We start from the raw sequence: 144,179 nt of genomic DNA on the forward strand, positions 1-144,179 counted from the left end.
CGCTCTCATCTGCTATATCTACCTTTCGTTATAAGTTCGCAAGGCGTTCCGGTCCCTTACCCTGATATCTCTCCTCATAGGCTGTGAGGGTATGGTAGCAAAATCGCACAATAAAGTGTCGTTTATGGCTGCTAGTATACGTGGTACATATATCTGAAATATTCTTCCGTCTCTTTTCGGTCTATTAGCGTCTTCACAATTTTGTCAATGCCCGCTCGTTCATGGCTGTTCAAGCGGCTTGCTCTCACAATTTCCTTCCCTACAGCTTCAGACTGGTTTGGAGCTTCAGTTGATGTGGGGTTTAGTACGAGAGGCTCGGTCGGTGCGGAGGCCGTGGGTACCGAGGCCCTGGTACTACCTTCATTAGGGGTCAGAGGTTGTTGGTGCTGAGCTATAGGATGGGAGGGGGCATATAGATGATTGGGGGGCCTAGGAGTAAATCATCGTTTGCCTTTTGCTTCGGTGGTAGCTCAGGGTAAAGTGCGGAGGGTGTTCTAACGGAGCATTGTCCCGCTGTTTCGGACTCCCGTTCTTTCTTTATCCTCTCTCTTTCCTTAATCTCTTCTTCTAGTCTTTGCCCAGCCAGGTGGGCTGCTTTTCGCATTTCTTTTTCTACCTTCGCTTCGTCTCTCTTTTTACGCTGCATTGCTTCTTTCCGCCACATGCCGAGTGTTAGAAGCGGCTGTCTCTAGTTGGCAGAGGTATACACTTCTGACAAATAGGGACACACCTTTTCTAGTCAGGGCAAGGGGATCACACACTTAGATAACCCCTGCTTACCCCCTTGGTAGCTTGGCAAAGCAGACAGGCTTATCTCAGAGGCAGTGCGTTAAGCATTTATGACCACATACAGTAATAAAGTGAATACACTACAAATGGACACGACACAGTAGTATTATAAAAATAAGGATTTTTATATAAGGCTTAGCACAAGACCAAATAACGACAAAAATATACCACAGTCTTAATAAATACTCTTGGAAGGAAAAAATAATAGTTCAAGCACGGTTTCTTCTTAGCACAAAGTCTTTAGTAACAAAAGCAACTCTTCTTCTTTAAGACACAGTTCTTGGCAACAATGTAACCCACACGGGAGTCACACGACGTCGAGGCAAAGTTAATCCAAAGGTTCGGCGTCGACCGCGAGGAGCGCTACGTCGAGCCTGGAGTCGCACAGACCCCCACAACACAGTACCTTGGAAAAGTGAAGCGCTCGATGATCAGCGGCGTCGAGATGTCCGGCGTCGCGTCTTCGGCGTCGATCGGGCCTCGGAGTCGGGGCGATCTGCAGCGGCGTCGACCGAAGTCAGGCAGGAGCAGCGCTCACGAGATGAAGCAGGATACGGCGTCGTCGATGTCGATGTTGCAAGAGTGAGCAGCGCTCACGGCGTCGAGAGGGCTCGAAGTCGATGCGATCAGCAGCGGTGCCGACACGAGGTCACTTGGAGCTGGAGCCGAACTCACTACTCACTGGCGTTGTTGCTGGCGTCGATCGGGCCCGGCGGCCGGCGTCGAGGAAGCGGGACACTGGAGCCGTTACTCACGATGTCGAGCTGGATTCGGCGGCGTCCGTCGGCGTCGAGATTGCTAGATTCTTTCAGAGGTGCTGGATTCACAAGTTCCAGCAAACAGCACTTTAAGCAGATGAAGTCCTTTAGCCCTGTGACTTCAACAGGAGACTGGCACTCTTCCAGCCCTTGGAGATTTTCTTAGCAAAGATTGAGAGTACACACACAGTTCCTCTCTCCTGGTTCCTTGGCAAAAATAAAGAAGCAATGCAGGATTCCCCCAACAAACAGCACTCTGGCAGAAGGGGTAGGCAGTCCTTAGATCAGCAGGCTTCTTGTCCTTGGTTCAGGTTTCCTTGTCAGAAGTGATCTAAATTCTTGGTTCAGGGGTCCTTCTCTTATACCCCTTTTTGGCTTTGATCCCTTTGTCCATGCAGGGGAGTTTCCCCCCATCTTGGGTTTGTTGTGGGTGTTGCCAGGCCGAAGCACCTGGCCTATTCACTGTGCAGGGCAGAGTCTTCAGCCGCCCAGCAGGAGCGGAGCCAGCATTGTCACTGGCAGGGGCAGGGCCATCAGTTGCCCGGCAGGAGGTGGGCCAGGAAAGTCCCAGGCAGGCACAGAGTCATCAGTCGCCTGGCAGGGGGGCGGAGCCAGCATTGTATCAGGCAGGGCAGGCTATCAGGAGCTACTCTTCCCCTACTCTCAAAGCAAATGCCCCACTCATCCCACACTGACTCATTCAGACCTCTGGAGCCACCCAGCTCCTGTCACACGCACACCAGAACCAGCAGAGACCGGTAGACAGTTAGACAAGAAAATAGCTACTTTCTAAAAGTGCTATTTTCAAACACAGAGTCCAAAAACCATCCACCCAAACGGATGCGTTATTAAACCCTGAGTTCAGGGATACCAAACTCGACATTGCACCATGCTCCCCGAGCCCGCTAGGATTATAGCATTAATAATCCTGGCAGCCCATTCTAACTGATGGAGAGCAGGTAACCTTGCAATAGTGAAAAACGAATATGGCTGTAACTCACTATTAGGACATGCCAACCTTGTCAGGCTTGTCCTACCTTATGCTTACAATGCACCCTGCCCTTGGGCCTACCATAGGGGTGACTAACATGAAGTTAAGGGAAGGTTTAGGGACTGGCAAGTAGGTGTACTTGCGCAGTCTGCGTGATAGTACCAGACTGCACGTGGTCTAGCAATGGTAGACCTTCAGACATACTTTTACTAGGCCGCTCTTGTGGGTGGCACAACACGTGCTGCAGGCCCACCAGCAGCATTTGTATTTAAAAGCCCTGGCACTCCTGGTGCACTCTACTAGGGACTGACAGTAAACCAAATAAGCCAAACATGGAATTCAATCAATACAGCAATTTCACATAGGGAGCACTTGCACTGTGGCACTGATCAGCAGTGGCATGGTGCCCAAAGCAATATACCAGCAAAACATCGTAAACAGAGGAGGCAAACAGAAAAAATGGAGGAGAGACTCATGCCAATGATGCCAGGTCTAACACGTGTCCCCTCCAGCTGAAATGTGGGGAGAACTACCCTTACCCTAGGGAGTCCTCATCACTAAGGCGGAAAAATCTGGACAGACCATCAGCATTGGCGTGATCTGTGCCAGGGCGGTGTTCCACCGTGAAGTCCATCCCCTGTAGGGAAATGGACCACCTCAACAGCTTTGGATTCTCACCCCTCATCTGCATCAACCATCTGAGGGGCCTGTGGTCTGTCTGAACCCGGAAGTGAGTCCCAAACAGGTAGGGTCTTAGCTTCTTCAGCGCCCAGACCACAGCAAATGCTTCTCTCTCTATCGCACTCCACCTCTGTTCCCTGGGAAGTAACCTCCTACTGATGAAGGCTACAGGTAAGTCTCGGCCCTCTTCATTCACCTGAGCTAGAACAGCCCCCACGCCATGCTCTGAAGCGTCCGTCTGGACAACAAATTCTTTAGAAAAGTCGGGTGCCTGGAGTATGGGTGCTGTGCACATTGCAGTTTTCAGGGTGTCAAAGGCCGTCTGACAGGCGTCAGTCCAGATCACAAGTCGTGGCTGCTTCCTGGAAGTCAGCGAAGGCAAGGGGTGCACAATGTTACCATAATCCTTGACGAACCTCCTGTAATAACCCGTGAGACCCAAGAAGGCTCTCACCTGAGTCTGGGTTTTGGGCGGTGCCCATGCCAGGATGGTATCAATCTTGGGTTGCAGGGGGGCCACCTTGCCACTCCCTACTTGGTGCCCCAAGTACACCACTGAACCCTGCCCAATCTGGCACTTACTGGCTTTGATTGTGAGGCCTGCTCTGCGCAGGGCCGACAACACTTCCTGGAGGTGGCGCAAGTGTTCCTCCCAGCTGGCGCTGAACACTGCGATGTCGTCCAGGTAGGCGGCACTGAAATCCTCCAGTCCAGCCAAGACCTGGTTGACCAACCTCTGGAAGGTGGCAGGGGCATTCTTCATCCCAAAGGGCATAACCCGGAACTGGTAGTGCCCATCTGGTGTGGAGAATGCTGACCTCTCTTTTGCCCCATCAGTCAAGGCGATCTGCCAGTACCCAGACGTTAGATCAAACGTACTAAGGTACCGGGCAGCCCCCAACCGATCTATGAGCTCATCAGCTCTGGGGATGGGGTGCGCGTCAGTCTTGGTGACTGAATTGAGTCCTCGGTAATCCACACAGAACCGAAGTTCCGGTGAAGCACCAGGCGCGGCAGCCTTTGGGACCAAGACCACTGGGCTGGCCCAAGGACTGCTAGAGGACTCAACCACCCCTAAGGCAAACATTTTGGAGACCTCCTCCTTGATGTATGCTCTGACCTTGTCAGTCACTCTGTAAGCCTTGTGCTTCACAGGAGTGCTGTCCCCGGTGTCCACATCATGGACACACCACTGAGTGACACCAGGAATCAAGGAAAACAGATCAGGGAATTGTCCCAACAATTGGCGACAATCCTGCTGCTGTTCAGGGGTCAGTGTGTCAGAGAGGACAACACCATCCACTGACCCATCTTGCTCTTTTGCAGACAGGAGGTCAGGAAGAGGCTCACTCTCCTCCTCCATTCCAGCATCTGTAGCTAGGAGCATGCCCACTTCGGACCTTTCTAAGTGGGGCTTTAAACGGTTGACATGCAGGACCCGCAAGGGGTTCCTGGGAGATTCCAAGTCCACCATGTAGGTGACATCGCTCTTTTTCTCCACAACCTTAAATGGTCCAGTCCATCTGTCCTTGAGCGCACAAGGTTCCACAGGGGACATGACCCAAACTTTTTGTCCAGGCTGAAGCTCTACCAGAGTGGCCTTCTGGTCGTACCACCGCTTCATCTCCTCCTGGCTGGCCTCCAGATTTGCCTGAGCAAGATCTCTGAAGCGCCTAGTCTGGTTCCTAAAGGCCAGCATGTAACTGTATACATCCTGGGGAGGTTTCCTGGGAGATTGCTCCCAGCCTTCTTTGACCAGACTCAAAGGTCCTCTTACCGGGTGACCATACAAAAGCTCAAAGGGGCTGAACCCTAGAGACTTCTGTGGCACCTCACGGTAAGCAAACAACAGGCATGGCAAGAGGACGTCCCATTTACGCCTCATTGGTTCTTCAAGAGCCATAATCATGCCTTTAAGGGTACGGTTGAATCTTTCAACCAACCCATTACCTTGAGGGTGGTAAGGAGTGGTGAACTTGTAGGTTACCCCACACTCCTTCCACAAAGACTTCATATAGTTGGAAATGAAGTTGGTGCCCCGGTCTGACACCACCTCTCTGAGGAACCCCATTCGGGAAAAAACACCCATCAGTGCCCGTCCCACCACGGGGGCCGTCACCGTTCTGAGAGGGATGGCTTCTGGGTACCGTGTGGCATGGTCCACCAAGACCAGGATGAATCTGTTGCCCAGGGCTGTCTTGGGGTCCAGGGGCCCAACAATGTCAATCCCCACCCGGTCAAAGGGGGTACTGACCACGGGAAAAGGTTGGAGGGGAGCCTTCTGCTTCCGCCCGCTTTTCCCACTTGCCTGGCAAGTTTGACAGGTCTTGCAATGGATATCTGTATCCCTTCTCATCTGAGGCCAATAAAAATGGGTGACAAGCCTGTCATAGGTCTTGTCCTGCCCCAGATGTCCAGCTAAGGGAACGTCATGAGCCAAACCCAGTAGGAAGGCTCTGAAGCGCTGGGGTACCACCAGCACACGGGCTGACCCAGGCTCAGCAGCCTTAGGCTCGCTATACAGGAGGTCGTTCTCCCAGTAAACAAAATGTGACCCTGACTGATCACCTGAGGTTTGGGCTGAGGCCTGCTGCCTCATACCCACAAGAGAAGGGCACACTTTCTGTTCTGCACAGAATTCCTCCCTGGAGGGACCACCATCCTGCTGCCAATGGGTCAGCTCGGGCAGGTCTCCCAGTTCAGCAACTTGTTCACCTGTGGGTTCCAGGGCATACCCCTCAAGGTCTGCCTCCTCCTGGACCACGGGAACTACGGGGGATGGTTTCCCGCGCCCCCTGCCTCTTCTCTTCACAGCTGGGTCCTGGGCCATACTTTCAGGCTCCAGAACCCCATCAACACCCTTACTTGCTGTCATGGATCGAGTGGTTGCACACACCCACTCTGGCACACCCAACATTTTCAAATGTGTCTCCCTCTCCACCTTAGCCCAAGGGGAGTCTTCCAAATCATTGCCCAGGAGACAATCAACAGGCATGGCGGGCCTTACAGCAACTTGAAGAGTACCTGAAACTCCCCCCCCATTCAAAGGAAACTTGAGCTACCTCACACTCTCTCTGGGAGTTGTCAGCAGCTATCACAGGGTAGAATGCGTGGGGAACAACCTGCTCTCTGGACACCAAGTGACACTTGACAGCTGTCACACTCACTCCGGTGTCTCTGAGAGCTTCCACTCTATGGCCATTAATGGTCACCCACTGCCTATATTTCTTAGTGTTACTAGGCAGAGGGGGTGGAGGGACCAATTCCATGTCTCCTAGAGAGACCAGGGACATCTCTGCGGGACCCTCCCCACCATGGGCAACCATCTCCTCCCCTCCCAGGGCTACACTCGCCAACTGACGGGGAGCTGCACGTGGTGGTGCAGTAGAGTTCTTCAAGGGACACTGAGGATCATAAAAACGGTGTCCCACCTGCTTACAAGCGAAGTAGGTCATTGGGCCCCTACGAACAGGTTTACCTGTCGGGCCTCTGATTTCTTATCTGGGGGAGGCTGGGAACCCTTCCCTTGGTTCCCTTGGGGATTACTTTGGGGCCCTTTCTGGAACTCCCTCTGTTTGCCCTTGTCCCCCCCACTCTTCTGCTGGGGACCCTGCCCAACCTTGGCTGAGTCTCCCACTGGACCCTTGTGGACCCTGGTACTGACCCAGCGGTCCGCCTCTTCAGCAAGTTTTCTAGGGTTAGATATCTTGCTATCAATAAGGTGCTGGCGCAGCTCTGGAAAACAGATATTAGACAAGTGCTCCCAAGCAAACAAATCATAAAGAGCATCATAACTTTCCACTTTGCTGCCCTTTACCCAACCATCCATGGCTCTGCAAAAATATGACACATATTCCACCCACGTCGTACCAGGCAATTTCTTACATTCTCTAAAGGCCTGTCTGTACTTTTCTGGGGTTAGGCCATACCTTAACATTAAAGCATCTTTCATATGAGCATAAGACATCCTATCCTCAACAGGCATGCCTAACAGGGTATCTCTTCCCTCATTCACAAAGCGACCCCACAACCCCGCTCCCCAATCCTTCTCAGGGACCCGGTGGGCCAACAATGCTAACTCATATGCTTTAAACCATTGACCAATATCTTCATTCTTCTGAAAATCTTTGATCACATCTTTAGGAAAATAAAACCTACTTTCTGCAGGCACAGATGGGATGCTGCCACCAGAGCGATTCAATTCTAACTCTTTAGCTTTGAGCTCCAACTCCCTCAACTTGGTATCATGCTCCAAAGCTAACTTTTCCCTTTCAAACTCCAACCTTTTGATCTCCAGATCAGCTTCCCTCCTGCCTCTTGCATTCTCTATCTCCAACTGCCCATTTATCCTAAGTTTTGCCATTTCCATGTTGTAAGCTCGCTCTTTCGCCCTTTCTTCTCTTTCTTCAGGAGAAAGACCTTTGGAGGAAACACTGCTGCCAGGAGGGGATGTGGGCCCATTCACTGGCACCTCCTCCTCCCCTTCCCCTGTCGGTACCACCACCGGATCAGAGGAATCTCTGGCCTCTAATCAGGCCTGCAATGCTTTGAGATAATCTGGCCTCCTTGAAATGCCAGTGGTAGGAACTTGCAACTGCTTGCAAAAGGATTTCAGCTTCTTTAACGGATAGTCGTTCATCTTACTCCTATCAAATTCCTCCTCAACAACAGGTGTAGTGCCTCCAGCATTACTCATGGTCAAAACTGGCAGTTTCAAAAATCAAGTTTCAGGAAATTTGGAGAACAAAAATAGAATATCCAACCAAAACAGATTGTGGCTGCGCTATGGTCTGCTTTCACTATGTAGCGCACACTAATCACTGCACATGGGTCATAAATGCAAAGTTCAAATCCTCACCGCTGACCCACCAATGTTAGAAGCGGCTGTCTCTAGTTGGCAGAGGTATACACTTCTGACAAATAGGGACACACCTTTTCTAGTCAGGGCAAGGGGATCACACACTTAGATAACCCCTGCTCACCCCCTTGGTAGCTTGGCAAAGCAGACAGGCTTATCTCAGAGGCAGTGCGTTAAGCATTTATGACCACATACAGTAATAAAGTGAATACACTACAAATGGACACGACACAGTAGTATTATAAAAATAAGGATTTTTATATAAGGCTTAGCACAAGACCAAATAACGACAAAAATATACCACAGTCTTAATAAATACTCTTGGAAGGAAAAAATAATAGTTCAAGCACGGTTTCTTCTTAGCACAAAGTCTTTAGTAACAAAAGCAACTCTTCTTCTTTAAGACACAGTTCTTGGCAACAATGTAACCCACACGGGAGTCACACGACGTCGAGGCAAAGTTAATCCAAAGGTTCGGCGTCGACCGCGAGGAGCGCTACGTCGAGCCCGGAGTCGCACAGACCCCCACAACACAGTACCTTGGAAAAGTGAAGCACTCGATGATCAGCGGCGTCGAGATGTCCGGCGTCGCGTCTTCGGCGTCGATCGGGCCTCGGAGTCGGGGCGATCTGCAGCGGCGTCGACCGAAGTCAGGCGGGAGCAGCGCTCACGAGATGAAGCAGGATACGGCGTCGTCGATGTCGATGTTGCAAGAGTGAGCAGCACTCACGGCGTCGAGAGGGCTCGAAGTCAATGCGATCAGCAGCGGTGCCGACACGAGGTCACTTGGAGCTGGAGCCGAACTCACTACTCACTGGCGTTGTTGCTGGCGTCGATCGGGCCCGGCGGCCGGCGTCGAGGAAGCGGGACACTGGAGCCGTTACTCACGATGTCGAGCTGGATTCGGCGGCGTCCGTCGGTGTCGAGATTGCTGGATTCTTTCAGAGGTGCTGGATTCACAAGTTCCAGCAAACAGCACTTTAAGCAGATGAAGTCCTTTAGCCCTGTGACTTCAACAGGAGACTGGCACTCTTCCAGCCCTTGGAGATTTTCTTAGCAAAGATTGAGAGTACACACACAGTTCCTCTCTCCTGGTTCCTTGGCAAAAATAAAGAAGCAATGCAGGATTCCCCCAACAAACAGCACTCTGGCAGAAGGGGTAGGCAGTCCTTAGATCAGCAGGCTTCTTGTCCTTGGTTCAGGTTTCCTTGTCAGAAGTGATCTAAATTCTTGGTTCAGGGGTCCTTCTCTTATACCCCTTTTTGGCTTTGATCCCTTTGTCCATGCAGGGGAGTTTCCCCCCATCTTGGGTTTGTTGTGGGTGTTGCCAGGCCGAAGCACCTGGCCTATTCACTGTGCAGGGCAGAGTCTTCAGCCGCCCAGCAGGAGCGGAGCCAGCATTGTCACTGGCAGGGGCAGGGCCATCAGTTGCCCGGCAGGAGGTGGGCCAGGAAAGTCCCAGGCAGGCACAGAGTCATCAGTCGCCTGGCAGGGGGGCGGAGCCAGCATTGTATCAGGCAGGGCAGGCTATCAGGAGCTACTCTTCCCCTACTCTCAAAGCAAATGCCCCACTCATCCCACACTGACTCATTCAGACCTCTGGAGCCACCCAGCTCCTGTCACACGCACACCAGAACCAGCAGAGACCGGTAGACAGTTAGACAAGAAAATAGCTACTTTCTAAAAGTGCTATTTTCAAACACAGAGTCCAAAAACCATCCACCCACGCGCCTCTGGCCTGGTCGCCCCCCTGCTCCTCTCCACGCCTGCCACTGCAGCCCCTGCTTACCTGCTGACAGAGTTCCTTCGCCGACGCCGCCAGCAGCGCCCCAGCCGCCGCTGGGCCGCCCGCTCTGCCGGTCCCGTTCCCGTGCCTCCTGCCTGCGGCCCCGTCCCCCCGCCACACGATTTGTTAACCCCTTCCCGCCTCCCAGCGGACCCGCCCTCCCTGCTCCCCTCTTAAGGGGACCTCGCCTGCTTCTAGGGAGCGACCACGGCGCCTCTGGCCTGGTCGCCCCCCTGCTCCTCTCCACGCCTGCCACTGCAGCCCCTGCTTACCTGCTGACAGAGTTCCTTCGCCGACGCCGCCAGCAGCGCCCCAGCCGCCGCTGGGCCGCCCGCTCTGCCGGTCCCGTTCCCGCCCCTCCTGCCTGTGGCCCCGCCCCCCGCCACACGATTGGTTAACCCCTTCCCGCCTCCCAGCGGACCCGCCCTCCCTGCTCCCCTCTTAAGGGGACCTCGCCTGCTTCTAGGGAGCGACCACTGCGCCTCTGGCCTGGTCGCCCCCCTGCTCCTCTCCATGCCTGCCACTGCAGCCCCTGCTTACCTGCTGACAGAGTTCCTTCGCCGACGCCGCCAGCAGCGCCCCAGCCGCCGCTGGGCCGCCCGCTCTGCCGGTCCCGTTCCCGCGCCTCCTGCCTGTGGCCCCGCCCCCCCGCCACACGATTGGTTAACCCCTTCCCGCCTCCCAGCGGACCCGCCCTCCCTGCTCCCCTCTTATGACGCCCCCTCAGCGACCGCGCAGCGGACGCGCGCAGCGGGAGCACCGATTGAGCGCCGAAGGTGCGCCAAAGGTAAGCCCGTCTGCGCCCGTCCGCGCCTGGACCACGCCCAGTGCCAGGACCCCTGGCCCCCGCAGACCCCAGCCCACCCGCCGGACGCACGACGCCGCCACCCTCAACGCACTCAACGCCGGCCGAACCCCTGGATGCTACCGAGCCACCCCGAGACGCACCCACGGACCCTTCATCTGCCAGGCCTGCAAGTTCTCCTGCACCCGGACCTGCACTGCACCAGCACCCACCAAGCCGAACTCCAGCAGCAGCCACCTGAAGTGCATCCTGCTCAACACCCGCTCCGTCCACAGACACGCCGTCGAGCTCTGGAACCTGCTCGACACCACAGCCCCAGACGTCGCCTTCCTCACGGAAACCTGGATGAACGCCTCCTCAGCACCCGACATCGCCATCGCCATCCCGGACGGCTACAAGATCATCCGGAGAGACCGCGTCAACCAGACAGGAGGAGGCATCGCCATCATTCACAGGAACACCATCCGCATCATGACCAACACCGACGACACCATCGCACCCGCCGAACACCTGCACTTCCAGATCCACGTCAACCCCAAGACCACCCTCAGAGGCACCCTCATCTACAGACCCCCGGGACCACGCACACAATTCAGCGAGGACATCGCCGACTTCATCAGCCCGCTCGCCCTCCCCTCAGCCGACTACATCCTCCTCGGGGACCTCAACTTCCACCTGGAGAACAACGACGACCGCAACACCACCACCGTGCTGGAAAACCTCGCAAACCTGGGACTCAAGCAACTGGTGACCACCCCCACCCACCTCGCCGGACACACACTCGACGCCGTCTTCTCATCCAGCAAAGACACCGCCTTCAGCCACGCCACAGGACTCCACTGGACGGACCACAGCTGCGTCCACTTCACCTTCAGAAGAACGACGACCCACCACCACCAGCAACAGGTTGCCCGAAGAAGCTGGAACAAGATCACAGCCGACCAGCTCGCCGCTTCCCTGAGTCAGCACCCTCCCGCCAGCTCAGCGAACCCCAGCCAGGCCGCCGACAACCTCACGAAGTGGATCAGCACCTGCGCGGACGAACTCGCCCCTCTGAGGACCCCGCCCAGCAGACCCGGCAGCAAGAAAGCCCCATGGTTCACCGACGAACTCAAGAGCTCCAAGAAGAACTGCCGAGCCCTCGAGAAAGTCTGGAGAAGGGAACCAACACCGGACAACATGACCACCCTCAAGCTTGCCACCCGGAAGCACCACCAACTGATCCGCGCCACCAAGAAAACTGCATTCAAGGACCGACTGGACAACAACGCACACAACTGCAAGGAACTCTTCAACATCGTGAAAGAGCTCTCCAACCCCAACGCCGGAAACAACGACATCACCCCATCGCAAGACCTCTGCAACTCCCTCGCCTCCTACTTCCACAACAAGATCGCGGACATACACAACAGCTTCAGCAGTCAACCATCGCACACAACGACCGCAGCAACGCCACCCACCACCACCCTCCGCGCCTGGACTCCGATCAGCACCGATGACACCGTCCGCATGATGAACTCCATCCACTCCGGATCTCCGACCGACCCCTGCCCTCACCACGTCTTCAACAAGGCCGACGCTGTCATCGCACCCCACCTGCGGGACATCATCAACACCTCCTTCGACACCGCCACCTTCCCGGAGAGCTGGAAGCACGCCAAACTCAGCGCTCTACTAAAGAAACCAACAGCGGACCCCACCCAACTCAAGAACTACCGCCCCATCTCGCTCCTCCCGTTTCCAGCCAAAGTCATCGAGAAGACCGTCAACAAACAGCTGGCCGCCTTCCTCGAGATGAATGGATCCCTCGACCCCTCACAGTCTGGCTTCCGAGCCAACCACAGCACCGAGACCGCCCTGATCGCTGCCACCGATGACATCCGAGCCCTGATGGACAACGGAGAAACAGCGGCCCTCATCCTCCTAGACCTCTCCGCGGCATTCGACACTGTCTGCCACCGCACCCTAGTGCAGCGCCTCAGCAACGTCGGAATACAGGAGAAGGCACTGGAATGGATCGTCTCCTTCCTCGACGGAAGAACACAGAGAGTCCGCCTACCACCGTACAAGTCAGAGGCCACCGAAGTCATCTGCGGCGTCCCTCAAGGATCCTCGCTGAGCCCCACCCTCTTCAACGTCTACATGAGCCCCCTCGCGCCCATCGCAGGCCAACACAACCTGAACATCATCTCCTACGCCGATGACACCCAGCTGATCCTCTCACTGACCAACGACCCCGCCGCTTCCAGAGCCAACCTTCACGAAGGGATGAAAGATGTAGCCGAATGGATGACGACCAGCCGCCTGAAACTGAACTCAGACAAGACGGAAGTCCTCATCCTGGGCTCCTCGCCCTCCGCCTGGGACGACTCCTGGTGGCCCCCCGCCCTGGGCACCGCACCCACACCGACAGACCACGCACGCAACCTGGGCTTCATCCTGGACTCCTCCCTCTCCATGACCAGACAAGTCAACGCCGTCTCCTCGTCATGCTTCAACATCCTGCGCATGCTACGAAAGATCTTCCGGTGGATCCCCACCGAGACCAGGAAGACGGTCACCCAGGCCCTCGTCACCAGCCGACTGGACTACGGCAACGCCCTCTACGCCGGAACCACCGCCAAGCTCCAGAAGAGACTCCAGCGGATCCAGAACGCCTCAGCCAGACTCATCCTCGACATCCCCCGATGCAGCCACATCTCCGGACATCTGAGAGACCTGCACTGGCTCCCCGTCAACAAGAGAATCACCTTCCGTCTCCTCACCCACGCACACAAAGCCCTACACGACCAAGGCCCGAGCTACCTCAACAACCGCATCAACTTCTACGCTCCCAAACGCCACCTCCGATCAGCCAGTCACGCCCTCGCCGCCGTCCCCCGCATCCGAAGATCGACAACAGGAGGAAGGTCCTTCTCCCACCTGGCCGCCAAGACCTGGAACTCCCTCCCGACCGACCTGCGCCTGACCCAAGACCACCTCTCCTTCAGGAAGAAGCTCAAGACCTGGCTGTACGAGCAGTAGCAGCATCCTCCCCCCCCCCCCCAAGCGCCTTGAGACCCTCCGGGTAAGTAGTGCGCTATATAAATGCCCATGATTGATTGATTGATTGACCCAAACGGATGCGTTATTAAACCCTGAGTTCAGGGATACCAAACTCGACATTGCACCATGCTGCCCGAGCCCGCTAGGATTATAGCATTAATAATCCTGGCAGCCCATTCTAACCCATGGAGAGCAGGTAACCTTGCAATAGTGAAAAACGAATATGGCTGTAACTCACTATTAGGACATGCCAACCTTGTCAGGCTTGTCCTACCTTATGCTTACAATGCACCCTGCCCTTGGGCCTACCATAGGGGTGACTAACATGAAGTTAAGGGAAGGTTTAGGGACTGGCAAGTAGGTGTACTTGCGCAGTCTGCGTGATAGTACCAGACTGCACGTGGTCTAGCAATGGTAGACCTTCAGACATACTTTTACTAGGCCGCTCTTGTGGGTGGCACAACACGTGCTGCAGGCCCACCAGCAGCATTTGTATTTACAAGCCCTGGCACTCCTGGTGCACTCTACTAGGGACTGACAGTAAACCAAATAAGCCAAACATGGAATTCAATCAATACAGCAATTTCACATAGGGGGCACTTGCACTGTGGCACTGATCAGCAGTGGCACGGTGCCAAAGCAATATACCAGCAAAACATCGTAAACAGAGGAGGCAAACAGAAAAAATGGAGGAGAGACTCATGCCAATGATGCCAGGTCTAACACCGAGACTATCGAGCATGGTTGGCGTGGTTTTCTGTTTAAGAAGAGCTGTCTCTAGTGCTTCTATTTTATCTATATCAAAAGATCCCATCAGTGGCCACTGACTTTCTCGATCTTTCTTGGTGGTTTTATGCCATAGCTTACTGTAGGCTATGGCGACTAATCCATACTTTGTAAACATGTCCTTATTAGGGGTTCCCTCCAGTGGAGCTGGATGATCTACCTCTAATAAACGGTCCGGGCTGAACCAACTACCAATCAGTGGGGAGAAGATAGGCATGACGTATAGTGGTCAAAAATACTACAAACAATGGCGGACAAAGGTCCGCACTACTTATCCTTCGCTATTTGCAAAGACTAGCCAGAATATTCCTATTCTTCGTTATTTGCAAACAGGGAATATCTCAAGAGAACCAATAGAACCAAACAATCAGTGGGGAGAAGATAGGCGCAGCGTATTTATCAGCCCTTACTGATATGAACAAAAAGTCTGTGCTACCTATCCTTCACTATTCACAAAGGGAGAGAGAATATTCCTATTCTTCACCGTTTGTAGACAGAGAATGTCTCAAGAAGAACCAATGTCCTTAACAACCGAGGTTAAGTGATTCAATCAATAAATATTAACTAGTATTTTCAAACAATCAAACAAACAAAGAGAGTCGTGCTGCTCGACCTTACCCGGACCGTATGGACAGTTTTCTCGTCTTCCACTTCCAGTGCCCCATCGTCCTCTATTCTCCGTTAGTGCCCCGGCGCTCCTGAGGGTCCCCAGACAGGACCGTAGATCACTCAAGAGAGGTCTGTTCGGAACCAGCGAAGTTCGGATGATCGGCCGCCAGACGAGGGTCTATCAAGCGGAGCTCTTCCCGATCGTTGCAGTCGTTCACTCTGTCGTCAGGACCTCTCCCACTGGATCCACGTGTCGCTGATGGGCCCCAGGTTGGGCGCCAATTGTGGAAAAACAGCTCTTCCAGGTTACCTTCCTACACACTGTTTTGGCGTTAGCCGCCTCTAAACCACTTCGATGATTATCAAATAAAGAGGCAGGCGCTGGAAACTGGAATGCGTAAACAGAGTTTAATTTGCTCCGGAGCAGAACACGTCAGATCAGACAAAAGGGTATCTTGTCGAGGTGCTCTAACAGCGTCTCTGAGGCCTGGCCTCTTATACACAGGTTTATTGCTCTATTAAATACAACACATTCTTGGCAATGCTTTGATGTACGGAAAGACATCCTCGGAATCCCCGCTTCAGGCCCGTTCCCACACATATCTACAGTAGGAGTCCCGACCCCAATCTCAGCAGGTGATGGCTATCGCGCAGCTGGACATTCCGCTGGGAATAGGAATATGTGTGATCGATTGGATCTTATGGTGTGAAGGCATTGATTAATCTCAGCCTCTTTGAGGAGAGGCGAGTTTCTACTGTAGGGGGCAATAAACTGCATCCGCAGGGCTAGGTGATGGCCTGGGATCAGCTCGGACAATCGGGCACAGGGGAAGGGGGTTATCAGAAGCTCGTCTGTGTGAAAGGGATGAAAGGGTATGTGGGTTCCGTACAGGATGTGGCTCTGGGGCTGGGTTGCGCTGAAGCTGTTTTATGGCTTCGACAGATGCTTGGGGGTTGCCGGCGGCGCGGGGGATGTTCGAAAAGCCGGGGAGACATGCAGGCAAACAACATAGTCGCGAGAGTGGCCATAGGTTTTAAAATGGCTGCCGCTTACGTGTTCGCAAAAGGTCTGAAATGGGACAAGATGGCGCTGGTAATGTTCACTCTACGATCTAATATTTAACATGAGGATGCACAATATGAGGGAGATTCCAAGAACAACAGCAAAGTATGCTTTTTCTGGTTTTTGAAGCATGTGTCCCTATCCCCATCCTACACATGTGCCTGTTTTCTGCATTCCTCATTGCTTGGTGTAGGTTCTGAGGCCTGGTGTCATTTGTCGCTGTGTGTGGCTGGGTGTAGCAGATTTCCTGGGCCTTTGGTCACTGTTCCTCTGCCCGTTGGTGTCCTCAGATCCACAGTCTGATGCCTGGTGTCACTTATGGCTGTGTGTGGCTGGGTCTACCTGGTGTCCTGGGCCTTGGTCACTCTTTCTCTGTTCTCTGGTTTCCCCAGACCCACAGTCTGAGGCCTGGTGTCACTGTTTGTGTGGCTGGGTCTAGCTGGTGTCCTGTGCCTTGGGCCACTGTTCCTCTGTCTGATGGGATCCTCAGACTGTTGTCACTTCTGGCTGTGTGTGGGTGGTCCTGGGTGGTGCCCTTGGTCACTCTTTCTCTACCCGTTGGTATCCTCAGACCCAGAGTCTGAGGCCAGGTGTCACTTTTGGCTGTGTGTGGCTGGGCCTAGGTGGTGCTTTTGGCCTTGGCCACTCTTTCTCTGCACGTTTGTGTCCTCGGATCCACAGTCTGAGGCCAGGTGTCACTTATGGCTGTGTGTGGCAGGGTCTAGCTGGTGTCCTGGGCCTTGGTCACTCTTTTTCTGTCCTCTGGTTTCCTCAGACCCACAGTCTAAGGCCTGGTGTCACCTTTGGCTGTGTGTCCTGGGCCTTTGTCACTTCATCTGTCTGTCCTCTGGTTCCCTCAGGCCCACAGTGATGTTTCTTTAGATGATGTCACTTCCGATGGTGTACAGAGATGGTCGCCTTGGACCTCAGTCCCTAAGGGAAATATGCTTCTCTGCTTTAATGTATCTGGCTGCTGAGCGGGTGAGTTCAAGGTGCCAGATTGATGTAGGGTGGTCATTTTTACATGCTCCAGAAATTCGGAAATCAGTTTTGGAGGAATTGAGCTTAAGATAGTCAGTCAGAGGGGACTGGTTATGTCTTGTGGTGTCTAGAACTTGAAAGCTAAAGGCCCTGGCGGTGTGGGAGGCTGGCTGACAGTTGCGATGGTCACTCAACGCCTGGTAGTGTGTCAAGATGCAGTTCTGGAACCTGCCCTAATGGAACTCAAAGATTTGACCTCTTTGTAACAGAGAGGCGTCCTGACAGAAAACACCCTTTTAATGCCTCCTTAGAACACTAAAATGCAAGAGAAAAGCCAGGGCTTTCAAGTTTGGCTCCATAACGTCTTGCTCGGGACATAAAAATTGTTGGGGGGGGAGGAGTTGTCTTCCAGTGGGTAAACAGCTGCTTGTGGTAGCACATTCTGGAGTCTGATCCCGGCTTCCATATGTTATCAAAGTGTTTGATCCTGAGCACACAACTGTATCTCCTTATGTCTCATTTCCCTTAACTGACAGCGCAGGAAGCACTTGGGAGCAATTTAAGCCCCAGAGATGAATAAAAGCTGCAAATTACATGTCAGCCTTGTTTCTTAAAGCCGGAAGGACGGGAAGTCGTGAGCTCACTGTTATCTCTGCCACTGTTCTGTCTGAATTGAGTTATGTTGCAGAACACAAGGCTTTCTCCATGACCATGTTGGGGCTCCTGCTCTCAGATGAACCCATTCCCACATCTGGGGCGCCACGCAGCAGGGTGCAGCAACCACTGGTGAAGCAGGTGCACTGTCAGCCATGCCCATGGATCTGAAGGGGGGCCTGCACCCCAATTACAGCTGTGGCAATGGATGGTCCAATGTCCATTAGAGCATTGGGACCCATGGCACCCATCTATGCCCCTGTCACCAGGAACACCATAGGTTTCATTCAGCTCCATGGCCTGAGTTTCAACACTGAGGGGCACATTTACAAGCCCCTTGCGTCACTTTTGTTATGCAGCGGCGGCGTACACAATGCGCCACTATGCGACATATTTACAACGTGACGCATCTAAGTGAGATGTATCATGTTTTAAAGCTGTGCGCTGCATTAAACCTGCGTCAGGTATAATGTATGCAGGGTGGGCATTCCGTCGCAAGGAAGCCCCGTAAAAGTGACGCAGTGAAATCTACAAGATTTCACGGAGTCACTTTTACTACCCTGCTGCGTCAAAACCTTACGCCTGCTTGTAGCAGGCGTAAGGAGTGGCGCAGCACAGCAAGAATAGGGCGACCCTGAGCAGTGCTGGAGTTGCGTCGCACTTGCCACACAACTCCAGCACTGCCTCATCTTTACGTCATCAGATGCGTCACGCATCTGCCTATCCGTGCGCCACGGTGCGCCGCATTGTACATGCGGCGCATCCATAGTGGCGCACAGGTAGTTTCGTGTGACGCATCTTTCTTGGCGCATTCCTGCTGATTTGCAGGATGCGCCAGAAGTTGTAAATCTGTCCCTGAGTACTCGATGGTGGATAACATGCGGGCCTTTTGATGCTTTCATTGAATTTCATGCACAGTTTACCACACGGATCATATAAATCCAACAGGAGTTGATCCAGAAAACTTAAAAAAATTGTTTCTGACAACCAGTGCTGACAACTGGTCCTAATGAAGTCCTTGTACAACTAATATCTAGAGGTTGAAACTTCAATGCTCCAACACATAGACTATCGTTAATTGCTACTGCTGCAATTGTACTAAAAATGGGTGTTTAAATTGAAAAATTGATTGTGAATATGTTTACATTGTTTCGCTCTGTTTTTTCATTACCACATTTAGTGCACCATTGTTCACTGCACCGTTCACTAGAGCACCTGTCATATAATCATTGAGAGGTGTATTTATGGGATTTCATTCGCTATAAGTACAGATATTGAATTTGATTATAAATGAAAACTTGTACATGTTGATTAGTGATTCCAACGGGGGCACAGGCATATGGCTCTCTCCGAGTATTGTTTACCCAGATTCCCAGGAATACCAGGTTGCCCAAAATATTTTTCTAGCATGACTCCCCAGGCAAATAAAACGAGCGGCCCCGTGCAGGAGTAGATCTTGCTGTGCCTGAGGCAGTCCCGTGCAGGAGTAGGTCTTGTTGTGTCTTGGTTAGTCCCGTGCAGGAGTAGGTCTTGTTGTGTCTTGGTTAGTCCCGTGCAGGAGTAGGTCTTGTTGTGTCTCGGTTAGTCCCGTGCAGGAGTAGGTCTTGCTGTGTCTTGGTTAGTCCCGTGCAGGAGTAGGTCTTGTTGTGTCTTGGTTAGTCCCGTGCAGGAGTTGGTCTTGTTGTGTCTCGGTTAGTCTTGTGCAGGAGTAGATCTTGTTGTGTCTCGGTTAGTCCCGTGCAGGAGTAGATCTTGTTGTGCCTCGGTCAGTCCCGTGCAGGAGTAGATCTTGTTGTGTCTCGGTTAGTCCCGTGCAGGAGTAGATCTTGTTGTGCCTGAGGCAGTCCCGTGCAGGAGTAGGTCTTGTTGTGTCTTGGTTAGTCCCGTGCAGGAGTAGATCTTGTTGTGTCTCGGTTAGTCCCGTGCAGGAGTAGATCTTGTTGTGCCTCGGTCAGTCCCGTGCAGGAGTAGATCTTGTTGTGTCTCGGTTAGTCCCGTGCAGGAGCAGATCTTGCTGTGTCTGGGTCAGTCCCGTGCAGGAGTAGATCTTGTGTCTCGGTTAGTCCCGTGCAGGAGTAGATCTTGTGTCTCGGTTAGTCCCGTGCAGGAGTAGATCTTGTGTCTCGGTTAGTCCCGTGCAGGAGCAGATCTTGCTGTGTCTGGGTCAGTCCCGTGCAGGAGTAGATCTTGCGTCTCGGTTAGTCCCGTGCAGGAGTAGATCTTGTGTCTCGGTTAGTCCCGTGCAGGAGTAGATCTTGTTGTGCCTCGGTCAGTCCCGTGCAGGAGTAGATCTTGCTGTGCCTGAGGCAGTCCCGTGCAGGAGTAGGTCTTGTTGTGTCTTGATTAGTCCCGTGCAGGAGTAGATCTTGTTGTGTCTCGGTTAGTCCCGTGCAGGAGTAGATCTTGTTGTGCCTCGGTCAGTCCCGTGCAGGAGTAGATCTTGTTGTGTCTCGGTTAGTCCCGTGCAGGAGCAGATCTTGCTGTGTCTGGGTCAGTCCCGTGCAGGAGTAGATCTTGTGTCTCGGTTAGTCCCGTGCAGGAGTAGATCTTGTGTTTCGGTTAGTCCCGTGCAGGAGTAGATCTTGCTGTGTCTGGATCAGTCCCGTGCAGGAGTAGATCTTGTTGTGCCTCGGTCAGTCCCGTGCAGGAGTAGATCTTGTTGTGTCTCGGTTAGTCCCGTGCAGGAGCAGATCTTGCTGTGTCTGGGTCAGTCCCGTGCAGGAGTAGATCTTGTGTCTCGGTTAGTCCCGTGCAGGAGTAGATCTTGCTGTGTCTCGGTCAGTCCCGTGCAGGAGTAGATCTTGTTGTGTCTCGGTTAGTCCCGTGCAGGAGTAGATCTTGCTGTGTCTGGGTCAGTCCCGTGCAGGAGTAGATCTTGTGTCTCGGTTAGTCCCGTGCAGGAGCAGATCTTGCTGTGTCTGGGTCAGTCCCGTGCAGGAGTAGATCTTGTGTCTCGGTTAGTCCCGTGCAGGAGTAGATCTTGCTGTGTCTCGGTCAGTCCCGTGCAGGAGTAGATCTTGCTGTGTCTCGGTCAGTCCCGTGCAGGAGTAGATCTTGTTGTGTCTCGGTTAGTCCCGTGCAGGAGTAGATCTTGCTGCGTCTGTGTCAGTCCCGTGCAGGAGTAGATCTTGTTGTGTCTGGGTCAGTCTTGTGCAGGAGTAGATCTTGCTGTCTCTGAGTGCCTCTCTCTAGACCTTAGCCTGCCCTCGGTCTTACAGGTACAGCCCCATTGGGCCGTGCTTGAGACCCCAAACGCTGGTGTCTGGAGGGGGTGCTGGGCAGTGAATCTGATGCTGCACAGTGGCCATGGCCCTGGGGCTGGTGCCTTCACCAGGGCAAGGACTGGCACTGCCACTTCAACAGTGCTACCGCCCTTTTCATCCAAAGCCCACATTAGGAACCAGTGGGCATTTTTGGGCCAACTGGGTGTCAGGGCCTTCCCTTGGACAGCCCTGGTGTTTTGCAGTATTTCTGAACCTCTGCCAACTGGGAAAAGAGGATGCCTGTCAGGAGACAGTATCCTTGGCGAGCAGTTTACTCCACAAGTCAACCTTAATACTAAAGCTCTCTGGTGTGTGTATTCTACAGTAGGGGCGGGAGAGTGCCTGGATGCAATCACTGTTGAGTGATGAATCTCCAAACTCCAGCAGCTCCCCCTGAAGAAACCCCATGCCATTCTATTGCTGGGCAAACCTTCCAATGTCATAAGCCAGACCAGTTTCTGCCGTCCTCCCCTGAATGATGCCGGTAGCTCCTGGTGGGACAACGGTCCTAGCCCCCCCACTGCACCAATATGCACTGTGTGTCACTGGTACAACCATCGCAAACTATCTCTGCAATCTGTTTTTAGGTGGAAGCTCCTAGACAGCATAGCTTTGTGGTTTGCTAAGGACATATTGGGGACATTCTGAGCCCTTCATTGGTAATGCATTCCGCCCATTGCTGGCCATTGGCTTTGTGGTTTGTATCTCACGTTTGCTTGCTTTCTATTGGCTGGCTCTATTTATTTTAGGCTCATCAGTTTGAGATCGTCCCTTCCCCAAACCATATTTACTGTATTCTTCCACCAGTACTGGATTTCTGTAAACAGGCCTTTAAATCGTGTTCTTATCTTGTTACATTTGCTCTGCATTCAAAGACAGAGGCCAGCTGTCAGGCTCTGTCTTACAAAGGGGTACAAAAGGGGGTGGTGATGGATGGAGCATCTGAACCAATCAAACACTCACACCCAGTCAACAGATCTGGGTTTAATCCATCACCGTTCTTTAGCCCACTCTGCCACCCCAGTTCAGACAAGGCCATATGCAAATCAGTCTGACCCTGTGCCTCATGGGAACAGTCCAGCCCGAATTGCCAAGCCATGCCTTCCCTGGACCGTAAACAAGCTTCCGAGGACCGGTTTCTGGCATTTCAGCCGTCTTCAGCCGGCTTGCTTGAATCCAAAGCACAATCTACTCTACGCCACTCTGTTCCCCTCTGCGCTTTTCCACTCTATGCCACTTATCTCTATGTCACTGCAATCTACCCTGCGCCATTCCATACCACTGCACTCCACACCACTACGCTCTACTCCAATGCACGCTAAGCCACTTTCCTCAAAACCTATACACTCTATGCCACTGTACTCTATGCCAATCTACTCTGCACCACTACTTTGTACCCCCCTATACTCTACTCTGCAACACTGTACTCTATGCTACTAAACTTTAGACCGTGACACTCGTTGTCACTTTGTCGTTGTCACTGCACTCTACATTAATGCACTCTACAACACTTTACTCTAAATCACTGCACTCTACGATACTCTACCCTGTAACACTGCACTCTCAGCAAGGCCCACTGTCTACTCTTAAAAAAGACATTTCAAAGTTTCATTTTTACTTTTTAAATGTGTCCTGCTTTCCCTTAATGAAAATGGGCTGCATTTAAAAACAAGCATTTGCAATGCAATAGGTCTCGCATTTACACCAGTTTGAGCTATTGACATTATAAATGACAATGCCTTTTATTTTTGTTTTCGTTTTTAAAACATAAAAGGCATTGTCATTTGAAATGCCAATAGCTTAAACACTTGTATACTGGACTCATAGGTATTCTATATATCTGCAGTGATAGTGATCTCATACCTATATCTGCAATGATGGTGATCTCACACCTATATCTGCAGTGAAAGTGATCTCACACCTATATCTTTTTTTTATTTTATAAAGTTTTATATAGTGCAAACATGATCCCAAAGGATATCAGAGCGCTTTACAATTGTTGCAGTACAGTCAAAAAAGAATACCAACCCAAGCAAATTAAATATGCATTTCAACAGAAAGGTTGTGAGCATGAGGGGCAACAAAGGGAAATATAATTATTGAACCATAGACAACTGGGAGGGGAGCAAGTGACTAGAAAAGCAGAATAATACCCAAGGCAGGATATAGGGTGTTAGTCCAGAGCATTAGAGCAGACAATCCGAGACCCTTTTAAGGTCGGTACTTGTTCATGAGGAATCTTTTTACTTCCAATTTGAAGGAAACCTTGGAGGAAATTCTGCGTATTTCCGGTGGGAGCGAGTTCCAGATTTTCGGCCCAGAGCCGGAGGACGCTCATTGACACGTTCTCTTTTTGCGAAAGATCTATGTTTCAGGAGGAGAGAATTAGCACTCCTAGAAGGTCTACTCCCTCCAGATAATTCAATTTTTTTGCGCTAGATAACTGGGGGTATTGAAATGTATGTCTTTATGAGCCAGACAGGCAAACTTTAGCTGAATTCTTGCTTCATAGGGCAACCAGTTTAGGGAATTTAAGACTGTTTCTTTTGATATCCATGACCAATCTGGCCGCTGCATTCAGAGAAGCCCTTAGTGGGGCCAAGGTATATTTGGGGAGGTCACAGAACGCTGCACTGCCATAGTCTATCCTTGGCAAGACAAGCACTTGGACCACTTGCTTGAAGTCTGCTTGTGGTAGGAAAGGTTTTAGATTCCTGAGTATGCTCATTAGGTTATTAGCTCCCTTGCATACATTGCTGATGTGATTTTTCATGTTAAGTTGTTTGTATAGGGTGAGTCCGAGAGATTTGGCTGAGTCAACAATGAGGGGGGAGCAGTTGAAGGCAGTGAGGTTGTTCATCCAAAGATCTATTTTGGGGATGTGATTCGGGGGAGAGATGAGAAGGAATTCTGTTTTGAAGGTGTTCAGCAAATGGTGGTTCTCAGTTAACCAGTTTTGAGTATTTATTAGGGTAGAGTTGAGTGATATGAGGTTATTCGGGGAGATTTTCAGATAGAGTTGTGTATCATCAGCATACATATGGAAGAGAATGTCAGCGGAATTTAGTGCATTAGATAAGGGTTACAAGAACAGATTGAAGAGTATGGGGGATAGGGCAGAACCTTGTGAGACCCCCATGGATACTGGTGATGGCTGGGAGAGAGAGTGGTTCACCTTAATTCTTTGGGATCTGTGGTGGAGGAAGGACGAGAACCATTGCAGCACTGCACCAGAAAGGCCCATCCTGTGCTTCAAAATGGATAGGAGGTTGTTGTGATTAACAGTGTCAAACGCTGAGGAAAAGTCAAGGATGATAAGGAGGCAGGATTTATTTTGGTCGAGCATTTTTAAAATGTCATCTATAACGTGAGTGAGAGCCGATTCTGTGCTGTGCCCACTCCGGAAGCCAGATTGGTGTTGGTCCAGGAGGTGGAAATTCTCAGTTGAGATTGGACGCATTTTTCAAGTAGTTTGGCTAGGGTGGGGATGTTATAGATAGGGCGGAAGTTGCTAAGGTCCGTACTGTCTGCTGTAGGCTTGTTTAGGATAGGTGTTACCTGGGCAGCATTTAGGCAATCCGGGATCGTACCTTGTGAAAGAGACGCATTGACAATCTTTGTCCAGATGGGGGTGATGACCTCCTTCAGATCTTTGAAGATGGACGGTGGTAATGTGTCGCTAAAATGATTAGATGGGTTGATGCTTTGAAGAATCTTGTAAGTGTCTCTTTCACTGAGGGAAGTGAAGGTGCTCCAGGAGGCATTGTTCTTGGTATTCCGGCTAGTTGGTTCAATTTTCTCAGATAGGGCCGGGATAGATGCAGGCCTACCGAATAGAAATATCATATTCCTGGAGTCAAGATCTATATTGATGAGTCTGGATTTGTCAGCAAAAAAGGCAGCCAGTTCATCGCATGAAGGTGGGCTGACTCCAGATACCGGGCAATTTGGTGTATCGACCGATTGTTGTTTCGCCAGCTCAAAAGGTTTCTTGGGGCGATTAGCGGCTTGACTGAGTTGGGACCTGAAGTAGTCGGCCTTCGCGATCTTGATTTGTTTGTTATAGGAACTCCTTACTGATCTAAGGATTATTAGTTGTTCCGAAGATGGATTTGATTTCCAGGATCGTTTGATTGCCCTAAGGTTGCGGCGCTTCTTGTTTAAGTTGACGATGGACCACGGTTTTGAAATTTTAGTTGGGGCATTTTTTTGTTGTAAAGGAGCGATGGAATCCATGATGCTAGTGATAGTAGAGTTGTAGAAGGTAGTGAGTGCATGTACCTCAGTCATGTCCACTTGTGGAGAAAGGGCAGATATACAGTGGGTTGCTAGATCTGCTGTGTTGATGTTTCTGAGGTCCCTTTTCCAGATTTTCGATTTCGTTGATTGAGACTTCCTCTGGGAGACTTCCAAGTTTATAAAAAAGAAGATGCAGTGATGATCGGACCAATCACACGGGGTAATGGTGTCCAATGTAATGGTGTGATCTTTGGTGATGATGAGGTCAAGAATTTCTCCTTTATTATGTGTTGGCTGGTCACAATGTTGAATCAGATCGTGATCAATTAGGAAGGATTTGAGGCATGTTACAGCTTGATCATTGAGGTTGGACCAGTGGAGTTTGAAATCACCAAGGAAGATTTGGGCCATGGAAGAATCAACATTGCTAGAGATGATTTCCATTAACTGCTCAATGAAGGGGAGGTTGTCCGCAGCGGGGTGATAAAATGTGTGTAGTTTGCACACCAGAAGGTTGTGACTGAAGATATTGAGACAGAGATATTCACATGACGAAGGCGTAAAGGACTCCAGGTGGGAAACCGATAGTGTGCTCCGATGTATTCAGGCTAGGCCACCACCTAGCTTCAAAGCTCTGTCTAGGCGGATTATGTCGTGAGTAGGAGGCACTAGGAGGTCTAGGAAGGGAGTGGACGCGGAATTAAGCCAGGTTTCAGAGCGGATGATGATGTCTATCTCTATGTGTTGGATGAGGTTGAATATGTCCGAGGCGTGTTTGCTGGCTGACCTGCAGTTGAGTAGTACGCATTTAAGATGCACTGGTGTAGGAGGGGGAGGAGACTGTATGATGTTCACTCTCATAAGGTTGTCATTATTTAGGCCTCTTGGGTTGTGAGGGGGGTTCTCTGTACGGGTTAGCCTGGATAGCTAGAATTTGTCCCTGAACGGTCATGTTGGTGTCTAAGATAAGTGAGTAAGAATTGAGTAGGTCATTGATATCGTTAAACGTGAGATAGGCCTTCGTTCTTCTGGGGCGGGAGGGAGCATTAGATAAGGGAAAGATTTTTAAGAAGGGGAGTGGGGGAGGCTGACCACAACGAGTTCTGTCACTAGCAGGTGCTCTGGGCCACTTTGCACGGGTGAGGAGAGAACTGATAAAGAGGAGGGGTTCAATTGGGAGGGCTTTCAAATCATGAAGTTTGATTGTGAGAAGGTACAGCTGGTGAGATAAGTATTCCAGGCGCGCCCTCAAGTCGGAATGTTGTGAGAAGGGTAAAGGTTGAGTGGGGAGTTCCGGCGGAGAGGAGGGTTTTCGAGGTCTAAGGCAGTATTTTGAGTATTTTATCTGCAGTGATGGTGATCTCACATCTATATCTGCAGTGATAGTGATCTCACACCTATATCTGCAGTGATGGTGATCTCACACCTATATCTGCAGTGGTAGTGATCTCACACCTATATCTGCAGTGATGGTGATCTCACACCTATATCTGCAGTGATAGTGATCTCACACCTATATCTGCAGTAGTGGTGATCTCACATCTATATCTGCAGTGACTGTGATCTCACATCTATATCTGCAGTGACGGTGATCTCACACCTATATCTGCAGTGATAGTGATCTCACACCTATATCTGCAGTGATAGTGATCTCACACCAATATCTGCAGTGATAGTGATCTCACACCTATATCTGCAGTGACAGTGATCTCACACCTATATCTGCAGTAATTGTGATCTCACGACAATATCTGCAGTGATAGTGATCTCACACCTATATCTGTAGTGACAGTGATCTCACACCTATATCTGCAATAATACTGATCTCACACCTATATCTTCAGAAGTGGTGATCTCACACCTATATCTGCAGTGACGGTGATCTCACACCTATATCTGCAGTGCTAGTGATCTCACACCTATATGTGCAGTGATAGTGATCTCACACCAATATCTGCAGTGATAGTGACTTCACACCTATATCTGCAGTGACAGTGATCTCATACCTATATCTGCAGTAATAGTGATATCACACCTATAACTGCAGTGATAGTGATCTCACACCTATATCTGCAGTGACAGTTATCTCACACCTATATCTGCAGTGATAGTGACCTCACACCTATATCTGCAGTGACAGTGACCTCACACCTATATCTGCAGTAATAGTGATATCACACCTATAACTGCAGTGATAGTGATCTCACACTAATATCTGCAGTGATAGTGATCTCACACCTATATCTGCAGTGACAGAGATCTCACACCTTTATCTGCAGTAATAGTGATCTCACACCTATATCTGCAGTGATGGTCATCTCACACCTATATCTGCAGTGATGGTGATCCCACATCTATATCTGCAATGACTGTGATCTCACACCTATATCTGCAGTAATGGTGCCCTCACACCTATATCTGCAGTGATGGTGGTCTCACACCAATATCTGCAGTGATAGTGATCTCACACCAATATCTGCAGTAATAGTGATCTCACACCTATATCTGCAGTGATAGTGATCCTACACCTATATCTGCAATGATAGTGATCTCACACCTATATCTGCAGTGATGGTGATCTCACCTATATCTGCAGTAATAGTGATCTACAGCTTGTAGTAATAATAAATGAAGTGAGATGCAATTTACGTGACAGATAAAGTGAACAGCCCTCCACCATTACCGTCCGTTTGAAGCTTTGAATATACTACAGTAAAATGTAAGTAGCTTATCATGAAATACAGATAAGTAACTTAACTTCTTGTGTTATTGTGCCTGTTCATACATCGCAGTCAGGAATGGCAGCTCCATATTGAAAATGTCAGAGCGGGAAACAATTAGCAGTTTAAACAATGCAGAGGTTGGCATCAGAGTGCAATGTTTCAGAGGGGATTAGGCGGCAGAAAGGGCCCGCTTCGTGTTTCTTATAACAAACCCTACTAGAATTATTGTCATTAGGGGAGCGGTGGGGGCGCTCTCAAGCGACAGACCATGACTGCTAGATTAGAGACGCGTTGCTAAACAAGCTCAGCCCGGTATTAGGCAACATTTCCGAACAAGCAGGGTGGGGGGTGGGAGTGAAATGCAACCAGCAGAAAAGGCGACCTCCAAACAGCTATGATCATAAGCAGCAAACAAACGGACCGCACTCAAAGTGGATTGCGCTGAAAGTAAATGAAAAGGGTGCTTGCTGACTTTTAAAGGACACCGTGCAAGGAAACGATCCAAAAGGAGACAGGGCGGTATCAAACAAGCCACAGACGCCAAGGTTTAACATAAACTATGAAGCCAGCCAATAAGATTGATGGGCGGGGCTGCAAGTCCCCTTCTGAAATCATCTAGATCACAATAAGGCTCGCAGAGCGTGGAGTGCATGCGCGCTCCAGCACTTGGTCTGCGAGACCTAAAAAATGCTTTATTAAAAACCAGTCATAGACATGGCCGTCTGCTGATCTGTGCCCTATCTCATTAATATTCATGAGGTAGGTTGATTTGCGACCCACTAGGAAACACTATTTCAAAGATGTACTTTTTCTTACATCAGGAATTACAATCTTCTAATTGCGATCCAGTAAGAATCTAAAATAGGAAATTCCAATTCTAGATTTTTGTACACCTGACAGAAGTTCTGGATTGGATGAGTGGCATACAATGACCTTTGACCAGGCGTACATCACATGGAATGCCATCTGAGAGTGAATTATCCTGCCTCGCATGGAAAAGAAAAAAACAACTTCAGGCTATCATTGTAGCAGACATAAATGCCACCCCCCCCCCCCCCCCCCCCAAAAAATACCAGTATCCTTTAACCACCCGTTCTACACTGAAATGGTTCTTATGTGCAGAGCAGTGACAGGAACAGTGTAGTATGAATTAATTCACACGGTTTGCAAATCCACCGGTCCGCAGGTAGCGACTGAACTTTCTTTTAGCCTCTTGCACATGACTAGCTTTCATTTCTTGGTATCAAAATACAGCTCTTTTTGGTAACGTTTGAGAACAGGCAATTTATTATTATTATTTTTTTATTGTATTTTTTTATATAAACACGGAGCGTTAGGCTAAAAACTTGTCCTGTTTACCTAATATCTATGGCTGTTGCCATTATTCGAAGACCTACAAGACACTTTACTCCTCTCTGTAAACGCCAGCCTGCACTCAGAGCCTGCAGAGCATTAGATGAGCCAGCAGGCAGGAAATAACACTCTGTCCCTGATCCGCAGCGATGCACAAACTCTTGCACTTTGCATCATTATTAATTTAGGATTGCAAAGCGGGTCATAAATCTTGAGGATTATGTAAATGAACTTCAGTGAAATCATGCTCTAAATGTCATTATCTGACTGAGAGCAGCCTTAAGTGCTAGGCTTTACCCTGCTCTGGGCCCGGGGTGTCTGGGAAGTGTCCAGTGCATGCTTTTAGTCCATGGCCGGACTGGTCATTCTGACAGTCCTTAATGGACTGACCATACGCGGCTGCTTCTAGAGACGGATGGGCTGCCTTTATCCTCCCTGAAAACCCTTGCCAATACACTTGAAGATGTATGCATTTTTTTTTGTTTTTGCAAATTTCCTATTTTCTTTGGAAATTCAGGAAACCGCCCTTCTCATACCCAATGGAGAGGGTGAGTCTCAGTCGCTGTTCTTTTTTTCTAGTTTTATATAGCGCGAACTCGACCCTAAGGTATTGAAGCTCTTTACTTGAGCATTAGTTTTGTTACACAAGGAGACATCCATTAAAAATTCTTTTTTTCAGGCATGGGTAGATTAAGGCCCAGATTTTCTATGGGCTTACATCGCTGTTGCATCACACAAGAAGTGGAGAAGTGTGGCTCAATGGTTAGAGCGGCAGACCCTGATGCAGAGGTCTGGCCGGTACCAGGGTTCAATTCCTGCCTCGGCGTGGGACCAGGGTTCAATTCCCGCCTCGGCGTGTCTTGGGCTCAATTTCCAATTCCAATTTAAATTCTCGCCTCGGTGCCTATTCTAATCATGGGTCCCACTCTGCAACTCTGGGCAATAGCTTGCTTAATCTCCACAACGACCCCAACAGCGCTAGGATGCCTGGCCTCCACCTTGGGGGTGCCCAGGAGTGGGCACTTCACAGGAAAAACCCAGGAAGGGTTCCACAGATGTATGCGTACAAGCGCCTTGTGACCCCCCTGGGGGTGATATGTGCACTATACAAATACTAAATTACAAGGCGATGCAAGGTGACACAAGGCAACGCAAGTCAATGCAAGTCATGAAGTCACATTTACTGTGCCACGCAAAGCCCCCTTGCATGACTTAGTAAATCTGGAGTACCGCAAGGTACCGCACATTGCTGCCTTGGGCTCCTCTGCATTGGAAGGCGTTCCAAGGGTGGAGCGTGGGTGATTCATCGCATCCATTCATGCTTCTTGACTAATTTCCTGATTTACTAAGACTAATAAGCCTGGGAATGCTTCAAAATGGTGCGCCGCCCAACAGTGGCATCAAGAGGAGAAATATCTTTATTTCTCCTTACTATTTCCGCTTTCTACGAGTGCTGCATTCACAGTAGTTATAGTTACTTGAGATAACTATAACTGCTGAATTTCAGTTCTTAGGTAATTTAAACTGGTATGAATTAACAGACAATTTCACCTAACTAAAATCAGTAGTGGCCCGTGGTGGGAGTGCTGCCGGGCACTGACGTGGGGCGGGGGAGGGGCAGGGTGGGGAGTAGTAAACTGCGGATTACAGCCGATTAGAGGTAAGTAAGCGCCCGGCAGCACTCCCACCATGGGCCGCTACTGACTAAAATGTTCAGTTTACCTCTGATTTTCTCCATTGAATATATATATTAATTACCTAAATGTGTTCTACTGGTTTTGTACTGTATTATTTTGCCACAAGAGAGAGTGGTTTCTCCTGCTCTACTATTGTTGTCACACGCACAGTCAGGTGAGGGTAGCATCACCAATAAAAACTCTACATGTACGTAATGCGGTCATGTGACCAAGGGCCAGCAGGCCCGAAACGCGTCATGAAGGAGCTTTGCACTTTAACTTAAAATAAATAAAGCAATATCAGGCACCAGCTCAAGAAGTTGTCCATACCTGTTTATTTGTGCGTCCAGTGCACAAGGGAGCGTAATTTGTATATATATATATATATATATATATATATATATTATCTACTGGCGGTCGCCAGTGGATAGTTATAGTTAGGACCTATTTTCCATAGGAAATCGGGCAACATTCTATTTGGAATAACTTTGGCGCCGGTTGACGAATCTTCGCGAAATTTTCAAAACTAATGGCCAGCTCTGGTCCGCTCCTTTCCTGAAAGTCTCGGGTGATTCGTCAAGTGGGGGCCGAGAAAAAAGGGGGGCCCAAAACATGTTTTCCCCATGCAATTTTCCATAGGAACCGTTCATCGTGGCTACAGCTCGAACGGCTGAACGGAATTACACCAAATTTGGCAAAGAGGTAGTCCTTAGTTCAGACTCGTGCCTTTTGCTTAAATGGTGTAAATCCGTGCAGTAGTTCCTGAGGAAATCAAATTTAAAAGTACATATATATCTATGGCCGCGCAGGATCCGCGCATCCTAAGCGCACCCTGATGTGCACGAGCTGCATTCTAATTGGCTGTCAACACCCCAAATCAGGAAGTGTTGGCAGCCATCTTGTGCCTCGGCAGAACCGTGGCACAAGAAAACTATTAAAAAAACGTGCAAAACACGAAGAAGGGGTAGGGTAGAAACACCCTGACCCCATAGGCCTGTCGCACAAGGACCCCCAAGTCCCCAAACTATTCTATTTTTATTTTTTAAATTGGCAAAATCCGTGCAGGATGCGCAGATCCTGCCGATCCACCAAAAAAAACAAGCGTGGGCTCCTGCGCTTCAATGTTAATTAGCCCCTGGGGGGCCAAATCTCGGGGGCATTATGAAAAAAGAGTGTGGGGGGCCCAATCCCCCCCACACTGCCCCGGGGACCGCCACCCCAGGGCATAACATAATATAGGCGAGGGCTCACGGCCCCCCTGCAGCCCTGGGGACCGCCACACCCCAGGGCTTCTTAAGATTTGGTGTGGGGGGGCTCCAAAGCCCCCTCAGCCCCAGAGACGGCCACCCCCAGGGGCTTCTAGTGGTTTGTTGGGGGGGCTCTCAGGCACCCCAGCCCCGGGGACTGCTACCCCTGGGGCTTTAAAGAATGAATGGCTGTCCCGGGGATCGCCACTGCCCTGGCTTTAATTGTTTTTAAAAATACCCTGTGTGGGGGGGGTCAAGCCCCCCACAGCCCCGGGGACCACCACCCCCGGGGCTTTGTAAAATGTGGGAGGAGGGCCGCGCGGCCCCCCTCCTGGAGCCTGGTCGAGGCCCTGGGGACCGACACCCCCTCGCGGCTCCCACCCTGTCATTGCAAACTGCTTTGCTATTTGGAAGAGAGAGCAGGAAACCTGCTCTCTCTTCCAAATAGCAAAGCAGATTGCTTTTCCACACGGGGAGCAGCATGTTAGCTGCTTCCCATGTGGAAAAGCAATGCCGGCTCCCGCAGGATGCGGGGAGCCGGCTGGGACCGTGCGAGGATTGGGGACCCCCCACGGCCCACAACAGAGAGGGCCAGCCCCGGGGGATGGGGTCCCCAGGGCTATTAGTGGTCCGGTGAGGGGGGCCACGTGGCCACCCTCCTCAAATAAAAAAAACCCATAATAATAAAAAAAAGAAGGCCGGCCCCGGGGGATAGGGTTCCCGGGGCCATAAGTGGCCACAGGAGAGGGGCAAGGCAGCCCCCCTCCAAAATAAAGATTAAAAAAAGGGCCAAGCCCCTGGGGATGGGGTCCCCGGAGCAAACTATGGCCTGGGGAGGGGGGCCACTCGGCCCCCTTCCCGATTTCTTTGTTTTAAAAAAACAAATTGGGGGCAGACCCCAGGGGATAGGGTCCCCAGGGCCAATAAATTAGAAAAAGAAGGGGGCTACACAGCCCACCTTCTTAAAATGTTTTGTTTTTTAAAACAGGATTGTGCCGGAGGCCAAGCCCACTCCTTGCACTACTCTGCAAACGCACTCCCTGGTGCGTTTACAGATGGGGAACGAATTCCCCTTGAATACTGGGGGTCCCTGGGGGCCAACTAGCCTACCTGGAACCTCCAGTATGCGCCAGGGGGCTGCATTGCAGAGAGGTGTTCTGAGGCCATGCCCCTTTTTACACCTCTCTGCAACGCAGCTCCGTGGTGCTTATTGGAGGTACTTGGTGGGCTAGTTGGCCCCCAGGGGACCTCAGGATTCAAGGGGACTTAATCTCCCAACTTAAAACGGACACAGGGTGCGTTTACACAGGGGCAAAGGGAGGGGACGGGGCCTGAGGTGACGTGTGGAAATACGTCCTGTGGCATGTTATAAGTTGGGGAAATAATTCCTCTTCAATCCTGAGGGCCCCTGGGGGATAACTAGCCCACCAGGTGCTTCCAGTAAGTGCCACTGCGCTGCGTTGCAGAGAGGTGGCCCAGGCTGTGCCCCTTTTTACACCTCTCTGCAACCCAGCTCTGTGGTGCTTACTGGAGCTACCTAGTGGGCTACTTGGACCCCAGGGACCCTCAGGATTCAAGGGGACTTAATCTCCCAAATTAAAATGGACACAGGGCGCGTTTACACAATGGTGAAGGGAGGGGATGGTGTAGGAAAGTGGCTCTATATATAGTGGACCAAAGTAAAATCAGCCGAACTACGAATTCCGATTTACTCACCTGTTATCAGGAGAGACCTCAGTGCTGTATCTTTGAGTCCAGTACTGATCCTGAAAAGTAATTCTAAACATACTTACCAGTAACTTGAATTTCCTTCCATAGGCTAACATTGACTAGTTTCACTTGGAAGTTCTTCTAAGTGTGCAGTTTTGGAATTTACAAATATTCCTCTAAAATCAGCCGAACTAGGAATTCCGATTTACTCACCTGTTATCAGGAGAGACCACAGTGCTGCATCTGTGAGCCCAGTACTGATCCTGAAAAGTAATTCTAACCGTACTTACCAGTAACTTGAAGTTCCTTTCATAGGCTAACATTGACTGGTTTCACTTTGAAATTCTTTTAAGTACGGAGTTTTGGAACTTTAAAATATTCACCTAAAATCATCCGAACAAGGAATTCTGATTTACTCACCTGTTATCAGGAGAGACCACAGTGCTGCATCTTTTAGCCCGAAAAGGGGGTGGTGATGAACAGAGTGCCTGAATTAAGCAGACCACTCTTACCCAGTCCAAAGATCAGGGCTTGATCCATCACCGTTTTTTAGCTCACTGCACCATCCCAGCTCAGAACTTGGCTATATGCAAATTAGTCTGTTCCTGTCCCAGTGCATGATGGGAACAGGGCAAACCAAACTACCAAGCCAATTCTTGTACTGGGAAGGAAACAAGCTTCCGGGGACCGGTTTCTGCCATTTCAGGCGTCGTCGGCCCGGCTGGCTTGAATCCTGATGGTGCAATGAGCAAGGACTCACATCTGAGTATACCCTTCCACGCTTATGGTGGACAAAAATGATTCAGAAAAGGGGGTGGGGATGAACAGAGTGCCTGAATTAAGCAGACCACTCTTACCCAGTCCAAAGATCAGGGCCTGATCCATCACCGTTTTTTAGCTCACTGCACCATCCCAGCTCAGAACTTGGCTATATGCAAATTAGTCTGTTCCTGTCCCAGTGCATGATGGGAACAGGGCAAACCAAACTACCAAGCCAATTCTTGTTCTGGGAAGGAAACAAGCTTCCGGGGACCGGTTTCTGTCATTTCAGGCGTCGTCGGCCCGGCTGGCTTGAATCCTGATGGTGCAATGAGCAAGGGACTCACATCTGAGTATACCCTTCCACGCTTATGGTGGACAAAAATGATTCAGAAAAGGGGGTGGTGATGAACAGAGTGCCTGAATTAAGCAGACCACTCTTACCCAGTCCAAAGATCAGGGCTTGATCCATCACCGTTTTTTAGCTCACTGCACCATCCCAGCTCAGAACTTGGCTATATGCAAATTAGTCTGTTCCTGTCCCAGTGCATGATGGGAACAGGGCAAACCAAACTACCAAGCCAATTCTTGTACTGGGAAGGAAACACGCTTCCGGGGACCGGTTTCTGCCATTTCAGGCGTCGTCGGCCCGGCTGGCTTGAATCCTGATGGTGCAATGAGCAAGGGACTCACATCTGAGTATACCCTTCCACGCTTATGGTGGACAAAAATGATTCAGAAAAGGGGGTGGTGATGAACAGAGTGCCTGAATTAAGCAGACCACTCTTACCCAGTCCAAAGATCAGGGCTTGATCCATCACCGTTTTTTAGCTCACTGCACCATCCCAGCTCAGAACTTGGCTATATGCAAATTAGTCTGTTCCTGTCCCAGTGCATGATGGGAACAGGGCAAACCAAACTACCAAGCCAATTCTTGTACTGGGAAGGAAACAAGCTTCCGGGGACCGGTTTCTGCCATTTCAGGCGTCGTCGGCCCGACTGGCTTGAATCCTGATGGTGCAATGAGCAAGGGACTCACATCTGAGTATACCCTTCCACGCTTATGGTGGCCAAAAATGATTCAGAAAAGGGGGTGGTGATGAACAGAGTGCCTGAATTAAGCAGACCACTCTTACCCAGTCCAAAGATCAGGGCTTGATCCATCACCGTTTTTTAGCTCACTGCACCATCCCAGCTCAGAACTTGGCTATATGCAAATTAGTCTGTTCCTGTCCCAGTGCATGATGGGAACAGGGCAAACCAAACTACCAAGCCAATTCTTGTACTGGGAAGGAAACAAGCTTCCGGGGACCGGTTTCTGCCATTTCAGGCGTCGTCGGCCCGACTGGCTTGAATCCTGATGGTGCAATGAGCAAGGGACTCACATCTGAGTATACCCTTCCACGCTTATGGTGGACAAAAATGATTCAGAAAAGGGGGTGGTGATGAACAGACTGCCTGAATTAAGCAGACCACTCTTACCCAGTCCAAAGATCAGGGCTTGATCCATCACCGTTTTTTAGCTCACTGCACCATCCCAGCTCAGAACTTGGCTATATGCAAATTAGTCTGTTCCTGTCCCAGTGCATGATGGGAACAGGGCAAACCAAACTACCAAGCCAATTCTTGTACTGGGACGGAAACAAGCTTCCGGGGACCGGTTTCTGCCATTTCAGGCGTCGTCGGCCCGGCTGGCTTGAATCCTGATGGTGCAATGAGCAAGGGACTCACATCTGAGTATACCCTTCCACGCTTATGGTGGATAAAAATGATTCAGAAAAGGGGGTGGTGATGAACAGAGTGCCTGAATTAAGCAGACCACTCTTACCCAGTCTAAAGATCAGGGCTTGATCCATCACTGTTTTTTAGCTCACTGCACCATCCCAGCTCAGAACTTGGCTATATGCAAATTAGTCTGTTCCTGTCCCAGTGCATGATGGGAACAGGGCAAACCAAACTACCAAGCCAATTCTTGTACTGGGAAGGAAACAAGCTTCCGGGGACCGGTTTCTGCCATTTCAGGCGTCGTCGGCCCAGCTGGCTTGAATCCTGATGGTGCAATGAGCAAGGGACTCACATCTGAGTATACCCTTCCACGCTTATGGTGGACAAAAATGATTCAGAAAAGGGGGTGGTGATGAACAGAGTGCCTGAATTAAGCAGACCACTCTTACCCAGTCCAAAGATCAGGGCTTGATCCATCACCGTTTTTTAGCTCACTGCACCATCCCAGCTCAGAACTTGGCTATATGCAAATTAGTCTGTTCCTGTCCCAGTGCATGATGGGAACAGGGCAAACCAAACTACCAAGCCAATTCTTGTACTGGGAAGGAAACAAGCTTCCGGGGACCGGTTTCTGCCATTTCAGGCGTCGTCGGCCCGGCTGGCTTGAATCGTTTTTGGCCACTATAGGTGTGGCAGGGTATACTCACTGCTCCATCAGGATTCAAGCAAGCCGGGCCGAAGAGGCTGAAATGCCAGAAACCGGTCCCCGGTAGCTTGTCTCCTTTCTGGTGAAGAATTGGCTTGGTAGTTTGGTCTGCCCAGCAGTGGATTGCGGGCGCCTGAGTTATAGTTAGTACAACTAACTATAACGGAGGAATTTCAATGGTTTTGTACGAGTGAAATGTCCAGCTAACTATAACACCCCTAAAACCTATGTTTTTTTCAGTGAATATATATATATATATATACTACATGTATTAACAGTACAGTCATGTTCACAGACTTTGACATAATCAAATTTCATCAATGAATCCATCAATATCCTTCTGAGTTGTAATAATAATTATTACATTTATATAGCACACAGATCATTCCTGTGGCCCCAAGGACCTGATAGCAGGTATACATCATTACCCAACACAAGCATGAGTCACAGCAGCGTCTGAATAGCTTATTGTGTGTGCATGGATGTCTGGATATTTTTGAGTGCACGGGTGCCCGTAGGTCCCCTGGTTTATAATCTTGGATACCTTTATTTTAATGCTTACTGTACATGTGCATTTGTTGGTGCTTCTGCATGGGCCCTGGAACATTTCTTTGCTTGTTTTCATGGGTGTATATATATCTTGTCATTGGTTCTTTAAAGAGCATCTCTGTCTCAAAACTTCTATCCCCCTTCTCTGAGTCCAGTTGTCAACCTTCACTGACGAGGTGTGCAATCTGTTCATTTTCAACATTCAAATGCTGGAATGTTATGTAAATGTTATTATCCATTTATAAAGTGCATGCCACGAATCGAACGGTCTCTTGTGCAGTGATGGCTGGTAATTTTACCAAGGATGGGTCGGGGGGTACACATGCACACATACACACTCACATCCATGCATTAACACACACAGCCATTCTCAACACTAACTCACAAATACACATACATTCATACATGCATGTACCAAACATAAAACACATAACATTGGCAGCTCTCCTAGTAGGAAGCCTTGGAGGTACCAGGAGGGTTGGGACTGCTGACTTCCCTCACTGGCAGGAGGGCAGATGTCCCTCACTTGTAAATAACTAGGATGGGTCAGTGAGATTGTTGACACCACCCCACTCTGTGATGAGGTGTCACTGGTTGACAGTCAGCCTGGGCACTTCAGGGCTTAAAACACTTAACACACGTTTCCCAGGTTGAGGAGGTCACGCCCGAAGGGCTGTGAAATCCTCAGCCTGGCAAAGCTCAGCTCAGGGAGCCGGGAGCCTGGAGCCTGCCGGGAGCCTGCGCACATGTCTAGCTCCTGGCTGTCCACCTGAACAAGAAAAGTGTTTGTCAGGCTGACCTTTGTTTGATGGTGGGGGCTGGGGGTGGGGGCGGGAGGGTGGTCCCTCAGCAAGTGTTTCGTTAAAAAAATATGTGCCAGGGATTTCCTCAGGATTTGATTAAGCTGGGTCTGGTGGTTCAGTGGACTAATGCGTCCATTGCAGGGGTCTGTGTTTGACCTCATGGTCACAGGTTCACATCCCGGTGATGACGGCTGATAGCCAGAAACCGGTCCTAGGATGCTTGATTCTGGTGCAGGGAAGACATGGCTTGGCAGTTCGGGCTGGACTGTTCCCACGAGGCACAGGGTCAAGACTGATTTGCATATGGCCATGTCTGAACTGGGGTGGCGTGGTGCGCAAAATAACGAGGGATTAAACCCAGATCTGTGACTGGTGGTGAATGTTTGCCAATGTGCAACATTCCGTCCATCATCTTGTGTGTTTTGCTGTTCACCTATGTGGGAGGGTATGCCCAGACGTGGGTCCCGTGCTCACTACGCCACTGGAGTCAAGCTAACCTGGATGGTGACGGCTGATAGCCAGAAACTGGTCTTAGGATGCTTGATTCTGGTCCAGGGAAGACATGGCTTGCCAGTTTGGGCTGGACTGTTCCCACGAGGCACAGGGTCAAGACTGATTTGCATATGGCCATGGCTGAACTGGGGTGGCGTGGTGAGCAAAATAACAATGGATTAAACCCAGATCTGTGACTGGGGGTGAATGTTTTGCCAATGTGCAACATTCCGTCCATTATCTTGTGTGTTTTGCTAAATTAGCATGTATCATAGCTCAATTGAATGTATTTAATCTACTTCAGAAAGGCTGTCTAGGATGAAACCAGTGGTCTGCAGCAGGCACTCCACCCACTGAGCTGCCTTATAATCAGTAGTTGGTGCGAGAAAGGGTCACAAACACCTTGACACAGAAGTTAATTATCCGTTTTATATTCAAGTATTTTCCTGCCTTGAGCGGCCTTTTGGTCAGAGATACTGATTTCTCTAAAAGAGATGCCACGCGCCCCAAGTTCTAATGGATTACTTTCAGAACTCCGCCTAATATGAGTATTTGCGGTGCTCTGTATGCTCACCCCCTTGGTCAGAGTTGTGAGAGCTACTGTGGGCAAAGGTGTTAAGTTTAAACAGTCAAATAAAACAAATATTTGTGCGGCTTTATATAGCACAGTGTTCGCCAATTACTTGTTCTGTAGGAGCTATAGCTGCAAGATGACGTCTGCAGGTGATTTCCCATTGGAGGAGGCCCATGAGGAATGTTGTTCATCGGTCCAGTGGCGTAGCTAGCCACTTGGGTGCCCGTGGCAGTGCCTCCGTGTGCAGCCCCGCAGCGGCCGCATTGAAGAGCGGGGGCGGGGGGGGGGTAGCTGTCGCGATTCAGCTAATTGGATTGCCGCCCTGCGACTGCCGCTTTGTAGAGCGGGGGGGGGGGGGGGGGGGGAGGCTGTGGCAGTTGAATTGTCGCCAGAGACGGCAGGTAAGAGCAGGAGGAGGCCGCTGCCCCCAAAACTCATGTCGCCCTCCCCTGGCCCGAGTACGTATATGTGTTATGTGAATTTATGGATGTGGCCTGGCATAACTACAATGCACAGAGCATTATACAAAAATTACTGTGGGACACATGCATGGTGTGAGGGGTTGATGAAGATGAGATCCAGAGTGCCTGTCTCCTCGTGCCATTATCGGCAAATTACCCCCACCCACCGTTTGAGCATGCATGGATAAATAAATACACAAGACAACTTTTGTTCTGGGAAAATATTGCTGCAGGTGTATTCCAAACAAAGTATGCAATATGGTGGTTATCTTACGGGTGATCCAAGGGCAGGCAGCTGTACCAACCTAGGCTGCCCCCGCCTGCCTGATGAGCCAGCACTGTGGGATACCCAGACAGTGCTACATCTTTGGTGATCCTCTTCCGGATCACGTGGCACGTTGGTCTCGTATTACTCGCGCCCTTTCCAGGGTGGAGCGTAGCAGGGCAAACCCCCAGTTGGTCAGGCCCCCAACCGCCCGAAGGACTAATGGGGGCGCCATTGTGGTTTTCCAGTAACCTGCCCTGAGGCTCCTGGTCTTTGGCTCTGGCACCCCTACTGTGCCGCGCAGAGGTACCCTCACTGTACCTGTCTGCTTCCAGATCGCCCTGTAACTCCGCCTGCAATGAAAAAGAAAACATTACAACATTCTACGTACATTGCCTGCCAGCCCCATGTTAGGGGTAGGGTGAGAGACGGCGTGTCTGGTGCAAAGAGGACGCCACAGAGGTGGGAGGAGGTATAAGTACCCTCCCCTGACCTCTGTCCGCCGGAAATGACGTGCCTAGCGTGCCAAGGCGAAGGACTCAATCCTGAGTCAACCCTTGGCCAGTGGGTGGCGTGTGCCCAAATGGAACTAAAGGGCCGCCCGTTGGGATGGCACCGTGCGGGGGCCGTGGACAGCCGCATTCTAGGAAATGCTCGTACTCACTAGTCAGAGTGCCTTGCTCCTTCTAAGAACTGCCTGTACTATCCCATTAAATGCACTGTAGCAGTGCAGATACTGTGCCTTTTAAATTAAAGAAATGTAGGCACACACTATTTCGAGCACCTGTTTTCCCCAGAGAAGTGCTGGAACTTACTATCCAGAATACCTGTCTCCTTCCAGAACTGCAGGGACTCTCCCATTAAATGCATTGCAGCTGTGCTGAGAAGTGCAGGTACTGTCACTTTCAAATTAAAGAGGTGCAGGTACTCAGTATTGGGTAGTACCTGCCAATTTAAAGCACTGACATAAATACGTTCCCCGCTAGCTTAGGACTGTTTCTCATTACCCTTTTCTTCTGCCTCAGGGTGCTGTGTTCTCCTATTCCTTGTCTCTTCCGTTCACCTAGTCAGTGTTTCACTAATAGTGTCTGTTATGTGCTTCGAAGCTGCGAGTTCATGGCCTCAAACGCTGTATGGATCCTATGGTAGTGCAGCGTATGGCTGTTAGGTACCAGTGACCAATGAGAGTCGTGCAGATGCACTACGTCTTCAGATTCTCAATGGAGGCAGGGCATTGGCCAAAGCATGTTGATGTATGGCAATTTTGGAGTGCCTCATGCAGCTGGCAGCTTTGGGTGGTTCAGGGAGGTGAATGTAGGTGCAGGAGTATTTCTTGAGCTGAAACAAGGAGGCTGCTGTATTCCATGGTGACTACAATACTCCTGGTGGTAGCAATGCATCGGGTGGAAGAAACGTGTCTAGGACCAAGTGCAGTGGCGGCAGTGGCGGCTGACGACATTTGAAAGTGGCGGGCGTAAAAGCTTGTGATGAGTGCCCTGTGGCGAGCAAGGGTAGCGAGTGAGCCTGACTGTCATTAGGAGTGTCGGGGGGAGGGGAGGAGTTATCCCCTGGGAGTATTTGGAAAAACAAATAGGCAAATGGTGCATTTTCAAACAAATTTTAGAGCACAAGAAGGTTAATAAAGCAATTGTGATACTGTAGTTATGTCATCAATAAAAATACTTCATATGCTAACACAAAACACACATGTCTCAGGGCAGGCTGTAAACTGCTGGAGGAGGAAGTCCTTGATGCGCAGGCCTGACTGTCAGTCACAGCCTGAGTCCATTGGGAAATTTGCATTTACTGGTTTAATACATGTGCGAGCAGCAGGGGCTCAGATCACTAACATCAAGAAAGAAAGCATAGTGCGGTTTAGGAGAAAATCGAAAATGATTGAAAAACAAAAGCGTGTCAGCACCTCACACGTGCATAGTAAGCGCTATAGAAATGCTGCACTTCAATAGAATGTCCTCCTTAGTGAACACACCCCGTCGTCCACTCTCTCCTGTGCCCCATCACCCCATCTTTTGCCGAGTCCTTTCATGATGGAGCAGAATTTCACCCTTGCTTTACAAAACACGCCCTGGACAATTTTCCATTAACTGCGACTGAACCAGGGATGGGAGGGCCAACACCGACTTTCATGATAACAATCTACCAAAGTCAGTGCACAGAAAGTTGGCAACAATGAACATTTGTAATGCCCCGTGCTATCCACCCCATCTCAGAGAGATAAATGGCCCTTCAAATACAAACTGTGTTTCTGTGACACATCACATTTATGTCTGCAAAGCTCGTGTATGTGACCACCGAACTCAAACCTTTACAAATATCCCTTTGTAATAAAAGTCACGAGTGAGGGAACGTCCCTCTCGAGAACACACACAAAAAGGGAATATTTGTAAAGGTTTGGAATCCAAAATGAGTTCTGTGTTGGATGGCGCCTTTTAAAGAGATCAACAGGTGAATAGCAAGACTAGACAAACACAGGAGCAAAGAGAGGCAGAAAGTGTGGAAAGCTCGGAGGGGGTTAGAGGGAGAGAAGACAGACAGACTGAAGAGAGAGGAAAAGAAGGAGGAAGAAGAAACAAAATACGTAGCGAAAAAGAGAGTGAGAAGAGTGAGACAAAAAAGAGAATAGAAGGAAAGGCAGATATTCGAAAAGCCTCACAACGCACATGCAAAATGGAATGTACCTGATGTGAAAGGGCAATGTAAGACAGAACAGTGGATATGCTCTGGGCCGGGTGCCACTGCACCAGCTGCACCAAAGGTAGCTAGGACCCTAACTGGGTGGTGAGCAACTCCCTAGGCGTCTGACTGCACAGAGATACCAGGTGCTGGCAGTCTCCGAACTGAAGAGGTGCTTCTTCAGGCCTGTCCAGTATTCCAGAGTCTTAGGTGTGCAGGCAGGAGCCTGGTAAGGATTATTCAGAAGGGCACATGGTTGCTTCACCAGGCTGCATTGAAGCCTATGGGCCCGATTCACAAAAGTAATCTGAGACAAAATTCGAACTTTACGACTTTCGGTAATCACAAAAGGCATTTATTAGTAGTAAAGTTGGGAATTTATCTTACGTTTGTCTTAAGTTTTGGTCTTAAGACAAAATCCTAACTTAAGTTTAACGATCCAGAGTGCCTGTCTCCTTCCAGGAAGTGCTTGTACTCACTATCCAGAGTGCATGTGTCCTTCTACGAAGTGTTTATACTGGCTGTCTCCTTCTATAAAGTGCTGGTACTCACTATCCAGAGTGCCTGTCTCCTTCTAGGAAGTGCGTATACTCACTATCCAGAGTGCCTGTCTCCTTCTATAAAGTGTTGGTACTCACTACCCAGAGTGCCTTTCTCCTTCTAGGAAGTGCTTATGCTCTCTATCCAGAGTGCCTGTCTCCTTCTAGAAAGTGCTTATACTCACTATCCAGAGTGCCTGTCTCCTTCTATAAGGGGCTGGTACTCACTATCCAGAGTGCCTGTCTCCTTCTAGGAAGTGCTTATACTCACTATCTAGAGTGCCTGTCTCCTTTTATAAAGTGCTGGTACTTACTACCCAGAGTGCCTGTCTCCTTCTAGGAAGTGTGTATACTCACTATCCAGAGTGCCTGTCTCCTTCTAGGAAGTGCTTATACTCACTATCTAGAGTGCCTGTCTCCTTTTATAAAGTGCTGGTACTCACTACCCAGAGTGCCTGTCTCCTTCTAGGAAGTGTGTATACTCACTATCCAGAGTGCCTGTCTCCTTCTGTAAAGTGAGTGCCGGTACTCACTATCAAGAGTGCCTTGCTCCTTCTAGGAAGTGCTTATACTCACTATCCAGAGTGCCTGTCTCCTTCTATAAAGTGCTGGTACTCTCTAACCAGAGTGCCTGTCTCCTTCTAGGAAGTGCTTATACTCACTTTCCAGAGTGCCTGTCTCCTTCTATAAAGTGCTGGTACACACTATCCAGAGTGTTCCTCTGAGAACTGCACGTTCTATCCCATAAATGCACTGTAGCAGTGCAGATACTGTGCCTTTTAAATTAAAGAAATGTAGGCACACACTATTTCGAGCACCTGTTTTCCCCAGAGAAGTGCTGGAACTTACTATCCAGAATACCTGTCTCCTTCTAAGAACTGCAGGGACCCTCCCATTAAATGCATTGCAGCTGTGCTGAGAAGTGCAGGTACTGTCACTTTCAAATTAAAGAGGTGCAGGTACTCAGTATTGGGTAGTACCTGCCAATTTAAAGCACTGACATAAATACGTGCCCCGCTAGCTTAGGACTGTTTCTCATTGCCCTTTTCTTCTGCCTCAGGGTGCTGTGTTCTCCTATTCCTTGTCTCTTCCGTTCACCTAGTCAGTGTTTCACTAATAGTGTCTGTTATGTGCTTCGAAGCTGCGAGTTCATGGCCTCAAACGCTGTATGGATCCTATGGTAGTGCAGCGTATGGCTGTTAGGTACCAGTGACCAATGAGGGTCGTGCAGATGCACTACGTCTTCAGATTCTCAATGGAGGCAGGGCATTGGCCAAAGCATGTTGATGTATGGCAATTTTGGAGTGCCTCATGCAGCTGGCAGCTTTGGGTGGTTCAGGGAGGTGAATGTAGGTGCAGGAGTATTTCTTGAGCTGAAACAAGGAGGCTGCTGTACTCCATGGTGACTACAATACTCCTGGTGGTAGCAATGCATCGGGTGGAAGAAACGTGTCTAGGACCAAGTGGATATGCTCTGGGCCGGGTGCCTCTGCACCTGCTGCACCAAAGGTAGCTAGGACCCTGACTGGGTGGTGGGCAACTCCCTAAGCATCTGACTGCACAGAGATACCAGGTGCTGGCAGTCTCCGAACTGAAGAGGTGCTTCTTCAGGCCTGTCCAGTATTCCAGAGTCTTAGGTGTGCAGGCAGGAGCCTGGTGAGGATTATTCAGAAGGGCACATGGTTGCTTCACCAGGCTGCATTAAAGCCTTTGGGCCCGATTCACAAAAGTAATCTGAGACAAAATTCGAACTTTACGACTTTCGGTAATCACAAAAGGCATTTAGAAGTAGTGAAGTTAGGATTTTGTCTTAAGTTTGTCTGAAGTTTTGCTTTTGAGACAGAATCCTAACTTAAGTTAAATTTAGGTTAAATTTAAGTTAGGATTTTGTCTTAAATTTTGGTTTTAAGACAAAATCCTAATTTAAGTTTAACTTAAGTTAGGATTTTGTCTTAAATCCAAAACTTAAGACAAATTTAAAACAAAATCCTAACTTTACTACTCCTAAATGCCTTTTGTGAATACCGAAAGTCGTAAAGTTCGAATTTTGTCTCAGATTACTTTTGTGAATTCTGCCTCACTGCAAGTGTTGAGTCACATAGACTGCCTTTAACGGGGCACCTTTTGTGTTGCAGCGCGGCCCGCCCTGCCACCTTGTAAGGAACCACTGCCCCGTACAGGCATTTTTTCACACCTCATGTTCACTGCGCGTACAACTGCACTAGGGACATCCTTCCGAGCTGCTCTAGGGACAGCCGTGTGGGCTACTTGAGGGGTCTCAGCCCACCATGTGTGCAGGGAATCCAGGCATGTGAACCCCTGAACTGACTGGGTCTCTGTGCTGGTATCGCGTTGTTCAGAGCATGCAAAATGTGCAAATATCGTGTGAAAATTATGTTTAAAATATTTTTATTTTTAATGATCTAAAGAGTTGTAACCGATGAACTGATGAAGCTGCACATACAACGAGTTACCTAGGTCATTTGAAATCTAGGTAATGCCATGAATAGTTACGCCACATTTTCCTGTGGTACCCCATTATTTGTCAAATTGATGGAGTTTCTTCTGTTCTGTTCAATCACTCCTGCTCATCTCCCCTTCCAATCAGTGTCCCACTGCAAAGCCATCTCTCCACGTGATCCGCGGAGCGTCACGCGAATGACGTCAATGCATTAGCATTGTGCTGGACGTTCTTCTGGAGATGTTCTGATGTTAGTTCTATGAGCCATTGTTCGAGAAATGTTTCATGTGTGTTATACATCTCTAGAACGCAGTTGCTGAGAAAGCAAGTGGAAGATTTCTCTTACCTGAAGAAATGGGTTAGTGCTAAATAATTGTGTAGTTTTTATTATTATGCTCCTGATTTGCCAAATGCTGATTTGCCAAACCATGATCATACCATGCTGATTTTGCAGAATGTATTAATAGCTTGTGTGGTTTTGCTATAAAGCCTCTGGGATTTTGTGTTTTATTCGGCTTCCTATTTTTTTGTCATTGAGGAGGATACTTTGCTATTTCCTTGCAGGTGTCCTATTATGCTGTTGCCGCTCTTTATGCTGAGAAATTGGCTAACTAGGGGTTTAATGATTTAGCATTAATTCTGTACTGAGGTTTTGGGCTTTTATGGCGATTTATGCATTTTATTCTCCCTTGTACCGCTTATAATTTTCCTGTAATAAAAATCAATTTTGCTTTTTTTTATCTAGAACCCAGTCCTTTATTTATCTAGTGTTTCTATTCCGTTCAACTCTGGTAAATTTGATTATTTTTGGTGAGGAGTGTAGTCTCTAACTGCTAGATCAACTGAAGATTCCAGAGCTGCTTTACTTTGCTAAATATTGGGGTGATTGAATATTAGGGTTCAGATGATTATTGGAATTCAGCTTCCACAGTGGCCTGGTGGACAGAAGGTTGTGGATGGCTTACCAAAGGATATGCAGACCTGTGTGGCTACAGAATCCTAAAGCAACGATAATTGTCATTCAGGGTCCCGGGCGGGAGAAGCTTCATGTACGGGGAGTTTCGGAGAAAGAGAGGGAATGACGCATTGTTGTGGGGGCTGAACGGCTGCCATGACGTCATTTGTTTGAGGCATGGGGAATATCACTTTTTTCCCACGCCTCAGGAACTAAAGCCTACCACCCGCTCTGGTATATGGGTTTCAGGGTGCGACCGGTGATGGGTAGGGTGGTATGGGAGAATCAAGTTGGTAAGTAGAGGAACTGTTGAATGGGGGCAAGCAGAGAAAGGCAAAGCTGGAGATATGATTAAGTTAAATTTGGGACAGAAGAGTAGGGGAGAATGGGGGCAAGAGTTGATTCACGGAGAAGGGCCTGGTCCAAAGGCGTTGCAGGCTTTTGAAGAAAATGGTGGATTCCTGAGTATGGAACACAAGGATATATGTTGAAGTTGAAACTGTTGATTGGGAATGTTTCTTGGTTAGGTCATATGGGGGGGTAGGAAGCTTGGTAGAAGTGTTTAGAGATAGGCGGGTTTCGGTTAGCTCAAAATGTTAGTGAACTTGTCTGGAAAGAATGTACGTCTGAGCTGAAGGGAGAGGATCTCTGCTTGCTCCCAAAAAAGTGGCCTTTTACACTCAAAGCAAACAGATTGATAATTTCCCCTCAAGTAATGGCATGGAACACCTTGAGGAACAGGCACCATGTCTTGAGCTGTCATCTTGATGGAGAGCCAGTGAGTGCCACCTTAGGGTAAGTTTGAGGTTAACCAGGTGGTTTTCCGAACTTGAGAGTTTACCAAGATCCTTATAGGGAATCCCTATGTAGATGCTGGTACAGTGTGCACCCGGGTGGTGATCACCATGAGAACCAGAACTATTTTGCAAGGATGGAGCTGCAGAGGGAGGAATGTTACAAAGTTGTTGTATACGATGAAACACACTCTTGGAAACACACTCTTGGTAACTGAGATTACCTGCTGCTGAACAGGGCCCAACGATGGACATCATCCAGTGGCGCCTGCTCATTAGAGCAGAGGAGACCCATCCCCTGCCACCACCAGCAAATGAAACGATAATAAAACAGGCTTTAAACCTGTTCTGTTATTGTTTTATTTTAATCCCCTGGGCCCGCCCCCAGGACACTGACAAGTCTTGGGGGCGGGTCCAGGGGATGACACTGCTGGTGGGGGAGTGGTGGACACTTCCTTCAGTGCGCATGAGGTGTTTGGCCAGCTGTCTCCGGCCGGCCAAACCCCTCATGCACAGTCAAGCTCTCTCCATCCCCCGCTGCGTTGATGGGGTTGGAAAGAGCAGGCACAGGCTCCCAGTCTGCCTGAGAGCACAAGTTGCTGATGCTCAGGCCAATGTTGAAACTGCTCTCATGTGAGAGCAGCTTCAGGATTGGCCACAGGACAGGCTGGGAGCCTGTGCCCAGGGCCAGAAGCAAGAAAGAGCGATGCCGCGTGACATGGCGAAGTTAAGGCAAATTCATTTTATTTATGTCTTTTTTTTGTCCCCCGAACCCTCCCCACCTCCCTCCTCCCTCCTTTCCAGCTCCCTTCTCCCTCCTCTGGCCCGGCCCACCCTCCCACTTCGGCCGGGGGTGGCGAAGTGACCGGCTTTAGCGCTGGTGGTGCCCTGTGCGACAATGTTTGTTGGTGCCCCCCAATGACTACCTCTGCCACGGATTACCCTTTAACAGTGCCCCTCAAGACTCCATAGCCACATTCTGGCTCAGATGCATTTAATTTGATTTACAGCACCACTGATACCAGTGTAGGGTGTCAGAGAACTTTATATGACACAAATTACACAGAGACAATCAATCATACGTGTGTAAATCACTGTATAGGAAATGTTACATAAGACAAAGGACTACAACGTGTAGGAGTCACATGACAATCATACTAGTAGGCAGTATAGTTTAATAGTTATTGGTCTGGAGAAACATAAACTCTGAATTTAGATCGTAATACCATGGTTGGGGGTTCTCTCTAATGCCCAGAATTGATTTCTATCCAAATAAACACTTTTTGCAACATTGGGATAATCAAAAACTGGGGCAAAAACCATAACGCTCTAATTTATACCTTGCAGCTTGCATGCATCTCTTAGATGACAGTTAATAGCTCATTGTTCTGGGGTAGGATTTTGACTTATGAACTGCAAGTAACAACAAAACACTGACAAAAGCAGTAACCCACTGACCAATTTACATTATGTACACTTTGTGATCTGCGTGGTACCTGTTCTTTGCAGCAGGCACATTAACCCTCTGCACTACCTTTCCACAAGTCAAACCATCCACTTGACAAAACTCCATCTCCTTCTAGGAAGATCATTAATCACCAGAGTTATCATGACATTTTTATTGTTGCCCAAAATTGCTGGAGGCCAGGAAGGAGGCAGCAAGTGCTTTTAAAAACATAATGTGGGGGCGTGGCCAAGATGGCGGGCTGACAAGACGCTCTTGCCGTGAGCCCCTGAACCGTCCTACACCGCTGATCTCCCCCGGTTTCAGCGCAGAAGAGGCCGGAACCGACGGCGGCCGCGGTGTGAGCTGTTTGGAGCCTCCGGTGACGCTGATAGTGCTGCGCGCCTCCTCGCAGAGCCGGCCCCTGGAGCTGGCGGGAACCGCGACTCAGCCGCGGCTTCACGAGAAGGAAGCTGAGCCCAGCCTACGGAGCCCTCGGGCTGTAGTGCGTCTCTGTGCCCCGCCGATCGCTAAGGACTCGGGGATATACCCCTGCCGGACCAGCGGAGCACTTTGGGGGTGAAGGAGGAGGCCGCGGCGGCGGCGCGCCCTGAGGTGCAGCCGGGGAGGAGACGGCGTAGAGTCGCTATGCGACCCCGGGGATTTGGAGGGCCGGGAGGCCTAGCAGGCCGGAGAAGCCGACGGACTCCCCTTCAAGGGGCACTGACTGAGAGGTGAGCCGTGTGTGGCCCCCGAAGCCGTATCTGAGTGCCCGGCCGGACCCGCTAGTGAAGAGGGGGTCCCGAGAAGCGAAAACAGGGGACAGACGCACAAGGCCTGGGCAGGAGAGCAGCCACGTGACCCGGCGGTTCTGCCCGCCACCGAGCCTCTGGTGCCCCGAGCCTGAACTGTGAAACCGCGTCCGCAAGAGGGCCCTGCAGGCCCCAGGGCCGCCCAGAACCCTGCGTGCAACTGCCCGGCTGGCTGCGGTGGCACGCTCCGGCCAGGAGGGGGTCCACCACCAATTGATTCTCACTGTGGAGCGGCAGTGATCACCCGGGCCCTTTGCAGGGAAGCTGCGCACCGACCATCTGCCTGGAGTCAACGAAGACATCCGCTCCTGTGCAGGAGAGACGCACTCCATGACTGTCGTTGTTGGCCTCTGGCAGCTGCCCCTCTATCGACAGGTTTGCGGTTGAGTGAGGGCTACTGAGCCCGGACGTGGGGCACTGCCCCGGGGCACTGACTTGCCACTGATCTGCCCTGCGGTGGAGGAACTTTCCATTCATCCGGCCGACGACCTTCCTCCTCCTGCGCCACGCACCTTTCTCCGCGATGTCGGGCAATAGAGGGGGCAAGAAGGGGGAACGCACCCTGCCCGAAATGCTGGGCAGGAACGCCGCACGCCAAGACAGGTCCCAATCGGCCCCGTGCCCACCAACTAACTCTCGTGGAGCGGAGGGAGGTGAACCTCCGGTCACCAGGTCCTTTTTGGAGTCACTGTTCAGCACCCTCAAGGAGGACTTCCAGACGCTGAAGCAAGAAGTGGCTGGTGAGGTCCGTGAGGTGCGGAGAGAAGTCGACTCGCTTGGAGAGCGTGTCTCCACCATGGAAGACGCTAATCAATCCCGGGACGAAGAAATCGTACACCTGCAACAGGAGGTGCTGCGGCTTAGGGACCAACAGATTGACCTCCAGGCCCACGCAGAGAATCTTGAAAATAGGTCCAGGCGCAACAACATCAGAGTCAGAGGCGTTCCTTCTCAAGAAGAGGGAGAGGACACTGCTGCCTACCTGAGGGACCTGTTTCGCGACATATTGGGCGAGCCCGGTGAGTTCCCGGTGAGAATCGACAGGGCACACAGAGTGGGTCTTCCGCGCCGGGCCTCGGCGCCGCCCCCGGACATTTTGGCCTTCCTGCCGGATTTTCCTCTGAAGGAACGGATCCTGCGCGAGGCGCGCCGCAAACAACCGGTGAGCTTCCAAGGTCAGCAAATAGCCTTGTTTCAGGACTTATCCACGATCACGCTGCAGAAACGCAAGTCCTTCAAGATTGCTACGGACTTTCTGAGAGAGCACGACACGCAATACTCCTGGGGCCACCCCTTCCGGCTTATATTCCGATGGAACGGAACATTGCATCAACTACGATCTCTTCAAGACACGTGCGGAGTGCTGGGTATGACCGCAACGGACGACACTGTATCGACGCCCCGCCGCCGTAACTCCAGAGGGGGATGGCAGACGGTTCGACGGCGACGACCTGCACTCCTGTCTCCTCGACCGGATTCTCCCACGATTAGAGCGGAAATGGACAGCGCCATCCGAGAGGTATCCAGAGACACGTCCTCAAGCGACACGGCCTTGACGGCCTGAGCAACCTCCGGGGGGAGATCGTCTTGGCATCACCGACATTGCAGGTTCGAGGGTTCTGGGGGGGAGGGGGGCTTCGGGAGGGCAACGGTGGTGGCTGGACGTCCACTCGAATACTTTTCCACAGACTTGTCCGCTAGGGACTGGACTGGGACAATGGAGCTTTCTGCTCAGTTGAGGCCGGAACTGCAGGGGGGGAAGGGAGAGGCGGGAGGGGTTTTGGAAGGGGGTTGGAGGTATGGGGAGTTGGGGAATTCGGGGACTGTTGGGGTAGGGGGGGTAAGGGGTTTGGGATGTGCTACATTGGCTTACTGCCGAGCTTGCTGTGTCCTCATGTCGTTTTCTGGGGGCTGGTTGAGGCCTGCTCGGGGAAGGGTCCAGACTGCGCGATGGGTTGATGTCATTGTTCCTTCTGTTCCCACCTGCCTTGTCGATTTGTACTGGACTCCCTGTTGCTTCGAGCCCATTCAACGCTACTTTTCCAAGGTTTATTCATGGCTCTTAGGATAGTTACTCTTAATGTCAAGGGGTTAAATAATCCGGTCAAACGTAGGGCCATACTGTCCCTCCTCGAGAGCACCCAGGCGGACATCTGCCTCTTACAGGAAACTCATTTGCTGGCCCGAGACTGTCCCAGGTTGCGGTCTCCAAAGTTCCCGGTGCAGCTTTTTTCCTCCGGGGCTAGCAAGACAGCGGGGGTAGCTATCCTGGTCTCTAGGAGATTTAAAGGGGAGGTATTGCATAAGGTCGCAGAGCAGAAGGGAAGGCTCCTGGCTTACAGGGTTAAGATGGGGAGATTTCTATTCACGGTGGGCTCCATATATAGCACCAACGAACGTCAGGATCTGTTTTTACAAACTGCCCTAGCAGACATTGCGACTACCCCAGACAGACACATAATCATTGGGGGCGACCTGAACATGGTCTTTAACTCGTCCTTAGATAGGTCCACACAACGCCTCCCACACACCGGGGAATTCTCGCAGTTGAGTAACACCCAGCTGGGAGATCTAGACATGCATGATCTCTGGAGACGCTTACACCCCACTACACAGGCCTATTCTTACTACTCCCACGCACATAGAACATATGCGAGGCTGGATTATCTCCTGGTAACGGGGCCGATGGCGGAATTGGCGACCGCTGCAGATATGGGAGTCCTCGCGTTGTCTGATCACGCTCCGGTTACGGGTTCGTTCCAGCTGCCGCCGGAGTCTCCGTCTCGCGGAGTTTGGCGCCTACGGGATACCCTGTTACATAGACCAGCGGTACTGAAACAGGTACGCACTGCGATTACTGAGTTTCGGGAACACAATGAAAACGGAGATACCTCCCGAGCGACGCAGTGGGCAGCTCTGAAAGCGGTGCTCCGGGGTGAGTTTATTGCCATCTCCTCAGCAGAGAACAGAGACCGACAGCGGAAAAGGGACGAACTTACTGACACTGTGCGGGAGCTGGAACAAATGCATCGGAGGACGGGGCACCCAGAGTCTGGAGGCAGCTCAAAGCGGCCCGGAAGCTCCTTTCCGTGCTCGACATGGATAGGGCGGAATATGCGGCGCTGCGCATGAAACATGCGTACTACACGGGCGGTGACCGATGCGGCCGCCTGCTAGCGAATAAACTTCGGGTGCTGCAGCTGCGCCACCGGGTCACGGAGTTGTCCGGCCCTGGTGGTATACTGGCCACGGAAGACCATCGGATCACGGACGCATTCCGTCGCTATTACGCCGACTTATACGCGGGCGAGCCACCCTCTGCCTCAGCTGAGGTCGATTACCTCGAGTCGGTCGACCTTCCTGTTCTCACATCGGAGCAGGCGGAACACTTGGAGCGGGACATTCGGCCGGAGGAGGTGATTGGTGCTATCTCTCGCCTTAAGCATGGGAAGGCCCCGGGACCTGACGGTTACACCCCGCTCTTCTATAAAACGTTCTGTACAGAGCTGGCACCGCTGTTGACGCGACTCTTTAACTCCTTTGCCGAGCCTGGGGCTATCCCTCCGGATCTCCTGCGGGCCACGGTTTCGGTTATCCCTAAACCGGGGAAGGACCGGACCGAATGCGCCTCCTACCGGCCGATCTCACTGCTCAATGTAGACCTCAAGCTCTACACGGGGATTCTAGCGGCACGTCTAGCACCACACTTGCCGGGACTTGTAGACCCGGATCAGGCCGGGTTTGTCCCGGGCCGACAGACGGTGGATAACACTAAAAGGGTGGTCCACATTCTGGAGAAGGCCTCCCGTATCCCCGGTGAGCGCATGCTGCTTTCGGTTGACGCGGAGAAAGCGTTCGACTGGGTGCATTGGCCCTACCTAGAACAAGTGCTTTGCAAATTGGGTATAGGGGAGAAGTTCCGCACCCTCATATTTAATTGTTATAAACATCCTACAGCGGTAGTGAGAGTGAATGGCTGCAATTCTGATCGATTTGCGATAGAGAGAGGGACCAGACAGGGGTGCCCACTTTCCCCGCTCCTTTTCGCTCTCTACATGGAGCCTTTTGCTCAGAGGATTCGGCGCAACCCGGAGGTGACTGGCGTCCGTATGGGGGGATACGTCCACACCATCAGTTTATATGCGGATGATGTGATCTTAATGCTTGATAACCCGAGGGAGTCGCTCCCCGCCTGTATTGCCGAGATGGACGCCTTCGCCGCGGTGGCGGGTTTTAAAATGAACATGAGGAAATCGACAGCCCTCGACATCTCGCTCGCCTCTGCTACGCGGCTTGAGCTACAGAGACGATTCCCCATGCGATGGTCGAGCGGAGTGATCCCATACCTTGGGGTACTGCTGGCGCCCTCTCTGCCTGCCATGGTTACGGCTAATTATGCAGCTATGGGTAAGAAAATGAAAGAGGAACTACTCCGTTGGAGCAAAGGTACGCTGTCATTGCTGGGACGGATCGCTGCGGTGAAAAAAATGACCCTCTTACCGGAAGTGCTGTATCTGTTCCGGGCCTTACCACTCCAGCCGCCGAAAGGGTGGATACGTCAAGCTCAGACCGATATCACACGGTTTGTCTGGCAGGGCCCTAAACCCAGACTTCGGAGAGCCTTGTCCACGCTAGCACCCGAGTCCGGTGGTCTTGGCATTCCGGATCTCCACAAGTATTTTCAGGTGGCACAGCTGAGGTACCTGGTGGAATGGAGCAAGTGGGAGTCTGACAGGCACTGGCTGTTCCAGGATCAAGCGGTGGCGGGCAGGACTCTACAGGAGATACCCTTTCTCCGTAAAGGTCACCGCCCCCTAATCTCTATGCGTCCTTTGTCACCCAGGTCCCGCTCCGTGTATGGGATGCGGTGAATATTAAACATGACCTCACCACCTTCCCGTCGCCGCTTACACCACTGGTAGGGAACCCCGACTTCCAGCCCGGAACGGAACCTGGAGCGTTCTCGATCTGGCAGGCAGCTAGATGCTGCGCACTGTTCCATATCTATGGCCCGGAGGGCGCCATGCCCTTCGAGGATCTTCGACGGGAATACCGCTTGCCTGAGACTGAGCGCATGCGATACTTGCAAGTACGCCATCGGGCGCTTCAACCGCAGGTGAGGGAACTGGCTGACCTGAAGCTTACTCCGTACGAGATGTGGCTGGCAACACGCTCCTTGGACGCCAAGCTCATTTCGGACTTATACCGACTTTTACAGCCCCCCCCTTACCACATCCATAACCCGGGAGGACTCGCTGGGAACGAGAGTTGGGGAGGGAACTGAGTCATAAAGAATGGGACGACATCTCCTACCGGGCACGTCATTCCGCATATCACACCGGGCTCACAGAGACCTTCACTAAAATATCCACATACTGGTACTACATGCCTCAGAGGTTGCACGAAATGAACCGTCACATCTCGGACGCCTGCTGGCGCGAATGTGGGCAGGTAGGCACACTTACGCACATTTTGTGGGATTGTCCGTTGCTAGGTCCGTACTGGAAAGAGGTTTTAGACGAGATAGACCAGTGTTTTAACATCGAATTACCTCGCCTCCCCGCCTATGTTCTCTTGGGGTTACCCAATGGCTTGATGCACCCTCTGCGCTCCAAGCGGGGCAGGCAGATAGCGATCGCCTTAGGCTCGGCAATCCAGAACATACTGATATACTGGCGGACCACCACCCTTCCTCATTCTATAGGCTGGTTGCACAGGTTATGGCACGTTCTGGGTATGGAAAAGCTGTCCCTCACAGTGGCGGGGGAGGTGGATAGGTTTGATGACCTGTGGCAGCCCTTTCTTATCCTGCTGCGGTCGGAGTTCAAAGAGATTACCTGTCCCCGATATCTTAGGCTGATGCGACTGACAACCCCGATTACACAACCAATATGAATGAGGGGCGCATTGGGGGTGTCGCTCCGTTAAGGGATGGCACGGAATACAGGGCATTTGCACAAGCACAGAGGGAAATGGTAGGGAGGGAGGGTTCGGGAGAGGGGATACGGGAGGGGGAAGTTGGGGGGGTTGTTGGTTCTGGAATCTGTTGTCACGACTCTGTTTGCCTATACTATGATTCTGCAAATGAGTGGATAGCATTTTGTGATCTTCAGATGGCGCCACAGGTGAAAAGTCTTTGCAATGCTTAATCACGACGACTGTATTTCTTGTTTGTACTGTTTTTATTGGTTTATGAAACTGCAATAAAATGCTTTAAACCTAAAAACATAATGTACTTTTAAACATGACGCCCCCAGCCGGTCAGCGCTCAGTGCGATCTCACCGGTTGCACCGCCCTAGAGTTGGCCCTTTTCAAGGGTCCTGCGACCTCAGTGACAGAGTCACTGTTGCTTTATGGTGTGCTGCTTCGCAGGCCTGCCCAAAAGACTTTAGTTGAGCTTCAAAAGGGGTTGTGGTGGACAGGCCTTCACAATTAACCCACACTTGCCACCGCTAGGGTCCACCTGCTGAAGCTAAGACATTAGGCCTTCTAAGCTCTAGCACAGGAATGTGCTCCCTCAGGTCAGTAGTCTGGTTGACTGGTCATGAAACCTGAACCTGGTTCCCCAGTTCCAAATTCGGCACCTCTCACCATAATGCCACATCCTTTCCCCCACTGAACACCATTCTGCCCCACTGAGAGAAATTTGCACTGCCTTCAACTACAACCTAATTGCGCCCCGCTATAAACACCTAGATGCGACTCAATTCAAATTACACAGTTGACAAGAGCAATATGCCGCTCAGAAAAAAAAATTACAATAGCCTGAAAAAAGAAAACACTCATAGGGAATTCAAAATTAAATAAAGCATGTGAAATCTAAGAACAAACAAATTGGTTACATTAACGCTTTTGCACTTATTATTCATAAATTAATGAGTGCTTTTGCATGAAAAGTTAAGGACATGACTACAGGGCCGGAAGGGACCCGTTTCAATGTCCATTGCTTATATCCTTACAAAATGTTAGCAGTATGGTTTAAAAAGACCACATTCGTGAACACAGAGCTGCGGTATGCATTTTGTTTTCCAATCCACCCATCAAGCAGGTATTTCAGTTCCTCCAGGATTGGTGCACTTCCCCACCCGGGGAAAACAATGCTGTTCAGAGAAAGACAAGTAAACAAAAGTAGCGAGTCACTGGCAAACTCCATAAAGTGGTGCTATTGTGTTTTTGGTGTGAATAAAATCAATCTGGCCCCTTTTCGACCCACCCTGTCTTGCTTTAATTAGTTATTTTTCATTTTTTAAATCTTTTATTTCTCTCCGTCCTGAGGCTGCACTTTCAAGTGAAAAATGTCCATAAAAGACGATCTTTCCAGCAAAAGTGTTTTACATTTTTGGATCCATTTCACAGGGGAACAAATAAAGGAAAGAGGGAGTAATGGCTACAAGGCCCATGGAAGGGGGGCCCCACACCTCGGCCTCAAAGCAGTAACGCAGCATTTCATAAACACTGCCCTACCACAGCAGTTCTACATACATTTTAAATGCACATTCCCATCAAAAAAATATTTGCTATGAGTGACACAAACGTTAACATACTTCTCCTTACCTGAGTCTCGCTGGTCCTGGAAACAATGGGGTCTTCTGTCACCTAGAAACAAAATGCAAGAAAGGGAATGGTCGGTACTTACCAGAGGTGCTGCCCTGTCCCTGACACTGTGAGCCAACATAATTTCTTGCCTGGCTGCTGTGCTTTCCCCACTCTGTTTGTCCCTTCTCCCACCCCTGCACCCCCAGGAATGCCACTACACCCTGACCTGCAAGGTCAAGACATCTTGCATTTGTATTGTGATTGTTTGCGGTAGTGGGCCCTCGAGGAGCAGGTGGGCTAACTGTGAAAGTGTGGCATTTCACAGTGAAGCGGGCCCCCTGTTTTTTAGCTGATCGCGAGGTACTGGACAGCTGCCAACACTGCCCATGCCTAGCACCGACCCTGGCGAAGGGTCTGGGTGGGGGAAACAACACGCAGGGCGCAGATGGAAAGATGCAACACAGAGAGCAGAAGCAACACAGACAGTGGTGGGAGAAGTACAAGACATAGTCAAGATAGAGAAACTTAAACTAGCAAACCTGACAGAGAAACGAACATGCAAGGACAGGGCCAAAGCTGTAGCAAGGTGAGAGGGGCACTACTGTTTGCAAAACTTTAATGCACACGGCTCCGTGCGCCCCTCTGAAGACTGGTGCCCGGGGCCTGGGCCCAGCTCCCCATGTTAAAAGCTGGCTCCGAGGCCATGCTTCAGGAGAGGGTCAAACACAAGAATGGGAAGGAAAGCACACACACCAACGAATAAAAGGCAAGCAACAGAGAGTAACAATGAAGGCAACCAATGTTAAGCAATAGAAATTATCTAAATCTAAAGGAAGGTGGCAATAGTTTTCTTTTCACAACCAGGTAGCGTGTGCTGTCTAGTAGGCGAGACCTAAAAACTATGGGGCTTAATTACAAGCGCTTTGAGCTGCAGATGCGTAACTTTTAATATGGGAAAGAAGTGACATACAGGTGGTGGCAGGGGCTTGTAAATAAGCCCCTATGAGTGGGTATTTCACTGCAGGACAGGCACTAGTTCACAGTGTGTGCCCATGACTGTCCTGCAGTAAAAAGTCCTAGAGCCTTTGCAATACGTGGGGGGTTTCAGATGGAGCAGCAGTGCCAGTGAGAGGGACGCTGGTGAGGTCAAGGCCGGCTCTAGGGCGGTGCGACCGGTGCCACCGCACCGGGTGCTGACTCTTCAAAGGGGCGCCGTGTTTGGAAGTATTTTATGGCTTTAAAAGCACCTACTGCTGCATTGCTGGTCTCCACAATTTTCATATACAAATCTCAAGATAACACAGTGATTAATGTTCTTCCTAAAGAGAGGGGTTTTGTCTAGTGGAAGTTTTAACTCATTTTTTGGTAGAACAGAGAGTTAATGTGCCTACTGCAAAGAGTGTGTACCATGCAGATCACAAAGTGCATATAGTTTAAATAGGTCAGTGCTTTTGTCTGAGAGATCCTTTTGGTACTAGCGGAGTACATGTTAAAATCCTCACATGGAACAGCAAGCTAATAAAAGTCATCAAAGAGCTGCACGCAAACTGCAAGGTATAGATTAGAGCATTGTGATGTTTTCCTCCGTCTTTCATTATTCTAATGTTTCAAAAAGAGTTTACTCCGGTAAAAAAAAAAAATCGTATTATTAAATGTAGCCCCAACCATGGGGTTATGTTTTAAATTCTGAGTCTGTGCTTCTCCAGACCAAGCACTCTTAAACTATCCTGTCTACCAGTATGGATGACATGTGACTCACCTTGTAGTCTTCTGTCCAATGTAATATTCCTACACACTGATTTACACAAATGATTGTCTCTGTGCAATGTGTGTGATGTAAAGCGCTTCGACACCCTATATTGGTATAGGTGGGGCTATATAAATAACTAGCAGCCCGCCTCGGCCTTGCCCGGGGCAGAAAGGGGCTGGGGGCAGCATCGCAGCAGGAGAGGCGCAACAGAGCGGCCGTTTTGTTGGTCCTGGCCGCTTCTGCCCACGCTTTGTTTCCCCCGACGTCCCGACTTTGTGTAAAATGCTTTTTTATCACTCTCTGTTCATGGACCCCGCCCGTCCCTTGCTGCGCACCCGCGGCTGCTTGATTTACCTAATCCGCCGCTACTCCCCACGCTGTTGTGTTTACTGCTCCACTGATCCTCCGCTTCTTGCCGCTTCTTGCCGCTCCTGACCGCTTTTCCGCTACCTCATCCGTCGCACCTCCCCGCGCTGCCACTGCTCCTCTGCTTCTCGCCGCTCCTTTCCGCTTGTCCTCCGCAGCTCCTCCCCGCGCTCATGTCCTCCGCTCTTCCTGTTGCTCCTGAACGCTGCTCCTCCCCGCGCTCCCGATGTCGTCACGCAGACGTCGCGGCCGGCGCTACTTTCTAGGGACTACTTTATTTTTATTCGTAAATGTTTTAAATAACATATATTTTTTATTTTTATATTGCCTATGTCCTTCTGCTTGCCCTGAGGTTTTCATAGATGTCTTGGGTGTTTAGATTGGTGGTGTACTTTTCGAGTTTACCTGGCTCAAAGGACAGACTTCTCTCTTTATAATAGTAGTATAGATTAAATACATCAGCGAGAGAGAGTGTGGTTATGGAGACATGAGGGGGCACTGTTAAAGGGTAGTAGTGAGTGAGGGAGTCTGGAGGGGGCACCCATGGGGGCGCCAACGAACATTGTCGCACAGGGGGAGACCAGCGCTAAAGCCTGGGTGAGGCGACCTTGGAGAATGAGAGAATCTCAGTGAATCTGTCTTTTGGCACAACGTCGGGAGTTCCGTATGTCACAGGAGCACTCTACCTATCGATTGCGGAGTAAGATTAAACTATACATTACAAAGATAAAGATAGAAGATAGTCAAGTAGGTTGACTTTGGATATGGAATATATCTTGATGACTGAAATAAGGACATTGAGAATGAAAATAATAAGCCCTGATGAAGTCCTGTTGTAACTTAACAGACGAAACACGTGTTGGCTTGAAGCTGCTGTTGACCAAGAATATGTACAGATGAAATATTTAAGGAACAAGAGAACATATGTCTGAATAAAAGACATTGGACATTTATTTACAAGATTATACTTGTCATTGCGTTGTGGAGTGCTTGGAGCCTATTTTGTAGTTTGATTGAGAATGAGATCTTTCGGTCTTCTTCCGTTTTGAGGGGGATCAGGTGGCTCTCCCTCCTCCTGAAGCACCAAACGCAAACATTTGTATTGTTTATGGACAACTGTTGACCAGATTGGAGTGTGCGCCATTTACCCAGCCACAGGTTATAAGTTATTGTCTCTTGGTATTGTTTGAAACCGGGATGGAGGTGGCACTCTTGCCCCGCTGCTTTACCTGGCCACGGGGTGCGCGAGCTGACACCATGTTCTTCCTCGTGGAAGTGAATTAGTTGCTAAAGAAGGTCAGGCCTGGTGCTTGGGCAGGGAGGGAATGTGCAACTTTTTGGTAAACCCCTTTCGACAGATTCTAGGCAGTTTTTTCAGAGCATTACCAGCATAGCTCGCTGTTATTGTTTTTTAAGTGCTCACTTGCCACCCCCCCCCAGGCCCACAGCCCCCTAAGATAATAATTTTGAAACGCCTCGTCTATTAGATTTCAAAACACAGGGTGTCCTTTTCCAAAGGTGGCGGGAAGGGCTGTGGAGGTCACGTTTGGGGATTTCCGCAAGTCCCCTTGTCTAATCACCAAACTTCCGGGGTCATGACCTTTAGAAGCTCGAGCTGGGCCTGGGATCCAAGCTCGTGCAATCTGAGACCTGTGGACTGGGAGCAGGTGTGAAACCCTGTGAATTCTACAGAATCCAGGGGGAGCGAGGGGGCTGAGACACGAGCCAGGGGGTTTAATTTAAGCCTCTGTAGCCCCTACTGGGCAGGGGACCCCCAACCCTTCCCAGGCTTCTGCTCAACAACTGCATGCCTTAAAGTGACCCGTTCAAGAGACATTTTTAGGGAACCTTCACCAAATTTCATGGAGGGCGGAGGGACATCATTATGCATGATACTGTTGCGAGCCGAATGGTAGGCATAGGGCCCTTTTATGTTATGTTAAAGATTTCTGGTCATGCACACCATTGCTCATCCATGACTTCTCAATGCTGAAGTAAACCTGGAATAATGAACCCTACTACACCCTTAACTCTCCTTAGTGTATCACTGGGTTTGAATAAGTGAGTGTTCCGTTTCATCCTAAAGAGCGGGGGCAGATTTACAAGCCCTTTGCGCTGCCAGTACGTCTCTTTTTGTGATGCATTGGCAGCGCATTTCATTGCCCCATATTTACAAGGACAGAAAAAGTCACCCTTCATGGCTTTTCCTGGCCTTGTAAATATGGCAAATACACACAAGACCTGTTCCTAAAGGCTTGTCAAATCTCAAATGTGGCCGTAGAGTTTTTCTTTTTATATCTACGTTAGTCACTCCTTCCTATTTGCAAGGTAGTGTCACATCACTTTGTTTGCCTTCTTTTTGCAAAAATAGTATCTTTTATCAAATGACAGTCATACCCCATCAATTATTAAAAGACGGGTAATAATGGTATATATACCCAAATTCACACCCATAAATGTGTTTAGTATTTCAAAAATAGTGAAAAAAGCAAAATGGCACCTCAAGTGCGCACCACCAGTCGAGCTTGCTGATTGGTACTCACCAGCTATGCTCACTTTTATCATCATCGGCAACCATTTTGCTGAAACTTATAAGTATCCCCAAAAAAAGTGATCAAAATGATTAAAAAAACACACACCCTATGTGCTTTTGCGACTTCCTAAAACAAGACCCAGTACAAAATAAAACTGAAATAGAACGCACAGATTACCAATTTTATTCTTTTCTTATGCAATTATTCAGGAATTTAAAACCGGCTGCATACATTCAGACCACCTCTTTTCTTAGCCGACATGTTTCATTACCACTTAGTCTTTCAGGCAATTTCGTCAGGGCAGGGTCATTCGTCGCTGTTGGACACTGGTACAATATTCTTAAAATGACATAAGAGAGCCAGGGTCAGTCGCACCAGCTCTCCTTATTATCAGGGGAACTCCTATCGTGAGATCCTCCCTTCATGGGCATATACTACATTAGGTTCCTCCCGTATTGCCAGAAGGTGCCTTGTCTCGTCCCTTGTAAATATGGCCCCTTTACACTCAGCACTTTGCATGAAAGGGTCCATGGGTGTTGCTGTGGATGTTCCCACGCAACACCCATGGAACGAGACACATTTCCAGATTCACGAGGAATCGCAAACCTGGAAATGCGTCAGTATGTCACGCCACCCTAGGGGTGGCGTAGCGAGGCCCATAGAGGAGAAATATTTTCATTTCTCCTCGTTTTTTCCCCTCTTCCAGTGCGTGCTGTATTCTACAGCACAAATTGAAAGAGGAAAATGCCTGTAGTGATTGTTTTTTTGTGCAGGAAAGTGTTCCTTTCTGAACAAAACAATATCCCCATGGCGCAGGCATCCTTGCACCATGGTGCAAGGGTGCCTGCGCCGGCACATGCCTGCAGTTTGTGTCCCAAAAGCGGTACAAAAGGGGGTGGTGATGGACGGAGCATCTGAACCAATCAAACACTCACACCCAGTCAAAAGATCTGGGTTTGATCCATCACCGTTCTTTAGCCCACTCTGCCACCCCAGTTCAGACATGGCTATATGCAAATCAGTCTGACCCTGTGCCTCATGGGAACAGTCCAGCCCGAACTGCCAAGCCATGCCTTCCCTGGACCAGAAACAAGCTTCCGAGGACCGGTTTCTGCAGTTTGTTTCCCAGCACAGGGGAAAGGACAGGTATGCGACATATCATTGTAAATATGTTGCATTCCTGGGCTCTGAAAGTGCCACAGCGTGGTGCAACGAAAGGGCTTGCGGTGTTGCGCTGCGGCACTTTCTTGTAGACCTGCCCCCAGGTCCTTCTCCAGATCCTTCTCCGTGCTCCCCATGTAGAGAGCAAAGCATTCTGCATTAAGGACCTTATTTAGAGTTTGGTGGATGGATGCTGCTTCAAAACATTGTGGATATCCAGGCCTTATTACAAGTTCCAAAGGCTAAAATGCCTTTCCAATAAGGCAGAAGGGACACCTGCTGCGTTTCTGATGGAGCATCAGAAACTTTCCATAGGTCAGCAGGTTTCTATATCTCAAGAGGTTCATCGAAGCTTCCACATGATTAAATGTATGGCTCATCCCGACTCAGCCGTTCCCACCAATAGCATATCTAGGGTGTCATGGCTCTAGTGCAAGGAAGGAAATGGGGCAACCGAGCTGCTGTTTGAATTTAAATGATAGAAATAATCAGGGTTGAACTGGGACTTCAGGCCTCTGGTGACACTGCACCTGCTGCACCAATGTAAGCTACGCCACTGTCTCCGACAAAGGATCCAAGCCACTGCACCTACAGTTCTCTCCTGCGCTGACTATGCATGGGCTGTATTTGGGAGCACTACTGCCCATATTACATAAATAATTGGAAATGTAAGTGTCTGTAAGGCAGCTCCTTGATCTACTAATGCAGTCACATGCCAGATGTGGCATTTTATACCTAAACTGGCACTTGTTAGGGAGAAGTCACCTGCAAGCCAATATGCATAGCTCACTGGTCAATGCATGGGGCTGGCCCACTATTTCCTCAGCAAAACTCCAGGACAGGCCACAATATACGAAAGCACTCATAAGCGAGGCCAAGAAGGTGGGTTGCAGAATTGTACAGCACATCATACTGCTCGCGAGGCCGCCTTGGAACTGGAAGCACCTCAGAATCACACACCTTTAAAAATAGTTTCCAAGATCACACGAAGAAACAACAAAGTTGCGGCCTCGTGATCAGTATAAAGTACTGTACAAACGTAATACTTTGATAACTTTTTAGGACTCTCCTCCCTATGAGGTCACCTTTTTGGCTTCGATATATTGTGGCACCTGTTCGGGTGCAATTACAAGTGTGGTCGTACCCTCTGGATTTTGTCTCCTTTAAATGCTGCCTGCTCAAACCTGGCAACATATACAGAGGGACAAGACCTGGTTTATCAGCAGTTTCCTGCCGATAAAAGCGGCCATAATGGATTGCCCTTTCTTGATAATATGCCCCATAGCGCCTTCCTGAGTGGCTTCAGACCCTTATCTGAAGACCCTGCCCTCTGACTTCAACATTTTGGCGACAAGTTGTTAAGGACCTCTGTGAAAATGCAGCAAGACTCTGGTGGTAGTAGGGATCCATTTCTGGCAGGGGAGGAAGCCTCTTGTCAGAAAGATGATGGCCCTGTGACCCTGGAAGGGCTAGTTTAGGGGCACCCATTCTCAAATCCACCAGCGAGTTGTACCAGTTTAAGGGGCTGGTCAAGAAAGGCTCAGTCAGGAGGGTGGACAAGGTCTGTCAAGGACGAAGGGCCAGCTTGGGGAGTTTTAAACTGAGGTGATGTGTCCGTTTGTATGGTTCTAAACTTAAGGGCAATCATATGGAAACAATGTGGAGAGGAGTTGGCCTAACGGCTAGGGCGGTCAACCTCAAATCTGGGGAACTGGGTTCGAGTCTCGGCAATGACGCTGAACATCCTGTGATTCTGGGCAAATCACTTAATCTCCCTGTGCCTAACAAAAATGAATGGTCCTCTTGTAATGCAACTGGTGCTATGTAAAGCGTTCTGATACCCGTTCCGGGTCAAGTTCACGCTATATAAAAAAAAATATATAGATATATATATTATAAGGACAGCATTGTTGAGACAGTGGGAAATCTTTACAGCAAACAGAACTCTGAAATGACCCATGGAGCTTCAGACTGTTATTCATTCACCTTGAAAGTCACATAAGGAGATGCGTTAGTGAGTGTGCGGTACGATTTCTAAGCATGGGCGGATCTAGTGGATCTCGCGTACGCGAATTTGCGAATTTACGGATTCGCAATCCCCCAAAATACGTGAACTCTCGCGGATTTGCGGATTTTTACGGTTTTTGTGTTGGCAAGCGTTCGCGAGGATTTGTGGACCATTTCGCAATTGCGAACTTACTTTTCGGCTCGCAACGGCCGCGACTATGTTGTTTCTACGTCTGGTTTATCATCACAGGTTCACAGCACCCTCTGTTTCACCACTGCCACCCTCTGGTACACCCATGCCACCCTCTGGTACATCCTCACTGCCACCCATTAGGTTTGTTTATCACTGTAGATTATGGGGGTGAAAAAAAGCAAGCACACCTGCCCTGCTTCAACTGCCATGAATTAATTTGGGGTTGATTAATGTGTCAGTGATTTAGAAACTTCCAGTCTGGCTGGCACCTGCTTCCTTCCTTATCTGTAATTTGCTTTCTGTTGCAGTGAAAGCAAGCACACCTGCCCTTCTTCAACTGCCATGAATTCATTTGGGGGTGATTAATGTGTCAGTAATTTTGAAACTTCCAGTCTGGCTGGCACCTGCTTCCTTCCTTATCTGTAATTTGCTTTCTGTTGCAGTGCAATTTTTTTTCACAGGACCTTTATGGTCTACTTGTAGCTATTCTATGAGCCTGCTGTTTGGGTCATAGCAGGGTCATAGAATAGTTGCAAATAGGCAACTGAACTCTGGAGGGGCCCCTCAGGAAGCACTAGAGTGAATGGTTACTAATGTTAAGTTTGAACTTTTGCACCTGGTGATTGCTTTCAGTTTAGCAAAAAACGTTTTTCTGCAATTTCGCGCAATTTGCGGGGCGCGAATCCGTGCGAGATCGATTTCGGAAGCCGCGAATGCGTGCGAATACACTATTTTTTTTTTGCAACGTGTATGTTCGCGTGATTTTTTGCGTGTTCGCAAGGCGCTTGTAGTGATACGTTTGCGAACTTACCCACGCGGTCGTACACGGGTGCGGCCATCTTGTTTGCGTGACGTAATTCCGTTTCCGGCCGCTATGTGTAATCTCGCAAAGTGTGCTGCTCGCTAGTACAATTTCGCGCGTGATCGCGAGGAAAATCTCGCGCGAACTTACCCACGCGGTCGTGAATGGGCGCGGCCATCTTGTTTCTCATTCATTGCTATGGTTCTGGGCATGCTTTCTGTATCCTCTCTGAATCTCTGCCATCCTTTGCTTGTTTGAATTTATTTGATCTATTTTACTTATTATCTATCCCTCTATTTTTCTAGCTCTATATTTTTGTGTTTTCTGCTACTTTTAGTTAATTTTAAACTACTTTTTTAAACTCTTTTCTTTTCTTCTTCCCTATTCTATTTCTTCTTTATCATTTAACTTCATTTCTGCCCAGACCATGGTAAAGGGAGCCGGGAAGCACCCTGAGAAGGGGAAGGGTCCCGCACCCCGTGCCCGGCTCCCGTGCGGGCGTTTGAGGGGGGAGCAAGTGATGCCACGGGAGATCTTTAGCGCAGAGGAGGTGGGCGCACTAATCTTCTACGTCCAGCGCCGCCTCCCCAAGACCATCCTGGGAGGCGGCAAGATCGCAACCGGCTATGGCATCCGGGAGCACCGGAAGCGGTGGGAGAAGGTGTGCCGGGCCATGTTTAAGCTCTCTGGGGTCCGGCGCACCTATAACCAGGCCACCCACCGCTGGACGGATGTCATGGACCGGGAACGGGACTTGCTGGACGCGCTCGGCGTAGAGGTCCCCGGGCTTGGTGAGTAGTAGTAGCTATTTCTAGCTATTTCATCACTACTCTGTTTTATCCGGCTCTGTTATTTGCAAATCTTTGTTCTTTACCAAGAGCAATAATGCTGCCGATTACATTGTAGGTAAATTATATTTCAAAATCTTCTATGCATTTCAGGTGCACTGCTCTCCTTCTCAGTAGCCTTGCTTGCTACTATGCTTATTTGTTTTGTTATTTGTGTTCATTTCATTGGCCTGAGAAATTATGTATGAGTGTAGTGTAAAGAACTGCGTAATGCTAGACACTAAGGGTCATATTTTCAATTACCGGCGCATCCCTGCAAAGTAGCAGGGATGCGGCAGTAATTGTGTGCCATGCCACCACCACCACCCATGGGCCCAAAACGTCACAGAAGCCTTACGCATCTGTGCCGTAAAGGCGGCGCATTGCTGGAGTTGCGTGCCAACGATGGTGCAGCTCCAGCAATGCTCTGGGGTGCCCTATCTCCCCAATGCTGCATCAAGCCGTACGTCGGCTTCAAGCAGGCGCAGGGTTTCAATCACGCATCATTGTCCTAAAAGTGACTGATTGACATCTTGTAGATTTCCCTCAGCCACTTTTAGGATTCGTTCCTGCGCAGGAACGCCCTCCCTTGCGCCGGAGGAATGGAGGAATGTGAGCCGCAAGGGACTTCTAAATCAGCCCCAACAGACTGAAGTCCAGTACTTCCTTTTAGACACATGGCTATAAGAAGAAATAGTGGTGGTGGTCGGTGGATTGATAGTTTGAGTATTCACTGATCTGGAAGCAGGATGGACTTTGTCTGTCACTTCGCGTGCTGCGGACTGCTGCCTGCCAGGCCTAGGCAAACCTTTTTAGTAGTCTGTTTAGTGAGTTACATAGGAACTTTCAAAGTCAACGGTCCGCAAATCAGGCAATACGAATAACGTAGTATACCACATGAGATAGGTCAATATATCCCGTGGAATAGTTGTCTATCTATTTGCTATTTCTCCAAAATATTTTGTTATTGTTCTTTTGAAATGTTTGATTTGGTTGACAAATCTCATCCATGTTTTCTGGTCTTTCTTTCTTTCATGTTGTACATCAGCTCCCCCCAAGGGCAAGAGGACACAGGAGGAGGAGGAGGAGGGTGCTGTTCAGGAGGATGCAGGCCAGGATCGGGCAAGCGAGGGCTCCTTTGCTGGCCCCAGTAAGTTTTAATTTTAATATAGAGTACCTATTTTTTCCTAGCGTTTCTCATTCGATTTTTTCTAAATCGTCTTTGATCTTCTTGTAGACTGGATCTAAATTCTTATCCTGCCTCGACTATGACTCCCTGTGGTGTTACTAGATTATTCTTATTAGTCTGTCTGTGTAGCTAACTAAGATTGCACATTTGGCAATTCCATTGGACTCCCATTCTAGTCAGCAATAGCTCTATGCACTGAGTGCAGTCCTCTGGGATTGTCCATAATGTCTTTTCAAGTCTTCTAAATGTTTATGCTTTGACAATTGCCAACAATAAAAAGATGAATGACCACCAAGAAAGAATAAGATACTACTTTACTTTTGGTTTGGATAGGAGGACAATCCATTCTACTACTGTTGCAGGGACAAATCTGCACAAACCGAACTATGAACACTAAATAGTGCATTGTTTATTAATTATAATAGGCGCAGGTAGACTTTCTTTCCACATACCTCAGTGATATCAGACTTTGAAGAACCCCCAATCTCCTTAATGACTAGATAGTGTGGCAGAGTCATTTAGCTCCCAAAGTCACCGATGATTGATCCCCAATGATCATTAGATTATCCAACGCAGGACAAGAGTACGGAGTCAGAGTCAAGAAGTGCCAGAGGCACTCATGCTTGCAAAAATTCCAAAACCTTTAGCTCATCCACTCTAGTCTGGAGGACCAAAAACCACAGAGTCTATTTAAGTTTAAAAGCTTTATTAAAAGTAAACACATTTATTAAAATCAAATTTGTCATAAAAGTAAACGTTTAACTGAAAATGGAAAAGTGCTTAGTGCTAACGATTAATTGGACACATTTCTTGTGGAAAAAGGGACATTTTTTACTTTCGAGTAGACAGTTACAAATTATTACATTGTATTTCGTTTTTTTAACATTTGTTTATTCCTCCTAGACCAAATATTATATAGTAGTGAGTGGTGTATTCTAACATTCTTAAATGTACTTTGTAGGTGGAACATCTGGTGGCGGGGCCAGCGTGGAGGTGGTGGTCTTGGGCGAGGACTCTGGGGAGGAGGCGGTGCAAGTGCCGGACGTTCCTGTGAGGGTTCGCACGGTGGTGGCGGGAAGAGGTAAGCTATATATTCCTTACTTATTGAGATTGAAGACTGCATAGTGTGCTTTCTGCATGGGTGTATTATAAATCAACCAGGTAGTAGCCTCCTCTAAATGTACTTCGACTTAGCTGTGAAGTTTTTGGTGAGAAGAATCCCAATAAGATCTTAGATGAACTTGATGGATGGGATGAACGAAAAGCGAAAGAAGGGTGTAAGTAAGTGTTGAAGGACGAGAAATGTTATGATGGCTGGCAAAGAAGAATGATATGTGTTTGCTTGGCCCCCGAGGTGGCTGGGAAGGAAAGAATATGGTATGGTGCATGGCTGGGTCAATGATGAAGCAAGGATGGGTGGAAGGACAACAGCCTGGGTGGGTGAAACAGAAACTGTATGTGTGCATATACTTTGAATGGATGGATGCCTGGAGCATGGTATTATCTGACTTTTAGATAGCACATGTGTATCTAGAGAGAGTAGATGGTCACTGGATGAACTAAGTGTTACCTTGAAGAGCATGTAACACCGCACCCGCACGTCCGTTCCAGTGTAGGGAAGGCAAGGAAAATAAATTGTAAATTTGTCCAATACTACCATGAATAGTAGCAGTAGTTTGTATTGCAACTGCAAGCACAGCATATATCCGGTTATTACGGTGGACACTCCGTACCTCTCTTTATAACTTTAGTTTAGTAGTAGTACGTCATTCATGTGTGGGTGTATCACTGTTCACTCAATAATAAGCAAAGCACCTAAAGTCATCCCATATGTCATCAAATACATCCCATGTGAAGTGATAGATAATCAAATTATTTAGCTTCTTCATTTTCCTTTTCTAGTACTTATTTGCACTGTAGGGTGAAAGGTAAATTAATTAAGCAGTAGCCCTTGTAACAGAGTATTCTCAGTGCCACCCGTAATAGAAAAGTAATAGCTTCACCACCTGCATGTACTGGACCGGTACAGTAACGCAAGTCTGTCTCACTCATCATGGTGTGCGTCTGTTTTTCTCGGGTGCAAGTTCACTGCGCTGGCATTCTGCCGGCTTGCATAAGATAACGTACCAATTTTCCTAAACAAGAGAGAAGAAGAAGAATAAGACTGGTGTACTGTCATAGTCGACTGTAATGGAAGTCCATAGTGGTCGTAGAATTTGTTCATTAAACTCCCACTAATGTTAGAGCAAGGATGCAGAAGTGGGAGGTTAGATAGATACTGTCCTCAATAGTTATGTACTGTGCTTTCAATTTGCTACTTGTACTGTGACACAACTTTCGGCTCAATCACTTTGTGTTATTAATGTTAAGGAGCATTGGTTACAGACTATGTCTTTCTTTCTTCATATAGTTGCTCCTTCCAAATCGACATCACGGAGGGAGCAGGCTCGAATGGCCCGGCAACGGAGGCTGGATGCCACTGTCGCCGAATATCGGCGGCTGGTGGCCCTGGAGGAGGAGGGCACGCAGTCAACCGGTGGAACCACAACATCCTCCACTGGGACAGCTGCATCCTCCTCCGTGCCCCCACGGGCTGCCAGCCAGCGCAGTGCTCCAGCGGTACGGAGCCGGGCTAACAAAGCCAACCGCCACCGCCAAGCAGCAAAAAGACCAGCTGCCCCCCACAGGAGTTGCAAGGCACGCCAGCGCCGCCTAGGAGTCAGAATGTCCTACCTGGAGCAGGAGGTCCTTAGGTACAAGAACTTGGTGGAGGGCCTCCGCTTCGACCATGCCACCCTCCGCAAGGAGTATGATGCCCTGGCCGCAAAATTCACCAGCACCCTCCAGTAGTGGAGTGTCCCTTGCCCTTTTTTTAGAGACTTTTGGGGGGTGGGATTTGGGAGTTGGGTTCTTTTTGGGACTTTTCAAAGACAATCGTTGGGGTTAGGGAGGGTCTTGAGGGAGATTATTTTGTTAGGGCTACATAAATATACTTTTTTAAACTTTATCTGACCATACCTGTTTTTTAATGCTTTTCAGTCTGGTGGGTGGGGGTTTAACAGTAAGTTTGTTTTCCTGAAGAGTCCTAGGACTTTAGTAGTACTACCGTCAATCTCTCGTCTAGTCCTAATACTCCATTATACTACCTCCCACCAAACGCTTATCTTACCTGTAATTTGTGTTAGAAATTCGGGCTAGGCCCAGGGCTGGCTCCACGGGAAATGGAGATTAAGGTTGGCAATCCTGGGCGGATGAAATTTCCTCGTTGCGGTGGTACTAGTGGTGTGACACAGTGGCAGTTGCATGCCTATGGAAAAAAAGAAAACGAAACCTGGTTTGTCCTTACTGTAGCATTACAACGGTTACGGTACAATAGAGAATATAGCAGGTGACAGTACACTAGAACAGTGCCACAATGTAGCCTAACAAATGGTAAAGTATTGCAAGTATAACTAGTACTTGCATTGAATTTATTTGACATTGGCTCCTACTACTACAAGAAATAGTACTGAAGCTGAGTAAGTCTAGAATATATCCTCGTATTCCTTCACCAGCCTGTTGCTATGACCTTATCCTCCCCAGCAAGTGTGTGGAATTATTGATGTCATTTAGTCAGACATCAAGCAAAACCACACAGCCCGGGGGAAGAGGGTTAGGGTTTGGAAAATGGATGGGAATGGGGGCTTCTTTTTGGGTAGGTTTTGTTGAGAGAAGAAAAAAAAAGCACAGCATGGACAAACAATAATTGAAGATAAAGAAATCTTTGGGTACAAACTAAAGCTAACCACATGCAGTCACACTCATAGAAGAAAACAATGGATACTGTATCTGTATTCTGTATGTTGTTGGAGTTGTCCTGTTGAATTTGGTAAGTAAGTTGCATGCAGCAAACAATTCCTCTTATTAGCGGCACTCCTCCATTCCAGCTGACGCTTCGTCCATCAATGTTGGTGACCAGTGACCACTGACAGAAGACACCCTGTCCACTGCCTGCCTGGCGGATGTTGACTGAAACCCGGCCTGTAATTATTGAACGGAAAACAGAAAGTGCTATTACAATACCACTGATAAATAAATATAAGGTATGTACGCTGTGTGGTGCAAAAAGTCACACTTTGATTTTCCTAATAGACAGTACAATATTTTTGAAATTGCGTAATCTGTCTGAGTCACCTTTTTAAGGATAAATAAGTATGGCCAAATTAATTTAGCGGATCTTTCCCCTCAAGCTAGGTGTACTGTAAACTGTGTTTTAGAACAAAATTAGACCTTCCCAGCAATGCTCCCACCAAGACCCTTACTAAAGCCAGTCGCAAAAATGTAGAAGACCCCCAATCAGATCTCAAAAAACGAGGCCTAGCAGAAAAATTGTGACAAAACGTACTTTGAAAGTAAAAGTAGGCCCAAATACACCCTTACCCACCGTGGATTGTATTCAAACCACTTGCAAGCAAGCAAAAGTATCCATAGCCAGCATCGCTCCAAGAGTGCTCTAAGACCCCAGAACTCAGTTGCAAAAATCTAGAACACCCCAAAACACATGCAATCCTGCTGCTAGGGCTAACCCTAACAAACCCTAAGTTACAAAAAGTGCCAAAAGGTTTTTCCTTATGGATTTTGTTCAAACCACTTCTATCCGGTATTAGACCTTCCCAGGAATGCCCCAAGAGACCCGCCAACCCACCCGCAAAAAAGCATGCGACAACACCCCCAAACAGCCAAAAAGCAAAATCTCATACTTACAATATCTCTCGACCTTCGGTCCAAACGCGCTGTGCAGCTAGGTCATCATCATAACTCCTGTTTTCCACCACGGATTTCCTGAAAAGCAAATGCAATCAAGATTAGACTGTCGCAGCAGTGCTTCGACAGAGACCCCGCAACCCACCCACAAACACCAGGAAGCCCCCCAAACAGGCCCCCGAAAACGCTACATTGAGCAAGATGTCAGAAGAAATAGCAAAAAAAAGGCTTTTCCTTACGGATTTTGTCCAAACCACTTCTATCCGGTATTAGACCTTCCCAGGAATGCCCCAAGAGACCTGCCAACCCACCCGCAAAAAAGCACGCGACAACACCCCCAAACAGCCAAAAAGCAAAATCTCATACTTACAATATCTCTCGGCCTTCGGTCCAAACGCGCTGTGCAGCTAGGTCATCATCATAACTCCTGTTTTCCACCACAGATTTCCTGAAAAGCAAATGCAATCAAGATTAGACTGTCGCAGCAGTGCTTCGACAGAGACCCCGCAACCCACCCACAAACACCAGGAATCCCCCCAAACAGGCCCCCGAAAACGCTACATTGAGCAAGATGTCAGAAGAAATAGCAAAAAAAAGGCTTTTCCTTATGGATTTTGTCCAAACCACTTCTATCCGGTATTAGACCTTCCCAGGAATGCCCCAAGAGACCCGCCAACCCATCTGCAAAAAAGCACGCGACAACACCCCCAAACAGCCAAAAAGCAAAATCTCATACTTACAATATCTCTCGGCCTTCGGTCCAATCGCGCTGTGCAGCTAGGTCATCATCATAACTCCTGTTTTCCACCACGGATTTCCTGAAAAGCAAATGCAATCAAGATTAGACTGTCGCAGCAGTGCTTCGACAGAGACCCCGCAACCCACCCACAAACACCAGGAAGCCCCCCAAACAGGCCCCCGAAAACGCTACATTGAGCAAGATGTCAGAAGAAATAGCAAAAAAAAAGGCTTTTCCTTATGGATTTTGTCCAAACCACTTCTATCCGGTATTAGACCTTCCCAGGAATCCCCCAAGAGACCCGCCAACCCACCCGCAAAAAAGCACGCGACAACACCCCCAAACAGCCAAAAAGCAAAATCTCATACTTACAATATCTCTCGGCCTTCGGTCCAAACGCGCTCTGCAGCTAGGTCATCATCATAACTCCTGTTTTCCACCACGGATTTCCTGAAAAGCAAATGCAATCAAGATTAGACTGTCGCAGCAGTGCTCCCAGACCCCAAAACTCACCCACAAACACCCGGAACCCGGCCAAAGAGCACCTCAAAGGCAAGCAAGTCAGCAAAAACGGCAAGAAATTTCCGCCTCATATTTGGTCCAAAACACTTTTATCCGTTATTAGAGCTTCACAGCAATGGGCCCAGAGCCGTCAACTCACCCGCAAAGAAGTAGAACACCCCCACAAGTGCTGAGTCTTTCTTGATTGGGCGTAATCCAGCCCTCTGCTTTGAGGGAAATAGGAGGAGGAGGATAGAGGAGCATGTTCTTCTGAACTTGTGAACCTGAGGAATGTAGACTGCGGCACCTTCAAATCAATAAGCAAACAAGTGAAGACAGTTCTGCTGATGGGCTTGTTTTTGGGATTAGGTGATTAAAGTTTGAATTAAATTAACTGTGCAAAACAAAGAAAGACAGACACACAGGAATAAAAGTGAATAAGGACGAAAAAGAAAGTTATTGATTCATTGTCTCATTTTCAGGGCTCGGTGTCAGGAAATAAGAAGAAGATTTCGTCATCATACTCTGCGAATTCAGGCAGGATGAGGTCAGCGTCACCGAACAGAGAACAAATCCCCTTATCTACGTTGCCGTCCTCCTCGTCTTCATGCGGCGTGCTTTCTCGTACTTTGTAATCTGGTGGTATGAGGTGCTGATTCATCTTGATCATTGTTAGCCTCTCCACATTTTTGGGCGAGAGGCAGCTCCGTTTGGGAGTTACAACGCCACCAGCAGCACTGAAAACACGTTCAGAAGACACACTTGCGAGTGGGCAAGACAAATAGTTTATAGCCAGGTTGGAGAGCTGTGGCCACAATTGTTTTTTCCCATGCCAATACTGCAATGGCTCATCATTGAGAAAGACCTCTGTTGAGTCATTCAGATAGTCCTGCACCATCGACTCAAGGTCCTCAACGCCGACGGTTCCTCCACTTTGCTTACTTTTTGCTGTGCCTGTGACCTTTTTTCGAGAACCATACCCAAGCAAAGTTAGCCAATCCTCTTCAGCAGCCACTGTTACTCTTGTGTGTGGTGCAGATGATCCGGTTGCCGGTGTCTTTAACGGCTGAGAGGTCACTTGTGCCAAGGCCACAGGTGCAGAAGTGGATTGTTTTGACTGGGGATGGCCTGCTGATGCTTATGCTGATGTACTGCCTTCTCCTTCAATATCCTGCCGTTCTTTTTCAAACCTCTTGGCTGACCAGGCTAGCCAACGTTTGTACTTTTTAACATCTTCATCAGCAAAAGGAAAGAATGCTTGGCCTGCCAGCGCCTTTTTGTAGCGTGGATCCAGAATAGTAGCACAAATGTAATGCTGTTCTGAGTTGATCTTTTTAAGACGTTCATCACCACGTAGGCGCTCTAATAATTTCTCCGACAAAAGAAAAGGGTCTTTGTTTTTTTCATCTTTTTCTAACTCAGAAGACACCGCCTTCAGTTGGTGCTCCAGCATGCACAACAATGGGATAGCTTTTCCCAAATTACAGTCCTCCTGGCTGACTGCACGTGTGAAGAACTCAAAAGGACGAAGCATGTCTGTCAGGCTTTTAACTATGTCCCATTGCGCCGCACCCATCCACAGGTCCCTCTGAGCTGTACCCTCTTTTAAGAAATAGTGATCGAGTACGTATACTGCTCATACAGACGCTCAAGCATGTAGAAGGTTGAGTTCCAACGTGTTGCCACCTCCTGGATGAGTGCTTTCACTGGCATTCGACGTTCAAGTAGCAGGCTCCTCAGATGCTTCCGGGCCTTAAAAGAATGGCTGAAATGGTTGCACATTTTGCGGCAGGTGGCCATTACCTCGCACGCTGGACTGTCTTTATCACTCAAGAATTTTTGAACTACCAGGTTGATACAGTGCGCCAAACACGGCACTCTGAAATAGTCACCCAGCGCCATGGCCTTAACTACATTGGCGCCATTATCCGTGGAAACATAACCAATCTGGCGTTTTTTTGGGGACAGCCAGTGAAAGACCTTTTTGTTAAACTCGTCCAAAATGTTTTGTGATGTGTGACTTTTCTCCAAGCCAAACATGGCTAGTGTTGCATGTTTCCGAGCAGCTTTAAAAACTTGGTCCGTGTCAACACCTGCGTTTAGCTTTGCTTTAACACCTGAAAAAGAGACCCAGTGTGCAGTGATGCACATGTAATCAGCGCCTGCGCCACTGGTCCACATGTCTGTTGTCAGATGTATTGTGTGAACAGCACTCTTCTGCAAAGCTGCCCCAATCGCCTCCAGCACATCTTCATGTAGTGCTGGAACCGCAACTCTGGCAAAATAGAACCGGCTAGGAACCTTCCATTTAGGGCAGAGCGTTGCCACTAATTCTAGAAAACCTACCGCTTCTACAAAATAAAAAGGGAGAAGGTCCACAGCTAGCATTTTAGCCAGCTTAGTGTTATACAGACGCGTCAGTGGGTGGTTGCGTTCATATGGCACGTCTGAAGAAAACATGGTTCTAATGTTGCCCTGGACCAAGCATTTACGGGAGGATAATGACTTCGTTGACCCAATTATGCTCGCTGGTGAACTTTTGCGCGTTGGTGTCTCACTCGCTCCAACACTCTTAGTGTGCCTCACATGGGGTGTGCTGCTGACAGGGGTACTGGGTGTAAGTGAAGTGTTTGACACGTCTTCTTCCTCCTCGTCATCATCAGATGAAACATCAACGTTTTCTTGACTTCCAATTCGGGCTTCCTTGATCGCCTTTAGGTGCGCATACCATTGGACAGTGTGCTGTCTCCTAAGATGACCTCTCTGGCCTCTGGTACCATAGTTGGTACCAAACTTACCACGACTAACTGCAAGCTTACAAAGAGTACAAATGGCAAACTTTTCCCATTTTTGGGCAAACAGTAAAGAAGTCCCAAACTGGGGACTTGAAGTGTCTGTGGGGCCTGGAGGAGGCGGCGATACTGGTGGTGGTGGTCATGCTGCTAATGCCAGATAAAGTGGAGGATCTGGATTGCCCAACTTTTGTACGTTGTGCACTTTCACCGCCACTAATTAAGGTCGAGGTGGATGGAGGTCCCTTCTTGTGAGAAAGAAATATGGAAGCGGTACGAGTTGGTGTACTACTTAACTCCAATGATTGTGGTTTTTCCACTGCCTCCTCGTCGACAACATCATCATCATCACGCTCAGCAGCTTTTCGGGCTAGGGTCAAAATGTCTGTTTGCTGCATGCCCGCTGGGGCTGCAGTGACCTTTATGATGACTGGGTCGTCGTTGTCAGAGTCTTCATCAGCAGCAGTATCCGCCACCGCCACTTCTTGTTGAGCCTCATCATCACACTCCATAACTCTGAGACTTTGGACGAGCTTCCTTTTACGCTTAACTACCTTTGTCATATCATGGTGTGCCTCACTCTCAGACGGCAGTGGTGCTGGTTCCCAATTTTGATCTGTATCATCAGAAGGAGGTGTGCTTGGAGAAGATGTAGACACTAAGCATGGGCGCAAAATCCGTTCCGCTCGCGGATTTTTCGGATTTTCGGTAAATCCGCAATCCGCGAACTCTCACGGATGTGGCGAAAATACGCAAATCCGCGCGCGCCGGATTTTTTGCTTGTGTTCGCACTGCTCGCGGGCCGCGGCGTGGGCAGCAACAATCTCGCACTCGCGAAATTACAAAAATTACAATTGGGGAGGGGTGAAGGAAGTGACCCAGTCTCCAACTTCCTCTTCCTGTCCAGCAAGCTCCTCCCATTGCTTAGTCCATTTCCTGGCCACTTTGAATTCGATCTTGACTGGGAAGGATTACTTTTTGTGGATGCTGCTGGAGATTTGGCTTTGAGGCCTTTTGGATTACTTTTTGATTAGAAATTTGATTTACAAGTAAGTTGATAAGTTGATGTTGTTTGTTTGTGGTGATTTTTGTGTGTGTTTTTCGACTTTTTGGGGTGGGTTTGGGGGCTGGCTATGTGTGGGAGGCCATTTTGAGGCATGGTCCTGCAGGTCCTGGCCATGTGGATGGGGTCAATCGGCCATTTTGAAGTCAGGCAGTGTGTTTTGTGCCCTATGCCCACCCAGTCTGCTCTGATTGCTTTCATTATGCCCAGGGGGCCTCGAACTCCCGCGGATTACCCGAAAATCGGATTTTTAAAATTTTTTTTGCCTGTGTTCGCACTGCTCGTGTCCCGCGCAGCAACAATCTCGCACTCGCGAAATTGTAAAAATTACAATTCTGCACATGAATTGAAAACTACCAGGCTTAGTTATGGGTGCATGCATGATACAACTGTTTTCTTTAATTTTAACATTATTCTGGCCAGGGCATGGATGGCATTGGATTGTTGTGATTTTTGTGTGTTTTACGACTTTTTGGGGTGGTGTTGGGGGCTTGCTGTGTGGGTGGGGGCCAGTTTATTGCCTGGTCCCGTGTGGGTGGGGGTCTAGGGGCCATTTTTAAGCCAGTTTGTGTGCTTTGTGCCATAGGCCTGCACCCAGTGTGCTGTGATTTTATCATGCCCAGGGGGCCCAGAATCCGTCTGTTCGCGGATTTTGCTGGTTATTCGCCACGTTCGCGTCGTGAAGCAACAATCTCGCACTCGCGAAATTGCAAAAATTGCAATTTCGCACCAGAAAACCACCAGCAGGCAGCATAAACCTTCTGAAACTTGATGGATGGCATTGGATTGTGGTGATTTGATTGGTGTTGTGTTTTTTGACTTTTTGGAGTAGGGGTTGGGGGCTGGCTATGTTGGTGGGGGCCATTTTGAGGCATGGTCCTGGCCATGTGGATGGGGGTCAAGCGGCCATTTTGAAGGTAGGCAGTGAGCTTTGTGCCATAGGCCTGCACCCATTTTGCCTTGCTTTCACCCATTGTGCCCAGGGGGAGTCAGTGGTACATGAAACTATAACCCTCTGTGTGTGTGCTATCTTGGATCAATGTTAAATTCCTGTTTCCCAAAAATTTAGCAATTCCTAATTTTGAAATTTCCATATTGTGTGGTGTGCACGTGTGTATTCATAAATGCCTACTTGCAAACTATTTATTGAAGCGCTACATATGCAACATATATTTACTGATGTTCCTCTGTCTTCGTTTGCTTTTAGGTGCACAAAGTCAATAACTCCGCATCATCGTTGAGCATCAGTGCCAGGAAGAAGTCCTGCTTCGGCCTGCTGTTCCGACATCTGAAGAAGATGGCTCCAAAAAGAGGTGCCCGTAGCTCCTCTTGCAAGACAGATGTCTCTACTAAGGAGAAGAAGAAGCAAGTGGCACCACTTACCAAGGAGACTGGTGGCTCGACCACTAAGTTTTTGTGGAAAAAACAAAAGTCCACCATGAGTGCTGCACAGGTAGCCTGTTTAGTGGTTGAATCACCAACGACCAGTGATGTTGGCTCATCGCAAGAAAGTAGCAACACACCATCAACACAGGTTGTAACTCATCTCACAAGTACTATTCAACAACCAAAGCCGCAACAACAACTGCATGGGCTACTAGTACAAGCACAAGTACATGCGCAAGGAGCTATCCGAGAAGGAGCTGTCCGAGAAGGAGCTGTCCGAGAAGGAGCTGTCCGAGAAGGAGCTGTCCGAGAAGGAGCTGTCCGAGAAGGAGAAGGTCGAGAAGGAGCTGGTCGAGAAGGAGAAGGTCGAGAAGGAGCTGGTCGAGAAGGAGAAGGTCGAGAAGGAGAAGGTCGAGAAAGAGAAGGCCGAGAAGGAGAAGGCCGAGAAGGAGAAGGCTGAGAAGGAGAAGGCCGAGAAGGAGAAGGCCGAGAAGGAGAGGTCCATGGAGAGTTGCAAGTAGAGGTCAGTGAAGAGGCCCATGTAGCGGCGCATGGAGCTGTGCAAGTGCCCACAATGGTTCTTCTTCCAGGAGTAGGGGCACAGGAGGAAATTGACTTTGGAGCCGGGGTATGGTATCATGTCAGGAAGACAAAGGCACTCCTCCTGATGATTCATTTTCTCCCAGCTCCCCAGCAAGGAAAAGATCAAGGAGTGTGTGTAGAAGTTCCTCTTCAAGCCCCGCTCCATCAGATGATCTGGATCTAGATTGGCAACCATCTCCGACGTCTGAGAGGGAGGCACACCACTCGCTGCGAAAGGTATCATAAGTTAAAAGGAAGGGCCCCGGAAAGCTCATACTTATGGATCCGAACGCCGGACTTGATGAAGTGGTTCATTCTGATGTTGATGAACAGGATGACAGCAATGACCTAGTCATCACACACGTCATTCCAGCCACACCGGCCATGCAGCAGACAGACATTTATACCCTATCCCGACATCATGCTGAGTGTGACCCTGGCGACGTGGCACTGGTAGCACCACCAACGCAGTCAAGTAGTACAACAAGTTCAACAAAACCTACAGCTCCCATATTTTCTCCCCAGAGGGGGACTCCATCCAGCTCGACTCCCTCAAGTAGGGTTGCTGCAATAATTGCACAACCCAGTAGATGTCTGCAAGGCTCATCCACCCCTGCTTCATCTGGCATTGGCAGTATCATCTCGTGCGGCAAAACCAGAAGTTTCCAGTCCCCAGTTTGGAACTTTTTTAGTGTCCATGAAAAATATGATAACATAGCCGTTTGTTGCATTTGTAAGACTAGAGTTAGCCGTGGTAAGACTGGTACCAACTATGGAACCGGAGGCCAGATAGGTCATCTTCAAAGAAGGCACGCTGTCGTATGGTTTGCGCACCTAGCAAACATCAAGGGAAAGCAATCCCAAAGGGCAAGTGGGCAAAATATACCCATACTAGGTGTTTCATCTGAAGATGACGGGGAGGTAGAAGAAGCGTCAGACATTTGTCCGGTTGCACCCAGTACCCCTGGCAGCACCACACCCTCCGGAACACATAGGAGGCACACTGAGAGTCTGGGAGACACACCAATGCGGAAAATGTCAACACTGAGCACAAGTGGGTCGAAGAAGGCATCAGCATCATCCAGTAAATTTGTCCAGCGCACCATTTCAGCCATGTTCTCCTCAGATGCGCAATTTCAACGAAACCACCCAATTGTACGCCTGTATAACACTAAGCTGGCTAAAATGCTAGCGGTGGACCTTCTCCCTTTTTCGTTTGTCGAAAATGTGGGTTTTCTTGAACTCGTGGCAACACTGGCCCCTAAATGGAAGGTTCCTAGCCGGTTCTATTTTGCCAGGGTTGCTGTTCCAGCACTACATAAAGAGGTGCTTGAGTTGGTTGGGGCAGCTTTGCAGAAGAGTGCTGTTCACACTATACACCTGACAACAGACATGTGGACCAGTTGCCAAGCCCTTGATTACATGTGCATCACTGCACACTGGGTCTCTTTTTCAGGGGTTGCAAAACAGATAAATGCAGGTGGTGACTTGGCCGAGATTTTTAAGGGTGCTTGTAAACATGCAACATTAGCCATGTTTGGCATGGAGAAAAGTCATACTGCAGCCAACATTTTGGATGACTTTAACAAAAAGGTCTCGCAATGGCTGCCCCCAAGAAATTGCAAGGTTGGTTATGTTTCTACTGATAATGGCAGCAATGTAGTTAAGGCCATGGAGAACGGTTACTATTTCAGAGTGCCGTGTTTGGCGCATTGTATGAACCTTGTCGTGCAAAAGTTCTTGAAAAAAGAACTTGCAGTCGACAAAATACTGACCATCTGCAGAAGAATATGCACACATTTCAACCATTCTTTTAAGGCCCGGAAGGAGCTGAGGCGCCAGCAAAATGTACGTAGAATGCCAGTGAAAGCACTTATCCAGGAGGTGGCAACACGTTGGAACTCAACCTTCTACATGCTTGAGCGTCTGCATGAGCTGTTTCCAGTAGTCAATGAGTATTTCTACAACCTGGGTGGTGATACGACAGAAATGATGCTAGCGGTGGAGCAATGGCAGCTAGTTAAAAGCCTGACAGACATGCTTCGTCCTTTTGAGGTCTTCACGCGTGACGTCAGCAGGGAGGACTGTTCTTTGAGCAAAGCTATCCCATTGTTGCTGAAGCTCGAGCACCAAGTCAAGGTGGTGTCTTCAGAATTAAAAGATGCTGGAAAGAATGAAGCATATGAGTTGGCGCAGAGATTATTACAACGCCTAGTTAGCAATAAACGGCTTGTAAATATCAAGAAACAACAGCACTACATTTGTGCTACTATTCTGGATCCACGTTACAAAAAGCCATTGTTTGGCAAAGTAATAATTCCTTTTGAGACATCAGATGTTACAGAGTACAAAGGTTGGCTAGCTCAGTCAGCCATTCGTTTTGAAAGAGAGCGGAAGGAAACTGTAGGAGAAGACAGTACTACTAGTGAATCAGCAGGCCATCAGGCGTCCCAAAAAAACACTTCTGCATCTGTGCCTGTGGCAGAAGTGAGTGACTTTTCCTCTGAGCCGTTAACCACACCAGCAACCGTATCATCTGCACCAGGCCCAGGCGATATGTCTGAAGCGGATTGGCTAAGTGAGCTATGGTTTCCTTGTCCCAGAAAGGACACAGAAGTGCAAAGTACAGGAATCCGGGAGGACATTCTTTCAATGGTGCAGGCCTATCTGGATGACTCAACAGCGGTCAATATTACTGAGGACCCATTGGCGTATTGGCATGGGAAAAGAAACATAAGGCGAGAGCTCACCAACCTGGCTATCAATTACTTGTCTTGCCCACTCGCAAGCGTGTCTTCAGAACGTGTTTTTAGTTCTGCTGGTGGCATTGTGACTTGCAAAAGGTCCCGCCTCTTGCCCGCAAATGTGGAGCGGCTCACCATGATAAAGATGAACCAGCACTTCATACCACCAGATTACAAAGTACGAGAATGCACGCAGGAAGAAGAGGACACCGACCTACCTGAGGAAAGTTCTCCTCAGTTACCAGAAGTACTACCGACTCAATTTGCAGAGTTTGAGGACGAGCTCTGCTTCCCTGACAGCGAGTTCTGAAAATGAGTCAATGATTCATTAACTTTAACATTAGTCCTTATTCACTTTTATTCCTGTGTGTCTGTCTTTCTTTTTTTAGCAAGTGCTTCATCACATTCACAACAAAACTGTAATCAACCAATCAAACAACAAGCCCATCAGCAGAACTGTCTTGATTTTGATGCCGCAGCATTCCTCAGGTTCACAACAGTTAGTTGACAAGAACTCAGTCCTGGTCGTCTATCCTCCTCCTCCAGACTCACCCTATCCATTTCCCGTAATGCTGATGCCTGGAATCTGCACAATGAAGAAACTTACGTTGACGAGTCCCCTAAAGAGGGACTGTCTGGAAGTAGTGAGTCCTCATTTAAATACATTTTGCTAAGTGTGACTTTTTTGCGTTTGGGTTTACGGGTCTTGGCTGGGCCATTGCTGGCAAGGTCTATTAAGGGATGAAATTGGTTAGGCATTTACTTTGGAAAACATTTGGCCAATTACACGTGAACGTTTAGGCGTTATTATTGCTCGCTTGCCTGTCTTAGGGGTGCTGTCTGTGGGGCTTCTAGGATTTTGGGGTCTGTGAGCATCGCTGCCATATTTCTAATGTTGATTGCTTTTGTTTTGCAGAAAATCCACGCCGGGAAACTCCAGTTGGGGCCCTGCTGCAGAACGCTTTAGGACACTGTGAATTCCAAGTGGAGCCAGCCCTCAAACACACATTACAGGTAAGATAAGCGTTTGGATGGGAGGTAGTATAATGGAGTATTAGGAGAGGCGAGAGAGTGACAGTGGTACTAGTAGTAAAGTCCTAGGACTCTTCAATTAACAAACTCTGTGACAGGCATTTACTTTGGAAAACATTTGGCCAATTACACGTGAACGTTTAGGCGTTATTATTGCTCGCTTGCCTGTCTTAGGGGTGCTGTCTGTGGGGCTTCTAGGATTTTGGGGTCTGTGAGCACCGCTGCCATATTTCTAATGTTGATTGCTTTTGTTTTGCAGAAAATCCACGCCGGGAAACTCCAGTTGGGGCCCTGCTGCAGAACGCTTTAGGACACTGTGAATTCCAAGTGGAGCCAGCCCTCAAACACAAATTACAGGTAAGATAAGCGTTTGGATGGGAGGTAGTATAATGGAGTATTAGGAGAGGCGAGAGAGTGACAGTGGTACTAGTAGTAAAGTCCTAGGACTCTTCAATTAACAAACTCTGTGACAGGCATTTACTTTGGAAAACATTTGGCCAATTACACGTGAACCAACACGATGACAGTGTTCAGTAAAACGAACTTACTGCAAAACCACCACCCACCAGGCTCAAAAGTAGTAAAAAAAAAGATATGCTCAGATAAAGTTTGAAAAAGTATATTTTTATATCCCTAACAAAATAATCTCCCACAAGACCCTCCCTAACCCCAACAAATAAATAGTCCATCAAAAGTCCCCAAAAAACCCAACTCCCAATTCCCACCCCCCAAAAGTCACGAAAAAAAAGGGCAAGGGACACTCTAGGGATGCATGGTGTTGTTAACTTTGGCCTCCAGGGCATCATGCCTTAGGGCCAGGGCATCGTATTGCTCCCGGAGGGTGGCGTGATCTAAACGGAGGCTCTCCACCAAATTTTGGTACTCCTTCCATTTCCGGACCTCCGCCTCCAGGTCCGACACTCTGCGGATTGCTCGGCACAAGCGAGCCTTTACAGTACTGTGAGGTGCAGCTTTTGCTGCTCGGCAGTGGCGTCTGCCAGCACGGCTCCGTTTGGCTGGAGCACTGCGCTGACCGGCAGAACGTGGGGTCACGGAGGAGGATGCAGATGTCACGTTGGAATTACTGGACTGCGTGTCGTCCCCCTCCAGTTCCACCAGCCGCCGATATTGGGCAACAGTTGCATCCAGCCTCCGTTGCCGGGCCAGTACAGCCTGCATACTCCTTGTAGGTTTTGTTTTAGTATGACCAACTATATGAAGAAAGAAAGACATATTCTGTAACCAATGCTCTTTAAGAATATGATTAACACAAAATGATTCAGCAGGAAGTTGTGTCACAGTACAAGTAGCAACTAGCCAGCGCAGTACAAAAGAAACTATTCAGGCCAATATCATGGGCGTCCACAGGGATGGGCAAGAGAGGGCGCGATTGCCCTCCTCTGGATCGCAGGTCCATCCAGTGCTGGCCCAGTGACAAATTACAATATGGTAATTACAGCAGGCTGGGACCGACAGACAGATAGAGGCAGAGACAGAGAGAGAGGAAGACAGAAGGAGAGAGAGAGAGAGGGAGGGAGCCAGAGGGTGACAGAGGGAGGATGAGGGAGGGAGACAGAGAGAGAGGGAGGGGGAGAGAGAAAGAAAGATGTGTGTAATGTGTATGCCAGGTCTGGTGGCTCAGTGGACGAAGGCATCCGCTGCAGGGGCATGATTTCAATTTCATGGTCATATTTTTTTTTGTTGCTCTAGATCCACCCCCCTCCCCCACTGACCCTGCCCCCTTCGGTGCGGCCCTTGGCCACAAACCACACTATCAATCATGTCAGGAGTAGGACTCAGGAGATGGTGATGATGTTGCACCCCCCCCTGGAAACATTTCATAGTATGTTCGTAGTTCATCCAGTGACTGTCTACTCTCTGTAGATACACATCATATGCTATCTAAGAGTCAGATAGTACCATGATCCAGCTTACCTGTACTCGCCACCACCACTGTCTCCTTCCTCACAGTCTGTACTTCTTGGTCCTCTTGCGCCGCCTCCTCCCCAGAGTGATCCTCGGACTCGGAGTCGATCACTATTACTACATCCGAGCTGGCCCCGCCACCAGATGTTCCACCTACAAAGTAGATTTAAGAATGTTAGATTACACCACTCACTAGTATTTGGTCTATGAATGAAGAATGTGAAAACAACAGAAAAAGTAATTGACTGTCTACTCTAGTCTAAAGTAAAAATGTCCCTCCTTCCAGGGAAGGCTGTTGTCTTGCTGCACTTTTTTGTCACAATTGATGAATGCTTGATTAATTTTAACACACACCATTTTTCTCTGAACAGACAAAAACTGGACTTCTAAGGACAAGAGCAACATCAACTTCAAACCAGGTGAAAGCTCGGCTCGACCACAAGAAATGTGTTCCATTACTCATCAACTCAGCACCAAGCACTTTTCCATTTCCAACTAACTTTATTTTAATATATGTGTTTACTTTAACTTTTAATAAAGCTTTTAAACTTGAATAGACTCTGTGGTTTTTGGTCCTCCAGACTAGAGTGACTGAGCGAAAGGTTTTGCAATTTTTGCAAGGAGGAGTCCGTGCCGCTGACACTACCAGGTTTATACAGTGTGCCAAACACGCCACTCTGAAATATTATTACTCTGGTCTTTGGTGTCCATAGTTAGGTTTGTGGAGAATTGTCCCTGCAACAGTAGTATTATTGATTTTGCTCCTATCTAAACACTATTTCGAAAAAATTAAATTAGGAACGCTTGGACAACAATAGGTCCTCTATATTTAAATGAAAACTTACTGGGGCCAGCAAAGGAGCACTCGCCGCCCTGGCCTGCATCCTCCTCCTTTGGAGCCACTGCATCCGCTTTTTCTGTCCGCTTGCCCCTGGGCGGACCTGACGTACAACATGAAAGAATGAACAGAAAACATTGATGATTGCTGCTTGACGATGTCCTTGACAACCAAATCAAACATTTAGAAAGAACAAGAACCAACTATTTCAGTCAAAAAGAGGGCTACAAAGGAAGGACTGCACCTGAGCCTCTACTCTAGGGGCAGATTTACAAGCCCCTTGCAGCTCTTTTGCTCCATTCTTGCGTCAATTTTGTGACGCAGCGCCACAACAAGAGAGGCGCCATGGTGTGGTGTATATTAACAACGTGACGCATATGGGAGATGCATCCCATTCTAAAGCCCTGCGCCATAAGGGAGCGTTCCAGCGCAAGGGAGGGCGTTCCTGCGCAGGAACGCATGCTAAAAGTGGCTATGGGGAATATATAAAATTTCAATCAGTCATTTAGGACAATGATGCGTCACTGAAACCATGCGCCTGCATGAAGCAGATTTACGGCTTGACGCAGCATTGCTGGAGCTGCGCCATCGTTGCAACGCAACTCCATCAATGAGCCGCCTTTACAGCACCGATGCGTAACGCTTCGGTGACGTTTTGGGACCATGGTGTGCCGCATTGTAAATACGGCGCACCATGGGTGGTGCTGGCGTGCCGCACACTTTGCAGGGATGCGCAGGTAATTGCTAATCTGACACTTAGGGGCATACTTACGAGTTCTGAGCTGGACACCTCCAGATGTGCACCAGAACAAATGCGTAACGCAAAACTAACCTTGCGTCACGGCAGATGCGCCGCAATTACAATGCGGCAAACCCTGCCGCAAGGGTAGGCAGATGCGTGACGCATCTCGTGACGAAAGAGGGGAGCATCTCTAGAGTCGCGTCGCAGGCGCGATGCAACTATAGCAATGCTCAGGGCTGCCCAATACTCAACATACCGCATCAGTCCTTACGCCTGCTTCAAGCAAGCAGGCATAAAGAATTGACGTAGCAGCGTCGCGGAAGTGCCTGCGTTAAATCTTGTAGATTTCACGCAGGCACTTTTGCGAGGCGCACAGCTGCCTGACCGCCACCCCCCACCCCCCACACCCCCCCTGCGTGGGAACGCACCCATTGTGGGGCAGGCCCAGGCCTTAACGTGGCGCATCTCCTTAGATGCATCTCGTTGTACATGACTCGCATGGATTCGCCACGTTTACGTCGCTGTGCGTCAGGTAAGGCAGCGTAAACGTGGCGCAAGGGGCTTGTAAATCTGCCCCTTTGTGTCTAGCATTACGCAGTTCTGTAAAGTACACTCATACATTACTCAGCCCAATTAAATGAACACAAAATAGAAAACAAATAAGCAGTGGCACCGCCACAGAGAAGGAGAACAGTGCACCTGAAATGCACAAAAGATTTTGAAATATTAATTTACCTCTCCTATCAATGTAATCAGCAGCATTATTGCTGTTTGTAAAAAAGTTAAAGCAAACATTTGCAATATAACACAGTCACACAAAGCAGGAGAAAAAACAGAGTAGTGAGTGATGAAAAAATTGCTACTACTACTCACCAAGCCCGGGGACCTCCACTCCCAGCAGGTCTAGCAGGTCGCGCTCCCGGTCCAGGATATCGGTCCAGCGGTGGGTCACTTGATTGTAGGTGCGCTGGACCCCCGTGATGTCAAAAAGGGCCCGGCACACCTGCCCCCACCGCTTCCGTCGCTCCTGGCTGTTGGTATAACCAGCAGCGATCCTGCCGCCTGCCGCGATGGTCCTGCTGAGACGGCGCTGCACATAAAAAACGAGTGAGCCCACCTCCTCAGGGCTGAAGAGCTCCCTGGGCACCACCATTTCCGCCCTTAAACGGCCACACGGGAGCCGTGCACGGGCTGCGGGGGCCGTCTTGGGCAGCTTGACAGCTGTCTTCACCATGTTCTGGGCAGGTGTTAGCAGTAAGGAGACAAAATGAAAAAGAATAAGAGTAGGGAAGAAGGAAATAAAAGTTTAAAATGTAGTTGAAAAGTAAACAAAAGTAGCCTTAAACACAAAAATATAGACCTAGAAAAATAGAGGGATAGAAAAAAAGTTAAATAGATCAAAAAAATATTAAAACAAGCAAAGGATGGCAGAGATATACAGAGGATAGAAACACCATGCCCAGACACATAGAAATGAATGAAAAACAAGATGGCGGCCCGAACACGTGCGTGTAAGTAAGTTCGCACGCGATTTCTCTCGCGAACTCGTGCAAACTTGCATTCGCAAGGCGCTCATTGCGCGAGATTACACATAGCGGGCGGAAACGGAAATACGTCACGCAAACAAAATGGCGGCGCCCATACTCAACCTTGGGGTAACTCGCACGAGTTCGCGGCTTCCACGGTCGATTTCGCACGACGCCGCGCCTCGCGAATAGGGCGAAATTACAGAAAAACGAGTTTTGCAAAAGCAAAACCAACGAGCAGGTGCAAAAGTTCGAGCTCATCATTTGTAACCATTTACCTGTAGTGCTTCCTGAAGGGGCCCTCCAGAATCCGGTTGCCTACTTGCAACTATTGTGTGACCTTGCTCTGACAGTCACAGAATAGTTACAAGTATGCCATTGCATCCTGTTATTGCAACAAAAAGGAAAGGGAGCAGACAAGCAGGTGCCAGCCTTCATTAATGTCAGTTGGGGCAGGGCAGGTGTTGTTGTTTGCAAAACTTAAAGCACTTAGCAGGTGTGCTTGGCTTTGCCACAATAATGTACACTCACTGGTCAATCAGAGGGTGCTGTGATGACACCGAGGGTGGCATGGGTGTGCCAGCCAGAGGGTGGCATGGGTGAACAAGACTGCCAGTGTTGACAGAGGATGGCAGTGCTTTGCTTTGCCCTAATAATGTACACTGGTGAACCAGAGGGTGCTGTGATGACACAGAGGGTGACATGGGTGAGCCAGAGGGTGGCATGGGTGACCAAAGAGAGTGTCAGTGGTGACAGAGGGTGGCAGTGATGAAGAAAGCCTTGCAAACAGGCTGGGCACGTAGAAACAACAAGTTCGCAAAACTGGCGACCCGACAAGTAAGTTCGCAATTTGCGAAATTGTACAAAACCCTCGCGAACTTGCAGAAACCCGTGCGAACACACACCCCAAAAAAAAATACGCAAATCCACGAGAATTTGCGGATTTTGCGTATTGTCGCAATCCGCAAATACGCAAATTCGCGGATTGCGAATCCGCAAAATCCGCCCATGCTTAGTAGACACCACCCTTGATCTCTTCCTTGCTAAGGGTGTGGAAGACAATGAATGATCATCAGGAGGAGTGTCTTCCTCAAATGATACCTCGCCTTGATTGTCGATTTCCTGATGTGCCCCTACTTCGGGAGGAACAACTATTGTGGGCACTTGTGACCCTCCATGCACCTCTGCTTGCGCATCTCCTTGCGCTGCCTCTCCTTCCACATGTACTTGGGCTTGTACTTGCACATGTGTTTTTTTTTGCGGCTGTGGTTGTTCAACACTCGTCAGATGAGTTACAACAACCTGTGTTGATTGAGGGACATTGCTGCTACTTTCTTGCGATGAGCCAACATCACTGGTCAATGGTGATTGAACAACTAGACTAAGTGCCTCTGCAGCAGTCAAGGGCTTGGACTTAAGTTGGCGTGGTGGTGGTGGTGGCACTGAGCCCAATGTAGCGGGGGTGCTGCTCCCAGCTTGGTCCCCAGCAGATCCCGCTGCTGCTGCAGGCATACTTTTTTTTTTCCTCCCAAAAAAAGGGGCGGCCGGCACACCAGTCTCCTTGGTAACTTGCTTCTTCTGCTCCTTACTGGCAACTTTCTTGCTAGAGGAGCTACGGGGAACTTTTTTTGGGGCCATCTTCTTCAGAGCAGGTCAGAACAGCAGGCAGCAGTTGCACGAGTTGCAGAGTTGTCTGTGTCCAGACGTGACGTCGCGTGACGTTATGCTGCTGCACACACACACACTGCTGCAGGACTTCTTCCTGGCACTGGTGGTTCTCTTGAGTCTTGTGCAGCTAAAAGCAATGGAAGACAGAGGAACATCAGTTCAGTTATACACCCCAAAAATGGAAAAACACAGAAAAATCAGCACAATCCCATGCCATCCATGATGTTTACATTCAAGACACCACACAGAAAGACTAGGCCCATGCAACACTCACTACCCCTGGGCATAATGGATGAAAAGTAGGCAAAATAAGTGCAGGCCTCAGACACTGCCTCTCTTCAAAATGGCCCCTTGCACCCCAAGCACATGTTGCCTGTACCAGCCAGCACTCAAGATGGCCACCACCACCACCCACATGGCCAGGCCACCACCACCACCCACATGGCCAGTCCACCCCAAAAAAACGAAAAACACCCAAAAATCACCACAATCCAATGCCATCCAGGATGTTTACATTAAAGAGAGTGAGACCCCACAGGCACACTCAGTCCATGCACCACTACCCCTGGGCAAAAGGCCTCACCAGCAGCCCCAAAAAACGACAAAAAACACAAAAAACAGCACAATCCCAGCCCATCCATGGCCTCAATGGTGTTTAAATTCAAGAGGACACCCCCCAGAAAGACTAGGCCCATGCAACACTCACCACCCCTGGGCAAAGGGCCCCACCAGCAGCCCCAAAAAACGACAAAAAACACAAAATTCAGCACAATCCCAGCCCATCCATGGCCTCAATGGTGTTTAAATTCAAGAAGACACCCCACAGAAAGACTAGGCCCATGCAACACTCACTACCCCTGGGCATAATGGATGAAAAGTAGGCAAAATAAGTGCAGGCCTCAGACACTGCCTCTCTTCAAAATGGCCCCTTGCACCCCAAGCACATGTTGCCTGTACCAGCCAGCACTCAAGATGGCCACCACCACCACCCACATGGCCAGGCCACCACCACCACCCACATGGCCAGTCCACCCCAAAAAAACCGAAAAACACCCAAAAATCACCACAATCTAATGCCATCCAGGATGTTTACATTAAAGAGAGTGAGACCCCACAGGCACACTCAGTCCATGCATCACTACCCCTTGGCAAAAGGCCACACCAGCAGCCCCAAAAAACCCACAAAAAACAGCACAATCCCAGCCCATCCATGGCCTCAATGGTGTTTAAATTCAAGAAGACACCCCACAGAAAGACTAGGCCCATGCAACACTCACCACCCCTGGGCAAAGGGCCCCACCAGCAGCCCCAAAAAACGACAAAAACCACAAAATTCAGCACAATCCCAGCCCATCCATGGCCTCAATGGTGTTTAAATTCAAGAGGACACCCCACAGAAAGACTAGGCCCATGCAACACTCACCACCCCTGGGCAAAGGGCCCCACCAGCAGCCCCAAAAAACGACAAAAACCACAAAATTCAGCACAATCCCAGCCCATCCATGGCCTCAATGGTGTTTAAATTCAAGAAGACACCACACAGAAAGACTAGGCCCATGCAACACTCACTACCCCTGGGCATAATGGATGAAAAGTAGGCAAAATAAGTGCAGGCCTCAGACACTGCCTCTCTTCAAAATGGCCCCTTGCACCCCAAGCACATGTTGCCTGTACCAGCCAGCACTCAAGATGGCCACCACCACCACCCACATGGCCAGTCCACATCAACAGTACACCCCAAAAAAACTGAAAAACACAAAAAATCACCACACTCCAATGCCATCCAGGATGTTTACATTAAAGAGAGTGAGACCACACCACAGGCACACTCAGTCCATGCACCACTACCCCTGGGCAAAAGGCCACACCAGCAGCCCCAAAAAAACAACAAAAAACACAAAAATCAGCATAATCCCAGCCCATCCATGGCCTCAATGATGTTTAAATTCAAGAAGACACCCCACAGAAAGACTAGGCCCATGCAACACTCACCACCCCTGGGCAAAGGGCCCCACCAGCAGCCCCAAAAAAACGACAAAAACAACCAAAATCAGCACAATCCCAGCCCATCCATGGCCTCAATGGTGTTTAAATTCAACAAAACAGTTGTATCATGCACCCATAACCAACCCTGGTCCTACTGGATACTGTGGCTACCCACAATATATTTCATTTAATGTTCTGAAAAAGTTCCAAAATTGTAGTTGCAGCAACTGTAATGCCCCAAACAAACTTACTTGTGAAAGTTGATTTCTAATCCAAAAGTGATCCAAAGAAAGTCAAAAAGGCCTCAAATCCAAATATCCTGCAGCACCCACAAAAAGTAATCCTTCCAGGTCAAGGTCCAAATGAAAGTGACCAGCACATGAAGAAAGCACTGGGAGGAGCCTGCTGGACAGGAACAGGAAGTTGGAGACTGTGGGGCACTTCCTTCCTCCCCCCCCCAAAAAATGGACTCCTTGCAAAAAAAAAGGCCATGCAAATGTCAACCTGAGGAGTGATTCTGATAAAAATCATCATTTTCTGAAGGTTTATCCTGTTTGCTGGTGGATTTCTTGTGCAGAATTGCAAAATCTCTATTTCGCGAGTGCGAGATTGTTCCTGTCCGCCGCAACTACGTGTTCGCAATTGCGAACTCTCGCGAGGCGTGCTGTGCAAGGTGGCAAGCCGCGATTACGTATTCGCGGGCGCCAAACTCCCGCGGGATCCCGCAGCAAGATCCAAAATGGCGCAGCACTCGCAAAATATGATCGAGAAAAACAACTCGGCAAACGCTAAATGACGGAAAGTGAACGCCGTGCACCACGCCACGCGCCGCAATATTGTATCACCAAGCAAAAAATCCGCTGCGAGCGAATCCACGGATTTTCGACAAATTCGCGAGAGTTCGCGGATTGCGAATTTGCAGAAAATCCGAAAAATCCGCGATCGGAGCGGATTTTACGCCCATGCTTAACGATTTCCCAATTAGGGAGACTTTGAAGGGTGCCTGTGTACCTGGTTGGTGGTAGTGTGCTACAAGAGGTGCACACCGCTCCATTTAAAGTCAAGCATCATGTGTGCTAGACTCACATATCACTCACGCCTGCCAAGAGGCTCAAGCTCTGTCTGCATATTAGATGGGCATGAGCTGCGTGACGAGCATGGACCCTAATGAGAGCATGAGGCCTGCCTGGGTTTGAGTGGGGTTGGGCATGGTATCTGAGTGCGCTGGTTGAAGGCATTCCTCACATTTTACGGCCCCAGAGAAGAGTACCCTGGCTCCTGCTAACGCTGTGGTCAAGGAGATGGACAGAGGTCTTGTGACAATGTACAGCACCGGGTGCTTCGGTGAAGAAATGTGCCCTTTTTAGGTCTCGCCTAGAGTCGCAGCGCACGTGCTGTCACTCTGATGAGATCTATTGTTGTCAAGTCAACTTCGGAAGTGGGCTACAAGCTCTGCCTATGCTTCCCATTCGCGCACGTCACAGTTTATGCTAAAGCCTCGCTTCCTTTTAAAAGCAAGGCTTTTTGGTTACCGCGCTGTCTCTCTTCTGGCTAGCTAGGCCGCAGACCCTGTCCTCCATCTTCAATAGATGATACTCCAAGGGCATGCCCCCCTTTTGTGATCATCAACTAGCATTGCGAAATGAATACAGAAGACTCAACATTTCTTGCTCAATGGATGGGTTATACTCTAGCTCGTAAAATGCTATTTTACCTGGAGCGCTGAAATTCTTTGCACCCTTCCTGCAAGCACCTGCTCCACACTTTTACTTTTATAAGCCAAAGGGGTCGGCCTCACATCTTGAGGGACGCGGTCAGCCAGTCTTTTGTTTTGTATAATAACACTTTGCATGCTGGGACTTGTAGGCCTATCATGTAAAACGTGAAACAAGACATAGCATCCAAAGCACCGATGTCTAAAGAGCCAGTACTGGATGGTAGTGACCCTCGTGACAGGTGTGCATTAATTGCAGGGGTGGCTCCTCCACTAGGGAGGAGGAGCATCACCCCACTGCTTCCTCGCAGTGTGAGAAACAGAAACATAAAATGGTAAAACTACCATTTTATGTTTCTGCTTCTCGCAATGCGAGAAAGCAGAAGTGTTTGGTTGGGGGAGTGCGGGAGGCCGGGGCTGCTCTACCAGCAGGGCTGAGCAGGGGAGGATTAGTGTGCCCCCTCCTGAGTGAGCATGACTGGTTTGGGCGGCCCTCTGAGGCCGCCCAAACCAGTCATGCGCACTCTGCCCTTTCTCCATGCAGGCTGCAATGCAGTCTACAAGGAGAAAATGGTCGCCCCATAGGCGCCTGTCTGGGCGCCGTCCCGACCAATCACAACGTTGCCATTGCAGCATTGTGATTGGCTTAGGGGAGGGAGGCTGCCTGCTTCCTGTTCCTGCCAGAGGCAGGAGAGCAGGAGCTGAGAAAAGGCGAGACCCGGTCGGCCAGCGGACAGGTACGTTTTTAAAATGTATTATTACATTTACCACCCCCTCCCCCACCTACGATAATTGATGGCTGCGACTAATTAATTGGCTGGAATGGACTGTCACAGGGCCCGGTTCTAGCGGGGGCTGGGTGGCCTGGCCCACCCAAACATGAGCCTTGGCCCTCGCAGTGACGGTGCAAAGGCCAATACAAAATGGCATCCTTAATTTAAAACGCTACTCCTAACGTTTTCCTTCCTGTTCTGGGAGTTGAGTCATTTGGCCTGGGCTCTTTCTCACAGCCATCACCAATCACCCAACTATTTTAGAAAGGTGGGCTGTGTCATGCAGGAACAATAGGGGCATGGCGAAGGGAGCAAATTCTTTATTTGTCACCCAGTAACTTTTGCCTATGTCCTGCTGTGTTCAGCAAACCCTCTTAAAATATACTGCCCTCGAGTATGGATGACTTGATTCCTACACCTTGTAATCCTCATTGGCTTATGTGGCATTCCCTATAGACTGATTTACATACTTGTATGATTCATTGTCTCTGTATAATGTGTGCGTGGTGTAAAGTACTGTGACACCCTACACTGATATAAGTAGCACTATACAACAAATTAAATGTATATGAGAGAGTGGTACGGAGAGATGAAGGGCACTTTTGGAGGGTCGTAGTTATGGTATCTGCAAAGAAAGAGGCCATTGGTGGGGTGCCAAAAAAGACTTTCACTTTAGCGCTAAAGCCGGCCCAGTCATGGCCTTTCTGTTTTTATTTCATTAGCAGTCAGGTCATTAGGACAACTGTGGAACCTATTAAAGTGTGTTCTAATTATATTTACTGCTATGTTCAATGTTTTAAGTTTGAAAGTGATTTTAGTAATGTTTTTTACGGGAATAATGAAAGTAGAGCTGGATGGTGGCTGATATGGGGCTGAGGCCCAAGGTCAGCTGTGAGATAAGGTGCACAGGAGAGGGATGGTAGAAAAGATGCTAATCAGGCCTGGAAGTACTTGTTTTGAAGCCTGGCCTGGTGGAATTTGAGGGTTTTAACTTAGATCCAGACAAGCTCTTACTTTCAAATAACTCTCCACATGCTCTGTATATGCACAGAATTGATCTGTTATATCATGGTGACTGTTTGCAAGTAGATATGATGTAATCTAGGGCTTGTAGGCTACCACAAGAAGCAACAAATTGGGCCCGCAGTGGCCCATCCAAATGCACCCTTTTTCCACCCCAAAAAATAAATAAATCATGGAGCCGGGCCTGACCATCACCTGACTTGATGGAACAACCAGCACCCTTATAGGCCTGTGGTTTTATGAATGGATTGCAGCGCTGCCAAAAGCTCGTGGTCAGGTTTAATGACACATCATAGAACTGTTCTGGCGACATATATCCAGGCCTTAACCAACAGGAAACGCCTGCCACAGCAGTCACTGGCCACAATAATTGCCACTAGATAGCCCGTCACTGAGCCAGAGGTATGACCTCAGCAGGAAGTGATGCTGTTGAGGTCATGAAGGACCCAGCTGAAGATACTTGGCAGCAGAGGTGACTGCAGCTGTTCCTTGCCTCCCTGCATCCCTAAAAGTGTAGCTGATAGCTGGCAGCTCACCCACAAATATAAATTTAATTTTAAATCCTGCTGCACCCGTCCTATTTAGGCAGGAAGCGGGTGCGTTGTATTTGAGAATCCCCCCCGGCCTCTCACACCGCAAGCTCGTGCAGCTCCCCCTGACCTGGACTCTGAAACTGGCAGCCAGTAGCGGCCCATGGAGAGAGTTCCGTGGGGCGGTGAGGTGGGGCGGAGAGGGGCAGGGTGGGGGGTAGTGAACAACGGAATTCGGATGAACGGAGGTAAGTAAACAATTAAATAAATAAAATGAATTTCGTTGCGCACACTGCGATTTGTTTGTTATATTGAAAATTGTGTTTAACAAACCTACAGGTTTGCCTGTGCCTTTTGTGTTCCCCATTTTTTGTCCCCCCTGTTCTAGGATGCAGGCTTATTTTCCAATTGAATTGTTGTTTGTATTGTTCATGTTTGATTCAAAGTAATAAATATTACACCTCTGTCCGGCTGGACAAGTTCTACAAATATAATACTGATTGGGTCTATATTCATTCCCTCGTTTCTATTGTTGTTCTTATAAGGACCATTGTTCTCTATAATAGCTTAATTCCCAAGGTCCCTGGTAGACCTCACTTGGGTTCCCTTGTTTCTTTACAATAATTATTACAGAAAACAAGCCTCGAGCACAACAGAGCTGCTGTTGTAGTAGGACAGTGGCTGTCCTGAGAAAGATGAGAAAGTGGACGAAATAAGAGATACACCCTGAGTTTCCATATGAAGAGAATATTCAAACTTCACACCTAGGGCCTGATTACGAGTCTGGCGGTCTGAGGATCAACAGACTTGTGGGGGTGTGATGGTGGCAGTAGTCAGGGGCTCACACCACAATGCATATTACGAATTTCAGGACCACCAGGGGTGTCATGGATATTCTTCCTCCATTAAGCTTACGGCTGCCATGAAACCCCCTGTGCCCCATGCGTGGAGGTGCATGCAGGGGGGCACATGTTGGGCCCCGTGTGCATGCACCCCCAATTCTAGCACATCCTTGCCATGCTGGAACACCCTGTGCAGTCCTGCGGTGGTGCCTTTCCAAGGCATACAATGGTGCCTTTGAAAGGCACAGCCGCAGGACTTCCAGGCCGCCGCCCGCCAAACCACGAAAAACCAGTAATCTGGTGGGCAGACGGCAGCCCTGTTTAGCCGTCTAGGAGTGGGGCGGTGGTGTGGCAGCGGCGTAGCGGCACACTTAAGGACTGCCAAACTCATAATCGGGCCCCTAGGCTTTTCACAGGACGTGAAGGTTTGAGAACTGTGGTAAATGAATTAAATATTACCTCATCTCAGAATTTCTATACTTAATAATCATAATTTCAGTCAAAGCAAAGAAAGGAGTCCGTGGTGCTCGAGTAAAAAAAAAAAGATCCAGTAACTCGAGTTAAGGGGAGAGCTTCAGCACCAAGCGGGTACAGGAGTGGTCTGCAGCTTTATTCACACATCAGAATATTTATACAGTTTTCAGTCAATAGGAAAAAGAAGAAAAGAGAAGTGACAAGAAAAAGGGAAGTGACAAGCAGTAATTTCCAACAGATGTGTCAAGGTAGGGGCGTGTCTTGTGTCTCGTGAGAGGGCATGCAATGTGTGGAAATGTGTTCTCTTTCAGTTGAAGGCCCTTCCTCATTCGAGGGTTTATCTCTGGCTTAGAGTCAAGAACAGGAACCATCTTGTGTAAAACAGGAACTATCTTGCTGGTTCTGGGAATTGGCTGAACCACAAGAGTCAAAAAGAGGAACTATCTTGTGTAAAACAGAGACCATCTGCTCTCTGGCTTGCAGTCAAGAACAGGAACTATTTCTTAAAACAGGAACTATCTGCTGGTTCTGGGAATTGGCTGAAGCACAGGAAGAGGTGGTCAATGAACTAAGATGCCAGGTGCAGGGTGTCTTACAGTTAAGAACAGGAACTACTTCTTAAAACAGGAACTATCTGCTGCTGGTTCCCAGAATTGGCAGAACCACAGTAATGTGTGGTCAATGACCGGGGGTGCCAGAGGCAGTCTGAAGACAAAATGGATGTCACACACAAAATGGGTGCTTGTCTGAATGAAAAAAATGGCTGTCAGGCAGAAACAGTGAAATGATGGGGCACAATTGTCAATTTTATTTCCACAGAACCCAGATTGAATTCTTGGTACTATTAGGATGATTGCCTAAGGTCTGAACTTTCGCCTGTAGCCAAAATCTCTGTTATTAGGTCTGACCTATAGACAGCTTTTGTTGTCTCACCAGCCTTATGTTTTCATGAAACAATTATAATAAAATGCATACAGATACATATACATAGAGGGACTTTTGGCCAGCCCTCTTCAGCCATTGCTCTGTTCAAATGCCATTTACATTTTGCTTCAGTTGCCCACAGCCTACAGAATTGGGCACTATGGGGCATATCATCAACACCCAGCACTAATTATCGCTAAGCGCACTTAGCGCTAGGATAATTATCGCTGGCTATCGCTTGTTTTTATCGCGGAGATAGAGCGCTATCAGTGACGCTTATCTCCAGAGCGATAAAAATAACTGAGTTAGCTGCCAAATGTGCAATTATCGCTGGGATTCCAGCGATAATCGCACAACAATTGGCGCTACATTGTGGATAGGGCAGGGCATACTTAACCATGATATCCACCTTCCATTGGATATCATGGCTACATCAATCTAAAAGCAGGCGTAAGGAAAGTAACGATAACCGCGCTTAGCGCTACTTTTCTTATCACTATGATTGTTAGCGTGCCCATTGATAATTGGAGAAATGTCGGTTAGCGACATTTCTCCAGTTATTTCGGGAAGCCCACTTTGCATCTCATTACAGATGCAAAGGGAGGCGTAGGGAAAAAAGGGTGCTAACATGCGATTATGCATGTTAGCACCCTCTTGTTAATAGTGCGAAATCATTATCTCTGCTTTTCAAGCCAAAAAAGCGGAGATAAGGCCCTTGATGATATGCCCCTATGTCTGCCAACTTCAGTCACTGGCTGTCTTCACTTAGAGCAGTGATACTCAAAGTTCGGCCCGGGGGCTCCTCCTGACCTTTACATGCAGACCTCTGGGCAGCAGCCGCACTGGGCTGCTGTTTACTCGACTCAGCACTAACATGGAATATGTTTTTAAATATACAGCAAGAACTTATTTAAAGGTTAATTGCAGTTAGAGGAAGGAAGTAACTATGCCCTTAACTTTAGGAACACCTTCATTTTTAAAGACGGCCACTAGATATACATGCTTCGCTTCGCTAACACCCACTTTACACCTCCAGCTGGCATCAGTGCGGCCCTCGGTCACACCATAAGCCAAACTTTGCAGCCCCTGGGAAAATGTTTGTGAGTACCCATGACTTAGAGTGATGGCATTTTGCTCTTGCACACATGCACATCCTTCTAGAAAGTAGTTCACTTCACTGCCAGTGCTGATAGGCCAATCTCTGCGTTCATCTCATTTTTTAAATTTATTTTTTCTATTTGTCATTTTTGGAATGGGTTGGTTTTTACTTTTATGGCAAACATCTGGACATCACCTCTAGACATTTTTACATATTTACTTGTATTACTTTTACACTTTTAATGTCTATAGTGCATGATTTAAAAAAAGATAAATTAAAAAATCGTGCCCTTGACTTGGCCAGACCTATTGGCTTTGCTAATGCCTGTTTCAGTGTGGAGCCTCCACCCATATAACCCCATCCAGTCCCTGGCTTCAGATAAACAAACCATGACATGCACAACATGACCCGACGTCACAAAGCACTGAGGGGCATATTATCAAGAATGGCGTTAAAATTATCGCCGCTTTAGCGGCAGGAAAATGCCGCTAAAGCGGCGATAATGGGCTTGATGATATGCCCTTGAGAATTCCAATAGAAGCCCATGTTCTGGAGTGAACCTGGGCTTCTATGGGAATTCACAAGGGCATATTATCAAGCCCATTAAAGCCACTTTAGCAGCAGTTTCCTGCCGCGAAAGCGGCGATAATTTTAACGCCATTCTTGATAATATGCCCCCAGTTTGTATAATCACGTAGCTCCATTCATGAATTTAACTCGTTTTTATCCATACCATTTTGGAAGAATTCTGAACAGAGGCACATGGAGACAAAACGATTCATACAACGCTGTCATGTGAGAACGCCAGAGTTGCACCCAAAGCTCCTAGAAGCCACACAGAAGCACCAGTCTAGGCAGGCGCTAGACCACAGCTCTTCCCATATTGAGGATGTCAGCAGTACATTAATTAGAGAAGGCCCAGTGAAGACATTGCTTGAACAGATCAAAAATGCTATTAATAATAATAAATAAACCATGAAAAACCCTACTAATTCTACATATTTTAGGGTGTAAAGTGCTTGTATTTAAAGAAAACAAACGACTTCCACTTGAATTTAAATTATTTTTTGTTTTTGTACAAATCTTGCCCTATGTCCATGTTTAAGAGTGTGGTGGATTTGGACACAGTGCATCATTACGTCAGCCAAGTTTCCAGGCTCAAAGGGTAAAGGTCACCTCTTGACCAGAAACCAAGGCCCATTCCCCGGGCCTGCCCAGGCCAGCAGCCAGGGCGTCCCCGAAGAAAGAGCGTTTTGTGGGGCTGGTTTGTAAAACGGGTTATCAGCGGCAGATTAATGGCCTGTGCCATGTGAACCCCAGCTGCCATGAATAAACCCGCTGTTGTCTCCTACATCCTGCCCCTGTGTGGCATCTGTTCCTGCCACTTCCGGGTCACGGGACAAAGGTACTTGTTAGAATGGAGGCACAAAGGCCACAGCCTGCAGTGGACACCGCCAGAGACAGGCGCCCCTCCTGGGTCAGACTACAGAGAGTCTGCGACAAGAGACGTGTGTCAATAAATCCCACCGACACCCCCTCCTGCCGCCCCGGGGGTCAGTCTGCGCCTGGACGCAGTTCTTGCTCTCTCGAGGTGCTGCTTCTAACCCTCTAGCATGGCTTTGAGGCATGATGACGTGCTCTGTCGTGGAATGCGGCGCAGCGCACAAATATGGGCGCCAAGATGGGCATGACTCAGCAGAACTGCATGGGCAGGCTGACTCAAGTGCCCATGTAAACCTTCACCAGCTTCCAGCGCAGGGCTTTAAGTGGCCGGGGTATTTCCAGTTCAGTGGTAGTAGCAAGCATTGGCAAAGCCAATAGGTCTTGCTTTTGTGATCTTTTAACTTATTTTGCCAATGCTTTTCGCTGGAGCTTGAGGTTCCGTGAATTCTGAACCTGCTCCATAAAGGTCATGGTTTCGTTATGAATTTGATATAAGCAAACCGTAAATAGTTAGTGCGGCAAGTATGTGTGTTTTCGTCATGTTAGACTGATGGATTCACTACGTATTTAGGAATTTCGTTCTGAACCCTTGGGTTCCATTTTGTGTATGGCAGCCATTTTGTGGTTGTCCTCACATAGGCCGATGACTGTGGCTGAACAAGTCCTTTAAGTACATGTACCTCCAGTTCGTGCTGACTCCTGTTTGACCTGAGTGAACTGACCCTGTTGCCTGAAGCTGACCTTGTTAAACGAGTTCCTGCCCTTTAGCTGATCAAGATTAAGGATCAGAGCACAGGACATCGTAAAACTTTTATTGCACACAAATATGCCTTATCCTACTCACACCTGTTTCTGCTCCTTTCTTTATGGTCTGTTTACGATGGGGATGTGCCTTTTTTTATTATGGGTTCGTTCAACCTGTCTTAAGAAGAATGTTGGGTTTGACCAATGATTGATCATGGGCCGGGTAACTGAAAAGTGGGTTTTACCGTCATGCGATACTTTTGGTGTGGATACATGTGATTGGACAGTTTGTAAATGTAAGGTATTTGTCTGGAATGTGATTTTTGCCATAAAAAGGGATGACTTGCTTTGTAAAATTGAGCAGTCTCCTGAGAACTCCTGAGAACTCATACCGTGTTGACTTATTGGACTTCTGTTACTGGCTGCAGCCAATAAATTCGATCTTTGACGCCACCAAGAGGTTTCCGTGTCTCTGTGTTCTAAGGCAGGTGATACCCGAAGACTTTGGGCGTGCCCCTGGCGCCGCTGGGTCTTAAAACCCGGTTCTTCAGTTGGCGCTTCCAACGTGGGGTGACTTCAGCGGTACCAGTCCAAGCCTGAAGATCGTGAGGAGCTTCGTGAGGAAATTCTGGAGGACGGCCACCACTTCATCGACCCCGGCATGTCGAATGAGGACTGAAGGTCTTTTCTGCGAGGCTTCCCGCTTTCCTGACGGCTACGAAGGACTGCTGCCCTGACTGTCGCCCTGTCTTGGACCCATTTGTAATGCTTTGTATGGCGAGACGATAGACGGGTCTTCTGGTGGCGTGACTGATACCTCAGTTAAGTATAAGTGGGTCGCTCCCAGTCCTTAGTTCTTGGTTCTTGGTTCTTAGTTTGTTTGGTCCTTAGTTTTGATTTGAAAATTGCAATTTCCAAAGCCGAGGGACTCGTATATTTGCGAGACTATCGTTGTAGATTGGAGGATTCATGTCCGATACCTCCAGTTGGAACTCCGACTTATGAGCTCTACTCTAAACACGGCGAGGGCCCCATTACGTTCAATGAAGTATGGGTCCGATACACTAGGAAAGACGGTGTTTTAAAATGGCCACATCATGGTAGCTATGACACAGAGATTCTAGATAATTTGGAAGTTAAACTATTTATGAAGAAAGCCCGGCCGGCAATGTTTGACTCCTTTCGCCTTTGCCGTAAAGAAGCCAGACAACGAGAAATTAGACAGGCTAAACGAGATAAAAGAGAAAAGGATGTATCAATAATGCAAGCTGCTAGGCAGTTTAAAGAAAACGAAGAAGATAAAGCAATTGAGGTGTCAGATAGGCAACATAATATGGCAATTGATAAATGTTATCCAGCATTGCCACCTATTCTTGAGAATGCAACTAAGTACCCTGAGAAGGATCCTTTGATGTCACTTTTGTTGAGATTGCCACCCCCTTATGCACAGAGTGCTACGGCACCTCCGCAACCTCCAGTTGCACAACCTCTTGTTGCTGTTCAGCCACCGGCTCCTCCTCAGCTGGTTCTTCCTCCTACGGCGCAGCCTCCTCTGGGGCCGCCGACTTTGCTATCGGTTTTGTCTGGAACTACTTTGCCTTATTCTCCTGTACCTTCAACTTCTCTTGCTACTAACCCTACGCTTCTATCACCTCAAAATACTTTGTCTCCTGTCCTTATGACAGCTCCTCCTTCTGCTCGACAACGAATGACTGATACTGTTACTGGTCTTTTGTCTCCTTTCTTTGGGTCATTGAGTATGACCCCTGTTTCTGCAAGTAAACAAATGCGTAGTCAGCTTCCTGGTCCCGAAGAACGGGCAGTGTTAGATCTCTTGGCTCGCAGATGGGTTTCGAATGTTTTGAGGTATAACTTAGAATCAGTTATGGATGTCTTCCAACGGTGGGAGGCACCGAAACAAAGGTACGTTTTTGATGTTATGTGAACTTTCCTTCGTGAGGAATGGGAAGATAATGATTTGGCTTCAGTCCCTGTAGAATTGCTAAATGTCCAGTCTGAGTTTGCGAAAGGGACGATAGTGGGTCCCGGAATTGAGAATGCAGTTGCGATGGTACTTGCGTTAAGGAGCGATTTCCCTTCTCAGCGACTGTTTGAGCCTGATTCCGCAGTTAGGAGGAAAGTGAGACAGTATCCGATGAGAGAAGTTCCTCCAGTGTGGCGTGATGCGGTAGCTGCTGGTCCGAATAATGTTCCCCCAGCTATACCAGCACATTTTCAAAGAGTATGGGTACATGTGCCATGGAAGAGAGTAGAAGTTTTGGCCCTTAAACAGTCTTTACCTGATCCCCGTAAAAATCCAGCTGGCTATTACAAAGAATTGTCCCAGACAGTTGACGCATGCATCATGAATTTAGCCGACATAGATATGCTGTTGGGTGATGTAGTACCTCAACCTCTGTGGGCAAAAATTCGTCATGAGGATCATGTAGTTGAATTAGGTGACACATGGCTCAATATTGCTGCTGCAGACGCTAGACAGGTTGGTGGTGCTAAACCTGAGGCTTTAGTGGCAGATCTACCTGGTAGAATTATAGATCTTATGAAAACGATGATGCCAGCGTTACGAGTAAATTGGGACAAGTTAGCAGCATGTAAGCAAAAGAAGGACGAAAGTGTATCTGATTTCTTCACTAGGTTTGAAGAGACATTTATAGATCATAGTGGTCAGGATATGAGTACGGAAGGTAGGCAAAGATTGTTCGTAGATAAGTTCATCTTTAACTTACTGCCTGAACTATGTAATAAGTTGAAAGATTCTGAAAGTTCTTGGGCTGTTTCTTCGTCGGCCCAGATATTGGCAACTGCACAGTACTATGAGAATAGGGATAAGGACGAGAAAGATAGAGTAGAGAAAAAGACTAAAGACTTAAAGACGAAGGTTCTGTTGCAGCAGGCGTATCCGCCTCGCTCGAATCAGCAAGAATCACAGCAACGCCCACAGTTTCAGCAACCTCCGCCATTTCAGAGACCGCAACAGAATGTTGGGTATTTTCCTCCAAGACCACCCTTGGGTTTGAATCAGTGTGCGTATTGTAAGGAGGAAGGTCATTATAAAAATGAGTGCCCTGTGTTGCGACAACGTGCGAGTGGTATACCGGCCCGAGAGGTCGTGGTGGTTTTCAACAAGTGTCAAGGGGTAGAGGACGTGGTGCGTTTCCTCAGAACGAACGTTCCTTTCCCCAACAAAATTCTATGAATTGCTTTGATCAACAGAAAATGACATCTGGTCGGTCGCCTCAGTACAATGCTGATGACTATTATGTCGAAAGTGAGAATGCTGACTATAATGATTGCTAGGACAGCCATGGACAAAGAGAGGGAGTAGTGTCGGTTCCAGTAGATCAGAGTGGGCCTTATGTTGCAGTAGCCACATCGGGTGTGGTAGAGCCTTTTCTTTTGGATACTGGTGCAGCGAAGAGTTCTATCATGCACTCTAAACTCCCTGGCGCACCTTTGTCTGGCTTAACTAATGTTTCAGTAGGATTCTCTGGCGCCCCAGTTCGTAACCCAGTTTCTAGTCCCTTGTCTCTTTCTATAGGGCCGTGTGAATTGGAAGCACCTCTCATTTTAACGACAGGTTGTGGTGAGAATTTGTTGGGTTTGGAATTGTTGAAAAGGTTGCATGCAACATTACGTTGTTCTCCTTCGGGAGTACAGCTTACATTGGGTAAGAAAGTGATCTCTCCGATGTATTTGTCTAAAGATCGGCTTCCACCGGAATTGCGTTCTCTCCCTGAAACTCTTTGGGCTACAGGTCCTAATGATGTGGGTCTTTTGGAGATTCCACCTTACGTTATAACGCTTAAAGCGAGTGTTAAATTGCCGCTCATCCCCCAATATAGGATTTCTAGCGATGGTGAAAGAGCGCTTTTAGCGATCATCTATGATTTGATTGAGAAAGATGTGATTGAAGAAACTAGAGGCAATGTGTGTTACAGTCCCGTTTTGCCTGTCCTAAAGCGCACTGACTCTACTCAGCCACCTGTTTATAGGTTTGTGATCGATCTTAGAGAGGTTAACAAGATTGTCGTGCCACAGTGTCCAGTTGTTCCGGATATTACTGCTTTGTTGACTTTGATTCCTGCTTCAGCTGCCTGGTTTTCGGTTATAGATCTGAAGAATGCTTTCTTCAGCATTCCAATTGCCGAGGAAAGTAGAGATATTTTTGGCTTCTCTTTAGGAGGCCGAAGCTTCTGGTTTAAGAGAGCTCCCCAGGGCTATTGCGAAAGTCCTTCTTTTTATAGCCAGACTTTGAAAACTCAACTTGATACTCTTGTGTTGCTTGCTGGTGCTGCTCTTATTCAGTATGTGGATGATCTGTTATTGGCCGCTGATGATGAGAAAACTTGTAAAGAAGCTACTCTTTCTTTGTTGCGACATTTGTCAGACTTGCATCATAAAGTGTCACCTGCTAAGTTGCAGTATTGTTGCCAAGAAGTGACCTACTTAGGTCATCTCTTGTCAAAGGAGGGAAGAAGGTTGACCCCAGAACGAATTCAAGCAATTGCGCAAATGACTGTACCAAGCACACAGATAGAAGTGCTTGCTTTCTTGGGTATCACATCGTACTGTAGACAGTGGATTCCAAATTTCTCTCTATTAGCAAAACCTCTGTTGGCTTTGACTTGTAAAGATACACCGAATCCTCTTCCGTGGTCTGACGATTGTCAGAAAAGTTTTTCTGAGTTGCGTGATGCATTGTGTTTGGCTCCTGTGTTGGGTACTCCAGACTATAGCAAGCCTTTCACGTTGTATGTACACGAGAGAGAGGGATGTGCGTTGTCAGTGTTGACACAATCTTTTGGGCACAAGCAGTGTCCATGTGCGTATTTCTCGTCGACTTTAGATCCGGTAGCTAGAGCATTGCCGAGTTGTTTGAGAGCTACAGCCGCAGCTGCCGTTTCTATTCGACAGTCTGCTGGGCTGGTGATGGATAATACGTTGGTTGTGATGGTTCCACATGCAGTGGATACTTTGTTAAATCGAACCAAGACTCAACACCTTACTAGTGCGAGGTTGTCGGGTTATGAATTGACGCTTTTGGCTAGTCATGTGCACATCAAGCGGTGCAATGTACTGAATCCAGCGACATTATTGCCGATCTCTGTGGATACAGATGGTCAGGAACAGCATGATTGTCTTTTGAGGACAGAAGAGGAAACAAAAGGGAGAGTCGACTTGAAAGACACTCCTCTTTTGGATCCTGATGGTACACTATGGGTTGATGGGTCATGCTACAAGCTCCCGAATGGTGATACGACTGCAGCATATGCCATAAAGACATTAAGTACTGATAACATGTGTCCTGATGTTTTTAAGCATGACGTTAGCATTGGCGGGTGGGATTGTTTTCGCTACCCAATTGACTTCTGCACCCACATCTCAGCCTATGTTTTTTTCTACTGCTACTTCTGTGCATTCTTTTCATGTCCTACCTGAACACGAGCAGATTAAAAGGTCAGAATTTGTACATAACACATTCATACAGCTACTACACCAGCATCAGTTGGTAGTGAACATTACTAATTGCTGGGTGTGTGGTCTTATGCCATATACTACAGGTAGAGTTGTTCCTTATCTGATTTTACCGTTTAGTCAGAATGGGTCGATATGGGATTTTCAGACTATGTTCATTTACGCCCTGGAAGTTTATCCTCTACATTCCATGAGAGATAACTTAAGTAATCAAGCTTTGGTGAAGGGAGTTATGAATATGAGCAGAGATATCAACATGTATAGGACTATTCCTAAGGAAGAGTTAGTGGCTTATGTTGGATGGAACACAACTGGTTACAGTGTTAGTCTGAGTGAAAGGCAGAAATGAAAGAGGTCACCTCCGATTTGGGTCGTACCCCACCGAGGTCAATTTTTTATTTTCAGTAACGTGTTATGTTGGATACTTGTTGTCTCCTACGTATACTGTTGCCTCAGATTACCACAAGACGAGAGTTGTTAGAGGTGTCTTCGATCAGGAAGATACTGCTGGACAAGAAGTGGGAGACTTCTTTAAGGGTTTCTTACCGTTTTGGGGACCTATGGCTAACAGTAGAGGTTTACGACAATTGACGAGAGTGGTTGAATCCACCATAAACGAAACTGCTGGTGCCCCTAGTAATCTGACTGCTGAGCTTCAAGCGGATCGCCTTATGACGTTACAAAATAGTATGGTTTTAGACGTCATACTCGCAGATCGAGGTGGAGTATGTAAAGTGATCCAATCGAGTTTCTGCGTTTTTATGCCAGATAATGCTCCGACAGTTTACGAGGCCATTTCCAGGTTACATAAGATCTCCGAGTCTATACATGTGGACAAAGGAGATTGGTCGTTGATTGAATGGTTTTGGGAACTGTAATCGACCTGGGGATGGAAGATTTTGATGATCATTGGGATGGCTTTAGCGATTCTTTTCCTGTTCTGTCTTTGTGTGCAGTGCGCTCCTGCTATATGTGGCCTCTGTGCTACTACATGTGCAAGGAGACCTGTCCCAAGAGAGGTACTAAGTAATAGGATTATGCTCCAGCAACATCTTGATGATCTGATGAATATAGACCTGGATTCAGATTGACGTGAGTTTAGGTTATTGCCTATGTAAGGGCAAAAGGAGGGTCTGAGGTTCCGTGAATTCTGAACCTGTTTCATAAAGGTCATGGTTTCGTTATGAATTTGATATTAGCGAACCGTAACTAGTTAGTGCGGCAAGTATGTGTGTTTTCGTCATGTTAGACTGATGGATTCACTACGTATTTAGGGATTTCGTTCTGAACCCTTGGGTTCCATTTTGTGTATGGCAGCCATTTTGTGTGGCTCAATGGTTAGAGTGGCAGACCCTGATGCAGAGGTCTAGCCCGGGACCAGGGTTCAATTCCCCGCCTTGGCGGGTCTTGGGCTCAAAATTCCATGGACCTGATAATTCTTGCCTCGGTGCCTATTCCAATCATGGAGTCCCACTCTGCAACTCTGGGCAATAGCTTGCTTAATCTCCACAACGGCCCCCACAACGCTAAGGATGCCTGGCCTCCACCTTGGGGGTGCCCAGGAGTGGACACCTCACAGGGAAAGCCAGGATGGGTTCCACAGCGGTATTCGTACAAGCGCCTTGAGACCCTTGCGGGTGAGTAGTTCGCTATACAAGTATCAATTTACATTTACATTTACATTTACATAGGCCGATGACTGTAGCTGAACAAGTCCTTTAAGTACATGTACCTCCAGTTCGTGCTGACTCCTGTTTGACCTGAGTGAACTTACCCTGTTGCCTGAAGCTGACCTTGTTAAACCAGTTCCTGCCCTTTAGCTGATCAAGATTAAGGATCAGAGCACAGGACATCGTAAAACTTTTATTGCACACAAATATGCCTTATCCTACTCACACCTGTTTCTGCTCCTTTCTTTATGGTCTGTTTACGATGGGGATGTGCCTTTTTCTATTATGGGTTCGTTCGACCTGTCTTAAGAAGAATGTTGGGTTTGACCAATGATTGATCATGGGCCGGGTAACTGAAAAGTGGGTTTTACCGTCATGCGATACTTTTGGTGTGGATACATGTGATTGGACAGTTTGTAAATGTAAGGTATTTGTCGGGAATGTGATTTTTGGCATAAAAAGGGATGACTTGCTTTGTAAAATTGAGCAGTCTCCTGAGAACTCATACCGTGTTGACTTCTAGGACTTCTGTTACTGGCTGCAGCCAATAAATTTGATCTTTGACGCCACCAAGAAGTTTCCGTGTCTCTGTGTTCTAAGACAGGTGATACCCGAAGACTTTGGGCGTGCCCCTGGCGCCGCTGGGTCTTAAAACCCGGTTCTTCAAGCTGAAAGGAAAAAGTAACAAGCATTTGCAATATAATAGGTCTCGCATTTGGGAGAGTTAGAGCTATTGACATTGTAAATGATACATTTGGGATCTTTTAGTGTTTCGCCATGCAGCACCTTCTGCACACACCCACAGGTCGGGAAGTGCATGGCAGACAGAGTATTGCTTAACATAAGGGAGTTTTTTAGGGCTCGCGAAGGGAAGAGCCCTTTTGAGGGGGGTTTAAAAATGGACCTGCAAATTCCTCACGCTCGTGCGTGTGAGTTTCCATTTGCGGCCTGCTATTTGCCTTTCACTGCTTGCTGTTCTGTAAAATAGACACCAATAGGCCAGAGGCGGGTGCATAGCTCCGCCCCTGGCCTATTGGTGTCTATTACGCGCATTTCCTGACATATGCTTTAAATTATCGCACCCAGACACGGGCCGCGATAATTGGAAGCATATGTGCGCGCGCGCACCACTTGTTTCCCCTCGCTCTCTCTCTCTCTGCTCATGTCTGTGCCGGCTCTCCCTCCCTTTGCTCTCTCCCCCTCTGCCCCACGCTCTCTCTCCCTCTCTCTCTCTCTTCATGCCTTTCACCGGTCCCTCCCACCACCCTCCAGGAAAATAGAAAAAATTGTGACAGGTAATATCAGCTCCTGTATTTCATGAGCAGGAGGTGTAAAAACAAAAAGGTCCCCTCTTTTTCTTCTCCCGCAACCGCTTGGCAGGTTAACCTTCCCCCCACCCACACCCCCACCACACACACACACCAACTCTTTCTGTATGCTAACTCGATAAATAATTCTAGTTATTTTTACCCCTCCTGGCCGGAAACTAGAGACTTTCTTTTTCTTATGCATCCTGGCCTCAGATGGACCATCTATAGCTGTCCCCTGGGGTCTTTTTCGCCCCCGCTGCCAATTAAAAATATGCACACCCGCTGCCAATTAAAAATATGCGTGTAAAATTAAAATAGCAGCTTGGGTAATGTCGGCAGGGGTGTAGGTAGAGAGTGGGTGGAGGTGTTCATCTTCAGGAAGGAAAATCACTACAGTTCGGTCGGATCGCCTCTGGGTGACAGCATCACCCCAGCACTAAATAAATGCACAGAAAAAAATGCAGATGTTCTGGAGAAGGGAGGGTATGATGCCACTCCGTCCAATTTTTATTGCTCGGGTGAGAGCTGGTTGGGGGTGGGGGCACGCCCTGCGCTTCCGTTTTGGTGACAATGCAGTTTTCGTTTGCATTGTGTGCCACGCGTAACTTAGGAGGCACTGGCGTAGCGAAATGTGAGGGGGCCTTACTGCACGGTACGCAGAGGGGCCCCCTCCGGCCTCATCAAGGAGCTCTCCGGCCACAGTGCAGTGCCGAGGGGGCCTGCTGGAGCTTTCGCCCCCTCGCACTGCAGGGGCTGCGGGGGGCCTATGTTACGCCCCTGTTAGGAGGGCAGTGTATGCTGATAAGTGGCAACTCTGGGCTGTAAATGTGACTTCAGCAGGGGTCGGTGGCTGGGAGGCACGAGGATACAGGGGAATCAGCCCCCCACCCAGCCCCCATCGTTCACTAAGGCTACTCAGAACGTGTCTCTAGTAGTGACCTAGCACACACCTATGAACTTTGTCTTTACGTGTCTCTAGTGGTGACCTAGTATGCACATTGTGCTTCAAGTTTGTCTTTATGTGTCTCTCGCGGTAACCTTTCACAAAACCCATGGGCTTCAGCATCATCTTTACGTGTCTATCTTCTAATCACCATGGCAAACTCTAAAACAGCACTCAACTTATTTCCATGCCAAAACCTAGATTCGTGGTGGCTTGAACAAACATGACAATAAGGAAACGAGCAGTGTGTTTGGAAGAATTGATCATGCTAATTGGAGGTTCATTCTAGTACGACTTGGTTATCAATGCCATGCAAGGATGGTTATTAGATGCGCAACACATCCGCCAGTAAAGGATTTAGTTTTTTATGCAGCTTAGAATCCTCAACCATTCACACAGTGCGCAAGCCAGGAGACTACTTGGCGGTCTGATGTCTTTAGAAAACAATGGAAGACAAGCAGTTTTTATTCAAGGTGTAGTTGCCTTATTGGCTATCCTTAGGACTGGGAAGAGAAACCTGCCATCTTTGGTGAGAGAGACTCTCCTTGCAGAAAAGAAGGCTCTTTATGGCAAAGTCAACTGTAAAGTTGTATCCAACACGCCAGTTCAAGCACATCCTCTGAACTACTTACGCTTGACACAGGGCTGGCCTGGGCAATGCACAAAGCAGACAGGCTCAAAGTTCTCCCCTGCCCAGGTAAGCCAGGAGCAGCAGAGTGCATAGTTACATTTGTACTACTGATTTAGAGGTAGAGATGCACTTCAATGCACTAACAGCCACAGTTCCTTTTTGGGGCAGGGGGAGCAAGAGCCCGCTGTCATGTTTAAATTCCCCACCAAGGTAACTATTAGGAGTCAAAGCATATCAAAATAGTTGTATGCACCTACCTCAATTAAAAGTGCCTGGGTCTGGCTACAATTTGCAAATGTAGCACCCATGCTCACAGCTTGGTGCTGCCACAGCACACAGGTGTGAATTGTGAATGTCACCGCACATTTAAGAGGTGCACTGTGTCATGTGCATACATGGGATATGCACTTGAACGAATCAGCCCACAAGTCTTTCCATTTGCATGTTCTGTAAAGCTGCAGACAGACTCTCAAAAAGAGGGAAACCCTGGAACTCCATCTCTCTGTCTCTAAAATCACTGAATTTAGATTGTAGGGACGGAGGATATTGTACCATCCACTAACCCACCCAGAGAAAGACTCTGAAATAGCTCTAGAAAAAATACAGCGTGATGTCCTTAGATGGTCTGTGCTTTTTTCGACCAAAAATCTGTCCTCAATCTCCCAAATAAGCTGCTGTTTGATTAGAAGCAGAGGCTGCCCAGTCAAAGGACACACACACACACAACTACACACACATACTCACACACACATACACATGCACACAACCACACACAGAGCCACACAAACAACCACACACACAACCACACACACACAACCACACACACAATCACACACACACAACCACACACACACACAACTCCACTCAACCACAAAAACAACCACACACACACACACAAACACACTCACAAACACACACACTACCACACACACACAACCACACACACACAACCACACCCACACACACAACCACACACACAACCACACACAGCCACACACACAAAAACAACACACACAACCACACCCACACAGATAATCCCACACACAACCACAACGGCACACACAGCCACCACCACACACACAACCACAAGCACACACACATACAACCACACACACAACCACAACCACACACACACACCCACAACCACAAACACACAACTACAAACACACAACCACAAACACACAACCACACACACTACCACACACACAACCACACACACACACAACCACACACAACCACACACACAACCACACACACAACCTCAACCACACAAACCACCACACATAGAACCACACACACAACCACACACACACAACCACACACACACAATCACACACACAGACAACCACACACACAGACACACACACAGCCACACAGTCAGTGCACACTTTCAACAGGCACAGAAACCATCAGTCGTCAGTGTATGCTGTCACCGGGCACAAACATCACCAGCCGTCAGTGCATGCTTTTACCGGGCACAAACACCACCAGCCACCAGTGCACGCTTCCACCAGGCACACACCACCAGACGTCAGTGCACGCTTTCACCAGTCACACACACACCACCAGCCGTCACTGCACGCTTTCACCAGGCACACACACACCACCAGCCGTCAGTGCACGCTTTTACCAGGCACGCACACCACCAGCCGTCAGTGCACACTTCCACCAGGCATACACACCACCAGCCATCAGTGCACCATTTCTACAGGCACACACACCACCAGCTCTCAGTGCACACATCAATTGTTAACGCATCCACAATTAACTATTGTAGCAATCGCAGTATGGCGCACTTTACTTTTAAACATATTCATCTAAAGCGCAGCATGCCACCATTGCTACAAAAATAAATACACAATTTTTTGGTCTACAATTTATAGACTTTTGTTGCAATTGGTGTCGCAATATTTAGCAATGCCAATAGCTCAAACGTAATTAATGCGAGACCTATTGCATTGCAAATGCTTGTTTGTCCTTGCAATGCTGGCAACTTCTTCCTGCATGCTCTATATTTGTTATATATTTTTTGTATTTATTGGGGAACACAAACAATATGAGGGTGGAGGTTGGGAAATATTACCTGAATTCCAACATGAACAGCAGTCAGATACTAGGGGAGAATAAACAGATGCCAGATTCTGAGGGCAGACTGCACATATGGCAATGGGGCACATTAGAAACTGTTTGGATAGAGTCTGAAATCTGTATAAAATAATATATATAGAAGCACCGAGGCCAGAGATAGCGAATGTAACACTTGGGTATAAGAGTGTGTGTAGGGTGGAAGAAATAAACAGGTGATGGAAGAAATAAACAGGTGAGGAAGACATACTGAGTTAGTATGAGAGAGAGGAATAGAAATGAAAAAATGATACCCACAGGAAGGACAAACTGTGACAGAGAAAGAGAAACGAGAGAGAGCAAGAAATTGTGTGCCTGCATGTGCTTGAGAGAGATATAGGTGGTGCTGCAAAGGTGCTGAGGTGGTGCTGCGCTGGGGCTGATTGATGATGAGTTGGTGCTGCTGGTGTTGTGATGTGCTCAGTTGCTGCTGGGTGATGCTCAGGTGGTGCTGCGGTGGTGCTACTGAAGTGGTGACATGTGCTGAAGTGGTGCTGTGCTGACGAAGCGGTGGTGCTGCAGTGGTGCTGAGGTGGTGTTGCACTGATGCACTGATGCACTGGTGCTGAGGTGGTGTTGCACTGATGCTGTGGTAGTGCTGTGCTTTTTCTGAGTAATGGTGAGATGGTGCTGTGTATTGCCTAAGTGGTGCTGTGGTGGTGCTGAGTTGGTGCAGGGATGGTGCTGCTGTGGTTCTCAGGGGGTGCTGGAGTGGTGGTGTGCTGAGTGGTGATGAGGTGGTGCTCAGATGGAGCTGCACTGGTGCTGAGTGATGGTGATGCGCCCAAACCCTGAACATGCATACAGGTAATCGACGAAGTTACTTTGTAAAAAGCTCATAAACTTGTCCCTATTGACGAGGATGTGCCTCTGAGTCTGAATGAGGCACCTCAGCTCAGAGGACCACACCAGCACAGACTTTCTGGGACAAAAAAAAGAAATTATGCTGCACCCCTTATGCCTCACCTGCGACAAGCACTGCAGTGGGCATCAGAGGTTCAATGATGTCAACGTGCACAGTACACTAAAAAAACCTGAATGCACAGCCTACAGATATTAGCTTGTTAACCGGGGGCCATTCTATCCAGCTCAACAAAGGCAGCACTAGGCATCCGTAATCTTGCTCAAGTTAAATTTAGACTCTGGTCTCCACATATTAAACGGGTTGGTGGTTGTGAAAAACTAGCGTGGCTGCTATTCAGTATGACTAAAAGTTATTGGTGTAAAGGGGCAAGGAGTGAAGTGTTCTAACGTTGAGTGTAGTGGCGTTGCGTAGAGTGGCATGGTGCAGAGTGGCATGACATAGAGTGGTGTGGCGCAGAGTGGTATGGCGTTGCATGGAGTGCAGTTGCATGGAGTGTTGTTGTGTGGAGGGGCGTTGCGTAGACTGGTATGACGTGGAGCAGCATAGTTTGGCATGGAGTGATGTGCAGTTGTGTGGAATGCCATTGCATAGGGTGGAGTGGTGTTGAGTGGAGGAAAGTTGTATGGAGTGGTGTGGCATAGAGTGGAGTGCAGTTGTGTGGAGTAGTGTTGCATAAAGCAGAGTTGTATTGCGTAAATGGAGTGGCAGTGTGTGGAGTGGCGTTGCATAGCATTGCGTAGAGTGTAGTGGCTTGGCATGGCGTGGAGTGGAGTGCAGTTATGTGGAGTGGCAAGGCGTTGTGTAAGGCGGAGTTGTGTTGCAGAGAGTGGGGTGGTGTTGCACACAGCGTGTGGATTGGTGGCTGTTACTACACAATAGTAACGATAATATTGCACCAACAACTCGAAACTGAATATGCAAGATTCCATATAATCTCTACGGGATATATTCACTCCAAAGTCTGCTATGTAAAGAAATTAGTGCACATGGAGAAGAACGGCATAATATGCCTAAAACCGCACCATTTCATAGAGGTGAGAAGCCGTGACCAGAAACCATGAAGTGGAAACAAGACTTTGCAGTCCAGGTATTTGCCCACCCAACATTCAATAGTGCCAGTGGCCGGCTCCGAATGAAAAACTTTTGCCCCTGCAATTTTTTAACAAGAAATTAGGGACCGGATAAATCTACAAATCAAAATTTCACCAAGTGATGAAAATTGGATTATATTGTTTAAATGGCACCAGATAATCATTGTTTCAACACACCTGAGAAATCTAAACTCAACAGAACATTTGTCAAAATGGAGAGCTACCAATTTGCTTCGAAAACACAGTCCACACTTGTTGCACCTATGACATGCAGACAGTAGTTAGGAAAGTGAAAGAGGCATGTCCATGAAAGTCAATTAAATATTTAGCATAGCACGATCTTAAGCGAACAGGTCCTATCAGCAGATTGTTATGCAACACAACAATCATAACTGCATACAGCAAGGCGTGAAAGACACTGAAGAAAGTTACCTCTCTTAATCTTGGGCAAACATGCAAAAAACGTATAACCCTAGCCGTAGACTAAGCGTGGAGAATCTATGCAAGGTTCTAAATAATACATTGTCCATGTCCCCCCCCACCCCCCACCCCGCACTACCATCCGCAAAATAAATGAAACAGGCTTCGACGGACAATGCTAGAATTTGTATTGAGATATAGCCACAGTGATATTTTGCCAACACTGCCATGGAGCGGCTCGTGGAGGGAGTGCCGGGGGCTGGGCGGGGTAGGGGCAAGGTGGGGTAGTAAACTCTGGCTAACGGCCGACAAGAGTAATGTAAAGAAATAAATAAATAAAACAAACTTCATTGCGCGCGATGAAACGCGCAAACGCATTTGGTGCTTTTGATCGCGCGCAATGAAATTCGTTTTATTTATTTATTACTTTACATTACACCGCTTGGCCGTGAGCCGGAGTTTACTACCCCCCACCCTGCCTCTTCCTGCCCCACCCCACCAGGGCCAGACTGGAAACAAAAACCGGCCCTGGCAAAAAGCTCGGCTGCCCCCACTCCCCCCCAGGGGGTTGTGGGTGCCGTCGAGCTCTTTGCCAGGGCCAGTTTTCGGCCGATTTTTGTTACAGGGCCGATTTTGCAGCTATGCGGAAAAAACGGCCCTGTAACAAAAACGCCCCCCAGGGGCCCCAAACCGGCCCCAACCCGTGCGGCGCACCGGGGGATTGCCCGGTGCCCGCTACGGCCAGTCCGGCCTTGCGCCCCACCCCGCCGCCGGCGGCACTCCCTCCACGAACTGCTACTGGGCATAGCATTACGATGCTTGGCAAAGCCAATAGGTCGTGACCCATTAAAAAGATCCCTGAAGATTAACTAATGTGGATAACTGTCTGGGAAAAAAAAAGTCTAGACAAAACACTCTTATTTTTTGTTTTCTTTGTAGCTGCTCAGAGATGAGCTATTATAAAATGGAAGTTATAGATGCTGTTCCGAGGCGAGTTCCCCATCACCTGCATGCTCTCTTCTGTCTGCACCCAGGAGAAACCCAGATCTTGTGGCTGGTCCAATAATAACACTGGCACTAGAAACAGGAACCTCAAGCAAAAGTGTTTGGTTACAAAAAAAAGTCAAACGACCATGTGTTACCAACCTCTCCCCAGCCATGCAGGCGCTTAAGCTCACTTTAATTAAGAATGTGTGTGTAAACAACACTCTATTTTGAGACTTATTAGTTTAACAGTGGGCATGAGGAGCAGAATGGCACCTTAGGGTTTGCATTATATAGTACATCTCGGGAGTGTGTTTCCATGCACTTCTGATAATAGCTGATTTAAAACTGTATATATGTTTAAGAATTGGAAAATAAACACAAAAGTAATTATTAACTAATAAGAACAGCATGTGTTATGAAACAGAACAAATCAATTTCAGGATGGGTCAACAGTAACCTCTTTTGCAGAGATCCGAGGCGCTATTAAGGTGGCATAAAGCACTATACTGCTAACCAGCTGCTGATGACGTCCTGCCATGAAGAGGGGATGGGCACATTTTCCGAGAGCACACTATTATTATGTATAGTGTAGTTGTCTTTTTAAAGTGTTGTATGTTTGGTTGGATGCGTGATTTGTGCACCCTCTTTAAAATGGCACATATTAAATCAGTATTCTGCAGATATATATGCCACACTTATCACATGTCTTGTGAGAGGCTCTGCAGACCCGGCTTTTCCTTCGCACACATGTACTTATCGGGAAATTATAGAATGTAGCTGGGGCATTTTAGAGCATCCCGCAGCCGGGTCTCTGTGACACAGGGCTGCCACTTAGTGATGTTAGCAGACTTGGAGAGACACATTATGGGGCCCAGTTAACGCCTTAACTGCTGCAGCAATTCTGTCGCGGTGCAGGGTGTTCCATTGAGTGGGCGTGGCCGCGTCGGCCAATGGACGTGCGCAGCACTACCGAGGTAGTGCGTGCGACGGCCGTTGGCTGACGGGCGCACTGAAAGGGTTAAAAAAGCAACCCGGAGAGATGCAGATTAACTCAGGACGAGCTCCTTAACTTACAAAGCTTCATCAAGTCGGAAACAAGACTGAGTGTGCTCAGAGGAATCCATGTGGGTGGGAAGTACTAAAAATGCAGCGTCCGTCTGCCTTTGTTTTTTTATTCATTGACTTTTGCAGCAATCGCAGTATGCCATGATTTAGCTTAACATTTTTAAAAGTAAAGCATGGCGTGTCGTGATTGCTATAAAAGTAAATAAATGGAAAAGAAATGCTGTGTCCTCCCGCCTTTGGTTTTCTATTTATTGAATTTTGTAGCAATGGCGGCACACCACACTTTAGTGTTAGATGTTTAAAGCTAAAGCGGGGCATACTACCATTGCCACAAAAGTCAATGGATAGGAAAAAAAAGTTGTGCGGCGAAAACCAGGAAGGACAGCAGCAATAATCAGAGGATGGGGGTGCGTCTGCGAGAACAGATAGCCAGAGATGGCCAACCACAAGAAACAATTGGTGATGTCCCATGGAAGCGAACCAAGCACACAAGGGTGGGACAGATGGACACAAATTGACAAACCACAATAAAGGAATTTCCAAAAGGCAGGCCAACCAACCAACCAACCAACCAGAAGCGCCTGGCAGAGCTTCAGGCTTAAAGCCCATATTCTGAATACAACATGTCTCGAAGAGACAGCGCATGCGCTGCCTAGGCGAGACCTAAGAAGCTATTCTTTTTGCCTGTGTGGTTTAGTTACTTACCAGTATATGCATTTCTCTGACTCCTACTCTCGCTTATTTCAGTTACACAGTCAGTTACAGAGCCCTTATTGTGTAATGGGAATAAGTAAAGTGCAATGTTGTAACCTGTTGGCAGTCATGTTATTGTGTAGGTGTGTGTGCGCATGCATCATCATGAATACACACGCCCACAAAATGACATCCTGCATCATTTTCATTTATATTTTTATCGGCTGATCTAAGATTGCATGCATCACTTAGATTGATCAATTAAGAAAACGAAATGATGAGTGTGTGAAAGCAATGTGTTGCCTGACCCTCAAAGTGCGGATGGCAGAGCAACATGGAGAGCACGGTGTGGGTGCACTGAGGAGGTGGGAAGTAGAAGCAACGGTGACAGAGAAAGAAGACGTGGGTGGGGGAAGAAACAAAGAAGGTGGGTGGCCGCAAGCAAAATGCACACAAGTGGGGATGGGAAGAGAAACAACAGGCGAAACTGCAACGTGGCGCTGGCGGGGAAGGACCATACGGTTGAGAAAGCTATGGGAGGACACAAGAGTGAACAAAACATGGAAGAGGAAGGGGAGGAGCACATGGGTGACAGTGAGCAATGCATAGAGCAAGGGAGAGAAGTACACGAGATAACTGAAAAATAATGCACTTTTGTGGAATGTTCAATCACAAAGAAAAATCACAGTGTTTGAAAAGGAAGCAGTGGAATTATAGATGCCAATCACTCAAAAGAGGTAGTAAAGAGGCTATGCTCCATGGGAGATACAAACACAAGATTGACAATCAGACATTTTAGAGTTAGACTAAATGTGCTAAGACACTGGTGGTTCTGGGTGGACTAAATAGAGGAAGCACGTAACTTGATGGAATGTGTTATGGGCTGGTTATTAACGGTTATGATGTAATCAGAGAGCAGAGTTTGATTGTATGCTGAATATTAAAGACGTGGCATATTCATTTGCATGCTTCCGACTGGGGAGGACGATACAACTAGCAATGAGGGTGGGATCTGTGCCCTGAAGAAACTAGACTGCTCTCCCTGGAAATTTGCAATGTTTCAGCAAACTCCTGATGTGTGCCAAGTGTGCCCAATTTCGATGAGAAACAGCTTGATGTTGGCTTGTGTGGGATCGAAGTCGCACTCCTGCCCATTTATGGCCCTCAAAGGAGTTGAACGCCTTGCCGAGAAGCAGATTCAAAATCCAGCCAGAAACCCACTGGTAACGCTAAAAGGAGAGATACTGCACCACAGCCTAACACAGAGCCATCAATGACACAAAACGAAGCGCTAAAGGCATCCACAACCAGGTACAATGCAAAAAGCTGAAAGCAGTGACAAACAAGTACGAAGTGCAGAAACATGGCTTGCTGCATTGTGCTCCATAAAAAATTATAAATCTGGCCCTATGTACCTATAAATGGCTAATCCATGCCTTTCAAATGGAAAGCTCGGCAAAGAGATCGCGACATCTGAGGGGTTCATCAGGAGACTTAACCTCCAGGAAGCATTTCTTCGCTTGGACTGTTCCAAGTGGGTGGACGACATTCCGCGATTCAGTCTTCTCTGCCCTCTCTTCTTAATGCATAAGGCCATGCAGGTGGGCTTGTCATCCTCGCGCTACTCAGCCCTTGGTCTAACACACTCAATAAACTAATAAATTCAGGAGAGGAAAGATATCACAGAAGCCCCTTAGGGACCAAATCCTGGTTTTAAGACAGCCCATTATTGGGATCCCTTGAACACCACATGGTGGCCTAAGAATTGAAGCCTTAATTGGAGTTCGATGAGAAAGTGGTCATCTTGGTCTCTGGATGGCCCCAGCCCCAAAGTGTTTGGATTTGAAGGCCCGCATTGCGGCAACAGCCAGGCACAGGTTCGCAGGGCTGTCTACCTCCCTTCTTTACCTTCATGGTTAATATATTTTGTAACTTTGAGCTATATTATCACATGATTTATTATAGAACACCACAAATGAGCTATGTAATGATATCAAGTGTTATTGAACGCCAGGGGACTGCTCAGCTTTTGGTGTGCCCACTGCCCAGTATTGTATTAGTGCTACACAAATACTACAATATAATACAAGATTTCACTCAGTCACTTTTGGGCCCATGCTGCGTCAAAACCCTGCACCTGCTTGAAGCAGGGGTAAGGATTGACGCAGCATTGTAAGAATAGGGCCCCCCCAGAGCATTGCTGGAGCTGCGTCGCACTTGAGACGCAACTCCAGCAATGGGCCGCCTTTACGGCACAGATGCGTCACATTTTTGCCCCATGGTGCACCACATTGTAATGGCGCACAATAACTGGCGCATCCCTGCTGATATGTAGGGATGCAGCAGTTATTGTAAATCTGCCCCATTGTCTTTTGGAATGTGTATCTTAACGCAGCAGGACTGAGTTTGTTATGGTGACAAGCCATTGATCAAAGCTGCAGGCCTGATCTGTTTATTATAAAATGTTACGACAAAGGTAGTAGGCCCTACTTATTTATTGTGATAAGCATATGTAAAAGCAAAAAGCCCATTAGGGGTAGATTGTTATTACACTGTGTTAAAGCTTGTATCCAGGTACTTTGTTACAGGGACTCTCAAACTCAACACTAGTAGGTAAGGGTTTTCTTGTTGGTTATGCTCTGTGACAATCACTAGGGGTAGAAGATTTGCACTTTGAGAATCCGTATTTTTCTCTTTAAGGAATGTATATTGATTATGAACATATTTGTAACTTTATGACCACTGAGAGTGTGGCTTTGGCTCCACTCAAATTTTAATTCCCTTGAGTATAGAATTCGATTAGGTAAAAGTTGTATAGTTCCATTAATAAAAGAGTGCTTATATTGCACCTTTGGTCTTGTGGGAAAGCTTATGTTTAACACAGCAGAACTGAGTTGCAGAAGGTGACAGGCCGTTGATCAGGCCTATATCACTGATTTGTTTATTATGAAAAGTTAGGATAAAGGCAGTGGGCCTGACATATGTATTGTAAAAATCATGAATGAAAGTCACCAGGCCTTTACGGGTGATTTGTTATTGCATTATGTTAGAGTGTGGGGGCAGATTTTTGTTACAGGGACTTTTGCAGTGGTAGGCAAGGGAATTTGGCATAGGTTACCAGTTTGACAATCCCTAGGGGTAGAAGATTGGCAGTTTGAGAATCTTTATTATGCCATTTTAAAAAGGGTTGTATATTGTTTTATTAGTTGTCATTTTGTACATAGTTGTAATTTTATGATGCATACCAGTAGTTGCTTTGTGCAGAACACAGTTTGCCTTGGGAGGTCCTGGTGACAAGCCAGTGATGAGAGCTATAGGCCTGAATTGCTAATAAAAAAAAATGAAGCCTGAATGCAGAGGTCACAGGTCTAGTCTATTAGTAATGTTTACGAAAAATACTCTAGATGTGACTTATTTATTGTGAAACAAATATGTTAAAGCCAATAAGACTAGGGGTTTCGGTACTGGTTACCCGCTCTGACAAACCTCTACATGCATACATATAGTTACGTAGAGGGTCTTTGGACCAAGCCCTCTTCTGTCTGTTCAAGTGTCATACTCACTCTGCTTCTCCCCGGGACAGCATATGGCATGGGGCAATGGGTTAACCCATTTCTGCTATTGGCTCATTGCCCGGTGAGTAACAGGATTTATCCTGATCACGTGCAGATCTGCCTGAAAATGAGTGTACTTCATTGCCTGGCCTAATGCCAGCCCTTTAGTTTTCTATATTTCCATTGTATAGGTCTCCTTTCATTTCTTTTGTTCTCATGGTCACCCAATATGGTGACCATGTTTAGAAGCATTAAGTTGGCCCCAGTGGCTTAGTACAACAGTAAGGAAAAACCAAAGGTGGTGATGGACGGAGCGTTGACAATACAAACACTCACCCCCAGTCAACTGATCTGGGTTTAATCCATCACCGTTCTTTAGCTCACTCCGCCACCCCAGTTCAAACATGGCCATATGCAAATCAGTCTGACCCTGTGCCTCATGGGAACAGTCCAGCCCAAACTGCCAAGCCATGCCTTCCCTGAACCGGAATCAAGCTTCCCAGGACCGGTTTCTGGCATTACAGCCGTCTTCAGCCGGGCTTGCTTGACACCAGTGGCAAAGTGAGCAAGGGACTCACGTCTGAGCATACCCTGCCAACTTGGGGCGAACAAAGAAAAACCAAAGGTGGTGATGGACGGAGCGTTGACAATACAAACACTCACCCCCAGTCAACTGATCTGGGTTTAATCCATCACCGTTCTTTTGCTCACTCCGCCACCCCAGTTCAGATATGGCCATATGCAAATCAGTCTGACCCTGTGCCTCATGGGAACAGTCCAGCCCAAACTGCCAAGCCATGTCTTCCCTGGACCGGAATCAAGCTTCCCAAGACCGGTTTCTGGCATTACAGCCGTCTTCAGCCGGGCTTGCTTGACTCCAGTGGCAAAGTGAGCAAGGGACTTAATTGGTTTCCGGTGCTCGACACTGGCACCTAATTGTCAACACCTTACTTAGAACAGTCTGCCACATGGTGCCGCTGCTCATCTAATTTAGAGATGAGCAGAACAACGGTTGTTTAGGAATACAATATACATTAAAATGGATTGGTGTCACTACAACGCATGCTTTTACCACGCATGCCTTTACAACGCGGTTTTTACCACGCAGTCCATTACAACGCATAATGCTTTTAGGCGCTGGATAGTGAATTATTTAATTTACTATTCCAACTCCAGTCCCCGTGGATAGCAGGGAAAGTGTTGGATAGTATATTAAATACATTCCCTATCCTAGAGCGCCCCCCAGCGCATTGCGTTGTAATGGTTTGCGTGGTAAAAGTTGCGATGTAATGGTAGTGCGTTGTAAAAAATTCGTTGTAACCGTGCTACACCATTAAAATTGCTCATACCTGCCTTCCTAGCCATTCCTTTAGCTTAGGAGACCTGGAGTAAACTGAGCTGTCGCATTCCCATGTGAGAGAGATGCTTAGTAGTTGTTTTGGCGAACGATGACAAAGGCAATGGGTGGCAGCGATGGCAAGCTGCAGTGGTCTTCTGGTCAGAGCTCTGGCACTTAATATTTTACAAATTAAGCACTGAGTGAAACCCATGCATCCTCTCACGAAACAGCGGATCAGCGCTGTTGCATGGGTCAGAACTGGTGCATCACCCCCCATTGCATGACCAGAACCGGTGCATCACCTCGGTACCAGCTCTGCGCGATTTTCTACCCAAGGTCTTCGCAGCTCTGCCAATGACAGCCTTGATAACTCTACATAGAACACTGCATCACACCCCCTGCGCTCATCGGAGCTGATGCATTGCTGGTGCTGCACTTACTCATTGTGCTCATTGCCACCATTGCAAGGATTGACGCTGACGCATCTCTTCGGCTGCTTCCTGCATCTTCTTCAATAGCAATGCAGACAGGATCAAGGTTTCTAACTGGGTCCCTCTCTCTGGCCTGCTACTCCTTGGTCCACCTGAACTTTTGACTTTGTCCTGGTCCGGCACAACCAGATATCCCAAGTCAGCTCTTATTGCTTCTAAGCGATATTTTACATTTTATTCTTTAAAAATTCATATCTCGAGTTCTTATTGGATTTTTATCATTTTGGTCTTGTTTTATTTATGAAATTAAGTTCTGTTTTTCTAACCTAGTTTTGAATCTTGTTATGTGGTGTTTTTACTGTTTTAGTGTTTGAAGTGTTGCACAAATACTTTACACATTGCCTCTAAGTGAAGCCTGACTGCTCTGTGCCAAGCCACCAGAGGTTGAGCACAGGTGAATTTAGAGTTTGCCTACTTTTTACCTTAACAAGGATTGTGGTTGCTGCCTTTCCTTTCCTAGACAACTGCTAATGCACCCTCCAGAATACCAGCTCCAACCAGCAGAGTGTACTGATTGGCTCTGATGTAGGATGCAGCCCATGTCTTCCCCAGGGAGAGCAAAGCCTTTGCCTGCCTTGTTCCTCCAATAATTCTGCCCCTGAGAGCTGGATGTACAGTCGAGGAAAAATCATACTGCCCCTTCCTTTGTAAGGCGTGTTGCAAAGTGTTATCTTGCTGCTTCCATGCTAGGCGGGGCATCCTGTGCTTAGTGGCAGGGTACTCTCACTCGACAACTGAAAATACCCCCTTGTGTTGAAACCCATTTGCGAGATTACCACTGATTTGTCGCCAGTGGTAAATGCCCCATTGCAAGAAATTGAAATGTTGTAAATTGATTTAGACCTCAAGAGAGATATCACCTTTGGGCAGCTTTAGGATAGTTTCAGAAGGAGAAACCGCTGAAGTGTAGGCTGCGTGTAGTTTCTTTAAACGCATGAATGAAGGAAACGGATTCTTGCCATTGTGTTGCTGTCAGCGCCCTTTTCAATGCACACTTTTATTTCTGGTCGGGCTGTTCTTTACTGCCAGGGTAAAACTGCAGTAAGAATAAATATCACATTGATTGCATGTTACTGAAAACAGGAAATCATGCATTGTGCTGGCGGTATTTTAACACTGGCTGTAATTACCACGGTCTCTATTTACCATTGTAGGAATATGACTCATTGCAACGCGTACTAATACCACGCATGCCATTACAATGCGGGTGTTACTACGCGTTGTGAATTTCAATGACCTACCACTACATTGCATACTTTTACCGTGAATATGCCTTTACTACGCTTGCCATTACAATGCAAAGCCATGCATGGTAAAGGTATACTTATGGTTTAAGTATGACAGGTAAGTTACACTACCCTGCCCTACCCTAAACCCAAATTTAGTACCCCTGCACAATCCGCCCCCAACTCCCAGTCCTATCCCTACCCTAAACACTTGCTTACACGACCCCTGATCCTACCCTAAACCCTAAAACACTGTCTCCTGCACAAACCTCCCCCCAACCCCCATTCCTCTGCCTACGTTAAACACTACCCTGCACGACCCCCGACCCTTGCCTAAACCCTAAAACATTAACCCCGTATGACCCTCCCTGACCCAGTCCTCTCCTTACACTTAAACACTACCCTGCAAGATGCCCGACACTACCCTAAACCCTAAAACACTACCCCAGCAGGACCCTCCCCCGACCCCAGTTCTCTCCCTACACTTAAACACTACCCTGCACGACCCACCAGACACTACCCTAAACCCTAAAACACTTCCCTGCACAACACACACACACCACCTCTGACCCCCCCTTTTATCCTTAAAAAGTAACCCCACCCCAGGCCCAATGCCCCTTATCTCTCTCTCCTCATTGGTTCCTCTCTCCTCCTGGTTCCTGCTTCACGTCGGCTCTGATGGGCGGTGCACGTCGTTGTGAGGAAACAGAAGAGCCTTTGTTTCCTCACAATGAAGTGGATCACCATTTTCTTTTTACATCGCATACGTTGTAAAAGTGCATGAGATGAAAAAAATGTGTAGTAATGGCTACACGTTGTTATATTGCATGAGTTTTAACGCTTGTAATGTAATGGCATGCGGGGAAACAGCCGCGTTGTAATGGCTGTTTCCCCATTGTAGTCATAATGGAATACCAATACAAAAAATATTACCACTTCACAGTGAGGTAATCTGCAGCAGAATTTACCAATGGCGGTATTTCTTCTGCAAAAAGGTTCCAACACTCGGGGTGTGGCAGTGAAAATATCCAGGGTGGTCATTTTTTAAATGAGCAAATTATAGACCAGACATTAATATTCCAGATGTTGAGGGGGCAAATAAGTAGGGGAGTGTCTAACCAGAAGCAGCAGGTACCTCCTATTTTCCATGCTCTTACTATTCTAATGATACACCACACACACACACGCGCGCGCACACACACACACACAACAGCATTAACCTACTGGAAGTGTGGATTTAGTGTTCTTGGGTCTCTGCACCCTCTTTGTAGTGCTAAGGACCAAAGTGCCAAAGTAATGGACAGGTTCTATTCCCATAGTGTGTCGTGTACATGCGCACACAAAACGTTGCACTCACAAATACACATGCACACAACACCAAATGTCTACCTAACACACACACACACACATTCCACACACATTATGCACCAGACAACCTCACACCTGCCACTTTCCACACATACATATAAACACATAGACAAACACTACTACAAAGCATTGCCACCAACATACACTCCAACACACATACACACCACTTTTTGTACATACATATACACAGACACTTCCCTGCAAAAACACACAAAATACACACTCACATATGATACAACACACACTGCTTTCCACAAATACACACAAAGGCACACATGCATGCACTACACCTACACATACACTCATACACACATATGTTTCCAAATATGCACATAAGCTCACGCATTCACAAACCACCATGTGCCCAATTGATGAACTGCATTTTGTAGCACGTAAAGTAGATACTGCAACAGAGACACATGCATCAGTTGGTTTCCTGTCCAGTCCAGAAATGAACCACGCCCAGAGCCCAGGGATAATTATTCCCACCCCAACGCTGGCCTGGCATACGCCGACCCAGCCCACTCGGCTTACGTATAAAGGGGGGGACGACGACGCTACGTGTCTCAGTTCTTCCCCACTGCCAGATGTGACATGGCTGCATCTGCCTGGCATATCACGAGACTCAATCATAAAGGGTTCATGACTTGCATTGCACAGGGTTGGTGGCACCAGATACCCTGCGGCCGGCATGGGCCTACAGCCACGGGACGGTGACTTGTGGTGCACTGAGGTAGGGGCACCTTAAGTGTTGAGCGGGTGTGACAGCCTGCGATGATGCGTCGTCCTGACGGTCCGGACTGGTAAGGATTTGTGTGAGCCATGTTGGACCGCAGTGTAGGCCTGCCCCAGTGGGCAGCACTGGCCTACCGCCACGTGGCATTGCCTCGCGGTTCACAGAGTTAGTGGCACCTAAAGAGCTGAGCGGGTGTGCGGCCTGCGATGATGCCGTGTGCACTGATATGATCTCGGCCATTGCGAAATCAAGATCCAGAATCACGTCTATGACCTGATGGCCCGTGGTGCTGGGCTGCATGATGTGGAGGCTGCCAAGGTCACGGACCCCGGGCTTGGAGCTTGCACCAGCACGTGGTGGGCCCTCTTGGAGACACGCAGGTGGCGGAAGGTGAGCAGTGAGGCCTGGGTGCGCAGAGGCCGGCATTCACGCAATCACTGCTGGGCGGCGGGAGGGGCTGGGTTGCAGCAGCCTGTGTGCGCTGGGGCGGGCAAGCGATGATGACGTGTGCAATGATATAAACTCTGCCATTCATAAATCTGGACTCTGTTTCAGATAAGGGACCAGGTGGACTGCAGTGTATACCGGCATGTGGTTATAGACACACCGGTGGCAGCAGGTGACCATTGAGGCCTGGGTCCGCAGAGTCAGCACTCTCTCTCCCTCTTCCTTTCACTGTCTCTCTCTCCCTCTCTTCTCTCTCTTTCTCTCTCTCTCTCTCGCTCTTCTCTCTCTTTCTCTCTCTCTCTCCCTCTCTTCCTTTCACTGTCTCTCTCCCTTTCTTTCCCACTCTTTCTCTCTCTTTCCCTCTCTTCCTTTCAATGTCTCTCTCTCTCTCTTTCTCTCTCTCTCTCTCTCTCTCTCTCTCTCTCTCTCTCTCCCTTTCTTCCCCTTCTCTTTCTCTCTCTTTCTGTCCTTTGATGAGTGCATGACACACCTTCTTATCTTGAATTTTGTCTTGCAGGCTGGGACTTACAGATTGTCCAGAGAAGGCCCGCCATTACTCTTCCAAATAGTTGTTTTGAGATTAATTTGAATAAAATAATTTTTGGGGAAATTGAAAGATGAATGAATGATTCTCCTTTTTCTGACCACACATGAATATTAATTGTTGTAATTGTGCGACAACCGGGGAATTGTTTTGTTTGTGATTTCGTAAAGTTGATGTAAAATATCTTTGTCTGGGGGGAGGCAAGGTAGGGCCCGGGGCGGGGGTGGGGGGGGGAGAACTGGGGGGGTGGCGGCAGGTGTTGTGGCCCTTTTGAGTGTCCGAGCTGCATGATCAGTAGCTCCATGGCATCTGTTGATCTTCAGGTGTGGCTCTGGGCTGGGCTCCCATTTCTGGTGCAGGTTATCGTCCGACTTAATACCTAGAAAGAGCAGGTGCTATTTCCCTGCTGCTAACGCGCCTTATAGCATGTTTTGTGATCTTATCGCCGATCTGGCTGGTCGTTCAGAATGTTGCGAAGTGATGTTGTCGCTGCTTTTTGCATGGGAATGCCTATTCTGCATCTGATTAGTGTTAGTTGTCGCTCTCATCCATAACGATGTTTTTTGTGGCTGCTATCGCAGGAAAACTCGCGATATCGGCTGTTAGCACCAGCTTGTGAATAGGGCGATAAATCTATCGCCACTTTGGCTGTGATAAAGTGCCGCTAACTCTGCGATAAGTCCTTGAGAATATGCCCCTCTGTCCTGCTTTGTAACGCCAAATGCTGGATAGGTTTTAACACTGGCATCACTAGAGGGTGGGCATATAGCTTGTACCCCTGCCTCATTTGCTCTGGACACTTCTCTGTTCCCCACAGCTGTTGACTGTTGCCTCTTAGAGTGATACGAGTGTGGGGAGAAGTTGGGGCGGGGGGTTAACACGAGAACAAAACAGGCACTGACAAAATAATGTCTCAGTAGCTTTCACTGGAAGGCGGTGATTATTAGAGGCAATACATGCTTCCTTAAGACGGTTAATTATGCCTATTTATGTATGTATGTATAATTATATGTGCACAAATATTTATATATAAACACACATGCACGTGCGCGCCCTCTTTATGATTAGACTCACCAGTCTTATCTGTGGCCCACTGCGCGCGCCGCCAAAAATCATTTCTAAAGACACCTCTGGGTTTTCATGTTGGCAGTACATGCCAGCTGGCCTTGTTTTGCGCTCTGTGCCTCACATGTACTAATTGGCACCTCAGAAGCATAACACATGATTATACCAAAGCTGCCCTTGCTCGGGGCCACTGCAAACAAGCAGCAATTACAAGTCCGGGCAGCTCTCTCAGAGAGCTTTCTGGTGGGACAGATACCCCGGGAGCTCTGTAACCAGAGACCCCAGTATTTGAAAACATCACAATTTAACACCCTAGAAACACATGACTCTGCCCCTTTGGGGATTGCTCGCTGAAAGTGTGGGAAAGTTTTAGTTAGAATGTTTTTAAACCACTAAAAGTGGATTATTCTGTCAAAATAGTTTGAGAAAAGTGAACCATTTAAGCAGGTGTACTTCTGGGCCCGGGGCCGAGGCAGGGCAGCCGGGGTTGTTTTTGAGACCCCGCCAGCCCCCAATCACAGGGGAGTTAAACTTAATAGCCAATTACTGTGGGATCTGGTGATTCTGTCAGCCGCAGCCTCACCCCCCCCCCCCCCCCCCCCCGCCCGCCCCCCTGCTATGGGCAGCTTTCAGCCTCTGTCAGAGCGGATCCGCGAGAGAGTCAATTACAACTTCATTCTGACTCAGAAGTTTGGATTAAAACGTGGATCAATGCCAGGCTGTCCACATGAGAAGAATTTACATTCACTGAACCTAACAGGAGAGAATTGGCGCCACTTTAAAGGCCTTTTGAGGCAGTTGACATATGACACCAAGCAAAAGAAGGCTTTTGAGGCAGCTGACACATGACAACAAGCAAAGAGACCACAAGAGGGCAGCAGAGTGCAGAAAATAGCCTCAGAAAGGTTTCTAGTGAAAAGGGAGCGCCCAAGGGCCAAAGTACCATGTTGCTTGGGGCTCCGAAAATTCTTCACCTGCTGTGGTAGAGTGACCTCATATAGGTAATCCGTGGTTATCCTGAGAATCTGTAGGGACCTGGCACTCTGGGACATACCATGAACTCCTCTCAACTAAAACACTGCTTTATTTACAAGACATTCAGACCACCCTTGGTTCCAAATGCATTTTAGAACATTTAGAAAGGAGTCTAAAGGACATTTTTTATTAAAAAATAAATAAAAAGTTGTGAACTGATCCATCCACAAAGAATTTTGTTCCGTTTGTGAAAAAACCTTCCCCCCTAGCGTGTCTGTCGCCGACTGAAAATCCTCTTGTGCGCTAATTCTAAAACGTTTCCATTTGCAGCGTGCGTAAACATGCAACGTTTAAAAAAATTTATATTGCGCTCACAGACACAGGTGTAAATGCGCAGCATCATACTTGTTTACGGCTGAGTGTTGTGAGAAACATTTGTATTTGTGCCTGCACTTGTAAAAGTGCGCAAACAGTTGTAGTGAATTTTTCTCCGTTACTAAATAGCAAAAATTGCTGTCAATTTGCCCCAGTTCAATTACTGAAGTCAGCTGCAAGTTAAAACACCGCAAAGGCAAGCGAATCATTGTCAGTGTTTTTGAACCTCTACAATGGTTGTGGCAGGCTTTGCTCGCTTGTGCATACAAACTTAAATGACGTGGCCTGTTCCAGGTCAGTGCCGGAGCCCCCTTATTTTGCACGTGCCGTGCCGTTGATGTGACTTCAAAGCTGCAACTGAACCCTCTCTCTGTCCAATTTCTTCTTCTCACTTCCAGTGTGTGACTGCCTTACCTGCGCGAGGTAGTTAGAGTAAGCCAATGGACGTGGATTGCAAATTGCTCCTGCAAACCTCAACCTTTTCCTTTTCACAAATGCACGCAACTGTGCGCAAAAACATTTGAATGAGGCACTTTTATTTACCTTCTAATGTGCCAAATTCTGCCTTTGCCTCTTTTTGGCGAGCTATGCTCGCAGCCAGATCCAGAGTTGGTGGGTAGAGTTAGCTTGGTGAGCGATCGCGGTGGTACAGGTGGTGGCAGCGCAAAACACCATTGTTTCCAAAAAGTTTCAAGTCCAGGTCCACGCTGAGGCTGCTGTATTGCGATGTGTAGGAGAACTTTGCATCATCCATGCAAAAAGTTCAAAGTGACTGCACACTGTAGGAGCCTGGCCTTTCAGCGTGACTTGTTGCTAGGGTAACCAACTGGCATGGGTACTAATGCAGGACAGTGAGTGTAAAAATTCAGGACAAAGGGTCAAAATTCAGGACAAAAATTCAGGACAAAGGGTCAAAATTCAGGACAAAAATTCAGGACAGGAGGTCAAAATTCAGGACAAAAGGTAAGTTTTGCACACACATCAGAGGAGGTTGCGCAATAGTATATAAGGGCCCGATTTACAGAACTAACTTAAGACAAAATCGTAAATTTACTACCATTTTGGTATTCACAGAAGGTACTTACTCATTTTGGTATTCACAGAAGTTAGGACTCCTAACTTTAAGACTCCTAAATGCCTTCTGTGAATACCGAAAGTCTTAAAGTTAGGATTTTTCTCAGTTTAGGAGTAGTAAAGTTAGGAGTCCTAACTTTAGGACTCCTAAACTAAGAAAAATCCTAACTTTAAGACTTTCGGTATTCACAGAAGGCGTTTAGGAGTCCTAAAGTTAGGAGCCCTAACTTTACTACTCCTAAACTGAGAAAAATCCTAACTTTAAGACTACCAGTATTCACAGAAGGCATTTAAGAGTCCTAAAGTTAGGAGTCCTAACTTCTGTGAATACTGAAATGAGTAAGTGCATTCTGTGAATACCAAAATAGTAGTAAGTTTAGGATTTTGTCTTAAGTTAGTTCAGTGACTCAGGCCCTATGTAACTAAATAGACAACCACTTAAGTACAAGTGAAAATAAGTTCATATTAGGCTAAGGCAATTGTGCACCTTATGGTTTTTCAGTATGCACACAGCTTTAAGCAAATGTGCAGGTCTTTTCATGGTAACAAATCCGCCCCACCCCAGCTTTCCAGCTCCCAGGGAAACACCCGATGCCCAGTCCGGCCAGTCTGGCCTTGCTACCACCCTCCAATAGTGCCCCTCATCTTCACATATACCCTCTCTCATGTGCAGTTAATTTTGTTTTATAGTGCTCCGCATCCCAAGTATGTAGGGCAGGGTGTCGGAGTGCGATACGACACACAGATATTATATAGAGACAATAACTCATATAAATGTGAAAGTCAATGTATAGGAAATGTCACTTAAAATGAAGTTCGCTGAGCCTGTTCCAGGCGAGGTCGCCCCCACACCGCTGCACCTGCCAGCATCCTACCCTGCTGGCTGCGCACTCCTGCTGCTGCCTTCCTCTGCCCTGCAGCTCGCCGCCTGTTTCCCCCGTGTCTCCCCTGTTGCCGCTCGCCTGTTGTCCTAACTTTTGCCTCCCCCTCTGTACTCCACCGTTTGTTTAGCCTGTTTCTGTTGCCCTGTGTGCCTGACTTCTGTGTTCCCCTCTCCCCTCCTTTTGCCTTCTGTACCCCCCTGTGTGCCCCCTGCCCAGCCGCCGGACGACCCAGCCTCCGCTAAGCCGCCCCCGGTCCTCCCTTCCCGCCACTGCCCTCCGGCGTCTCCGCCCCCCTCCTGCCCATTGGCCGCCCTGCTCCCGCCACCCAGCTGACCCGCCTTCCCGGCTCCTCTCTTATGACGCCCCCAGAGCGACCGCGCAGCGGACGCACGCAGCGGGAGCACCGATTGAGCGCCGAAGGTGCGCCAAAGGTAAGCCGGTCTGCGCCCCTCCGCACCTGGACCGCGCCCAGTGCCAGGACCCCTGGCCCCCACAGACACCAGCCCACCCGCCGGACCTACGACGCCACCGAGCTCAACGCACTCAACGCCGGCCGGATCCCTGGATGCTACCGAGCCACCCCGAGGCGCACCCACGGACCTTTCTGCTGCCGCTCCTGCAAGTTCACCTGCATCCGGACCTGCACTACTCCAGCACCGACCAAGCCGACCACCAGCAGCAGCCACCTGAAGTGCATCCTGCTCAACACCCGCTCCGTCCACAGACACGCTGTCGAACTCTGGAACCTGCTCGACACCTCAGCCCCTGACGTCGCCTTCCTCACGGAAACCTGGATGAACGCCTCCTCAGCACCCGACATCGCCATCGCCATCCCGGACGGCTACAAGATCATCCGGAGGGACCGCGTCAACCAGACAGGAGGAGGCATCGCCATCATCCACAGGAACACCATCCGCATCACGACCAACACCGACGACATCCTTGCACCCGCCGAACACCTGCACTTCCAGATCCACACCAACCCCAAGACCACCCTCAGAGGCACCCTCATCTACAGACCACGCACACACAAAAAAAAAATTTCAGCGAAGACATCGCCGACTTCATCAGCCCGCACGCCCTCCCCTCCGCTGACTACATCCTCCTCGGGGACCTCAACTTCCACCGGGAGAACAACAACGACCACAACTCCACCACCCTGCTGGACAACCTCGCAAACCTCGGACTCAAGCAGCTGGTGACCACCCCCACCCACTACGCCGGACACACACTCAACCCCGTGTTCTCATCCTGCAAGGACATCACCTTCAGCCACGCCACCGGACTCCACTGGACGGACCACAGCTGCGTCCACTTCAGCTTGAGAAGGACCACGATCCACCACCACCAACAACAGGGTGCACGCAGAAGCTGGAACAAGATCACAGCCGACCAGCTCGCGAGTTCCCTGGGCAAGAACCCTCCCGCCGGCGCAACGAACCCCAGCCAGGTGGCCACCAACCTCACAAAGTGGATCAGCAACTGCGCAGATGACCTCGCCCCTCTAAGGACCCCGCCTAGCAGACCCGGCAGCAAGAAAGCCCCATGGTTCACCGACGAACTCAAGAGCTCCAAGAGGAACTGCCGAGCCCTCGAGAAAGCCTGGCGCAGAGACCCAACACCGGACAACATGACTGCCCTCAAGCTCGCCACCCGAAAACACCACCAACTGATTCACGCCACCAAGAAAACTGTATTCAAGGAACGACTGGACAACAACGCACACAACAGCAAGGAACTCTTCAACATCGTCAAAGAGCTCTCCAACCCCAACGCCGGAAACAACGACATCACCCCTTCACAAGACCTCTGTGACTCCCTCGCCTCCTACTTCTACAACAAGATCGCGGACATACACAACAGCTTCAGCACTCAACCGACGCACGCCTCGACCGAACCACCACCCCCCACCACCGCCCCCCGCGCCTGGACCCCGATCAGCACCGAAGACACCATCCGCACGATGAACTCCATCCACTCCGGATCTCCGACCGACCCCTGCCCTCACCACGTCTTCAACAAGGCCGACGCTGTCATCGCACCCCACCTGCGGGACATCATCAACACCTCCTTCGACACCTCTACCTTCCCGGAGAGCTGGAAGCACGCCAAACTCAGCGCTCTACTTAAGAAGCCATCAGCCGACCCCACCGACCTCAAGAACTACCGCCCCATCTCGCTGCTCCCGTTTCCTGCAAAAGTCATCGAGAAGACCGTCAACAAGCAGCTGGCCACCTTCCTCGAGACGAACAGATCCCTCGACCTCTCGCAGTCTGGTTTCCGGGCTAACCACAGCACCGAGACTGCCCTGATCGCAGCCACCGATGACATCCGAGCCCTGCTTGACAACGGAGAAACAGCGGCCCTCATCCTCCTAGACCTCTCCGCGGCTTTCGACACTGTCTGCCACCGCACCCTAGTGCAGCGCCTCAACAACATCGGAATCCAGGAGAAGGCACTGGAGTGGATCATCTCCTTCCTCGCCGGAAGGACACAGAGAGTCCGCCTCCCCCCGTTCAGGTCAGAAGCCACCGAAGTCATCTGCGGCGTCCCTCAAGGCTCCTCGCTCAGCCCAACCCTCTTCAACGTCTACATGAGCCCCCTTGCAGCCATCGCACGCCAACACAACCTCAACATCATCTCCTACGACGTCGACACCCAGCTGATCCTCTCCCTCACCAACGACCCCGCCGCCGCCAGAGCCAACCTACGCGAAGGGATGACAGACATAGCCAAGTGGATGATGAACAGCCGCCTGAAACTGAACTCGGACAAGATGGAAGTCCTCATCCTGGGATCCTCACCCTCCGCCTGGGACGACTCCTGGTGGCCCCCCGCCCTGGGCAGCGCTCCCAAACCAACAGACCACGCACGCAACCTGGGCTTCATCCTGGACTCCTCCCTCTCCATGACCAGACAAATCAACGCCGTCTCCTCGTCATGCTTCAACATCCTGCGCATGCTACGTAAGATCTTCCGGTGGATCCCCACCGAGACCAGGAAGACGGTCACCCAGGCCCTGGTCACCAGCCGTCTGGACTACGGCAACTCCCTCTACGCCGGTACCACCGCCAAACTCCAGAAGAGACTCCAGCCGATCCAGAACGCCTCAGCACAACTCATCCTGGACATCCCCCGTCGCAGCCAAAACTCCGGACACCTGAGAGACCTGCACTGGCTCCCGGTCAACAAGAGAATCACCTTCCGTCTCCTCACCCACGCACACAAAGCCCTACACAACCAAGGCCCAGGATACCTCAACAGCCGCCTCAACTTCTACGCTCCCACACGCCAGCTTCCATCGACCGGCCACGCCCTCGCCACCGTCCCCCGCTTCCGAAGAGCCACCAGAGGGGGAAGATCCTTCTCCTACCTGGCCGCCAAGACCTGGAACTCCCTCCCGACCCACCTCCGCCTGACCCAGGACCACCTCGCCTTCAGGAAGCAGCTCAAGACCTGGCTGTTCGAGCAGTAGCGGACCCCCCCCTCCCCTAGCGCCTTGAGACCCTCCGGGTGAGTAGTGCGCTATATAAATGCTTTGATTGATTGATTGATTGATTGATTGATTGATTGAAAGTCAATGTATAGGAAATGTCACTTAAAATGATGGGGGTTACAAGGTATAATCATACTTTCAGCCATCATTCAGTCTTTCACCATTCATTCTGTCCTTCCATCTGTGTGCCCATCCGTATCAATATTCAACCATTTGCAAACCTATCCATCATCTATCCTTCTATCTATCCATCCACCCATCATTCCACTCATCCATCCCTCCATCCACCCTTTCACTCATCCATCCATTATCCATCCATCCACCCTTTCACCTCATCCATCTGTACACTCATCCATCCACTCTTCCACCCATCCATCCATTCACTCATCAATCCAGCCATTTACCTATCCAGCCATCCTTTCACTTACTCATTCATCCACCCAATCTCTCATCCTTTCACCCATTCACCCATTCAGTCATCTACCCACCCATCCTCCCTTTCTCTGTCCATCCCCCTTTCACCTAGCCCTCCATCCTTCCATCCATCCATCCAGCTACTCATCCACTCATGAATCCACCCATTAAACCTATCACTTATCCATCCTATCACTCATTCATCCATCCTTTCAACCATCCATCCACCCTTTCACTCCTTCACTCATCTATTCATCCTTTTGTCCATCTACCCGACCTTTCACTCACTCATCCAGCCTTACATCCACCCTTTCACTCATCCGTCCAACCATTCACCCTTTCACTTATCAATTCATCAATCCATCCATCATTTCACTCATCCATCCACCCATTTACTCACCCATCATCCACCCTTTCACTCATCCATCCATCATTTCACTCATCCATCCAGCCATCCCTTCACTTACTTACTCACTCACCTTTTCACATTAATTATGAGCTGAGCCTTTGTCTGCAGAGTTGCAGACAGAAGAGACCTATCAAGAACTCCACCCTTGCTGTAGTTCCTAAAACATGGGGTGGGGCAGGGGAGGGTTCACTATGCTCCTGCACATAGGCAATCTGAAAAAGTGGAAGGCATGAGTCATGCATGATGCACAGGGCCTGGACGTGAGGTGACTGTGACATGGTGTTGTTTCCACAGCTTTAAGTGGGATTGAAATACCAGGGGGTCTCTCTAAAGGAGGCGTTCGATGTAATTATTGGCCTGGCTTAAAACACCTAAGCTAAAAGTCTGTGCTGTCCGACTGGTATTTTTGTTGCTTCTGTCATTGCATCCAGATATATAATATAACAAATAATGTTAGACCTAGAACAAGTAACGTTACACCTACAACAAGCCAGAACTATTGGCTTTGTCAATGGTTCTTAGTTGCATCAAATAAAAAAGCAGCAACCTTGGCTTCCTTGAATATAATATTGAAAATGCGTCAGTTCTAAAATGATGAGACTCAGAAAGAACTATAATCCTTTCCTTGAAACTTCTTTCACCGCCTTCGTTTGATTAACTGGATTCCACATAGCAGGAGCATGGGCGTTTTTGCCCTTACATGTGACAGAATGTCCTGCCCTGGACCGGGGCAGGAAGAGGCCACCACATGCTGTGCCAGCCCAGACTGACCCATTATCATTCTGTATGCGACAATCAGCCGCATACAGTATGACAATGGGCGGGTGGGGCTGCTCTTGTGCTCAGAGGAGTGGGAGGCGGCCCATAAGGGAGCTGGGGCCTCTCGCAGGGGAACAGCCCAAAATTACGGACAAAAGGCATCCGTAATTGGGATTCTCACGGACAAAGGACGTGAGGTCCAAATTAACGACGGTCCGTGAAATTTACGTACGGTTGGTCACCCTACTTGTTGCCGCATAAAGAGGCATATTTACAATAAAATGTTGGAACAAAGAGCGGTGCCAAATTTGGCAGCACAGTGATCTGACAATTTCAAAATACAGGTATGCGCAATATCCAGAAAAATATGGCACACCCCTGTGTTTCCTCTAGCGCTGGTGCAAATAGAGCATATAAATGCATTGAGCCAGTGCTGCACCCTTTCGCCATGTTGCAAGGGTGCTGCACTGCAGGGATGATTGTTTATGGCGACTTGCGTCGAATGCAGCACACATGAAAAGAACAAAAAATGAGGAGAAATTAATAATTCCTCCCCGTATTGCCATTCTAATGCTTGATATTCCATGGTATTACTCTTTGGCACAGCCACAGCCATGTAAATCGGGTGCAGCGTCAAAAAGCAATGGGTGTTGTGGTGGAACGCCTACAGCAATACCCATTGAATGCCACTTTGCAGCAGAGGACTGTGGCAGAAAAGGGCATATTTACAAGATGGCGCTTAGCGCCACCTTGTAAATATGGAAAAAGTGCCACTCTGGTGGTGGGGAGGGCTTGTAAATATGCCCTCTAGTGGTCTTGATTCTCAGTAATTTGAACTTCTGACCTGCCCTTTTTAGGTCTGGCTTGACAGCACACCTCTGTATTACCTATTGTTTCTAATTTTTTTAATATAACATAAAGTTTGCCTTTGGCACCTTATAGAGGAATGTTTTTCTCTCTTCGTGTGCTACTGGCTGTTAGGTCTATTCTTCACACTACCCTGAGGTGCTTGCATTGCTGTGCACGAGGGTCTATTTTACATATCATCACACATTAAACACATTACATTCTTTGTATCATAGATGTATTGCATAGAGAAATCACTCTTTTTTTCAGTGTTGCGGGCTTTTATTTTAATATTTTAGTCAGGACTCTAATGGCTTTGCCAGTGACTGCTTTTTAGCTGTTTCCTAAAAATCGAGTAGCCATCATGGTGACAGGGGGGATGCTTTAGAGGTTTGGGCTCTGTACTCTGAGGGCTCTACCCCAATGATTTAATCTTTTGAACCTTGGTTGCCATATTGGAAAGTGGTGGTCGCAATGCTGATTGGATGGTCTTGTTTACAATGTAGCATATGCTGTGCTTATTTGTAAAAAAATCCACACACATAGGGCTCCACGTTTTTCTCAGGATCCCACCTGTAGTGCTGCCCAATGCTAGTTTTGTTGAATTATAAGAATGACTATTGCTAATTCCTCCTCGGTCTCTTTCTTTTACCACCCTACACTTCCTTTGTCTTTCTCTCATTCTTACAGCATCTCTTTCATACCTGCTTTTGCCCTTTCCTACTTTTTTCCTAACTTTTTCTTTGTCCTTTTTTGCTTCTCTGTCTCTTGGCATGGGTCAAAGTCTTATGATGAAATAAGTCGAGGAACCCCCAAAAACGTTTAGGGGCCAACGCCCTGCATACCTTAAGCACTGGGAGCATTTATTTAGGGTCTAGGTTGAAAGTTCAAACAATCAGTACATTTTTATTGTAGATATCTGGAAAAGTTAACAGAATTATAATGAAATAAGTAGGATTGCTGCGTTTCCTGTAGTTCATTCCGTATGAAGAGGGGGGTGAATATTAATAAAAGGAATCGAGAGCAGGGGTGAAAGGTAACCTCCTTCCAAATCACCCATCAACACATATGTGAGGCAGCAACTACCCAAACATATATTAACTCCACAAAAGTTTGGACGGGAGCTCTCAAGGCCCAGTACCCACCGCATTTCCTGTTTAGTTGAACACATCTCGACTGGTATGCCTGACAATGACCTGCTAACCTACATCTGCAGTTAAGCTCAGCACAAAATCCCTAAAACACCACCTGGCAAAGGTCTTCGAGAAACTTATCAATTGATGCCTAACCGACGACCTCAGCAACCACCAGCGCCTCAACGCCACACAGTCCAGATTCAGTCCCAACCACAATACAGAAACAGCACTCATCAATAAATCAGTCAATCAGGGGTTTGTGGGAAACAGCCGTTACATCGCAACTTTTACAACGCACTTCTATTACAACGCAACTTTTACAACGCTGGATCCATTACATCGCATGCCATTACAACGCATGACATTACATAGCAGATGCTATTACAACGCATGCCATTACAACGTAAGTATAGGTAAGTATATAATTTTATTTTATATTTTATTTAACATTATTTAATTAATTTAATTAATATTACAAATAAATATATTAATTTGTTTTTTTATATTGGGTTTGGGTTTTGGGGTACAGGGGTATTTTTAGGTTTCAGGGTTGGGTTTGGGTTTTGGGGTACAGGGGTATTTTTAGGTTTCAGGGTTGGGTTTGGGTTTTGGGATACAGGGGTATTTTTAGGTTTCAGGGTTGGGTTTGGGTTTTGGGATACAGGGGTATTTTTATGTTTCAGGGTTGGATTTGGGTTTTGGGGTACAGGGGTATTTTTAGGTTTCAGGGTTGGGTTTGAGTTTTGGGGTACAGAGGTATTTTTAGGTTTCAGGGTTGGGTTTGGGTTTTGGGGTACAGGGGTATTTTTAGGTTTCAGGGTTGGGTTTGGGTTTTGGGGTACAGGGGTATTTTTAGGTTTCAGGGTTGGGTTTTGGGGTACAGGGGTATTTATAGGTTTCAGGGCTGAGCTTGGGTTTTGGGGTACAGGGGTATTTATAGGTTTCAGGGCTGGGTTTGGGTTTTGGGGTACATGGGTATTTTTAGGTTTCAGGGTTGGGTTTGGGTTTTGGGGTACAGGGGTATTTTTAGGTTTCAGGGCTGGGTTTGGGTTTTGGGGTACAGGGGTATTTATAGGTTTCAGGGCTGGGTTTGGGTTTTGGGGTACAGGGTTATTTTTAGGTTTCTGGGTTGGGTTTGGGTTTTGGGGAACAGGGGTATTTTTAGGGTTCAGGGCTGGGTTTGGGTTTTGGGGTCCGGGGTATTTTTAGGGTTCAGGGCTGGGTTTGGGTTTTGGGGTACAGGGTTTTTTTCTAGGGTTCAGGGCTGGGTTTGGGTTTTGGGGTACAGGTTTTTTTTAAGGGTTTGGTTTTAAAATACAATCCTTTATTTTAATTAAAAAAATTAATTTTAATAATTTTATTATTTATTAAAAATAGTTCTTTATTATTAAAAGTTCTTTTAAAAATAAACTTAAAGTAATATATGTACTAAATAATTCTTTAAAATTTTTTTAATTTATTTAATTAGTTAAATTTAAATTACTTACATTTAAAAAAAAATAATATACTTACTTATACTTACATTGTAATGGCATGCGTTGTAATAGCATCTGCTATGTAATGTCATGCGTTGTAAAGGCATGCGATGTAATGGATCCTGCGTTGTAAAAAATGCGTTGTAACGGAATGCGTTGTAATATCTCGCGTTGTAACGTCATACATCCGGGGTTTGTATAGCGCGCTACTCACCCGTGAGGGTCTCTAGGCGCTGGTGGGGTGTGGGGGATGGGGCGGCTCTGGGTCAGTCGAAGAGCCAGGTCTTCAGGTCCTTCCTGAAGGTGTGCAGGGTCGGGGAGCATCTGATATTCACAGGGAGATCGTTCCAGGTTTTGGTTGCGATGTAGAAAAAAGCTCTTCTGCCCGTTCTGTTTCTTCGGATGCGAGGGACCTCAGCCAGGACGAGGTTGGCGGAGCAGAGGTTCCTCTTGGGCACGTGGAAGGTTACTCTCTCGTTGAGGTATTTGGGTCCGATGTTGTTGAGGGATTTGTAGGTGTGGGTGAGGAGTTTGAAGGTGACCCTCTTCTCGACGGGGAGCCAGTGGAGGCCTCGTAGGTGTTGGGTCATGTGCTCATGGCGGGGTGTCCCGAGGACGGGTCTGGCAGCAGCGTTCTGGATGGTCTGGATCTGCTCCTTCGTAACAGATAGAACACAAACTGTCAGCCTGACCCCTTATTCCAGGGAAGCCTGCCTTCTTATCTATGGAGTGTCTCAGGTTCATCTCTTAGCTCCACCTTCGTGAACGCATACATGATTCCTCTGGCTAACGTCATCCGCGCACACAACATTACCATCATCATCTCCAGCGATGACACTCAACTGATACTCTTACTCTCGGATAAGACTCCCAACAAATTAAACAAGTTCACAGCCTGCATGACCGAACTGGATGAGAGCCAATCGTCCAAAGCTCCACACCAAGTAGTGACCTTCAGCAAGAACACCTCACCATGTGACTCCAGTTGGTGGCCAGCTGAGCTTGGGCCCACTCCCAAACCCACATTCAGAACCCACGGCAAGGACTTCGGAATAATCATCGTCAGCAAGCTGGACATGACAGCACAAGTCAACACCATCACTGCATCATGCGTCCACACCCTGAGGATGATAAGGAAGATCTTCAGGTGGCTCTAAAGCAACACTAGAAAAACTGTCACTCATGCCCTACTCACCAGCAAGTTGGATTACGGGAACACCCTCTACACCAGCATCAACAAGCAACACACTAGAAGACTACAAACCATCCAGACCTCGGCAGCTATACTCAACCTCCCACTCAGAACAAACATTGCACCACACTTCAGGGAGGGCCAATGGCTCCTGATGCACAAACATGCTCATTTGAAACTCCTCACCCACACATTCAAGGCACTACACAACTTAGGCGTCACCCACCTGAACATTGGCATCACTTTCTGCTGACCACCCATACACCTGAGCTCCACAGGACTCCTTCTCGCACACATCTCAAGCATACACAGACCCAAATTAGGAGGATGGGCAATTCCTTACATTGCCCCTAAAGCACGGAACGGCTTCCCGCTTCCAATCTGAGCATCCTCCTTGAATTCCACAAGAAGCTGAAGATCTGGGCTTTCAATTAAGTAACCTACCATAGGCAGGACTAGACACACACACCTGCTCAGTGCCAGGATACCCTTGTGGGTGATAGTGCACTTTAAAAAGACACATAGTTAATACCCAATTATCCCCAGGAGACTAGGTAATGGCTTAAAGTGACTGAACAAGAGATTCATGAAGGAGTCATTCATAATGAATTTTTGAACCTTTTAAATCAATCTATGTGTTAGATATCAAATTAATCCAACCACTAACAGTCTTTAAATAACTCCAGCAAATCCATCAATATAATACTCTAAGTAGATTATCAAAAAAATAATTTATACAATATAGAAGACGATTCAATACAATATGCACAATGAAAACACATATATATTAACATTCACTGAATGATCATGAAGGGTCATAAAAGCACAA

The sequence above is a fragment of the Lissotriton helveticus genome, chromosome 5_1 (assembly GCF_964261635.1).
Source record: "Lissotriton helveticus chromosome 5_1, aLisHel1.1, whole genome shotgun sequence".
NCBI classification, from domain to species: domain Eukaryota; kingdom Metazoa; phylum Chordata; class Amphibia; order Caudata; family Salamandridae; genus Lissotriton; species Lissotriton helveticus.